The following is a 144179-nucleotide window of genomic DNA, read 5'->3' on the forward strand; positions in this document are numbered from 1 at the left end:
ATTCTTTACCATCTGAGCCAAGAGGGAAGCCCATTTTTCATTATGCTCTAATATCATTAGGTATTGTCTTGTGATAAAACATCTATCATGCAGTGCCTTGATACATTAGTATTGGTATATAAACCTTAGACTTTCTTCTAAATTTTAAATTCCTGTATGAAAGTGACCATGAATGCAACACATCTTAGCTCACAAAACCAATAATAGTGCCTTGATTGCTGTAAATAAAGAATAGATATCTACTGAATCCAGTGTTTTGTCAAAAGAATGCTACCTATAAACATAATTTGGGCTTCCCTGGTGGCTCAGTGGTAAAGAATCTGTCTGCCAATGCAGGGAACACAGGTTCAGTCCCTGATCCAGGAAGATTCCATATGCCAGAGGACAACTAAGCCCTGTACCAAAACTACTGAAGCTCATGCACCTAGAGCTCAAGCTCCACAACAAGAGAAACCACTGCAATGAGAAGCCTGCGCATAGCCACATGGACTAGACCCACTTATTGCAACTGGAGAAAGCCCAAGCCCAGCAATGAAGACCTAGCATAGCCATAGATAAATAAAGATCTCCTGATTTTTAAGCCCCAATATTTCAGGGCTTGACAAAATGAACTTCGGGAGAAAAGCATAATTTAATATATATTACGTTCTCAAAATTCATTGTCTTTTTCCATCACACATACAATAAGAAGTAAATTATTTGCTAGAATCTCAGGGTAGGCAATGAACTTGAAAAAAAAATTCAATTTACCCTCTGACTTCTGGTTTAAGGGTAACTAAACTACTTAAAGGGGAAGGCAATGGCACCCCACTCCAGTACTCATGCCTGGAAAATCCCATGGACGGAGGAGCCTGGCAGCCTGCAGTCCATGGGGTCGCCAAGAGTCGGACATGACTGAGTGGCTTCACTTTCACTTTTCACTTTCATGCACTGGAGAAGGAAATGGCAACCCACTCCAGTGTTCTTGCCTGGAGAATCCCAGGGATGGGAGCCTGGTGGGCTGCTGTCTATGGGGTCGCACAGAGTCGGACACGACTGGAGCGACTTAGCAGCAGCAGCAGCAGCAGCAAGCTACTTAAAATAACTACTTTTCTACACTTAATCCATCTCAAAGAACAGAAATACTCCAATCATCCCTTTTGACCTATTCTAGTATTTACTTAGTTCAGTGATTTTTCTCCAAGTCTAGGCAGATTCTCCTGACACAATGACTATCTTCCGAAGGTATTATCTTCTCTGTCTTTAATCCAAGTAAAGCAAAATTATTAGTTTCTTCTCAAAGGATCTATTTTTCTCATCTTTAAATCAACTTGAATCCTCTTGCAAGATTCATTCTCATTCCAGCTCTGAAAAGAAAATATAGAAACCAGTGCCAAGACTCAACAATGAATGACTTTCTGGATACATTAAAATATTACCTTTTTTTTTTTCATAAAAGCTACATTCTTGCCTTGTGCTCACTGTGATTGATAAGACCCTTGGAACTGGGCTGCATTTGCGTAGATTTTCTCCATCCCAGAGCTCTCTGACTTTGTTTCAGCCCTTAAGTGAACTGTTTCGCAACGAGGTCTAAAAACCATTCTCAAATATATCAAGGAAACTCTAGGAGGTGTTATTTGCCCCAGCTAATTTAGTGTCACGAGCAGACGTGATGAAATCTCAATTTCTTCATCCCTGTCAGAGCTATCCAATACAATCAGCCCTTGGGGGGCTCCTGAGGAGCCATTCCTAATGGTTGATCTTTCATCTTATTATTGTACTCACTAACAGTAGTTTGGTCTAGACTTAATCTTTTTAGCTTGTAGACAAGACTGTCAGGAGGTGAGTAAGTGATGGTGATGAGGGGGAATCTAAGGCCTTATTAAAATCAGTCCGGTATGCCTATTACTTCTCCTGGATCTAAATGCAGCTCACCTCTCACACAGCACGGATGCCGTATTTTATAACATGACTCATGCCTGAAGATCCATGACTCTCTCATCTAATACTTTGTGTTTATTTACATCATTGGAGTGGATCATTGGATCATTTTTTAATAATAAAAGTCATAAAACTTTTTCTATGACGTTTTAGTTTGCACCAGTCTAAAAAACTATGTTGTGAATGCTCCTATACATTAAGACTGAGAAGTTTACAAAACAGTGGGTAAATTTGTGGTTGAAAGCCTAAAGTGATAAATGATAACCACAAAATTCCCACATGTGAAGAAATTCTCTGTTCTTTTTGGAAAAGGAAAGACACTAGGGAAAATTAGATCTAAAGTTTTCCCAAAGGCTTATGCCCTGAAAATTGAAAAAAGACCAAACTCTGGAAACTGTTAAGACTTTTTTTTTAAGGGATTAAGCCTGAAAGCAGGCTAGGGATAACTACTCTAAACTGAGAGATGGATTGTGCCCAATTGATATCAGATGTCTGAAGTTAAACACCAAGTAATCTTTCTATTTTACTTTTCATGATAGTGACAGGCAAATCAGAATCTATTTTTGATGCTCTTTCATGGAAGATACTGGAGACTCTATCCTGCCTTTGTACATTTGGTGCTTATGACAGGTCATATTTTCTTTGAAAGCCATAGGAATTAAATATATACTAACCCAGGAACTAGCACAAATGATGCAATCGGGATGTTACCAGTCCCCCAATGGTATCCATAGATTTGAAAATCTGCCAAACTTTGTGAAATAACAACAACAACAATGATAATAATAGTCCTTCAATGTAGCTGCATTTTCACGAGAAATGAAAATAGTACGCGTTGTTTTGCTCATTATAAAAATTACAGATATTCACTGTTTAATAAAAAGATTAAGAAAATTACCCCCAAAAGGTAAAAATCACTGACAGCCTTTCATTCAGACAACTACTTTTTGTTTGTAAGCACCCTTCTATCCCTTAGCATATACATCATGTATAAAATTGTATGTTCAAGTTTATATATATGGGATCATATTGTGCAATATGTTTTCATTCTATAATATAGCATAAGTATTTTAATATCATTAAGTACATTTTTAAATGGTTGCATAGAATTCTATTGAATGTATGCACATTTAGGTTAATGGATATTTATCTTCAATTTTTGGCTATCATAATTAAGACTTCAATAAGCAACCTTAAGCACATGTGTTGGCAGATTTATGCAACTGACTTTTTTCTTTTTTAAAAATTATTTAATTGTAGGAAAAAAATTGCTTAATAATATTGTGCTTGATTCTGCCATCAGTTCAGTTCAGTTCAGTCACTCAGTTGTGTCCAACTCTTTGCGATCCCATGAATTGCAGCATGCCAGGCCTCCCTGTCCATCACCAATTCCCGGAGTTCACTCAAACTCATGTCCATCGAGTCAGTGATGCCATCCAGCCATCTCATCCTCTGTCGTCCCCTTCTCCTCCTGCCCCCAATCCCTCCCAGCATCAGGGCCTTCTCCAATGAGTCAACTCTTCACATGAGGTGGCCAAAGTATTGGAGTTTCAGCTTCAGCATCAGTCCTTCCAATGAACACCCAGAACTGATCTCCTTTACAATGGACTGGGTGGATCTCCTTGCAGTCCAAGGGACTCTCAAGAGTCTTCTCCAACACCACAGTTCAAAAGCATCAATTTTTCAGCCCTCAGCTTTCTTCACAGTCCAGCTATCACATCCATACATGACCACTGAAAAAACCTAGCCTTGACTAGATGGACTTTTGTTGGCAAAGTAATGTCTCTGCTTTTTAATATGCTGTCTAGGTTGGTCATAACTTTCCTTCCAAGGAGTAAGTGTCTTTTAATTTCATGGCTTATAATCACCATCTGCAGTGATTTTGGAGACCAAAAAAATAAAGTCAACCACTATTTCCACTGTTTCCCCATCTATGTTTCTTCCATACAACAAGGCAATTCAGCCATAATTATACATCTTTCACCTCTCTCTTGAGCCTTCCTCCCCACTCCCCAACCTACCCCTCTAGGTCATTACAGAACACAGGGCTAGGTTCCCTGTGTTAAAAAGCAAATTCTCACCAGCAAAACTGAGTCTTTAAGAAAAGTTTACTAGAAGTGAATATTCTAGTATAAGAAGATAGTACATTAAAAATTTTGATATATATTCCCTGTCTTCCAGACGATCTTTATTAACTGCTCTCAAAACAATGCATGATCTAGTTAATAATACTATTATAGGACAAAGCTTACTGTTCAAAACAGCAAGTTCCATTAACTTTTTATCATTGCTAATTTTATGGAGGAAAATGATGCTTAATTGCTACTTATATTGTTAATTCTTGTTGCCCAGCCACTAAGTCGTGTCCAACTCTTTGCAGCCCTATAGAGCATAGCCCACCAGGCTCCTCTGTCCATGGTATTCTCCAGGCAAGAATACTGGAGTGGGTTGCCATTTCCTTCTCCAGGGCATCTTCCCAACCCAGGGGAAGGAGAACCCACGTCTCCTGCTTGGCAGATGGATTCTTTACTACTGAGCCACCTGGGAAGCCAATTTGATTAATAGTGAAGCTTAAAATATTAATTTGAATTTTAATTTTTGTCAATAGTTTATTATGTCTTTAGTCATTTATCTTTCATTATTGATTTTTAAAGAAATTCTTTAAAAAAAACTGTGTATTAAGGATGATCAATTTTGTCTGCCATGTTTAGTTCAAATATTTTCATGGATTGTTTGTCTTTTGACTTTGTATACAGTAATTTTTAATTGTACAAAATTTGTAATCAATATACTCAAAATTTTATAGTCAATTCTACATTTTTGGTTTTCATGTTATGACATAACTGGGACACATACTCGCCCTAATAATTTTATGTGATTTCACTTTTTAAATTTAAATTTTGTAATCTATAAAGGGATTGAATTCTACATGAGGTAAAGATTTGAATCAAGATTTTTTTAATTTAAATAGGTCAACAATGGTTACAATATCCTTTACTGGAAAAAAAATTCACTTGCTCAGTTATTTAAGACACCATCTATTATATACAAGATTCTCATATAAACCTGGTTATCATTCTGTAGTCTCCCTATATATAGTTCAACTGATCTGTCTCTTCCTACAGTAGGAACATCAGCTTAAATTATTGCAGTTTTATATGTTTTGCTATCTAGTGGAGAAAGATCACTTTATTATATTTAAAGAACATTTCTAGTTCTCATATATTCTTCTAAATGAACTATAGAAATAGTCAAGTTTCAAAAAATTTTTTGGACTTTTAATTGAACGAGTAGATAAATTTAAGTAGAATTAACTGTTTCCCTCTGTGGTCGTTTGTGATGTGTCAATTTGGGTAAGTCAAACTACATGTCCAAGAATTCCCTTTCCTGTGTGTTTCCTAAGACAGCAAGTCACAAGAGAGCTTCTTGGATGAGATTTGGAGGGCGGAAATGAAGCAGCCACCATTCTGAAGCTCACATAACTTTATAACTACTCTGCTTTGTTGGTTTCAGGCAGCTGGACCTGCAACTTTTGCATCTTCTCGTGGATCCTCCGTCAGCTCCTCTAACTTATGGTTCAAATGCGTGTCACTCTTGGGCCATGACCAAGGTCTCCAGCTTCTGCATGGAACCAGGTCATCAAGGTCTGAGATGAACAGGACTAGGGTGAGGAAGACAAGGCCCCTATGGGTCCAACTTTAAGGGTCACTCACTCTCAGATTTGTGCAAGTATCACCTTATCATTGCACAAACCTGAGGGTGCACGCCTGCTTCACTTGGCACTGTCATAGCCCCACTTCTATTACCCTCATTCTAGCACTGTAGTAGCAGCTAGAACTGACCCAGGTTTTGGTTAATCTCTGCCAGCTCGCGATTTTGTTTGTGAATTCTGGTTTTTTCTTGCTCTGTCCCACCTCATATTCATGTTGCAGCCTCAGACACAAAGACAACTGCTCTACAGAGACAGTTTAAATAGCTCCCATAAGGTCAAATCTGTACAATAAATTCCTATATACACTTGCACAGAGAAGTCAGGAAAATATTTGAGCTAATTATGGCAAAGTTGAACAACACTGATAGATATATATAAATGCTCTTAAAACTCAATAAGAGAACAATAGGGGGCCAAGGACATGAGATGCCAACAATTCACAAAAGAATGAAAAATTCAAAGTAACATTTTAAGTTTTGCTATTAACCAAAGGAATGAGTACAGGTGCAACCTCTAAATATCAGTGTTCACCCATGCTATTGGCAATGGTGATGTGCAGGTATTCTTCCCAACTCCATTCTATTCCCTCCTTCCTCAATAATTCCCAAGACTTTGACTTACACTATAAAAATCAATACACCTCACACCTCTACCTTCTTAGAGTCATCTATAGAAATCTAACCACTCCTTTTAACTCGCTGAATATTTTATCTCCTGGCTCACCATCTACCACTAATCTGTCATCATTCTTGATGTCTCACGAGTTATCTATTCAACACTCGGGACTCTCTGTTCATAGAAATCTTCACTCTCAAGGATCTTGCCCTCCACCTACCTAAGTCACGCTTTCCCAGGCTCATGCCTTATGCTGTAATATTATGGGCACTGTGCCACATCAGAAATCTTGATGTCATCTTCCACTGTCACTAAAGAAGTGGTTAATTAGATGCCTAGGGATTATAGAAGCAAGGGTTTAAGAACCTAGTAATGGCCTCATAACAAGAGTATTTTGCCTAATACTGTTTTTCATTTATAACAATCTGACATGCATCCTAGGCTTCCTAGGTGGTGCTAGTGGTAAAGAACCTGCCTGCCAATGCAGGAGACAGAAGAGAGGCGGGTTCGATCCCTGAGTTGGGGAGATCCCCTAGAGGAGGACATGGCAACCCACTCCAGTATTCTCACCAGGAGAATCCCATGGATAGAGAAGCCTGGTGGGCTACTGTCCATAGCGTCATGAAGAGTTGGACACAACTGAAGTGACTTAGCACTTAGCACAACATGTACCCTACCTCCCTAATTTTAGTCTCCAATGCCATTCTTCATCCAAAGAAACCAGACAAATGTGCAAGCAGTCAAATCCATGTCTTGGATCAGGAATAAGTCTAGATAGGTCTACAATATATTGTTGTTTCCAGAAATCAAGAATACTTTATTTTTAAGTGCTCAACCTTTTTAAACAAGGGAGCTACTTAAATTTGCTCCTGAACACTGTTATCACAACTTAATATCATAACATGAATAACTGTTTGGAGCAAGTTAAGTCTGTGAAAAGCTATTATCCTATAATGAAATTCAAAAAGGAAAAGTTAATATTTTAAAAATAGTTACAATAAAAAGAAAGGTGGCAAGTATATGACATAGTGAATTTTAAAATGCAATTTTAATAAATTTGGATAAAAACTCTAATTAGAAAATATACATGTACCCTAATATCCATAGCAGCATTTTTACAATAGCCAAGACTCAGAAGCAACCTAAGTGTCCATCAGCAGATGAGTGAATAGGGAAAATATGGTGTATATATACACAATGGAATATTACTCAGCCGTTTAAAGGAACAAAATAATGTCATTTTCAGCAACATGAATGAACCTAGATATTATCATACTAAAGTGAAGTAAGTCAGAAAGAGAAAGACAAATACCACATGATATATTTTATATATGGACTCTAAAATATAGTACAAATGAACATTTTTATGAATTAGAAACAGATTCACAGATAAACAAAGCAAGCTTATGGTTACCAAAGAGGAAATTGGTAGTTTGAGATTAACAGATACATACTACTATATATAAAATAGGTAAACAACAAAGACCTACTGTGTAGCACAGGGAACCATATTCAATATCTTATAATAACCTATAATGGAAAAGAATGTGAAAAAGAATATATATCTATTCTCTTTATATAACTGAATTACTTTGCTATATACCTGAAACTAACACAGCATTGTAAATCAACTCTACTTCAATAAAATTTTCTTTTAGTTTTAGGCCTTTGTATACACAGATATAGCCTTTTTCTTAAGTTACATCCTTATCTAAGAAATGCACTCTCAAAATCTGAAATTGCCAGCATCTGGCCATTTTGACTTACAAAAATGGCAATTTCATATGGTTCAGTCAATATGGCGCATTTGTATCTTTCTGTGTGGGAAAGAAAGGGTGGAAGCTGATACCTGTAAATGCCAAAAATACTAGGAACTGTACAAAGAATTGGAAAGAATAATTTGCTCTAGGGGTCCCTCAAAATAACCAGTTAGAAAAAAACGGAAACAGTGAGAAGCCAAATAATGGATTAGCCTAGTGTCCTGAAAGGAGAACCCACTGCATAAAATTACCTCCTTATCTTTAGATGGCCCTGCTGTTTATGATGAAATGACAAAACTGTTTCCAACAAAATAAACTATTTTTCCTCATACAAAGAACCCAGACATTATAGATGTCAACTGTGTCACTCTCTTCTCTTTACCCAGCCTCCTTACTCGAGTGCAGACTTGCAGTTCTATGAGGCAGACAGCATTCAGACTCCACTGGTCTCAAAGCTTTATACTGCCCGTCCCTCCTCGTCATGTTCTCATCTCTCTCCTTTTTGGCTTAGAGTCCATAGCCCCTCAACAGAATTGCTGTCTTGCAAACACGCTCCATTCCTTGTTCTCTTTCTATACTTTCTCAACTGGCAACACACAGGTTCAAGTTTCACCCAAATGTCCTCCTACTCCATGATTTACCACAACTGGCTGACTGGTAATAGTTTAACTATATGACTGAAACTTTAAAATAGGACATTAGCATTGTTCAGCAATCCTACAGAATTCACTCTCAATGAATACTTTAAAAATGACCCACATTAAAAAAATAAAACTTAAAAGAAGTTGGGTATGAGACTAGAGGAGGGGTCTGGCTTGGAAATAAAAACAATCACTTTATGGATGATAATTAAAGCCTTGAAACTAGATGGAATCACACAGGAAAATGCATATAAGGAAAAGGAGAGGTCCAGGGCCTGTGCCTTGAGCTACTTCAACATTCAGAGGTCAGGAAGAGAAGAAACAAGAAAAAGAAGCTGAGAAGAAAAGGCAAGAGAGAAATGAAAAAACCAGGTATTCAAGAAGAAAACTGAAGAAAGTGTTTTATGGAAAAGCAGCTATCAAATGGGTCAAATGCTGATTAAAGGTCAAAAAAGATTAAAATTAAGATGTGACAGTTAGACTTAACAATTTATCAGTCATGGGGACCTCAGCAAGCACCATCTTGATAGAGTAGAGACGACAACATCGTTCACGTGTTCAAGAGAGATTTGGAGAAAAGGAATTGGTGATAGTACAGAAAACTATTTCAAGAAACTTGTTTATAAAGGAAGGGAAAGTAATGAGCCAGTGGCTAGAAGGACCAAGAAAGATTGAATTTTTTAAAGTAACAAAAATAAGTGTAACATCCAACAGAGAGTGGGCAATTGGTGTTACAGAAGAGAAAAAGGAGAACTGTTGGGGTTGGTGAACAAGGCAGAAACCAGTGCTCAAATGGAAGAAGAGTCCTTGGCTAGGGATGAGGCATACGGCACAGCAGAGAGGGCCAAGTGGATGGACACAGATGCATCTCATCTGTATAAGCCCCATGTAATGCCCTGAATAATGTCTCCTGAACTCAGACAAACGTATCGTTTATGACATCCCCAAACAGTCATCTGACGTGTTGGCCAGGAATCTCAAGATAAAGACGAGGGATGGACTTGGGGGCACAGTACTCCCTGCTTTTGAGGCTTCTGGTGCACCTGGATCAGATGGCTTCAGGCCTTGACAAGACTTAGAATATGAGATTTTTTAGCCATTGTAGTCAGTGAAGCTCAAAGTGGTTTTTCCACTCCATGTTTTTAAATTAAAGTGTATTTTTTGTTTGTTTGTTTTACACAAGTGGTCAAACAAGGGGATTTATTTCTTGGTCAACTTATCATTATAACATTGAGTGGTTTTTATTCCTTATATTTTTAGAAGATTTATATATTTTAGTTTATAAGAAAAGATTACATTTTCATTTTATGCAGTTCACCTAAGGAAATTGATAAAGAGATGAAGACTCCATCTAAAATAATTCTATAGAGTCAGGCCACTTCCCTCCATAAAGTGTATTTGATGTACAATATTCTCTTAGTTTCATATGCACAGCAAAGTGATTCAGTTATATCTTCTCAGATTATATTCCATTATAGGTTATTATAGTGAATAGAATTCCCTGTCCTATACAGTAAATCTTTGTTACTTACCTATTTTATGTATGTTTGCATCTGTTAGTCCCATACTCTTAATTTATCCCTTTCCACATTTTGATCACAGGTAAGTGGCTATTTAAAATCTTTGGACTATAATCTTCTCATGAACTTATACTTAAATTTGGATAGTGCTTAAATTCTTGGCTGGCTAGTTAAGCTGTCTTTTGGGCTTCCCTGGTAGCTCAGATGGTAGAATCAGCCTGAAGTGCAGGAGACCTGGGTTTGGTCCCAGGGTTGGGAAGATCCCCTGGAGAAAGAAATGGCAACCCACTCCAGTATCCTTGCCTGGAAAATCTCACGGACAGAGAAGCCTGGCAGGCTACAGTCCATAGGGTCACAAAGAGTCAGACACGACTGAGTGACTAACACACACAGAGTTTATTAATTAAATTCATCCTTCCCTGAGCAGAGTCGATACTGTGCCTTGTTGGTCCTATTAGGTTCTACCCACTAACAGGGAGCTGGGCCCCCCTGACCAGCTGTTGATCTTTTCCCAGGAAATAGATCTAGGTTGACCATGGGCTTAATGGTTAAGACCTTTCAAAGTGTTAAGAGGAATGGATCTGGGGAACGCGGCTGGTGGAGAACACATTTATAATCCCTTTTCCGGACATTTCCTTCCTTCGACTTGATCAAACCTGCGTCTCTTTAAGTCTCCTGCATTGGCAGGTGGGTTCTTTACTGCTAGTACCACCTGGGAAGCCCCAGCCGTTTACTGAACCTCTTTAAATTGCCAACAATCTCACTCATAAAGGCTCAGTACAAAGGCTATGGCTACTCTGATTTAGGAAGATTTCGGTATACATTTGAAAGTGTGAGAATTCTATTTTCATTATTTTTACATTTATCCTGAATATTTGCATATGCAAAAAATATTTGACTATTACTGTCCAGTGCTTAAAGCTAGGCCATAAAAAGTGGACTACAGACAGAGGAAAATTGTCATAGGTTGCAGAAAAACACAAAATGCCTTAGGCTTACTAATTTATTGATAGTACTAAGTAAGAATGTATTTCCTTCTGTATATTTTAAATTATTTTTAACACCACCAATCTCTAGGATCTATTTACATGGATGATTATACATTAAAATTAAGCCTGCAGTATAAACCAGATTAAAATTTTTTAATCTGCTAGGCAAAGAATAGAGTCATTTAGCATCTCATGCAAGTCAACAAAAACTATAAAAGCAGCTATTTAATGAGGTTTTGCTAATTTTTAAAATAATGAGATTCCAAACTGGTACCCAAACACTAAAAGAGCTCTGCTCTCACAGAGGTGATATCAGATAGCAATTTAATGGGAGTTTCATAAACATGGCTTCTTCATATGGGAGCTCCCCGTCTGTCACAACTTAGTGGTTTCTGTAATGAAAAATCATGCTTGAGCAAAATGTTATTTACAAATGCAAATGAGCCCCCCAAAATAAACTTCTCTGGACATAAATTGTTCAACTCTTCAGAGAGAAATAATTTAGCCACTTGATTTCAGTGAACATTTGTGTTCACTGATTAGGTTCTAATACTTATCTAAAAATACAAAATGTAAGCTTCACTTGGTATAACTTGTGTTCAATTTTAATGCTTTTCTTTGCTTATCTTTCACACAAAAACTGCTTGCAGAATACTATGCAAAAATTTACACCACATTTTTCGTATTCATAATTACTCTTTATGTATTTCGGTATTTCTATTAGTTATCAATCAAGAAGACAGTGGAATAGAGTAGAAAAGTAAGAATAGTATCTTTCCTGATGACTCTAGGCATCACTCAAATGAATATTTTGTGCACTAAACTTAAAGAATCCATAATTTAATCATATCTGTCATGTAGGGATATGAATTCACCATTTAGAAAGCCTAAATTCATCATTTAGAAAGCCTAAATAATTAAACTAATTAGCCAACCAAACAAAAATTTCATTATTTTGAATGAAGAAGATCTCTGGTTGAATCTAAAAAACAATAACATTCTGATTTTTGAATTAAATATGAAGTTACACTTGGTGATAATAGCAGTCATCATTTATTGAAACTGTCATATGTTGAATACATATCAGGTGCTCTATTTTACCTTATATGATTCCTACAATAATACTGAGACACATAGCATTATTCCAGTTTTACAAATATGAAAATTGAAGTTCAGAGAGGTTAAGTAACTTAAGTAAGATCACACAGTATGTGGCTACCTAGGATTTAAACTTAGAGATGTCTGCTGCAATGCTATTCATAATCTTTACATATAATGTTATTTCAAGTGAGAATCCACTTGTTCCAATGTCATCATTTGTGAACTGGGTGATCTAGTACAAGGTTCAGTTCTTTGCACTGGGTTAGATCAAGATCAGCCATTTGGTCTCAGTGTGAGTTTTAAAATCTTTTCCTTCATTTATAACATGAGCTAAGTAGTTGGACTAACTTGTCAAAGACATCCCTAAGACAGAGTGAATTTGATATGAAATCATAATCTCCAGTCAACTCAGATTTCAACAGATATCCTAAATATCTAAAGCATTTATGACCATTTATCATTGAACTAAGCTGTCTATACAAACTGTACAGTTTGTTGATCTTGTGCAGATATTTATTAAAGTCAATGCTGTATGTGTTCAAAAGAAAATTGAGTGGCAACAATATAAACAATAAATGCCTCCCTAGCCAAAGGGATTTTCACATAGAATTTTGGAAGTTAGTAAAGGTTATTACATCTTCTTCCAATATATAACATAATTTTTATACAAGTGTATTTCCAAACTCAGCCTCAGCTACAGTTTAAAGCTCCAAATAATTATTGAATAAGAATCATAAATAAACAAAATGTGTTTATAATAGCCACATTGTATTAAAAGTAAGAATAATAATAACAGACCTGAATGTTATGAGACAAGTAAATATTTAAAAATAACTAAAAATTGAAATTAACAACTAATGGGAAATCTCAGAAATATGCACGAGTTTGAGGCAGTGAACAGTACTATTTATCATGTACTCTTCACACCGCCACTCTTTTCATCTGGTTGTCCACCTGTCCTAAGAGTTCAGTGGTAGTGGATTCGGGTTACAAATCCCTGAGTTCTAAAGATACTAAGCATGCTAAACTTTCATCACAGACACATATAATCCATCTCCATTAGGGAGAGTAAGGCACGCTGATAGCAGCAGTAAATGTCAACAATCTGCATGCAAGAACTCAATCAGGAGATTTCAACGAAGCCAGTTTCTCAGAATCCTTCCATCTTGAACATGTGCATATCCTTTGACCTAGCAGTTCCACTTCTAGGAAATTCTCCCACAGTAATAGTTACCCACATCTATTAAGATATATGTACATGGACATTCATTGCAGCATTATTTGTACTAGTGAAAGCTAGGAGGAAGGAAAGCTAAACTCCATCAGTAAACAAGTGATTAAGTAAATTACTATTACTCTGGAGCCACTAAAAAAATAAGGTCAGGGTTTTTTTTTTTTTTTGTAGTAATATGAAAAAACTCTCCAAGATACATTATTAAGTAAAAATAAGCAAGGCAAAGGATAATACATATAGTAGGATGTTATTTTTTTTTAATAAATATGCTAGTCGTAGCATATGTGTGTGCAAATACATAGAAAAAGAACCAAAAAAAGGAGTAGCAAATATTAGCATTAGTTCCCTCTTGGGAGGGGCTTCCCTGATGGCTCATGGGTAAAGAATCTACCTTCCAATGCAAGAGACATGGTTTTGATCCCTGGGTCAAGAAGATCCCCCAGAGAGGGGAATGGCAACCCAGTCCAGTATTCTTGCCTGGAAAATCCCATGGACAGAGGAGTCTGGCAGGCTGCCATCCATAGGGTCACAAAGAATCAGATACGACTTAACGACTTAGCACACACCTCTTGGAAAGGAAAAGAGACTTGAAGTAAATGAAGGGGAGCATTCTCATTTTTCTAAGTATTCATTATATTTAAACATTTTATAATGAGAATCAATTCCTATAATACTTGTATAATAAAAGAACAAAGAATTCAGTTATGATGCTAGGGCATTACTTTTTAATATACCAGAGTCATTAAAGGATATACAAGTTTGTGTGATATATGTATGTATATATGTATATGTAATTTTGAACTAATTTGATTCTCTGATCTGAGATATATTTATAGTCCTAATTTGTACTCCAAATCTGAGTTAATTTGAAAATTCTTTTTGTTAAAATCATGTGGGGATAAAAAAATGTATTTAATCCATGTAACAAACCCAGACACTGATATCAAAAGTGCAAATACACTTCTAAATAGAGAATTCCAGAACTAAAATATCCTTGAGAATAGTTATTTCGTTATTATATCTTGATTTTCAATAATAGCATTTGTAGGTTCCCCATTTCTTCTAGGAAGCTTGGGGAACCAGCCACGATTCCTGAATGCTCAGGAATCAGTTGCCAAATGCAAGTCAGTTGCCAAACTTCCCCAAAACATTTCACAAAATGTAATAGAAATAAAACATGTTTGCGTTTCAATAGATTCAGCGTTTGACAGGACCTTTAACATGACCCTGTCCAGCCGAAAGTGAAGTGAAAGTGTTAGTCACTCAGTAGGGTCTGACTCTTTGCGACCCCATGGGCTATAGCCCACCAGGCTCTTCTGTCCATGGAGTTTTCCCGGCAGGAATACAGGAGTGGAGTGCCTTCTCCAGGGAATCTTCCTGACCCAGGGATCATACTGCTCTGAATGCCTTTCTACACAGAGTCAAGGATTTGCTGTTTTCCCCTGAATATCATCTTCTGTGCTATGGAAAGCATTGATAAGGAGCATTTCTTTAAAAATGCTCAGCTATTTTTGTCAGGACTATTTTCTAAACCACATACCACTAAGAAATGTTTTAAGTTGACTAAGTAAAAGATAAAAATTGACATATTATTTTTACAATTTTGCCCATTTTCAAGTTGTAAGTAAATACACTGCGTGATCAAACCAATATTTTTTGTATAAATTCTAAAAATATCTAGAAAATTTCCACAAGAAAAGCATATTTTCAAAGCTTAAAAATTCTACTTAGATATTTTTCCTTCTTATATATTCTTCAACTTTCAAAATTTTTGAAAACAGAAATTAAAAAAATGTACTCACTGTATAATTTTCCCATCATCGCTTGTGTACTATTAGGCTTTAGAATAGCAACTGTTAAGAGAAAAAAACAGTTGTTATTTTAGGGGGAATAAATTGTTATTCAGTGATATAAGAATTTAAATTTAAGACTAGTTTTTTGTTGGTTGATGATAAAACTGTCCAGATTCACAAAGTCTCCTTATTTTTTTTCTTCTACCTTCCCTAGGTAGGGAGTACAGGGCAAACTGTCCTTCCAAAACACAAGTAAGCTTGCTTAAAATGTCTTTTTTGCTTTTAGCACCAAGTAAGTGGTAGAGGTATAATTATCCATTATGAGAGCTAGATTCAGATAGTGTCTTTGAGTGCTGTACAATACATAAAGTCACAGGTATTTTCTAGAAGGCAAAGAAAGATAACAAAAACTACAAAGGATGTTGATAGGTGAATCCAGGAGATGGTATATTTTAAAAGAAAATATCAGGAAATTGGGAGTTATGCAGGTATCTATAATAATACTTTCTAATATGCACAAAATTATATTATTTCAATAGAAAATTCTACATGTATAAGGGATTAATGCCTTCTTATAAAAAATAGAGAGACTAGCCACTCATTTATTTATAGAGGATCCAGATTTAGGGGGAAAAAAGACAGGATGCCAAGTTACAATTTTTTGAAAAAATTTATGGTTGTGCTGGGTCTTTGTTGCCGCACATGAGTTTTCTCTAGCTGCAGCAAGTGAGGGCTACTCTTCGTTACAGGGCACAGGCTTCTCATTGCAGCGGCTTCCTTTGTTGCAGAACACAGACTCCAGGCACACAGGCTTCACTAGTTGCAGCATCCGGGCAGCAGTTGTGGCTTGTGGGCTTGAGAGCACAGGCTCAGTGGTTGTGGCACATGGCCCTAGTTGCTTTGCGGCATGTGGAATCGTCCCAGACCAGGAATCAAACCCAGGGATCAAAATCAGGGATCAAATCCCCTGATTGGCAGGTGGTTTCCTAACCACTGTACCACCAAGGAAGTCAGTTACATTTAAATTACGAGAAAATTGTTTAGTATAAGTATATTCCAAACATCTCATGGGACATACTTATACTAGAAATTATCCATTATCTGAAAATCAAATTTAACTAGACATCCCGTATTTTATTTAGCAATTTTATTTACTCATCCTAAAAGCCCTATGAAATTGGTTTTATTGTCCCCAATTACAAAGAAGCCAAGTCTCAGAATGCAAGCTGATCAAGATCACACAGCTGAGAGGTAGCAGCAGCAACATTTGAATCAAAAGCCGAAGTTGCAACCCTACATTTTGTGTACCTACTGAGATTATATTTCATATATTTAATAAAGATACAGACAGAGCTCTATATGCTTTCTAAAAATTAGCTCAATTAGTTCTCATTACAAACCTTGGCATGCATATGTGTATGCATGCACGCTTTGTCATGTCCTATTCTTTTCAACCCCATGGACTACAGCCAAACAAGATCCTCTGTCCAAGGAATTTTCCCGGCAAAATACTAGAGTGAGTTGCCATGGCTTCCTCCAGGGGATCTTCCCGACCCAGGGATCGAACCTGTGTCTCCTACATTAGCAGACAGTCTTTACCACTGCACCATCTGGACCCTTTACAAACCTATGGGGTAGGTACTGTTATTATTCCCTTTATATAGATGAGAAACTGGAGACCCAGTGGAGGTAACTATCCCACGTCACATAACTAGTAAATGGTGAAACCAGACTTCAAACCCAGGCAGTCACGCTCTAAAGAACCTGACCTCTTTTCTCCACCCATCATTCTGCAGCATCACTTGTAATAACATTGTCTCATTTCTAAATTTTGAGTCAACTAACTTTTTTAGTTAACTTAAGATGTAAAATGTAAAAAAAAAAATGTAAAAAATGTATATTGAAACAAGCCATAGAATACGGTTTTCAATTACAATTAGTGAAACTGAGATGTAAGAAAAGTATGAGTATCCTGGTGATGCAAGATATCAGTGACATGAGTAGAATAAAAATATTATACTTGAATTTTAAATATGGAGAAATATCAAGTTTAAATATAGTTATTTAAATAAATATTAAGACTGAGTTTTATTTTTATTGGAGTATAGTTACTTTACACTGCTGTGTCAGTTTCTGCTCTACAACAGAATGAATCAGCCATACATATACATATATCCCCTCTTCTTTGAATTTCCTTCCCACAGAGCACCAAATACAGTAGGTTCTCATTAGTTATCTCTTTTATACATAGTAGTATATATACGTCAATCTCAATCTCCCAATTCACCGCATCCTACCCCCATTTTCCCCCTTGGTATCCATACATTCGGTTCTTATATCTGTGTCTCTATTCCTGCTTTGCAAATAAGATCATCTCTACCATTTCCAGATTTCACATATACACGTCAATACATATTTGTCTTTCTTTCTGAGTTTCTTCACTCTGTAAGACACTGAGTTATTTTTAAAGTTTCCTAAAAAAATAACTTTGAAGATGATTGAGTTTTGTGTAATTAATAAAGAAAAGCTTACTTTAAGGAAAATATTTTCCATGAGATCTTGTTTGTTCATTGACAATAGTGTGAAGTCAGTGAACACATCAGCAATGCCCACTCCTTTCCTATTTTCGCTCCAGACACAGTCTCATGTTCCTATAGGACCATCAGTATTCCTGCTCATCATCTCCTCACTCTGAGTTTTACTCCTAGCTTTTCATAAAGAAAACTTCTTTCTTTTATCCCTTATGGAACATATGTTTCTTAATAAAAACTTATAGGAATAATGCCTTAACCTACAGAAGAATATAACTTTAATGTTGACAATTTTAGGCATACAGGCAAGTTGTTTAAGCAGATAATTTGGGGTTAGTCTACCTTTTCAACCAATCAATCATAGCGCTGATATGATACATCAGTTAAAAATAAGTTTAGGTGTATGAGACAGAAAGAAAAAGTAGCAGTAGCTTAAACAATGGGAAGTTTATCTTATTTTCATCTTAATGATGTTGAGAGACAGAAATTCTAGGGCTGGTTTAGCAGCTCCACTGAGTCATCACAAACCTAGGCTCTGATCCTTATGTTGTGCCAGGCTTTGTGTATGGCTTCTATATTCAAGGATACCTCCAGGACAAAGATAGTTGCTAGAGCTCCAGCCTTTATGTCTATATTCCCATACCTACAGTTTCAAAGGTCTTTGAAGTCCTACATGCTTCTGTGTATATTTCAGTGACTGGAATTTAATCACATTGACACATGAGGCTTAAAGAGAGTTTGGGAAATGTCCTTAGCTGGCCATATTCTTCAACTTTATGTTACAAAGGAAAAGGGGAGAAATGAATAATAGGCAACAACTACCAGTCCCTGTAAAATGGGACTAGTTATTTCACCTCCGAGTAAAGGTGGCCTTCTTGTGACAATAAGAAACCTAACTTTATGTGACCCCCTCAAACTAAGATAACACCTGAACTTTCAAATCCTAAAATCTCCAATGTTGTAAGATGGTCATTAAATAAAAACACATCCCTTTAGATTTTGTTTGGGGAATATATGCACACATTTATGTATATGATGAAAGGTAATCTCAACTTATACTAGGTACTGACAATTATGATAATTAAATGTTGAAATGGAATTTCTCAGAGAATCTATAAGAGGCCATTCTTGAGAAAGAGTTAAACATAGTACAGATATTTATCATGCTGGAAAGGACTGGGAAGGGAGTGAGACTAATTGGGGTAGGGACGTGACTTGGCAAAGTTGTTAGTTTTATGATTTTATATGTAGATTCCAAGTGACTGATTGACACTTGAAAAAAAATAAGCTGTTTACAATATTGGATAATCTATATTCAAAATTTGACACAAAGGCATTTACTATAACTAATCATGGTATTTAAAAAGCCAGGCTCTTTGATTTAGATCTGTTAAAACTTGGAAGACTTCTGCTCTGACTTATATAGAGAATCTCAATATAAATGTGTGTGCTTAATACATTTAATGTAAAATGAGGATGAGGTTGCCCTTTTTTTAAAGGTTTTAACTAATTGTAGTTCAACCTTGATTTTTAGTTCCCTATCAACCACTCCTTCTTCTAACCATGTTCTGATGGTGATTGACATCGCAAAGATTTAGCCACCTGTGAACAGTTTTAAATAACCTTCTTGAATTAATTATGCATAACACTCGAAATAGGTTTGGAAGGCACCTACTGAAGCAGAATTAAATCTGAAAGGAATGAGGCGGCCACAGAAACTGTTTATCTTTTGTATAACAGGCAGCTACCAGTATTTTTATAACCAAAAATAAATTAAGATAAGCATAACTAAAATCACGTATTTTGTGCTAAATATATCAGTTCATTAAATGTTAATGTATAAATGTCAAGTCAGTCAGATGAATGTATAAAAATGATGCTTTTTTAATGTTCATGAAGAGCATTGTTAGGCAATCTCTTCTTTTTTTTCCTTGCCAATGTTATCATTCTAGTTGATCCTAATTCTAGACTCCCTGAGAAAATGCAAATTAAACAAAAGATGTATTGTTTGCCTTCAGGAGATCTGCAATTTGCTGATGAGAAAACACAAACATTAAAGAATTGCAAACATAAAAAGTATAAGTATTTAATTTAGATCTAAGTCATTCTCTTTTTTTGCAAAAATCAGATAAAATATAATAAAATTTTGAAAGAATATGTTCATTTGGATTCATATTTTTATATGTTATTTTTCATAATGTTATCACAAATGTATTTGACTTCATTTAATATTATCTTAGTTTTAACATATACATTTATTACTTGAAGCCATTCTGCTCTTAAATAGTTTATAATGATATTTTTCATACAGGTATCCATATTCACTCAATATATATTTTATGAGCTTATTGCATGCAAGGCACTGTGCTAAGGATAAAAATTGATTAGGTTTTATTTTATGTCCTGCCACATATATAGTGGGATATCTCATCATTGAGTCACCAATCATCAAGAAATTTTTAAGTCATTTACTTTCTCATTTCTTTCCATTCCTCACTCTTTCCTATGCCTTCAAGTTTTTCCCTAAGAAAATAACCTCTGATTCTATTCTTCATCCCTGATATTGTACCTGAATTTTATTCTCATGTTACCAAATACATAAAACATTTGCATTTGGACACCGTCCTCTAAGCTGATGCTCTTCCAGAACATCCTGGACATTCTATGGCTCCATCCTTGACTCACCCTCGACTCTCAGGCACAGCCCTTGCACCAGATTTTCTGTGCTACCCAATAGGGACCTTTTGGTCTACTATGAGACCTTCACTCTGTACAACTCACAAGCCGTGTTCACTCTCTCTCCTTTGTTCCAGATGTTTCATGAGATGAAGCTTCACGTTACTAAAGGAAAAACTGCTTTTATAGCCAAATTTCAAGTCCTGCCCACCCCTTAGAGCCTGTATCAAGTTCCAAGAGCTGCTCTGGCTCTTTTATTGTTTATAGAAAAATGAATAAATACAACAAGCAACACTCCCCTGCTTGGGGCCACATTCAAGTGGGGTTCTGATACTCTCCTGGTTGGATTAATGATAATACTCAATATTTATGGAATGTGTATGTTTATGTGCTAGGCACTGGGCTAATCTTTTGCCTCCAATTCAACAAACAACTTATCAAGTGCCTAGAATATTCCAGAATATCCTAGGTGCTTCAGATATAACAGCAAAGAAAACATATTCTACCAGAGGGAGAGAGACACTAAATAATGACCATTCATCCTAAATTGCTGTTGTTACTTAGTCGCTAAGTGATACTCACTCAGCGTGTCCGACTTTTTGTGACCCCAGGGACTATAGCCCACGAGGCTCCTCTGTCCCTGGAATTTCTCAGGCAAGAATACTGAAGAGGGTTGCCATTTCCTTCTCCAGGGGATCTTCCCGATCCAGGGATCTAACGCGCGTCTCCTTCATTGCACTTGGGCTTCCCAGGTGGCGCTAGGGGTAAAGAACCTGCCTGCCAGTGAAGGATATGCAAGAGATGCAGGTTCCATCCCTGGCTCCAGAAGATCCCCTGGAGAAGGAAATGGCAACCCACTCCAGCATTCTTGCCTTAAGATTTCCACGGACAGAGGAGCCTGGTGGGCTACAGTCCATAGCGTTGCAAGGAACTGGACACGATGGAAACGATTTAGCACACACTCCTGCCTTGTGGGTGGATTCTTTACCACTAAGCCACCAGGGGATTCTCACACTGAACTAGCAAATCATAAAATATGTTAGAACTTAACTGCTACGGGGACATAAAAAAGTAGAACAGAAGGCTTTGCAATTTCAAATATGATGATCAAGGTAATTGTCATTGAAAAGATGACAGTTAAGCAAACATATCAAGGAGATGAGAAAGTTAACCCTATTGATAACTGAAAGAAGAGTATGTACGGAAGCAAAAATAGCCTAGAAAAAATTCTTAATGAGACAGCCTGCCTAGCATGCCCTAGAACAGCAAGGAAGCTGAAGTCTGCAGTGAAGAGTGCAAATGCGGAAAGAATAGATGCATTCATAAGGGTAAGAGGCGTTTTTCAGGCCAGTGTAAGGATTCTGACTTTGACTCTAAGTGAAATGGGCAAACTTAAAGGTTTTGGACAAAACTAAGATCTGTATTAGGATTTTAAAAGATCTCTCCAACTGCAGCATAGGCAATAGATCATACGGGAACAAGGATAAAAGGAGGGAGATTAGTGAGGAACCTAGTGAAAAATCCAGGAAGAGGTGATGGTGTAGCTCCATTGAAGAGCAGAGGTTTTACTGGATAAAGAATGGAACCTCAAACAGCAGAATCAACTTGTCTCCAGGCTGCCCCTAGAAGCTGAGCTCTTTAACTACTTTTGTCTCCTGCCTCTCACTGAGACAACCCATTTAAGCTCACAAAGTGTCTTAATGAAACCAGTACAGATGAAGCCTTGAAAATGGCAGATGTTTGATGAGATGAGGCTTCTCACTGCTAAAGGGAAAATTGCTTTTACAGCCAAATTTTAAGTCCTTCACATCCTTCAAAGCCCATATCAAGTTCCAAGAGCTGTTCTGGCTCTTATATGAAATCTTATATTCTATTTGATGTCACATGGTTTCTCTCATATCTCTGTGTAGGTTTTTATGATTCAACTGCTTTGTGACTTGGGAAACAGGATCATATCTGTATCCCCAACACTGACGAGAATAAAAGTATTTATATTTTAAAATATTGATTGATTGATTTTCATTGGCATCTCATTTTGAAAATAGTCTACAAATGATGCAAATGTAAAGTGAAAGTGTTAATCGCTCAGTCATGTCCAACTCTTCATAACCCCATGGACTATAGCCTGCCAGATTCCTCTGTCCTTAGAGTTCTCTGGACAAGAATACTGGAGTGGGTAGCCACTCCCTTCTCCAGGGGATCTTCCTGACCCAGGGGTTGAACCCGGTCTCCTGCATTGCAGGCAGATTCTTTACTATCTGAGCCACCAATACAAATATAAAGTTATTTCAAAATTCTGATATGGAAGAAAAACAAGATGATAACATGCTTGTGCTATATATGTAGATCTTGATAGCAAAAATAGGTGATACTGAGTTAAGGCATTTATTATGAAAGCAAGATTTCTCATGTTTATATAGTACACTAGCATTAACCTAATCCTTTCACTCAAATTATTTAATTTGATCATTGTAATGCCCACAATTTTTTCTCACATTGATGCTTTCTTGAAAAGACCAAAATTATCAAATAATGTCTGATGACAGATGCCTAACATATCAAGGGAAAAATCTATCCAAAGCTAAGTTTACATTCTGTACACTGTAACTTTAGGATTTCTAATTTATAAGAACTAGCAGAAAATGGAAAAAATAATTAAAAACACATTCTGCTGACCTGAAAGTAGTGTTAGTTCTATGGTAAATAGTCCTACTTTCATCAAATATGTTCCACACAGGGATCTACACATACTCCTTCTCACAGGTGAATTAAGCTGAACTTTCTATCTTCTTTCAGCACCTTGCCATTTGATGTGGATTTTAAATGTCATCTACTAGTACATCTTTTTTTTCCCCCTCAGTCACACAAAGACCATTAATCATGCTCATCTGTACCAACACTGCACAGTCTTAACTCCTATGCATGCCTGCAGCTCCCATCCCACTGAGATAGAATTACCACCTCTAGCTTCTCAACCCTTCTTCAGATTTTCACTATGCATTCCTTCCATCGAACCTTAATATCTTAATGCAGCGCCCTCTCTATTATCTGGGCTAATGGCACATCGGGGTAAGTGAGAGCCACAGAAAACCTGTAACCTCAATTTAGACCTTGATCCTCCCCTCTGCCACCCTTTACATGAGTTGCTAATGAGCAGTGAAGTTGACAGATTGAAATGTCACCTCTTTCTGCCCTTTGATATAAGTGTTAATGAAAATGAATATGACAAGGGGTTGATGGGACATTAAGAAAAGAAAAATAAGGGCCTGCCTGACCTATAGGACAGTCAACTCTTCTTTCTAATTGAGTTTATTTCAGCTACTTCTCTTGCAAATGACCCTGTGAGTTGAGGTTGAATATTATACTCTTCTTATTTCTGACTTTGTGACCAAGTAAGTTACTGAGTACTTCCAAGCCACAGATTTTCCTTCTATTGAGGTCAGTCAACTGAAATCTCAATTTCCCACTAATAAACCCATTAAAAAGGCAGAAAAGCATTACAAGTCATAATATAAAATCAAGATTCAAAGTCATCATATTTCCAAGAAGTGAGAGGCTTTCCTACTCATTGCATGATCAATGGATTTGACTTCAGGATCCCATGTGACGTCATGTGTGTATTTTGCTAACATTCCCACCCAGCTAAAAGCAAGTAGAGATAAAGGTTGTAGCCTAGTAACTCTCTAAATTCCTCACAGAGACCCAGAGGCCATTGCCACAAGAAACTCAGCAGCTATTCTTAAAAACACTATACTTTTGGAAGCAACCCCCTTCTGCCACCCATGCCTATTTTTCTACTTCTGTTCCAAGACTGTAATTTCTGGAAACCAACATAATAGAAAATTAGAGGTGAAGAGAGCTAGCAATAGTACACTACCATGTGAGACTTCCAGCATTTCACTTGTTAGAGCTATAACAACAACAGGCACAAAAGCAGGAAGACCTGGCAATGGCATATACTAAGATGGAAGTATATGCCCTTGTCCTGAACGGGGTGCGGTGATACTGAGATGGAAAGTTATGGTGCCCCTTTCAGGACTAAATGCCATTAAATCCAAAGAACCACTCAAAGAGAAGCCTGGTAGAGGGTGAGGATTTGAAGAGAAGCTTTAAAACATCAACCTGTCTTTCACTTGAAGATCTGAGAAGGGGGTTTTACCAAAGCCCAAGTGATCAGAGAAACAGGACAAGAAGGAACCACTTACTTTGCCTATAGGCAATTAGAGTGATGTCACATCATTTCAGGGTGGGTGAATGGAAAGCAAATAACATGGAATCATGAAGATGTGGAGCAGCAGAAAAAATGGAAAATCAGCCTGAAAGACTGGAGTGAAAGCAAACTTTTTAAAATAATTAACTATGTAACTAGGAGATATTTTTAAAGTATTAATTATTAATAAAGTGTAAGATTTTATGACTTCTCTGAAACAGGAGAAAAAAGTCATGAAGAGATAATAGGCAGATAAAAATACAACAAAATAACTTATAAAGACAATATGTTGCAGTGAGAAGGGATCTGAATGATGTAAAGAAAGACGAAAGGACTTTAAAATGTGAAATGAGAAAGAGGACAGCACTAAAAAGTGCAGACAACAGAGATGCTGTCCCCGATTGATGATATTCCTAAGGAAGAGTTTAGAGTGTTTGAAAAAAATATAGCAGTGAAAAATTTAATTGAAGAAAGAACCCCTGAACAGAAAAATAATTCACTAAATGTCAATTGAAGTGATTCATTTTAGTTTCCGAAAAATTACTGCAAATGCTCCCATACTTAGATACATGTTGCTGCGGCTGCTGCTGCTAAGTCGCTTCAGTCGTGTCTACTTTCCTTCTAATAAAATATTTCAAATATACATAAAAGACTGAGCCAGTTGCATAATTTTTACTTTCTATTTTTTAAAGATGTTATGAAATGTTTATTTCTATCTTTCAAATTTAACTGAAAGTCAATTGTATCTTCAAATGACTGCTTTCTTTGAAAATGACATATTCCCATAATAAGTCCATTGCCCATGGATGGGAATCCATTGTCTTGTCTGTGCAAAGGTGTGTTCATGCTCAGTAGTGGAAACACCTATAAAATTACATAAATGGCAGTTGAGTTTATGGGGCATCTTGAGTGGGAGAAGTGAAGAAACTATGGAACTGCGAGAAGAGTGATGTAAGGAAGAGAGAACTGAGGGTCCAGGGAAACACGATGTCAAAAACAGTCAGCTAGTGACAGATTCATAAGGATTGTTAAGAATAGGGGTGTTTCTATACTCCCCCAAAATGAGTACATATGTTTGTCAAAAACATAATCAAAAATGTTTATAGTACTATATCCATAATAGCTCTGAATTAGAAACTACCCATCTGCCCATCAGCAGTAGACTAGATAAATAAAAATGTGTTACAGTCACATGAAGGAACACTACAAACATTCAAGTACAAATACAAAAATGATAAGGGGTAAACTATAATTTCAAGCAATAATGAGAATGAATCTCACAAGTATAGTTGTTAGCAAAAGAAGACAGATGCAAAAGAAGGCTTACTGTAGGATTCCTCTTATGTAAAGGTTAAAATAAGTTAAACTAATGATGGTGTTAAAAGTCAGGGTAGTGATTATCCTTGGGGGGAGGGAGGTTTGACTTGTAGGAAACACAGTAAGGGAATTTCAGAATGCTGGCCATGTGCTGTGTCCTGGTCTGGCTGCCATTCAGAACTGTGATCAGTCTGTGAAAGTTCATTAAGCCTTACAATGATAATTTATGCATTTTCTGAATGATTGCTATGTAATTTAAAAAAAGAAAAATAGTAGGGATTTTTGTCTTTTTTAACTTTCGGTTTTTGGTTTTTTTTTGGAATATAGTTGCTTCCACAGGGTCACAAAGAGTTGAACAGGACTGAAGCAAATTAGCACCCACATAGCTGCTTTAAATATTGTGTTCATTTCTACCAAACAGCAAAGTGAATCCACCACACATACACATATATCCCCTCTTCCTTGAAATTCCTTCGCATTTTTAGGTCGCCAAGAGCTGCTGAGTAGAGTTCCCTGTGCTATACAGCCAGTTCTCACTAGTTATCTGTTTTACACACACTCGTGTGTGGGCGGCTTTTGTTGCCTCAAGAACAACCTTGTGTGAACTACACTGGAAGTCAGGGCTCTGTGTTCACCACGCGGAGAGACAGAAGAGACAAAAGAGTATGGAGCTCTCTGCTTCTGAGAAGAAGAAATGAGCTGCAGGAGGCAAGGCATAGGGTTCCAAAATCAACCAAGGGAGGAAATTCTAGAGCCAAAGGAGACAGGACACAGCCAAGTTCAGAAAATCCCCAGAGGTGTTCTACGTGGGAAAGAAGGAAGCTCACATGTATTTCAGAAAAAAAAAAAAAAAAAAACAGCAGAAAGAACTTGGTGGAAAACCCTCTAATTTCTTATTTAATCATAAAATCTATGTTATAATTTTAGTTGTTTTTTTTTCAAATCAAAGACCTTTCTGGATATAATATCTAACTTGTGGTGACAATTTTTTATCCAGTGAGATAACTGATTTTTTTTTTTAATATTGAAATTTCCCTGCATTTTGAGGTGCTTTAGACTTGTTGCTGGGCTTCCCAGCTGGCACTAGTGGTAAAGAACCTGCCTCTCAAGGCAGGTGACATAAGAGACACAGGTTCCATCTCTAAGAAGGGAAGATCCCTTGGAGAAGGGCATGGCAACCCACTCCAGTATTCTTGCGGGGAAAATCCCATGGATGGAGGAACCTGGTGAGCTACAGTCCATAGGGTTGCAAAGAGTCGGACATGACTGAAGAACCTTAGCACACACGCACACAGACTTTTTGCTATATTTATTGGGCTTTCTTTTCCTGGTATTGACCAACTCTGAATTATTGCCTATAAAAATGCATAGCCCTCCCCAGTAAATTCTAGTTAGCTTTTTGTAGTAAATATACATAATATAATACCTACCATTTTAACCATTTTTGAGTGTACAGTTTAGTACATTCATGTTGTTCTGTAAATTTCACCACCATCCATCTCCAGAACTCTTTCATTTTCCTCTACTAGACACTCGCTCCCCATTCCTCCTCCTTGCACCACAATTCTGCTTCTTGTCCCTGTGAAGTTGGCTATACTAGGTACCTTATGCAAATGGAATCACACAGTATTTGTCCTTTTGTAACTGACTGATTCACTTAGCATTGTATCTTCAAGGTTCATCCATGTTGAACCATGTATCAGAATTTCCTTCCTTTTCAAGGCTAAATAATATTCTATTGTATGAACATATTATGTTTGTTTATTCATTCACCTTTTGATGGAAACTTGGTGGGAAAACTTCCACCTTTTGGCTGTTGTGAATAACGCTGCTATGAACATGGGGATACAAATATCTATTCAAGTTCCTGCTTTCACTTCTTTCAGGTATAAACTCAGAAGTAGAATTGCTGGATCATATGGTTATTCTATGTTTATTCTTTGAGGATAAGATACCATTTTCCCACAGTGGCTGAACCATTTTACATACCCACCACAATTCAAAACATTCCTTGACATCCTTGACAACTCTTGTCATTTTATGATTTGTCTTTCATAGCCATCCTAATGGTGTGAAGTGGTTGGTCTCATATTTTAAACAACATTAATTTTCAACGTTTAGCTGGTGATGGACAGGGAGGCCTGGCATGCTGCGATTCATGGGGTCGCAAAGAGTCAGACATAACTGAGCAACTGAACTGAACTGAACTGAATTTTCAATGAGGGCTTCCCTGGTGGTTCAGTGGTAAAGAATCCGCCCACAATGCAGAAGACACAAGTTCAATCCCTGATTCAAGAAGATCTCCTGGAGAAGGAAATGGCAACCTACTCAAGTATCCTTGCCTGGCAAATCCCACAGAAAGAGGAGTCTGGTAGTGCCGCAGTCCATGGGGTCACAAAACAGTCTGACATGACTGAGCGACTAAACAGCAACAATATAGCTTTTAATAATGTCTATTCAGTTCAGTTCAGTTCAGTCAATCAGTCGTGTCCAACTCTTTGCAACTCCATGGACTGCAGCACACCAGGCCTCCCTGTCCATCACCAACTCCCAGAGTTTACCCAAACTCATGTCCATTGAGTCGGTGATGCCATCCAACCATCTCATCCTCTGTCATTCCCTTCTCCTCCCACCTTCAGTCTTTCCCAGCATCAGGGTCTTTTCCAATGAGTCAGTTCTTCACATCAAGTGGTCAAAGTATTGGAGTTTGAGCTTCAAAATCAGTCCTTCCAATGAACACCCAGGACTGATCTCCTTTAGGATGGACTGGTTGGACCTCCTTGCAGTCCGAGGGATTCTCAAGAGTCTTCTCCAACACCACAGTTCAAAAGCATCAATTCTTTGGTGCTCAGCTTTCTTTATAGTCCAACACTCACATCCACACCTGACTACTGGAAAAACCATAGCCTTGATTAGACAGATCTTTGTTGGCAAAGTAATGTCTCTATTTTTTAATACTCTGTCTAGGTTGGTCATAGCTTTTCTTCCAAGGAGCAAACATCTTTTAATTTCATGGCTGCAGTCACCAGCTGCAGTGATTTTGGAGCCCCCCCACAAAATAAAGTCTGTCACTGTTTCTATTGTTTCTCCATCTATTTGCCATGGACCAGATGCATGATCTTAGTTTTCTGAATGTTGAGCTTTAAACCAACTTTTTCACTCTCTCCTTTCACTTTCAAGAGGCTCTTTAGTTCTTCTTCACTTTCTGCCATAAGGGTGGTGTCATTTGCATATCTGAGGTTATTGATATTTCTCCCAGCAATCTTGATTCCAGCTTGTGCTTCATCCAGCCCAGTGCATTCAGTAGGTCTGCGTACTAACCAGATCTCTCACAAGATGGCTGAAAATTTTTTAACTTATGAAATTTTATATTTAATTTTAAATGAAGCTACCTCAACAACATGCCACATTTACCTCACCACAATTACTAGATCAAATCTATCAATAAATTCACCATGCCTGAGCTAGTAGAAAAACATGCTTATGTTTGTCGGACATCAAGGTCACTGCAGAATCGGTGCCAGAATTCTCAACTTGTTAATCTCGTTCAGTAGTCAAATATATTCAAGGTAAAATGAAGCCAACAAAATTCTAATGTCTCCCCCCTGTGACATGAGAAAACTCCCAATGCAAACTTTATGACTATTTTATGATTAAGGCATTTATTAAAAAAAAAAAAAAAAGACATTTCTCCACTTGCTGCCATCATTCATTTTTTACTCTTTTCCTGAACTCTTTCCAAAGACAAAGTCTCATATTTTGCCTTCTTTCCAAGCCGAACTCAAATTGTTTTGAACTAGAGGAAGTACTGTGCCAGAACTGAGTTAAGGGATGAGCCTTTAAGGGAAAGTAAAACATCACTGGAATAAACTTAAAAGATGGTATCACCTCATTTTGGGGGGGGTGGTAAAAAAGTTCATTTGGGTTTTTCTGTAAGATATTATGGAAGAGCCCAAACCAACTTTTTGGCCAACCCAATAGTAGTTTCTTCATGCACAAACTTACAAGAAACAGACAAACTGTAAATTGGTTTCTTTCCTGCTCTAAGTACGGTGACAATGGCACTGTGAGTTTGGGAAGGAAGGCAGTGGCACTAAACTACTTCTGTTGAAATTGGGCAAGTCATTGGCTACGAGTTATGGTGTTAATGCTGAGACTCTCAGTACTCAGCCTGACACTGACTGAAGTCAGTAGCTGCAGTTATTCGAAATTCTGAAACCAAATCATAGATATAATATTAAGATATTTACTGGTAATTTATTATAATTTATCATGTAAACTAAATTTTAAGGTCTTTACCACCCTTCCTTAGAAGTTTAAAAAGAACTCAATAAATTAGAGCTAAAGAAACATAGAAAACATTATGTTTTACATGTTTTACGTTATGCTTTACATAATGAAAGCTAGAGAAAATGAGTTTTAGACATCGATGGAATTTGAAAACAAATCCCTAAATAAGGTCATGAAACACATGATGTTATTTAGAGTCCATCAGGAAAGAGACAGCATACCTAATCTTGTAGAATTTAATAGAGGGAACATCTAGAAATTTGTGAGCAGGGGCTAAGGAAGCCAGAAAGAGATGGTGCCATTCAGTGAGCCCTCACCACTCCGAGACCTGCAAGGGCAATGGAGAAAGAATGGTTTCCAGAACCCAGTGGAAACAAGAAGTCAATTTGCAGCGAGGGACCTAGAGGAACACATACACCAATCTTTCCTCCTGGCCTCCCATCACCCAATTGTCTGCATCTAATTGGAAGCAAGAGGACAAGGGAGTCCACAGATGCAGCCCTAGAGCCTCCTGCAGCAAAGAAAAAGGTGAAGAGTGGTGAGTGGATTGTTGTTCAGTCGCCCAGTTGTATCTGACTCTCTGAGATCTCATGGACTGCAGCACACCAGGCTCCCCTGTCCTTCATCATCTCCCCCAGAGTTTGCTCAAACTCATGTCCACTGAGTCAATGATGCAATCCAACCATCTCATCCTCTTTCACCCCCTTCTCCTCCTGCCCTTCATCTTTCCCAGCATCAGGGTCTTTTGCAATGAGCTGGCTCTTCATATCAGGGAGCCAAAGAATTGGAGCTTCAGCTTCAGCACCAGTCCTTCCAATGAATATTCACAGTTGATTTCCTTTAGGATTGACTGGTTTGATATCCTTGCTGTCCGGAGGACTCTCAAGAGTCTTCTCCAGCTCCACAGCTCGAAAACATCAATTCTTCAGCACTCAGCCTTCTTTATGGTCCAGCTCTCACATCCATACATGACTACTGGAAAAAACATAGCTTTGATATGCAGACCTTTGTCAGCAAAGTGATGTCTCTGCTTTTTAATACACTATCATAGCTTTCCTTCCAAGGAAAAAGTGAGTGGATGTGGAGGGGCAAACTCAGAATAGCCAGCAGACTGTGTGTGATTAACACTATCCAGCTAGGGGTAATAGAAATATGGAGAAGAAAGACTATTCTAAATATATATTTTAAAGCATGTATTTAAAAAGTACATTTTATATTTAGTGACTACTAAATCTTGAATTTTCAACATAAAGATTTATTAACTTTTATTAATTGAAAATCCATTTTTCCTCCCAACAGTAAACCAATATGAAGCCAATAGTAAGATAATTAGTGAGAAGCGGTGCCAGCTATCATTCTGAAACAGAACGGGGCCCTATAGTCCTTCCCCTCCATGTACCCCATCTGCCTTTTGTCTGTAGAAAAACTGTAGCCCAAAGGATAAATTTAATCAGAGAAGTGAGAAAATGCAGTAGCAAAGGAAAGCAGTCAAAAGGACCAACAATAATCATTTAGTCATTAAGCAAAGTCAAGGACCTATAGTTTCTCCTCAAAGGCACTAGATAATGTCCTGAGCCACATCCTTTGACCTGTTTTGAGGATACTGAAGCCTTCACCAGGTGGAAGAAGTTAACTACACGATGACCAGAATGTAGCCATGACATAAGGTGCCGCAATTCTGAGAAATGGCCTCAAAGAAATGGGAACAAACCACCCCTGGAATTTAAGATTAACTGTATTGAAAACAGTCAAGATGAGTGATCAGACCATTGCATGATCAATTTCAGAACAAACTCTGCTGTTTCTGCATGTAGCCCCCTACCTGAAACTAAAACTCCAGGCGATAGTGAAGGACAGGAAGACTGGCGTGCTGCAGTCTATGGGGTCACAGAGTCGGACATGACTCCGCGACTGAACAAGAACAGCAAGACATCGCAAATCAACTATACTCCAAAATATTAATATTTATTAATAAATTAATATTTTAATATTAATATTAAAAATATTACTATAAATAGATAAAACAAGAGCTCTTTTCCACTGATTGTCAGCTGTGGGGAGTTGGCCTTTGGGCACGTCTGCCCTCTCCCCTGGTTGCATGCACAGGTATGCAGGATTAGACAATATACAGAAATTTATCAGAAATAACAATATGTAAAAATGTGTAATATGTGTAATGTGCTTGCTTTTTTGGATACTAGAAAATACAGCCTTAAAATTTAAGAAAAGGGAGTGGGTAACCTTGAGAACACAATTTCTATTAGGGTGATGTTTAAATTCAAGATACTTTCTAAGAAATATATGAAAAGGTAGGTTTATCAGTATGGAGCTTTCTACCAGGTGCTTCTCTGAAACTGTGACTCAGTTTCAGTGCCACACTATTCTGTGTGTGAAAAAAGCTCTATTCTGTGAATACAAAATTTCATGCTCTTAGTACATACGAAGTGTTTTCAAAGGTACTCCACTCTACTCAAAGGCTTTATATGCCATTTTTCATACACATCTAGCTCTTACTAAATGACTTTATGTTAAATGCTTTAAATTAAATGTTTTAGATCTCAAAAAGTCATTAGCAAAAATAACTTGTTGACACTGTGATTGATACTAATAGTCTCTACCGTAAATAATTAATTTATGTTATTAGAGTTAAAACCACAGATTTGACTTTTAAGGGTTTTATTGGTAAAACTGCCCATACCACCTAGAGAGGACTAGGGTCCCTAGCAGACTGCAGGCAGGCAGTAAGACCAGCAGAGTGGCTGGGGGCCATGGGGACACCCCTGTGATATCCATAGTTGACAGCTGAGGCTTCTTTCTCCTCCTCTGGGTTCTACCCTTCTGCTGGAGTTGTCCTCTGACTTCTGTCCAGTCCCTTAGCTTCCCTATTCCCATGGCATCTCTTTCTTAGTCAGTCCAGTCCCTGACACCACCAGGATGCCTTTCCTAAGTGTGTGGCATTTTGGAGTAAACCTGCATGTTTCAGATATAAATAGGTTTCAGGAAACACTTAAGCTTCCCTGGTCGCTTAGCACTGAAGAATCCACCTGCAATGCAGGAGACAATCAAGTTCCAGGCTGGATCCCCTGGAGGAGGAGGGCATGGCAACCCACTCCAGTATTCTTGCCTGGAGACTCCCATGGACAGAAAAATCTGATGGGCTATAGTCCACAGGGTTGCAAAGCATCCGACACGACTGAAGCGACTGAGCATGCACAAGAAACACTGAGTAGAATTAATTCAGATTCTCTAGAACAGTGATGCTCTTTGGAGGACACTCTCTTTGTCTTATTTCATCTCAGTAAAAGAGAGCCCCACTCTGGATCCCAGCAGAACCTTCTTTTTCCTTATTCATTCATCTCCCTGACTCCCTCACCCTGGTCTCTCCTGTTCTTCCTCCTTCCTCGCTTATCATATGTTTTCCCAGAGAAATCATTATCCATTGTCCCCTAGACCTGAGTTAGGACATCATCAATGGGAAATTTCCAACCAAAGCATTTCTTTGCCATCATATAAAACAATGTGACCATTTCTTGATCTTTTTACACAGGGCTGAATGCCATCTAGGGTTTCTACTCTTTACTCAAGCAGGCCTCCTAAGAGAATAATATATAAAGAGAGGAAGACCTTTGTGAGTCCATTAGGATATTCCCAGTTCTTAGTAGGAGAGCCATAGGGCTATTTGCTTGACTGGAAAGCAACTAGATTTTTAAATTTCTTCTAAATTTCAGAATCCTCATTAAAAGGGTGAATATTTCACAAATTCTCCCAGTTGAATATTCTTCTGTTGTTAAGGTAAGTTCCAGGATATTCGTAATCATCTTTTCAATAATATATTATTAACTTTCCCACCCACATCAAAATAAGGTGAAAGTCTACTTTTCCTAGAAACTAATTAAAATGTTAAAATGATATTATCATCATAAGAAGAATCCCAGTGAGAAGCCTTTAGACATCACCATGTCATTTTATGGCACATAGGTCCAATTTAAATGTATCTGTGTAACATGAGTCTGAGGCAAGACTGAACAGCAACCAGATATTTATAAACAGATTAAAGTCTCAAAAGTCATTCCTAAGCCTTTTTGTTAAAGATATTTATATAAGCATCCACTCACCCCACTTGTTGGGCAGAACGGACACACTTCTGCTCTGCTAGCAAATTTCCATATCTGTAAAAACTCATAAATTAGAAGTTTATAGGTCTGGGAGATTCCTTACTAAAGGGAAGGCATTTTAATCAAACCATCATCAAACCCTACAATCAAAGAAATACAATCAGCAGCACTCTATGGAATCATCCGACTTTTAAAACATGAATAGTGACTTAGCCTGTACTCCAAAAAAGACCAAATTTCAGACAAAATGTCGATATGCATTTGGCCTTTTTGGTAGAATGTAAGTATTGATACTACCACCCTGTTTCTGAACTCACTCCCAAATAGAGCCCCAAATAAAGTTAGGACCATAGAGATGGTTGAAAGTGTTTCCAGCCATCTGTTTATTTCACAGATGTGTAAACTTAGGATCAGAGAAACACAGCCCTGGCGCCAGGTCACCCAGGAAGTGGGAGATGAGAGTCCCAACCCACTACAAGGGGTGATACTCTTTCCCACTCATGTGAGAGTCACAAGGAGAGTCAGGAGATTTCAGATCACAGTGCTTTTAGCTCGCTTGTTACCGTCTTGGTTGAATCTAACTTGTGGTGCTAAAGTCTTGTTTGTAGAGGACTTCGGTTATTTCAGAAATCAAAATAAATTGTAGGAATATTTAAAAGGAAGATCCAGGCATAAAGACATTTCTTAAGTTCCATGATCCAAGGAGAGACCTGAGTGTTTGAAATTATATATTCCCCTTCTTTTTCACAGTGTCCCTCCTTTCTCTAAACGACATTTCATCTGACAATTGCAAGCCCCCTTCTCACCAGTTTCTCCATTACAAGTTACATTCTAAATCCTCTGTAGTAGAACAGACAGGACATTCTGAGCCGAGGCCTTCTCGGCCACATCTGCTCCCATTAATCTCTGGTCTGCTTCACGTCCGTGTGAGAGTGACGACAAAAACAAAGGCAGGCCTGCGGCTGGACGGGGAGCACAGCTGAAGACTTGGGTTACTTGTCTTTCTTTGATGTGCGTGGTTAACGGAAATGTAACTGTCCTACCTCTCGGACTTGCCTCTGTTCACAACTGAAGTGTTCCTTCGCTCCATAACCAACGTTCCTCTCCTGCCTGGATCTTTACCCTGCTGCCCCCTTTGACAACACCACATCCCAGAGGAGAATGGCCAAGAACTCCCCAGAGTGGACATGGGATCAGCTCCGCCACAGCAGGATGGAAGGAGGGGCAGCTTAAGAAGCGTTCGTGTCCACTGGGTGTGTGGCTGAATGGGCGGCACATTCTGACTTTTTCTAGGCAGACGGCAGAGTCCAAGGGGAGCCCACCTCAGTGGGTTGAGCAAAGTGACATGGCGGCAGCCGTGCCGAGACCCCCGAGGCTGTACTGTGCTCAGGACAAGCTGGTGGCAGCCGCATGGCTCAGGATGGTCCAGTGACTGGCAGCTTGGGTCCACAGTCCAGCCAGTAGCTGGGCTGAAGAGGACATTTCCAGCCCAAGGATGAGAACCAACCAGAGAGCAGGCAGGATGGGACTTGGGTCTGGGCCTTGAAAACCTCCAGGGGCATCATTCCAATTCCATTCTATGCAACCAGCCAAGCCGGGGTAGAACCTAGTGAGAAAGAAAAGTCTGAGGGACTGACTGGACAAGCACAGTAGGCCATGATACAGTCTGATTCAAGATTGAAGGGATCATTCTGCCTCTGTGGAATGCAGCCATCAGGAATGTTTGTAAGAGACCCAAAAATGACTTGAAGAGAACTGATTAGTTAACTTTACTGAAAGTTCAGAGGAAAAAAGGGCTTTAGGCAGAGTTTGATAGTGTATGTTACTCCATTTCTCTGAGATTCTGACAGCTCTGCCTTCCAGTGTGGTGGCTTCATCCTAGGCTGCCTGGTTAGGATGACTGCCAGGCCACACACCCATCATGTTGCCTCCTTCCTACAGAAGGAGAGAGCAGGATGGCTTCCACTAACCTTAGGACCGATGCCCTGAACTTTAAGCTTACTGGACCATCTTGAACCAGTCCCTTGGCCAGCTAGGTGTGGGAGCTGACTGGATCAGTCCTGGGTTGTCCAAACCAATTATTGTCATAACACGTCTTGCATTCTCCTAGTAGGCTTTAAAGCATCAGGACTTGCCCTGGGGATGGGGGTAGGGCCAGTCCCACACAAACCACACAGCTGTCACAGTAGAGACAGGTGACTGGGATTGGTCAAGATAACCACCTTATCCACCACACGGAGGAAGAGAGAAAGAGCAGAACTAGGCAGAATACTTCTGACATCATTGTCGAGTTAAGAGAGGAGAGGGAGATGGCCTGAGATGTGGCAGGTGGCACTAATGGTAAGGAGTCCGCCTGCAGATACAGGAGACCCAGGAGTGCAACCCCTGGGTCAAGAACAGCCATGATACATGTTGTAGCACTTTCATACCCATTCATCCTGCAACTCTGGGAAACGAACACAGTGGATGTGTTTATTCCCTCTGCTTAGGTGAAGAGACTGATCCAACACTCTTTGGTGCCAGAAGGGATGTATTTTATCTAACTATGTAAATGTATGCAACTGGGTGAGACTTCCGTGTAAACAAAGCAATTGGGTAATTTTAATTTTCTCCACTCTCTAACAACAGCATAAGGGGTGAGAGGTAGTTACTTTGTGATGATGCTGTAGAGAAGGATGAGCATCTAAGTGGCATCCTAATTATCATAAAATCCCTCTAAAGATCCCCAGGTTTCCCATCTGCAGAGGGCACTGGAGGAGGCAGCACTTGGAGGTGGATGGCTCGGAATGCTAATGGAGCTATTGTTCTCTCCCGTGTGAGTCCAGGGATTCGCCCGCCAAGACGGGAGGTGCCAGGGAGGCTGTGTGAGCCACACACTCCTGCTGTCTTTCAAGGTCAGCTCTAAGGTCGTGTTATTCTCCTCCAGGCTGGCACGGCTTCTCTCCTCACCCTGCAGGGCCCCACGCTATCATCTGTCAAGAGCTCCCTCTAAATTTCAATGCAGATGAAATGCACCCAGACCATGTGTGACAGCAGTTTGAAAACAGTAATATGTGCCGAAAAAATTTCAGCTCATTTGTGCAAAAGGCATTTCTTCAGCATCTAACATCTTCTGCACAAGATGTTAAAAGACAGTTGATTTAAGGCCATGGATATGAAGCATTTAAAACAAAATTTTATATTCCCAAAAGGTAATGCCTCTGTGTATATATATATGTACACACACATATATATAGCAAAAAACAATGGAAAGTGGAAAACCATATTATCAGTGTGTTTCCCTTATTTATACCATTAGAAAATAATATCTCCCAGAGCATGAACCATACCAGCTATGTTCTCTTTATCTTTGCTTGGCACCTAGTGCAGCAAAACCAGATAAATGCTATTCACTGATTCAATACAAGTCAGTCTGTTTAAGTGAAAGTAGAATTGATTTGTATTGATGCCTATGCCTGCATTATTCTTTGCCCAAAAAAATAATAATAAAATAAAACCTGCAATTAATTCTCTGCCAAGAATGACCAAAACAAATGATATTGTGTAGGAAGATTGATTAAAATTAAAAAAATCTCTTTATCACCATATTGGGCTATTAATTAGCATAAATCCTAATTAGCATGTGCAACAACAGGTCATGTTATTCTAAATGTGCACAGGTGTAATGTTTGTTGAAAACATAAACTAAGAGTGATGTACTTTAAATGTATGAAATATTTCTTTTCAAATCTAGTTGCTGTGCTTCAGAAATTACTTAGTGGGAATTTTACCTAACATTTTTTTCAAAAGAAGTTATCAACAGATTCTGAATGATTACTTCTTCATTAAAATAACTGTTTTTTTTTTTTCCTTTGTTGTATGGAAAGGAGCCCCTCTGTCCTATATGTTGAATGAAACCTTTCCACATCATGACTGGCATTTATGCCTAAAAGTCCTGTTCTCTAAAACATCCTGGTGAAATAAAAGGGACCTAGGCCACATGTTCTTAATTCACTTTATAACATTTTAAAAACTGAAGAGTAGACAAATCTAGAATGTAGAACATTCTGTAAAGCTCTTCAAAAAAGTCAATAATGTAAAAAATGAACTAAAGAAGGCAATGGACTGTTCTAGATTAAATGATGTAAAAGCAACACCGACATACACAGTGCATGAAGCTTCATTAGATACAGGAATTTTTAAAAGGCTACACGATAAATCATTTAGGGGACAGTTGGGAAACTGTGACTATATTTTCCACTAGGGAATTATTATTCATTTTTTGGTGAAAGAAATATGAGTATTTATTATATTGTTCTTTCAACTTTATTGTAGGTTTAGAAACTTCAAAAACAAAAAAGAAAAACTTCAAAAACTTCAAAAAAGAACCTCTCAAAACTTCAAAAACTTCAAAAAAACTCCCCTGGTAGTCCAGTGGTTAAAACTCCCTGCTCCCAATGCAGGATGCATAGCTTCGATCCCTGGTCAGTGAACTAAGATCCTGCATGCCATGAGGTGCAGCCAAAAATTCAGTTCAGTTCAGTTACTCAGTCGTGTCCAGCTCTTCAAGACCCCAAGAACTGCAGCACGCCAGGCTTCCCTGTCCATCACCAACTCTTGGCGCTTACCTAAACTGATGTCCATCAAGTTGGTGATGCCATCCAACCTTCTCATCCTCTGTCAACCCCTTCTCCTCCTGCCTTCAATCTTTCCCAGCCACAGGGTCTTTTCCAAGGAGTCAGTTCTTCGCATCAGCTGGCCAAAGTATTGGCATTTCAGCTTGAACATCAACCCTTCCAATGAATATTCAGGACTGATTTCCTCTAGGATGGACTGGTTGGATGTCCTTGCAGTCCAAGGGATTCTCAAGAGTCTTCTCCAACACCACAGTTCAAAAGCATCAATTCTTTGACACTCAGCTTTCTTTATAGTCCAACTCTCACATCCATACATAACTACTGGAAAAACCATAGTCTTGACTAGATAGACCTTTGTTGGTGAAGTAATGTCTCTGCTTTTTAATATGCTGTCTAGATTGGTCATAACTTTTCTTCCAAGGGGCAAGCATCTTTTAATTTCATGGCTGCAGTCACCATCTGCAGTGATTCGGGAGCCCAGAAAAATAAAGTCTATCACTGTTTCCACTGTTTCCCATCTATTTGCCATGAAGTGATGAGATCAGATGCCATGATCTTAGTTTTCTGAATGTTGAGTTTTAAGCCAACTTTTTCACTCTCTTTCATTTTCATCAAAGAACTCTTCAGTTCTTCTTCGCTTTCTGCCATTAGGGTGGTGTCATCTGCATATCTGAGGTTATTGATATTTCTCCTGGCAATCTTGATTGCAGCTTGTGCTTCATCCAGCCCAGCATTTCACATGATGTACTCTGCATATAAGTTAAATAATCAGGGTGACAATATACAGCCTTGACATACTCCTTTCCAGATTTGGAACTAGTCTGTTGTTCCATGCCCAGTTCTAACTATTGTTTCTTGACCTGCATACAGATTTCTCAGGAGACAGGTCAGGTGGTCTGGTATTCCCATCTCTTGAAGCCAAAAATCAAAAAATAAAAACTTAGATATAAAAATTTGAGGAGATAGGAACCCAAGAAAGAGGGAGTGGGTGTTCCTCAAGAAATTAAACACAGGACTACCACGTGTGTGTGCTCAGTCGTTCAGTTGTCTCTGACTCTTTGCGATCCTGTGGACTGAAGCCCGCCAGGCTCCTCTGTCCATGGGATTCTCCAGGCAAGAATACTGGAGTGGGTTGCATGCCCTCCTGCAGGGTGTCTTCCCAACCCAGCAATCAAACCCACATCTCTTATGTCTCCTGCATTGGCAGATGAGTTCTTTAGCAGTAGTGCCACCTGGGAAGTCCCCACAAATACTGAGGTACCCAACAGACACAGAGTCAATTATAGAGAATATTCTCAATTCCAATGTTTTTTTACTTGAAATCTGTAAATATTGTCACAGGCACTGTTTCTTGCTCCCATTCAGAGTGCAGCTCTTTGACAAATGATTTTTTAAGAAAAAAGAAAGACTTGTGAAAAGTAGCCTCTATTTTCCAAGTATTTGCCAAATATCTAAATACTGTGAAACCTAAGTTTTCTCAATATCTTCAGTTTCAGTTGGCAATATAAATTTATCCAATATATCTAAAATCTATCCAAAAAATAGAAGCTCCATGAAAATACTCTTTCCACAAGTCAAGATATTCAAAACCTCAACTATAAATTTCAGAAATATATACCTGCATATATTATTTGAGTTCTTCATAGTGTCTTCAATTTCTCCTTGGTTTTGTAGGAATGATTTTCAGTGTCTTTCATGTTACAAGATTTTTAAAATAAAATTTCTCTTTTAGAGTAATTTCAGATTTATCAGAAATCACAAGGGTAGTCCATAAAGTTCCTGTATACTCTTCACCTTGTTTCCCCTACTGTTAACATCTCACAAAACTGTGGTATATTAGTTACAACTGTAGTATATTAGTAACTGCATTACTGTCTTCATTCAGGTTGCTATAACAAATGACCATAGACTGGGGACTTTAACATCAAACACTGTGTCTCATATTTCTGAAAACTGAAGTCAGAGATCAGGGACCAGCATCATTGAATTCTGGTTAGAACCCTCTTCTGGGTTGCAGAGGGCTGACTTCTTAATTCCTCATGTGGCTGGCTATCTGATCTCCTCTAATAAGGGCACTAATCCCATTCATGAGGGCTCCACCCTCCTGACCTAATCACCTCCCAAAGCCCCAACTCCAAATACGATCACATTGGGATTAGTATTTCAACATATGAATCCAAGGGGGGAGACGTAAGCATTTACTCATAACAATTACTGTAAACTAAACTCCATCCTTTATTGAGATTTCATTTATTTTCCCTAATGTCCTTTTTCTGCTCCAGGGTGTTACTAGAATTACATTAGATTACTACATTACATTTAGTTGTCATGTCTCCCAGCCACCTCTAGTCTATGAGTTTCTCAGTCTGTCTTTGTTTTTAATGACCTTGACAGTCTTGAAGTCCTGGTAAGATATTTTATAAAATATCTCTCAATTTTCATTTCCTTGATGTTTTTCTTATGAGAACCCTGGGATTATGGGTTCCAAGGAAGAATGTCACAGATGTGAAGTGCCTCTCCCATCACATAGTATCAGAGGGCACATGACATCACTAATTAGGTTAATTCTGCTCACTTTCTTAAGGTAGTGTTAGCCAGATTTCTCTACTATAAAGTTATTTTTTTTGTTTGTTTTTACACTTTATTCTTTGGAAGCAAGTCACTAAGTCCAGTCTATACTCAAGCAAGAAAGAATTAAGCTTCAATTCCTAAGGAGGTGTCCTGTTATTTACACACAATATTTGGTTCTCCAAAATCATTGCAGATGGTGATTGCAGCCATGAAATTAAAAGACACATACTCCTTGGAAGGAAAGTTTTGACCAACCTAGACAGCATATTAAAAAGCAGAGACATTACTTTGCCAACAAAGGTCTGTCTAGTCAAGGCTATGGTTTTTCCAGTGGTCATGTATGGATGTGAGAGTTGGACTATGAAGAAAGCTGAGCACCGAAAGTTGATGTTTTTGAACTGTGGTGTTGGAGAAGACTCTTGACAGTCCCTTGGGCTGCAAGGAGATCCAACCAGTCCATCCTAAAGGAGATCAGTCCTGGGTGTTCATTAGAAGGATTGATGCTGAAGCTGAAACTCTAGTACTTTGGCCACCTCATGCAAGGAGTTGACTCATTGGAAAAGACCGTGATGCTAGGAGGGATTGGGGGCAGGAGGAGGAGGGAATGACAGAGGATGAGATGGCTGGATGGCGTCACCGACTCGATGGGCATGAGTTGAATCAACTCCGGGAGTTGGTGATGGACAGGGAGGCCTGGCGTGCTGCAATTCATGGGGTCGCGAAGAGTCAGACACAAATGAGCGACTGAACTGAACTGAACTGAACTGAACTGAAGGAAGATTGTGTCCCTTTTCCCAATCTGCTTATTCTTTAAAAATATGTGGGTTCCCCCGATGGCTCAGCAGTAAAGAATCTGCCTGCCAATACAGGAGACAGAGGAGACACAAGTTCGATCCCTGATCCAGGAAGATCCCCTGGAAAAGGAAATGGCAACCCACTCCAGGATTCTTGCCTGGGAAATCCCATGGACATTGGAGCTTGGTGGGCCACAGTCCATGATGTCACAAAGAGTTAGATATGACTGAATATTTACACACAAAAAAATATGTGTGTGGGGAGGGGGGGATGGAAAATCAACTGTAAACCTATAATCAATCTATTTGTCCATGTAGTAACAAAAACATCAGCTGTGAAAGCATGTACTGAGTTGCAATTATTCAAAAGAAAGCCTGCAGCCAGCTTCCAGATTTTGGTTTCTAAGTAACATTCTCCAAACTATCAATATATTTATAAATATAGAAAAAAAGTATATATATATAGTGTAGACAAGACTTTTAAGGAGCATTATTATGAAAGAAAGAAGATAGGTATTAGCTAGATGTGATCAAAGCAAAGATTTGAATTGCTGTTTTAAAATAGGAAATGGAAAATAAGCACACATAAATTTCAATTAGAAAGACCAAACAGAGAGGGAACATTTGATAGTGCCGGGAAGACAAAGGAAAACTGATCGGTTCAAGCCTCCATTGAAGGAGAAGGGCATGAGGCCGAGGGTATGTGGAAGAATGAGGCTCAGAGAACAGAAGGGAAGCAACACCATTAGGACAGGAGCTTCCAACGTTAGGATGGCTGCAAGAAGTCGAAAGAGTCAATTCCTGATCTTTTCTATTTTCTCTGCGAACTAGGAGATGCTTGCAGGAAAGAATTGAAAGAATTGAAAAAGCTACCAGGGAGAATATGAGTCAACTAATAATTGAAAAAAGACCACTGCGCAGTGTGAGGGCCCATTTGCTGGGGGAAAGCCTGTGTTCGTAAGTAGTGGAGACAGTCATGGGTAGGGAGCTCATCCCAGGAAGCACTCAGACTCTAAACATGGGAAAGTAGAGAGTTGGGTTGATCTCAGCTTGGGGTTCCTTCAAGTGGGTCTTGTATTGTTCAAGGTAAAGATTAAGCAGCTATGACAAAAAACCCCAACACACAATGGCTTACATAAAATACAAGTTTATTTCTTTTGCAGCTGTCTACTGAAATAAATGCACAATGTGAGAGTTGTGAGTCAAGTTTTATTTGGGGCAAAATGAGAACTATAGCGTGGGAGACAGCATTTCAGAGAGCTCTGAGAAACTGCACCAAAGCAGTAGGGGGGAGGGTCCATATCTACGAGGTTGTGGTGAAGGGGGAGTATATGTAATCAAAAACACATTCTTTCAGAAGGTATCTGCTAGTCTCATGAAGGCTGCTGCTAGTAAGCAAGAGTAAACATCACATGAAAGATTTTAGTGCTTTTCTAGATAGGAGGAGATTCAAAAATTGGACTCATAAAGTCTTCTCCTGGAAATATCTAACAGCCTGAAGGCCTGTTCTGCCAGTTTTTCCTAGAACACAGAATGCCTCATTCCTGATCTCCACTGAATTCCTCTCAGGATGTGGTGAAGGTCAGCAATGGCAGCAGCTAGTGACTTACTTCTTCTAGAGGTAGATGGCAAATGTTGACCTTTGGTGTGACATATGTCATAGTCACAGGTCCAGGAGGCTCTGGCCCATGAGTTTAGGTTGGGCATAGGTTTCCCCCATCCTGTCCTCATCTGTGCAGTCTAAGTCAGTTACCTGGCTCATCAGTATTCTAGCTCATCAGCAAAGGAGGAGAGGAAGTCTAGAACAAGGAATTTCTTTTTTAAAAGGTGAGATCCACAGACATCCGTTTCAGTCACATTCACTGGTGAGAACTTGGTCCTCTGGCCGCCCTTGCCAAGGGATGTTAGTGAATATAGAAGAGGAGAGGGATTGGGGGTGGGAGTGGGGGGCGGGATCTCTATTCTCACAAGGGAATCAAAGAAGGACAAAGAGGTTACTATAGGAAGGGGTTGCAGGATAGACCCTGAATCAAAGAGTAAAGAGAAGAACTCAAGAGTCCGTGGTCTTGGAGAGAATACAGCCTTCGCACTAACAGTGAAAAGTGAAAGATAGCGAGTTTCAGATTTCAGAAGCGCAGGCATTCAGGGTGATAACTAGTTCTGGGATAAGGTCCAGAAAGCGTGTGACCAGTGTGGAGAGAAGGTAAAGCTTATTAAAAGGGACTGTGGAAATACTCATTACTGACCTTTCCAGGTGTCATCTAACTATAGGCCTCTATCAATGTCATAAGCTAGAGTTAGATGTTTAAAATTTTACTATAGCCTCTTTTTCAATTAGCAAAGTTTCTTCTAACCCATGGGGTTGACCTCTTGCAGGTCCTAAAGTGTGAAAGAATAAAGAAATTTAGGGATCCCACATTCCTGTGTACCCTGACTTCTTCAGTCGGCACTTAGTTGCCACTGCCACCACGTGGCCAGTGCTGAGAACTGCCTCTGGTTCTAGACCCAAGGGTCAGTGAGGCATTTGCCCTTCCAAGACACAGCCTTCTATCTGGGGAGGTCCATCAACTCTCTAAGGTAAAATTTGTGTGACAGCTTCCCAGTGAAATGTGCAATACACCAATCCATCAAGTGAGAAATTATATAAAAGGTGCAGCCTGATAGGTGATCTTTTCAAGCACATTCACATTTTTCTCTTGGACAATTTAGGAAAAAGTAGTTTTCAGAATAATGGTACACCCATGAAAAAAGAAACTCCAAAACATTGAAAAACAGAAAAAGAATATTTGATGAAACCATCTTCATAGACAGACCTGAGTGCTCAGATCCTTGCAAACTTCTCAGTATGGGTGGACATTGAAACATGGCAGATGGCATGGATATACATGGGTAAAACACCATGAGCATAGCCTGCTCACATAACTTTCTTCTTTTTCCTATATAGTGAAGCTATTTTTACTCCATACATAAGGATATTGTGTACCTTCGAAATACCCATTTGGAAGACAGGTGAAATTAGAATTGAAAAGCATACAGTAAACCACTGGGTCCTCTCCAACATTTCCTTGACTTTATTGTGTCTTTTCAAATAAAGCTAGCTAAAAAGTAAACACTGGAAGCTAAATAGCTTCCTTCATTTATTCAACAACTTCAACAATTATTTATTGAGCCCTCACTATGGGCCAGGTAAGTGCTTACCATTTTCTGAGTGATGGAGATTCAGTAGTGAACAAAAGAGGCTTAACCCCCTTCCCTCATAGAGATTACATCCCAGTGGTCTGAAGTAGATATTATTACCCATGGATCATAGGTAAAGAAACTGAAGCCCAGAAATATAGCAATTGACATCATGCGTTTTAGGCACAAATCTGTCCTACAACAAAACTTGCTCTTGTTATTTTTACACTACAAGCAAGGAGTTGTAATTTCTGTCCCAACTGTAAGTCCTGCAAAATCTGTCATAATGATTGTTACAGAGGCTTTCTGATGCCTGTGATAACTTCGCACCTAAAATCTCTCTTTAAACTTACCTGACGAGAGTCAGACTTAGCTCAGTGCCTCCATTTTCCTCTGTGACTGTCTCTTTATTGCAATATATTCAAACGAGTCGAGGTGTGTGTCTGTTCCCTTCACTGGGTTGTGAGCTCTTTACGGCAGGAGCAATGTCTTACTAATCTCTGTGCCCAACGACTCCAGCCACTGGTAAGAGCAAGAACCAGTGGTGGAGAATCGACAAAGACCAGCATTTTGAAGCGTCTGTTGACTAGCAGCACTGGCCACCTCGCCTTCATTGCTATATTCCGACAGAGTCTTCATAAATTCTTGTTGACCCGAACTTATTTGGCTTTAGTCTGCAAAGAGCGAATGAAGTTGTCAAAGGAAAGAGAGACGGACTAAGAAGCTCAGCCTTAAAAGTAGATGTATTTTATTTCTTCCAGGAGTATAATACCTCCAAATAGACTGAAGGAAGTGAAGTACTTCCACTTGATAAAATACTTTCCTATATTTAATCATATTTGTTTACCTTGTAAAGTGGGTAGGGCAAGTTTTATTGTCCCCATTTTATCCACAATGAGGTTTAGACTTGGAAACAATAAATGACTTTCCACAGAGCACACAACTTGTAAAAAACATCCTTAGACTTGATTCCAATTCACACCTAGATTCACATCTAGAACTGCCTTCCTTATCACGCTGCTCCTAAATTTTTTTTGAAGATTATATTTATTAAGACTGGTTCTAGATGTTCCTCTAAACTTTAATATCAATTCTTCTATAAACATGTTTTGTAATCTGGAAATTGTCAAGTACCTTATGACATTTTTACTGTATAGTAGAGTTATTTTTGCTCAGTACACAAGGGTACAGTGTACCTTTGAAATAAGAAGAGATGAAATTTGCCAGGATTGAGAAGATAGTAAACCAGTGAGTTTTCGTCAGTCTCTCCTTTGGCTTTCAAATGACTCTTTACTAAAAGTGGAATAAATTAAACCCCTTTTTGAGTATCTGTATCATGGGGTCACAACGAGTAGGACACAACTTAGCAACTGAACAACAGCAAAATTCCAAATGAAGGGCATTTATAAATTACTGAAATAATAAGTTGAAACCATAATGCTGGAAATATAAAAATGTGATCTTTAAATGCTTCATAAACTCTCTTTAAAATGAACTCACTATAGCTTACTGCGATGAAATTGAGAATTCTCTTCTCCCTAAGAACAGAGCCATGAAAAACCCGAGATTGGAGAGGCGCTACTCAGTGGAGCACAAGCAAAATGATTGCTCCAGCTGCCTCCCAAAGCCTGGGGGGAGTGAGTTGTTCCTGATGCTGGCGGACTTACTGGGCTGGACCTCTTTGCAAAGAATCCTTTTGGGTATGCAGACTGCTAACTTTACCATTGAGCGCATGTCTGCTAGTATATTTTTATTTGACTAGCTGTAAGTTTGCACATTTATGATTCACAGCAGTAACATTTATGTTGTGACTTGTGTTAAGAAGACACATCCAAATGATTGCCTTGCATACATGAGATAGTTTTTCCATACCCTCTTCTCCAACTCACCCTCCAAATCCACTAACCACCACTGCCAAGTCTAATCAGAGTCCTCCCTCACGGTTTGTCATGCTTTCTTCTGTGCTCTCAAAGAACGTGTGTGTGTGTGTGTGTGTGTGTGTGTGTGTGTGTGTGTGTGTGTTTGTGAAGCTCATTTGAGGGGGAAATGAAAGGATAAATGATAAAGCCTTAGAAACCTGGGCTGCTGCTCCCAAGGAGGGTGGTAACGGTGCCCCATCGGAAGGATCACGGTACCCACACGTCTGCTTTGTCTCCAGTTTACACTTAATTTTGAAGATGAAGGGAATCAACCATAACACTCCCACCCCTTGTCCAAAGAACAAATAGAACACACGGGTGGCTGCCCCAGGGGCTCACAAAGCTGGCCTTAGACACTATTAATAATCACACTGAGACAAAGTCATCAATGAAACTGTCCCAGGCAAACTAAGATATATAGTTACCTGAGTTGTAAGCACCATGTACTTCTCAGAGTATTCTAGAAGGCTTTTATCCCTATAAACACTGAACTCAGTAAAACTTTAGCAAGTGAATTAGCTGAAACTGAAAATAAGGTCCTAGCATTTCTGTCTCAGAGGCACTGGAGACATATCAGAGGGTTACTGAACCTGAGGCAACAGAAGAAATATCAACTGGATTAAACCAGTCAATTTACTTAAATTTGCTACATCAAAGTTTTTCACAAGTTTCTGAGGATAGAGTTGGATATTAACATCTATCTTCTCCTCACTTATACATGGATTATTATGCACAATTATGCTCAGGATAACTGGTTAGTAGACAGTATGTAGTTCTCATTCCGAAAATTAAAGGTGGTGGTCCACACCACCACCACCAGTGAGTCATTGTGGCTGTCATTCCTAAAATCCAAACAAAAGTTCCTTTTGGTTTTTCAAAGAATGAAACTTAAGCTGAGTATTCTCTGCCTTACTAACCTGTTAAAATCCTGGTCCTTCAAATGAACATACCCATTGAAGTAGACCTCCTTCAAGAATACTGAACTTACATGCTTTATTTCTATCTGGAAACGCATTTATCATACCTCCATTCCATGCTGTATTGCAATTATTTATTTATTTCCCCCACAATATTGCAAACATCTCACCTCACTGACAGGGATGACATCTCGTCCATTTTTGTTCCCCCAATGCCTGGAATAATTATTGGTGTGTAGTATGTGGGTTCACTTTTTGGTTGGTTAACTGGCTGCTTGGTTAATTTTCAAGTTAGTTGTTTAGCTAGTTTGACTGGTTTCCCAAGAAAAGAAAATTAATTAACTCATTACAACCCTCTTTAAACAGAAAACTATAACTTCTTCAAGGTGTAAAATTACAATTTTACCATATGCTATCTTCAAGAGTATTTGTCAAGGCTTGGCAACTGCACTCAAAACATGATTGAGAGATTATAGAGCAGAATATTGTCAATACTGTCAAGTTCGTCACTTGTCTTCCTACCCTCAATACTTTCTTCAAGTCTCTGAGCACTTTGTCAAATGTAAATGGATGTCTTTAAACATGCTCCTAAAAATACCATTTAAATGCCACTGAAAAAAGTTTTATTAACACTTTAACAGATAAAACCTTATCAGAGACTAACCAGCTATGTGCAAATATAATGTAAGGAAGTTCACTTAAGGAAAGGAAAAGTCAATTGATTTTTCATGTTAAGATATTCTAGATCATAATGATTCATAGTTACTAAAACAGCATACATGATAACCTATGATTATTCTTCAAAAACTTGGGGAAAAAGTATAAATTGTTGCACTGACCTCATTGCTAATGGTTAGTTTTTGACATAAGCACCTGTGAGTGTTTGAAATGAATGTATATGCCAAGGCCCCTTAAAGCACATAAAAGATATCAACAACTCATAGTCACCCAAAATAAACGAAAAGGGAGTTGCTTCCTGGAACCACTGTGTCTTCTCTGCTGCTTGGCATTGTGACAAAGCTTGGAAAACAGCTCCACTGTCTGTGTTCCATCCACCTTTCTCAAAACTGAGGAGAAAGTAATGAGTATTTCCGGTTGCTCATTTTTGGTTTTGGTACCAACATGGTTTCTGAATGAACTTAATAGTAATTTTAATACCAAATATTAGATATCTGATGTTTTGGGGGAGAAACCCCATGAAAGTAATTAAAATTGATCAATTTAATTTATTGGTCATTTATTTTAAAATGTTCTTATACTGATTATAAAATCATTCTGAAATAGGGCTGGCATCAGCACTGGGGAATAATTTTTAATCATTTAGAAATTGGGAGCCATATAAGACAAGTCACTGAGGTGAAATTCAGCAGCCGTGAGAAGGCAAATGGGGACTTATTAACAAGCAAAGGTTTGGGGCTTAGACCTGGAGAAGGAGCCGTGACGTGCAGGAAACCACTATAACACCGCTCAGGCCGTGCTCTCTGGCCCCTGTTGCCCCGCCCCGCCCCGCCCTTGCCTACGGTCCACATTAAAGATCCAAAAGCATGACCGATTCCAAGTACTTCACAACCAATAAAAAGGGAGAAATCTTGGAATTAAAGGCTGAACTCAACAGTGAGAAGAAAGAAAAGAGGAAGGAGGCTGTGAAGAAAGTGATTGCTGCTATGACTGTGGGGAAAGATGCTAGCTCTCTCTTTCCAGATGTAGTGAACTATATGCAGATGGACAACCTTGAACTGAAGAAGCTTGTGTATCTCTACTTGATGCCAAGAGTCAGACAGACATGGCCATCATGGCTGTCAACAGCTTTGTGAAGGACTGTGAAGGTCCCAATCCCCTGATTCGAGCCTTGGCAGTCAGAACCATGGGGTGCATCTGGGTGGACAAGATTACAGAATATCTCTGCGAGCCCCTCTGCAGGTGCTTAAAGGATGGCGATCCCTACGTCCGGAAGACAGCAGCAGTCTGTGTGGCAAAACTCCATGACATCAATGCCCAGATGGTGGGAGATCAGGAATTTTTGGATTCTCTTCGGGGTCTCATTAGCAGATTCAAATCCAATGGTGGTAGCTAATGCTGTAGCAGCATCATCTGAAATCAGTGAATCTCACCCCAACATCAACTTACCCGATCTATATCCACAGAACATTAATAAGTTACTGACAGCCCTGAATGAGTGTACGGAATGAGGCCAGATTTTCATCCTGGACTGCCTGTCTAGTCACAATCCTAAAGACGACTGGGAGGCTCAGAGCATCTGTGAGCAGGTAACTCCCAGGTTATCTCATGCCAACCCAGCAGTGGTGCTTTCAGCAGTAAAAGTCCTAATGAAATTTCTAGAGTTGCTACCCAAGGACGGACTACTACAATATGCTGCTGTAGAAGCTGGCCCCTCCACTTGTCACTCAGCTGTCTGGGGACCCAGAGGTGCAATACGCCTGAGGAACATCAACCTAATTGTCCAGAAAAGGCCTGAAATCTTGAAGCAGGAAATAAAAGTTTTCTTTGTGAAGTACAACGATCCCATCTATGCGAAACTAGAGAAATTGGACACCGTGATTCGTTTGGCATTCCAAGCCAATATTACTCAGGTTCTGGCTGAACTGGAAGAATATGCCACAGAGGTGGATGCTGACTGTGTGTGCAAAGCTGTGCAAGCCACTGGGTGGTGTGCCGTCAAGGTGGAGCAATCTGCAGAGCGCAGTGTGAGCACGTTGCTTGATCTCATCCAAACCAAAGTAAATCATGTGGTCCAAGAGGCGATTCTTGTCATCAGGGACATCTTCTGCAAATACCCCAATACATATGAAAGTATCATGGCCACACTGTGTGAGAACTTAGATTCACTGGATGAGCCAGACGCTCGAGCAGCTATGATTTGGATTGTGGGAGAATGTGCTGAAAGAACTGACAATGCAGGTGAGTTACTAGAGAGCTTCCTGGAGGGTTTTCATGATGAAAGCACCCAAGTGCAGCTCACTCTGCTCACTGCCATAGTGCAGCTGTTTCTCAAGAAACCATCAGGAACACAGGAGCTGGTACAGCAGGTCTTGAGTTTGGCAACACAGGATTCTGATAATCCTGACCTTCGAGACTAGGGCTATATTTATTGGTGCCTTCTCTCAACTGATCCTGTCACAGCTAAAGAAGTAGTCTTGTCTGAGAAGTCACTGAGTTCTGAGGAGACAGATCTTATTGAGCCAACTCTATTGGATGAGCTAACCTGCCACATTGGTTCTTTGGCCTCAGCGTACCGTAAGCCGCCCAATGCTTTTGTGCAAGGAAGTCATGGAATCCATCGCAAACACTTGCCAGTACACCATGGGAGCACTGATGCAGGTGACATCCCTGTTGGTACCATTGCCACTAACCTGGAACAGCCTCAGGTTACCCCCTCCCAGGGTGACCTTCTGGGGCATCTTTCAAACCTTGACCTTGGTCCCCCAGTCAATGTGCCACAAGTATCTTCCATGCAGATGGGAGCAGTGGATCTCTTGGGAGGAGGACTAGATAGTCTGGTGGGACAGTCCTTCATCCCATCATCGGTGCCTGCAACCTTTGCCCTTGCCCCTACTCCTGCTGTGGTCAGCAGTGGTCTGAAGGACCCGTTTGAACTGTCCACAGGGACAGGCATGGCTCCTGGTGGATATGTGGCTCCTAAGGCTGTCTGGCTGCCTGTGGTAAAGGCTAAAGGCCTGGCGATTTCAGGAACATTTACTCACTGCCAAGGGCATATCTGTATGGAAATGAACTTCAGCAGCAAAGCTCTGCAGCACACGATAGACTCTGCAGTTCAGTTTAACAAGAATAGCTTTGGTGTCATCCCCAGCACCTCTGGCCAGCCATACACCACTGACACCAGACCAGAGCACTGATGTCTCCCTGCCTCTCAACACCTGGGGCCCAGTCATGAAGACGGAGCCTCTGAACAACCTGCAGGTGGCTGTGAAAAACGATACTGATGTCTTCTACGGCAGCTGCCTCATCCCACTCAATGTGCTTTTCATACAAGAGGGCAAAATGGAGCGCCAGGTCTTCCTCGCAACGTGGAACGATATTCCCATTGAAAATGAACTTCAGTTTCAGATTAAGGAATGTCATTTAAATGTTGACACTGTTCCCAGCAAGTTGCGAAACAACAATGTTTATACTATTGCCAAGAGGAATGTAGAAGGGCAGGACATGTTGTACCAATCCCTGAAGCTCACTAACGGCATTTGGATTTTGGCCGAGCTGCATATCCAGCCAGGAAACCCCAATTACACACTGTCACTCAAGTGGAGACCTCCCGAGGTCTCCCAGTACATCCATCAGGTCTACGACAGCATTTTGAAAAACCAATAGACTGGTCTGGTGCCCTCTGGCCACACTGTGATCGGTGCAGGCCAAGAACTCTTAACTGGAAGAAGTTGTTATTGCCATGTCGAATCTGAACCCAGACACCCTGAGGCCACCCGCCAAGGCAGTGACTGGTTTAACCTGTGCTAACGTGAGGGCAATGCCTGTTGGAGAGTTTTAGCTTCCCGTGAACGTCTGTAACCACTGCTCCAATCACCTCCCGCCTCGGGCCACCTGCTGCTCTCTGTCCTTACCTGTGGGCTTCTCCATGCTGCCCTTACAGTGGCTGGCAGTTTTGAGTGTACTCTGATATTCTGCAATCAAGAGTTCATTTCAAAAGCAGAAAAAGACCAAAAAAAAATACTAAAGCAAGGAAAAGTGTCACTGAGATGTCAACTGTACTTTGTTGTTTTATATTTTTGTACCTATGAGAAACTGAGGGAATGGTGTGTAACTGAGAGAAGTGTTAAAGCAACCACACGGTCCTGGAGGGGGAGACGCGGTTTCTTGCCACCCTGTGGCAACCTTGTTCTTGATCACTTTTTTCCTCTCCAAACTCCTTTTCCCGTGATTCCTCCTGCCCCTTATTTTCATCTCATTTGATAATCTGCAGCTGGGAATAGTGGTCTTCCTTGAATGGTGCTGGAGGGCTAGGAAATGGGGCTTGATAGTACCGAGGCGCCATCCAGAACACTGTCAAGGCTTTGGAGGGAGGCAGATCCTTCTATAAGAGTGGATGATTACGACTCACTTCTCAGAAGCTGTGCTCAAGTAAGTGTAAAGTCAAAGACCAAGTTGACAGCAGATGGATCTAGGAGAGAAGTGACATCCCAGCCCAGGCCAGGCTCCTCAGAAGAAAGCCACACTAGGCCTATGAATAGTCCCTTAATGTGGAGGAAGAGACCCCAGGACCCCTTGTGTGCCCTTGCAATCCATGCATACACGTGTGGAGTAAACTGAACCTCATTTGCATCAGCATGTGTGGTCTACCATCTCATTCATTTCTTTCATTATTTTTATAAGACCTGAATCAATAGACCACACCAAAAAGTTCTGAACCAGATGATAAGCATACTCAGAAGTCTGTGTCCTTCTGGGACAAAAAACAGTGGGACAAAATCATGTCAGCAGCAGCTCCTACACTAACCACCAGCTCAGTTTCCAGCTTAGGAAAAAAAAGTACTAATATCCTGGGGCCAGGTTTTAACTCTGAATCCCAGCTCCCCTCCTGCTCTTTAAAGGAAGTAACACCATCAAAAAAGCTCACAGTTTAGGGTAACAACCACATGGGACTCTATTCTACTTCACTGCTTATTGTCTATTTAACTTTAAGCTCATTTTCTTTATTAGCAAAATGGGTAACACCCATTCTGTGCACCTTCCAGCACTGTTACAAAAATAAATAATATATATAATGACACTTTTCAAAGTATATATAAAAGTGCCACCATAATGTTAGATAAGGTCACATATCCACCATCAACATCTATGGAACTGTCAAACATAAACAAAGGTGCAATTAAATGTCATATGGTGATGTTTCCCTGAATAGTGGTCTCTCACACAGGCCTTTTAACTACCAATGCCAAGTAAAACACAATGCAACATATTGGGCTATTTTTTAAAAACGGTTTCTTCACTTTTACAATATGGCAACAACAAAAAGATTTATTCATCCCTCATTTAGAGTACACAATCAGATAGAATTTGATTGTCACCATCATTATCAATCACTGGAGTGATTGATATCTGGAGTGGCAAATATTATTGCAAAGGCCCCTGTTTTTTTTAAGACAGATGTTTCCAGGTAAGAACTATGAGACAAGCTACCCTTGAGTTTACATGGAAAAGACTCAAAATCTTGTCAGGAATAGAAAAGCTGAACAGAGCAATAAACTTCAAGAATTTAACTTGGAGAAAATGTAAGGTTTACAAACTCATAGTGGATTACATTTTTATATTATCAGAGTAATAGAACATGCTTGTCAACAAGGGTATTGCCGTATTTTGATAACAGGTAAGAACCAGCCTAAGAGATAGATCAGGTGGTTGGTTTCTTTTCTTTCTTCTCAAAGATGTTGTGATGAAATCTTATTTATCATACTTACTAACAATCCTCGCATCCTTTTAAAATCTTGGCCACTGTGTCTCTCACTTTAAATTCTCTTAAAGTTCTCTTTCAATTCTTTTTCTCATATTCATTCCTTTGGTTTTCTGTGAGAGATTTTAGGGCATGTACTCATTTAAAGGCAACACATTTGGGGTTTTTTTTTGCATGCAACACTAACTCTAAGGTCACTTCCAGTTCTAAAATGTATAATCAATGACACTACACGTGTTTTTTAAAGTCTGATCTGTTGAATTTCTGAGTTTCTAATTTAATGTGTAGACACATGACATTCATCACATCATTCTGACCACTCAGATTACAGAAGGAGGAAAGACTGTAAAAGGTGCTCTAACTCCCATCATATCATTTGTTGAGCACTTACTACAAGCCAGGTCTGGTTTAAATGCTTTTGCATATGTCATCCCCATGAAGCCTTCCAGCATACAGCGGAGGGAATTATTATTGACAGAACCCTCATTTTACAGAAGGCGCAGCTGAGGATTAGACACATTACGGAACCTGCCCAAGGATATATGCTTAATAGTAAATGACAACACTGGAATGGAATTGGGGCTGCCTGTCTTCAGAACCCCATGAGGCTCTCTTGGGTAAGAAGTTGCCCAGCCTCAGCTTTATAAAAGCCAGCTTCTTTGCTAAGTAGCAACTGAGGTCAGTAGATTTGATCAAAGAGAAAACATGAAGCCCAAGCAGTTTTTCTGAGTTAATAGAGGTTCTTTTTGTGGTTTGGTTTTGTTTGCTTTGTTGTTGATTTTTGTTTTTGTTGGTGGTAGTGGTTTGGTTTTTTTGTTTGGCTCTTTTTTTGAGATTTAAACTGGTTAAGCCAAAGTTCCTAAAAAGGGACTAACTCCTTGGAGACATTGTAAGTTTCTTCTTCCTCCTCTCCTCCCTCTTTCCTTCTCTTTAAACCCTTGGGACATCAGCAAACATTTGTCCAAACAAAAACAAGCTCGGATTTCTGTTCCTTCACACTTTAGCTGAACACATCCAGAAATGTTCACAGGAACTTATGTGACTATCAGAGTGACTTATAACAACACAAGCTCCGCGAGAGCAGAGGTTTTAATATTTTATTCTCTGCAGCCTCTCAAGCTCCTAGGCGGGTCCCAAGCACACAGCAGGCGCTCAATAAAGATGCTCTGATTGGATGAAGCCAACTTTAAGTGGCAAGGGTGAGCCGGCCCTCTGGGGCTCCGGCCTGCTTCTTGATCCTATCACTCCCTTAGAAATGGAGACGGGGTGGGCTCCCTACCTGTTTTAGACCAGGCTCTGGGGTCGGAACCTCCCTCTCCTCCCCACCTCTCCGCAGCTGGAAGCAGCTGCGCGCTGTCTGGCCACCGGCGCTTGTCTGCTAGGACTCCAGGCTTGCAGAGAAGGGCGTCCGAGGGCAGGACAGAGAGTACTCAGGTTTCCGCGGGGCTGGAGCTCCAAGGCCCGGGCGGCGACGCTGGGCCCGCCGGGGGCTCGGGGCCCGCGCGGGGCACCGTCAGGCCGGGCTCCACCCGCCGGTCCTCCCAGGGGCTGGTTGACCGACCGGTGTCGCATCGCCCTGAGCATCTTCTCTCCACCCCCAAGGTATAGAGTGGGCTTCTGCGGAGGCAGCGGCGGGACGGAGCCGAGAAGGGCGGGTGGCCAGTGGGTTGCATACACAGGAAAGAAAATGGAAACACGGATGGGAAAAGAAAGGCAGAATGGCTTTCAGAGGAGCAGCGGCCGCAGCTCAGAAAGCTGGAGCGCGCGGGGCTCATGCAGCCGGCGTCTTTCCGAGAGGAAAAATGCTGAATCAGAACGGCGAAGGCGAGGCATGGATCGCGGCGTCATGCTTCCCTAAGCAGGGGCGCAGGGTGCCTTTTCTAAACTAAAAAAGCCAGAGTTCCTCACCCAAGTTGATGCCCTCGCCCCCTCAGCTCACACCGCGCCTCTGGTCTCTCGGTTAACCTTGCATTACTCACCTGTCACCGGGCGCGTGCAAGGTTGTCAGAACTCTGCTGCCCTTAGGAAGTTAGCAGATGTCAGGAACCGCGGAGAGCGGGGAGAAGGGAATGTGGGCTTTTGTGCATCAGCCCAGAGCTTCTCAGAGTCCTTGGGAAACTCTTTCTAAAAGTTCTTTCTCTAGCAATGAGAGAGAAATGCACTCTCTTAAACTTCTTAGTAAGGTTTTGCCCCAGAGTTTTGTATCTTTATTTGTAGTGGAATCTTCTTAGTAAAAGGCCCCTGAAGCTACTACTAAAAGAAACAGGCGTAAAGATGCGATTGTCTTTATTTCCTGTAGGCACAGAAATGTCACTGAACTTAGCTCTGCAAATGTGGGGGCCAGGTGTTTTCAATGAATGTTTTCTTATTTTTCTAATGTTGCATTTTCTATTTAACCTGTTTCCTAATATAACTTAGTGGGTAGAGATGTGGAAAGGGGGTACCACCTGACTGGTATAGACAGGATGGGGAGCCCACTATTTGTTTTTCATTTGGATCATGACATCTGTTTTATGTCACAATTGAATTGGCCTTTTGCTGAGCAGACATGCCCTCATCTATTGCCTCGTGGCTATGACAAGATAGTTATAAGGTCAGGATTGCTTGACTCCTAGCCTAGCACAGCTTGTTAAACTGCACAGAGTAATATATTCCAAGAAAAGAGCTTGGGGAATAAAGAACTGTCAGTGTGCAGCCCACCCAGTGTTTCTGAAACATTAATGGTGATTGTTAAACAGAAATGAGATTGAGTAGGAAAACCATCACCCACTCCACTGTTCTTGCCTGGAGAATCCCAGGGACGGGGAAGCCTGGTGGGCTGCCGTCTATGGGGTCGCACAGAGTCAGACACGACTGAAGTGACTTAGCAGCAGCAGCAGCAGCAGGAAAACCACCAGGCACTTTAAAGAGGAACCTGGTATATCCTGTGGGTCCAAGATGCTACGAGGGAGTGAATTTCATGTGTAGTGTCAGCCTGCTTTCTTCAAACCCCAGAGATGGATTTGGGGAGAGGATTGCTGCAATCTAGTGACAAGTCTAGCATCTCGTTAGAGTTGAGCCTGTACCTCTTAACCAAGTGATGGGCTAAATGTGTAAGGTGCAGCAACTGTTCCACCAGACACCAAATATCTCAGTTAACTCGACTGGTCCCAGAGTACAATATGGGGGTTCCCTCTACAGAACCTTTGAAAGCCCACTAGATCCAGTGGTCAGGGCAGTGTCTGGTCAGAGGCCCTAGGTGCCCTGGAAAGGAGAGTCGCAGCTCCCAATCCACAAAGGACAAATGATGGGACATGCCCCGAAGACACTGGGACACTTCTATCTGTCACCGTGACACTCCCTCCTGCATGCCACCTGGAAGGAAGCAAGGCTTTCACTTACCTCGCGTCCCACACTCACCCACCTCCAATCCCCTCTGCATTTATTTTTAACACTCTGATCCTCAGAAGTGAAATGAAATAAATACAGTTGGGGGAAATTGGAGACAGCAGGAAATGGGGAAAGAGGGCGGAAGACTTGTTCATGCCTCAGGCCTGAGGAAAAGAAAGAACTTTTGTCAAGAGCCTACTCTGCTTTAAGCAATGTTTGCGTGCTTCATTGTATTAAACCCCCACAAGTGTGATGATAGAGAGTATCATTCTCCCACTTCACCAATGGGGAAAACGTGGATGGGGAAAATGAGGCTCAGAGAGGTTGGTGACTATTGAAGTCACACAGCTAGAAAGTGACAGGGTTCGGAGTAGGCCCTAAACTGTCGGATTCCTCCAGGAAGGTAGCTTGCTTGACCTGTGAGGGTGGAGGAGGAAAGTCCGCGTGCCTCTGTCACCCCTGTGTGTCTAGCTCCTGGCTACCCTGAAGAGGGAGAACTTGGACTAAAACGATCAAAGGCTGTATCCCAGGGATATAAAGAGATACCTGGGTCTCTTACAGAGGTGCTGGGCCTCGCAGATGGTCTGCTCCCCTTCTCTCCCCGTCCTCTATCTCCATGTCTACATTCTCTCATCCCAAACTCGGGGTCAAATGCTAGGGAACCCCAAATGCTAGGGTTCCAGAACCATTGACATGTATCCTTTCTCTCGCTGGGGTACCACCTTTTCACGCCACACCTGGGTTTCTTCTTTCTATCCCACGCTAACAGGATCGGGGATGTTATAAAGATCCCTTGAGCAGTCCTGGTGTTTGAGTGATTCCCTGGGTCCAGCAAAGGGACCAAGTTTCCAGAGCCTTGAAGACAAGGGCTAACACCCCAAAATACGGACTCATTCTCCACTCTACCCTCATTGGCCGAGCAGCTGCCAAGAACAAAGGCCGCATCTCCCGATACCTGGCAAACAAATGCAGTACTGTCTCACCAATCAATTGCTTCTCTGAGGTGCCCACCAGTGTTTTTGGGGAGAAGCTTTGAGAACAAGTTGAGGAGTGGCTGTCCTTCTATGAGACTGGAGAGATTCCCAGGAAGAATCTGGATGTCATGAAGGAGGCGATGGTTCAGGCAGAGGAAGCGGCTGCTGAGATTACTAGGAAGTTCGAGAAACAGAAGAAACGCGTGAAGAAGTTTGAAAAGGCTGGCTGCAATTGCCCTGGTTTCTTCAGAAAATAGTAGTGCCCTGGAAGAGTGTGAGGGGACAAGTGAAAGACCCAAAAAGAAGAAAAAGCAAAAGCCCCAGGAGGCTCCTCTGGAGAAAGGAATGGAAGACCCATCTGTCTCTTTTTCCAAACCCACGAAAAAGAAATCTTTTTCCAAGGAAGAGCCAGTTAGTAGTGATCTTGAAGAGACAGCTGGCACTGGAAGTCATCCCAAGAGGAAGAAATCTTTTCCCAAAGAAGAACCAGTTAGTGACCCTAATGAGTCAGAAAACAAAAGGGTCCCCAAGAAAAGTGGAAATTGTCTTCCAAGGAGGAGCCACTCAGCAGTGGACCTGAAGAGGCCAGCAAGAGCAGCAGCTCCAAGAAAGAGAAAAGGCTCCGAAAGTTATCCCAGGAAAGTTAGAATGGACATCTTCCTAGTGGGGCATAACTTACGGAGGTATTCCCCATCCCATCCCCTAAAGCCCAATAAAAATTAAAAAAAAAAAAGATCCCTTGAAATATAACAGCAGATGCACATCTAAGGCCCAAACTAAGTGTGGCTTCAAGGTCTGCAGAGTGTAGGGAAACCCTGCCTCGGGTGGGAAGCGGGAGAGGGTGGATGACTGGAGATGCTTAGGCAGACTCGGGGGTCTCTGTCTTTGGAAAGGGCAGGGGGAAATGGAAAGGGAGGAGATGGAGAGGGAGAGAGAGAATGGTTCTGATGCAGGGAAGACTTAATGATTATAGAGAAGTTTTTAAAAATTAGATTCAACTGTGTAAAAATTAATGTTGACAAAATGACAGTCTTTTAAAAATTTCCTGTGACTTAGATCTGATTACCATGCATCACGGTAACAGTTGTTATTTCATTAAATTTCAGAATAACTTGGGTACATTTTATTTAATTAATAAAACTCTTAACTCTTTCTGTATACTCAAGTAAAGTAGAGTGGCTCATGGATCCAAGTATTTGGCATGATTACTGATTGCAATAAACACATACACAAACATACATACAAATATACCCATGCACTTCCATACAAAAGCAACCTGTTTCACTGTGCCCTGCCCGGCCCTGACAACCAGATGTTCCCAGGTAAGGTGACCTCTCCTTATCATGAGAATGGTTCAGATGTAGTAGAGGATGATGGAGTATACTGAGCTTCCTTTGGCCCATCTCACTCATCCGCGTGGGAGAGTTTGTGGTACTGAGGAAAACTCATTCACCTAGAAACTAGTATTTAACAAAGCCCCACAGTTGATTGAATAAAGCTTGCCAGTGTGCTTTTAGAATGCTTACTTTCTCATTAATTTATAGGCAAACAATAAAACATAATAATCAGTATATAAATTGAATTATCAAATTAATCAAAATATGTGCCAAACATAAGCCACTATATTCATATGACACTATTTAACACTAGCAGATTTTCAGCAATGGACTCTCTTCTTAAAATAAAAAGCTTATAGATTAGGTGGGCGGAGTCAAGTGATTAAAAAAATTTTTTTTTTATTTTAACTGTTTTTGCCAAGAAGGAACATAAATTTTTCAGAAATTTTCTTCTTTAATCTTATTTAGGGTTATACCCCATATAATCCTTTAAAAGGATTTGATAAAAGAGATAAACTAAGGCAAGCTAAAAAGGATATGAGATGGGTTAGAATTATATTAATTAAATTGAATTAATAGCAATATAAATAATTATTGTATGTTATCAAGGACATTTTCTCTAATCAGCATTTTAAGGCAGCTCTGTCCAATAGAAAAATGAGCTACCAAGGCAAACTACATAGGTAATTACAAATTTTCTAGTAGCCACATTTAGAAAGTCAAAAGGAACAGGTAAGATTAATTTTAATAATATACTTTATTTAATCATTATATAAAAATGATCATTTCCATATGTAATCAACACAAACTTGTAATTAAGGCACTGATTTATTTTTTTATATTTAGTCAAATTTAAAATGTTGTGTATATTCTATATTTACAGTGCATCTCAATTCAGACAAGCCATTTTTCATGTGTTCAATAAGCCACATGTAGTTAGTGGCTGCTGAGGTGCTAGGGAAAGATCAATTTCACATGCATACTATGCTACTATATTAGATGATAGGGAAAAAATGATGAATAAAACATGACTCCTGTCCTCAATGAAGGCAAAGTGTAGCAAGTCTTTTGAGTTAGGAATCTTCCTAGGGGGTACAGGACCATTAGCCTATATGTATCTTTCTCCAAATTAGAGCCTCTCTCCTTCCCCAAGTCACTTCACTCCCATCTGTGAGAAAATGAATGTAATACGCTGGTTCTATTAAAATAAGATACTCTACTACCACCAGTCAAAAAATGCTTTTATAAATATATAAACCTATGATGCCTACAAAGTAAATGAAACACCCTCCCCTAGATGTAGGGCTTCCCTGGTAGCTCAGACAGTACAGAATCCACCTGCTGTGCCGGAGACCTGGGTTTAGTCACTGGATTGGGAAGATCCCCTGGAGAAGGGGATGGCAATCCACTCCAGTATTCTTGCCTGGAGAATTCCACAAACAGAGGAGCCTGGTGGGTTACAGTCCATGGGGTCGCAGAGAGTCAGACATGGCTGAGAAACTAACACTACAACACTACAACAAAACATTATCTGAGCCTCAGTTTGCCCCATACTTTGAGATAGGTACTGTTCTTATTACTCTTTTACCAAGGGGGAAACTGAGACTTAGAGTCCTCAACCGAAGTTACACATTGCAAGTGGCAGAATGCAGTACAATTTATATAACCATAAACCCATAAATATCAGGATGTAACTCCAGAAAGCAGAAATCTTATGGGTTTTGTTCTTTGCTATAGACACTGTAATGTTTTGTTGAGTGAATGAATGACTTAAAGTTGAACATACCTGATCATTAAAATAAAGATTGCCCAAAGACAGGTTCAGTAGGATGGAAGGAGATGAGGGGATCAGGTGAAAAATAATGAGATCTCCCAGTTAGTTGGGCCACAACTTGGAGAGAAAATCTACTGGAACTCATACGTATGTGGCCATGTGTATATGGACGGGGTGAAGGCAGGTATATACAACTGCTTTATTTTGTGCTTTGTGACTATTGAAGCATTCTTAATGATTTTATGATTTGTTAGCAGGAGATTTTTTTCCCCAGATGGTTTTTTCTGATATTTAACTTGAAAATAGTAACTGGCAGCCATAAAGCTGGTTCATTAGATTCATTTAATCCCATCATCATGACTATGGTTACTGAAAAATAGTTGAGGATTATTATTTCAGGATTTATTTCTAAAAATAATCAAAATTGTGTGAAATTGTCATTCAGATGTAAATAAACTCATCATCTGTTCTTTTGATTTATTCTCCACATCATGCTCCTCTTTGCCATGTACATATTCTTATCACTTTTCAAACTTCTTAACACTTTCTTTTTTCCTTAAAAAAGTCTAATTTCCTTGAAACTTATTCCTTCTTTTGCTTGTCCTAGTCATCATGAATAAATTGTGTATGTATGAAGGTTTCAGTGTATATAGATGAACAATGTGTATCAGAATACATTAAACTGACACTGTCAGTCTTCTTTCAACACCAACTTCACAAGCATAAATTTCCTTTTTGTTTTTTTTTTAAAGAAAAAAAAATATTCTTACAAAATGACATTCTCAACTACTTAAGACCAGTTTTCTAGGGTTATATTCCAAATCAGTGTCAAAACTTGCGATTTAATAAATGAGAAAGTTTTCTACCCACATGATGAAAGACAGGGATAGTGCAAGGTGTTTCCTGCAGAACAGTTTTTATTAAGTTAGTCTTATTTAAGCTTTGGCTTTTTTTTTTTTTTTTTTTTTTGGTTGTGCCATGTAGCATGCAGGATCTTAGTTCCCTGACCAGGGATAGGACCCAAGTTCCTTGCAGCGGAAACATGGAGTCTTAGCCACTGGACTGCTGGGGAATTCCTTAAGCATTGGCTTCTGTTGTAATATTAGAGGGAGCTGACCTGGATAAAAATGACCCTTAGATACCATAAAATCATATTTAACAATTGAGACACTGTTTATATAAAAAGTTCTTTAAAATGACCTCCTGAGTAAATATTAATAATATGTAAAATATGAACAATTTAAAAATAATGCTTAAAAGTTGTCAACAGCTAATATTTACCAGCCATCAGTGAATTCATATTTTCTTCCTATATATTTAACAAATGAGTAGTGTCTATTAAGGACAGGAATATAAGTATATGGTACTTTGTGAAACTTGTGAAGCACTAAACATTACTGGACACTAGCTTTTCATGTTTGGCAGTCTTATATCTGGAGGGCAAGCAGGCCATCACCTGCCATAGCTAACAAGACAAGATGAAGATCAAGGAGATTATTTTCCTTGACATGAATTTATTATTCAACTGATGAATTTCTGAAGTTTGAAATTAAGTGAATTGATCAAGTAAGAAAGTTCTTAAAAATATGATGGAGTCACAAAATTTTACTTAGGATTCTCACAGATGCATCAATTTGCCTTAGAACACTAACATTTACAGCAGATGCTAAGTATTTGGTTTTGATTGACAACAGGAAAACAGTCACAGCCAAGATACCAGGGCTCTTACTCTGTCAGATTTTTACTGATGTGAGCGAAAATTTTAGATTAAAGGTTGCAGTTTACTTTCAGAGCTCTTTCTGCACATAGTATTATTTCACAGATAACTTCCTTTCCCACTCTCTGAAGTCTCTGTCTTCCTCAGAGAAGTTGAGAGCTGGGAAATAAAATAAAGCAAGAGGTACAGTGAGATAGAAGGGTGAAGATAAAGGGATTTGAGTGGAGATTTAAATAGCCCAGGAGTTGTCACTAACATTTTTAACATTTGTTAAATGTTTTAAAAAATTAATGTATAGCCATATAGATTACACTCCCAAATTTTAGATGTAAGACTCTTAGTCTTGGAAACACACAGTGTGAATGTTGGCTAAAACTTGGGGAGTTTTATTCCTGTAGATTCTATTTGGAGGAGAGATATTGAAATACATAAATGATTTGGGAGATGATGGATATGCTATACATAATTCATTGGGAAAAGTTTGCATATGTCTTAAACTTAAATCACTGTTTCCAAAAGTACATATGTTTTCCAAGCCTATTAATTTGAATATATAATCCATATTTTCTTTTTTAACTTTGTGAAAATGCTAAAAAGAAGTTGTCATAAAAGTTAAATTTTCACCTCTTATCTCGAACGCTAGATTTTTGTGTATCTCCTCAAATCACTCTTAAACATCATATTTTTTCATGACCTAATAACAGAATGAAAACTGGAATAAACTAATCATCTTGACTTTTTCAAATAGCCACGTTTGTTGTTTTAAAGACAACATGAGGTCACTGAGTGTGACTGTTTTTCTGCATGATATTTTTCAGAGTTCAGTCAGTCATATATAACTGTTTTGCCTGAAAATACTTCTTTTGCTAAGTTTTTGCATATATTTTGGCATCAAATTTCAGCATAACAAAAGCACAGAGTTAACATTTATGTTAGCTGATATTTAAAGTTTGAAGTAGTAACTGAATAGAAAAGTGGGAAAAATAAGATGAAAATAGGTACTAACATTAAAAAAGAAGAATGAACATAAATTTAGGTTATTGCCTTGAAACTACATGGTCAATGTCAGACTGCTTTGTAAAAACTATTTTTACTGTCAATATTACCTGCAGAGCCATATATAAAATTCTCTGTTTAGCGGTGACCATTAATCTGATTTTTCCAGTTATCACTTCTTTGCTTTTCTTTATATTTTTACTGTTATTATATGTATCTGTGGAAAATTCTTAAAGAGATGGGAATACCAGACCACCTGACCTGCCTCCTAAGAAACCTGTATGCAGGCCAAGAAGCAACAGTTAGAACCAGACATGGAACAACAGACTGGTTCCAAATCAGGAAAGGAGTACATCAAGGCTGTATGTTGTCATCCTGCTTATTTAACTTATATGCAGAGTACATCATGAGAAATGCTGGGCTGGATGAAGCACAAGCTGGAATCAAGACTGTTGGGAGAAATATCAATAACCTCAGATATGCAGATGACACCACCCTTATGGCAGAAAGCAAAGAGGAATTGCAGAGCCTCTTGACAAAGGTGAAAGAGGAGAGTGAAAAAGTTGGCTTAAAGCTCAACATTCAGAAAACTAAGATCATGGCATTCAGTCCCATCACTTCATGGCAAATAGAAGGGGAAACAGTGGAAACAGTGACAGACTTTATTTTCTTGGGCTCCAAAATCACTGCAGATGGTGACTGCAGCCACAAAATTAAAAGTTGCCTGCTCCTTGGAAGAAAAGCTATGACCAACCTAGACAGCATATTAAAAAGCAGAGACATTACTTTGCCAACAAAAGTCCATCTAGTCAAAGCTATGGTTTTTCCAGTAGTCATGTAAGGATGTGAGAGTTGGGCCATAAAGAAGGCTGAGCACCAAAGAATTGATGCTTTTGAACTGTGGCATTGGAGAAGACTTTTGAGAGTCCCTTGGACTGCAAGGAGAGCCAAGTAGTCCATCCTAAAGGAGATCAGTCCTGAATTTTCACTGGAAGGAGTGATGCTGAAGCTGAAGCTCCAATAGTTTAGCCACCTGATACGAAGAGCCAACTCACTGAAAAAGACCCTGATGTTGCGAAAGATTGAAGGCAGGAGGAGAAGGGGATGACAGAGGACAAGATGGTTGGATGGCATCACCAACTCTCTGGATATGGGTTTGAACAAGCTCCAGAAGATGGCAAAGGACAGGGAGGCCTGGCGTGCTGCAGTCCATGGGGTCGCAAAGAGTAGGACACGACTGAGCAACTGAACAACAAATATGTATCCCTAATAACACTAAAAAGAAAGCTGAGCACTGAAGAATTGATTCTTGAGAGTCCCTTGGACTGCAAGGGGATCCAACCTGGTGATCAGGAGATCAGTCCTGGTGTTCATTGGTAGGACTGATGTTGAAGCTGAAACTCCAATGCTTTGGCCACCTGATGTGAAGAGCTGACTCACTGGAAAAGACCCTGATGTTGGGAAAGATTGAGGGCAGGAGGAGAAGGGGACAACAGAGGATGAGATGGTGGGATGGCATCACTGACTCGATGGACATGGGTTTGAGTGGACTCTTGGAGTTGGTGATAGACAGGGAGGCCTGACATGATGCAGTTCATGAAGCCACAAAGAGTCAGACACGACTGAGCGACTGAACTGAACTGAATAATATAGATTAGTTTTGCCCGTGTTTTAAAATTCTACCTAAATGGAATCATATTATAAGAAATTTTGCTTTTTACCCAGTCTTAAGTTGTTAGATTCATTCATGTTATTGTGTCTGTATATATTGTATCTGTTATATATTGTATCAGTTCCCTTCTAATGCTGTACAATATTTCATTATGTCAATTTATCACTTCTGGTAACCGTCATTTTACTCTGTGTTTCTATAAGATCAACATTTTCAGATTCCACTTGTAGATGAGAACATACAGTATTTGTCCTTCCCATCTTATTTCACTTAGCACAATGCCCTTGAGGCTCATCTATGTTATGACAAAAGGCAAGATTTCATTCTTTTTTATGGTTCAATATTATTCCTGTGTGTGTGTGTATCACATTTTCTTCTTCCCATCAGTGCACACTGAGACTGTCTCCATGTCTGGGCAAATGTAAATAATGCTACAGTGGACATAGACGTACACATATCTTATGATACTGATGTATTCATTTCTTTCACATGTATACCCAGGAGTGGTGCATTAAAACCAGTAGTTCTAGTTTTTAATTTTTTGAGGAAAGTCCATTCTGATTTCCATAGTGGCTGCACTAATTTACATTCCTACCAATAGTGCAAAATGATTCACTTTCCTCCACATCTTTGACACTTGTTCTTTTCTTTTTTTATAATGGCCACCCAAAAAGGTATGAGAAGATAACTCATTGTAGTCTCATTTGCATTTCCCTGATAGTTTTGTTGACATCTTATCATATACCTGTTGGCCATGTGTATGTCTCCTTTGGAAAAAAATGTCTATACAACTCCTTTGTGCTTAGTCGCTCATTCATGTCCATCTCTTTGTGACCCCATGGACTGTAGCGCACCAGGCTCCTCTGTCCATGGGGATTCTCCGTGCAAGAATACTGGAGTGGTTTGCCATGCCCTCCTCCAGGGGATCTTCCCAACCCAGGGATCAAACCCAGGTCTCCCACATTGGAGGCAGATTCTTTACCATCCGAGCCAATTGGATTACTTGTATTTTGCTAGTGAGTTGTGTAAGTTCCTTATGTATTCTGGATATAAATCACTTATCAGATGGCTGATTTGAAAATATTTTCTCCCAGTAGGTTGTCTTCTGCTTTTGCTGATTATTTCTTTTGTTGTACAGACTCTTTTTAGTTTGATGTAGCCCCATTTGATTATTTTTGCATTTGTTCCTTCATTTTGATGTCATGTCCAAAAAATCATTGCCAAGACAAGTGTCAATGGACATTTTCCCTGTGTTTTCTTCTTTTAGTTTTATAGTGTATGGTCTTACATTTAAGTCTTGAATCCATTTAAATCAGCATGTAAGCAATACTTGTGTCTTTGCATGCTTGCTGGTCATTGCCCTCAAAAATATTTTGAGGATTTTCTGATACCTGAGGATAGCTGTTTTTCCCTTTAAAAAGGATTTGCATTTCTATCTACTTGGTATCTAGGGGGCTTCTCAGGCCTGGACCACCTAAGATTAAGTTCAGGCCTTGAGAGTCCGTGGCCTGTTACTCATGGTATAAATCTGCGAGGATTCTTCCGGAGCTTCCCGGCGAAAATCTGCTTTTCTTTTCCTTCTCTGTCTACTCTCCATTCCAAAGTCACCAAGGCAGCTCTGAGTTCCCAATGGTTGTGGAGGTAAGAAAGGAAAATGTAAATCAGGTTCATTCACAGCTCAGGACTTTGCCCCTGGGGCTCCAGCTCAGAAGAAGGGTTCTTCTGCAAACTTCCCTCCTTCAATAGGCTGAGAGCCTTGATTTCCCTCTGGACAAAATACAGACATTCAACCAAAGTTCAAATTGCTGTGGCATTAATAAGCACCTTCTGGAGAAAGATAGCCTTGATGATTCAATATTCCTCTTACCTTGTAGTTACTGGATCTCACCTAAAAACTAGTCAAGGAGGGCCCACTAATTTTTCAGATCTTGAATATTTTTAAATTGCTGTGTACACACACACACACAGACATACCCATATATACATTTTGCTCATAATATTTTATTGCTTTCAGTGAGAGGGTTAATCTGAGTTACTCAGTTTACTATTACCAGAAACAAGACTTAGATGGCACTTTTTTAATGTCTTTTATCAAGATGGTTGACCAAGCAAATAATTTCCCGGCTCCATTGGTTTGGTTTGTTTACTTTTTATTTTCAGGTTGGTTGCTGGACAATTTTTCCTGGGCCATAATTCTTCTTTGAACACGGTCCCCTGACTTGCTACAACACTTCCCTTCCCACACTGTCCTTTACTGGTCTAACTCTTCCTCATCCCTCAAGACAGGCCAGGAATCATCCTGGGAAGTCTTATCGCACTGGTTTTCTAAGCAATCAGGGTTGGAGTCTCCCATTCATTTTTATCAGAGATAGAGAAGATATACTTAACAACCTAGGCACTGTGGGGGTTCTAGCCAATACAACTGACATGCAAGTCAACAAGAACAGATGCCATCTATAAACAACTAGTACCAGTGTGTCCTGAGTAAATATTAGCTGTGCTTGAAGCGTGTACTACAATCAGGTGGAGAACATGTGCACACTATCCTAGTATACTGTTCAATAATTTACTGTTTCCATGTCTCCTCTGGTCATTCAACACATCATATGGACAGGAGGCAATCATACTCACCCTGGAATCTTATGTTGCATGAATTCTTGGTGCAAAGAAAGCCCCAATAAATGTTTTTGGAATTAACAAAAACTTATATGGAAGGAATTACCTCAAAACGTCATTAAATAAATCACATTCTATTCCTTCACAGCTTTTACTACTGGGAGTTCATGGACAATGAATTTACTTCACTCATCCTGTTGTAACACCTCTGCTGAACTTTTGAACAAATCTTGGAATGGAGAGTTTGCTTATCAAACCCTCAGCATGGTGGATACTGTCATCCTTCCTTCCATGGTTGGGATCCTTTGTTCAACAGGGCTGGTTGGCAACATCCTCATTGTATCACTATAATAAGGTAAGGGCTTCTTTTTCTTTTCCATAATTAACTATGTTCTAAAATTCCTAAATGAATCCTTTCTCCCTTGTAGAATTTTTCCTAATGAAATCAGATTTTGGAAACATTTGTTTAAGATACTTAAAGAAGATCTATAGATATTTTCATCATGTAAATAGTTTCATCAAGTAAATGCTGAGTCACAGATTTCAAAATGAAAAAACCTAGGCCAAGGCTGACGGCTGAGTCAGTAAATTTTTAGAGCAGCAATTCTTATTCTTAGCCACACATTAGAACCATGATGGAGTTTTTAAAAATCCTAATACACAGTTTCTCCCCCAAACAAATTAACTCTGAATCTCAGGCAGCAGAGCCCAGGCAAGGATTGAAACTATTTCAAGGCAACTATTTTATTTTCTGGCAATAAGAGTTATCCTAAGAGGCTGATCTGGTTTGGCTGGTAAAAGAGACACTTCTGCACTCATTTGGGCAAGAGAGAGACTCTACCCCAATCACCCAAACATTCAGGCAGTCATGCATGGTGGGCTGTTCCCTACAATACAGACCACCCCACTGTGGGTCAAGCTGAGAGGCATCTGCTCCCTATCACCTCCTGCCTTTCTGTCACAACCTCCACTTAATTCAGCTAATTTCCTGCTTCCTCTCAAACCTACAGCATAAGGTTTAACTTGGAGCATGAGGAACAAGTTACAGTTGGCCCCCAGTATCCATGGGCTCAGGATCTGCAGGTTCCACACCTGCAGATTCAAGCAATTTCAAAAATATCTTGAAAAAAATTCCAGAAAGTTCCAAAAAAGCAAAACTTGAATTGACCGTGCTCTGGCAGCTATTTCCATAGCATTTACATTGTATTTAATACTGTTTACATAGTATTTTCACAGCATGAGGCACTATAAGTAATCTAGAGATGATTTAATGTGTTAGGGAGAATGTGTGTTGGTTATATTTTATGCAAGGCACCATTTTATGCAAGGGACTTGAGCATCTTCAGATGTTGGTATGGTGGGTGGGGGTGGTGGCTGTCCTAGAAATGATCCCTTGTGGATATAGAGGGACCACTGTACTTGTTCTCTACCAGCTTCAAAAAATGGATTTAGAGTTTGTATACACATACCGCATTATTACATGATTATCTTTGCTCTACTGATTATTTTCATGTTTAAGTTTTACTTGTTTTAATACATACAAGATGTTAAAACTTTTTTGACCTGGTCTTTGATCATGCTTATTGCCACCATTTTAAAAGATTTTCATCCTCAGTTCAGTTCAGTTCAGTTCAGCCGCTCAGTCATGTCCAACTCTTCGTGACCCCATGGACTGCAGCACACCAGGCCTCCCTGTCCATCACCAACTCCCGGAGTTTACTCAAACTCATGTCCATTGAGTCGGTGATGGCATCCAACCACCTCATCCTCTGTCTCATCCCCTTCTCCTCCCGCCTTCAATATTTCTGTCCTTATTTATATATTATAAAACAATTTTAGGGCTTCCCTTGTGCCTCAGTGGTAAAGAATCCGCCTGCCAATGCAGGAGACATCAGTTCCATCCCTGGTTCGGGAAGATCACACATGCTGTGGAGCAATTAAGCCCACATGTCACAACTACTGAGCCAGTGTTCCAGAGCCCGGGGACCACAAAGACTGAACTCATGTCCTGCAACTGCTGAAGTCCACACATCCTGGAGCCTGTGCTCCACAAGGGAGGCACCACGATGAGAAGCCAGCGCACCACAGCAAAAGGTAGCCCCACTTGAAGACCCAGCAGAGCCAAAATTAAAGAAATAAAATTATTATTTTTTTTAAAACCACATTCTGGATTTCTACCGAAAGGTGTTTTCAACATTATAATAACACATGACTACAGCAAGCTTTTGTGTAGTATGTTACACTACAAAGCACATTATAAACTCATTTACTCCCCCCCAAACAGCAGTATTATTATTATTATACTTATAAAAGTATATAAGTATAAAAAGTATAAAAGTATACTTATAAAAGGCTCACAGCTTTGGAATCAGATCCCATGATTCCAAATTCCAGGCTATTGACCCCACGTTAATGACATCAAACTGGAGAAGGAAATGGCAACCCCACTCCAGTATTCTTGCCTGAAGAGTCCCATGAACAGAGGGGCCTGGAGAGTTACAGTCTACAGGGTCGCAAAGAGTCAGACAGAAATGAAGGGACTTAGTACGCAGGCAGTGCACATGAAACAGATCATCAAAACTATCATTAAAGCTAGAAAGATGGTTGGATTTCCCATGTGCATGGAAGAATCCTCACAGGACCAAACGAAAACAAGAGCACGCCTCGGGATGGAACACGAATGACACTGTCCCTAAGAAAGCCCATCACTAGTCACTTTGCCCATGCGGCTTCCCATCAGCCAGGCCACTTCCAAATTTTTATTGTCATTATCTCTGTCGTTAAATATTGTATACCAATGGTATTTTTATACCATCCACAATTGAAGGTTTATTTGGTATACTGGAATTCTACTTCTAACAAATTCAGGCATTCCTTATTGTGTCCTGTAAAACCATTTGTGAATGTCAAGCATTTAAAATTATTTCTTAAGTTCTGGAAGCAGTTCAACTTAATATGTATTACTAAATACCTGTTACATGCCCAGCACTTTTATAAGTATTATGTACATACCAAAGAAATATGACAGCATCTGTCTCTAAAAGTTCACGATTTAGTGGAGGAGATAAGATTCAAATACATGAACCTGTTTGAAAAATAATACAAGGTATTAAAAACAATCAAATGGGAGGAGGAAAGGTGGTTCAAATAATAAGTTCCAGGAAGGGAGAAGAAAGTAATTTTAAATTAAATTTTAAAATGAAAGAAAGTTAACAGAGACCTGGGGTGGGGGGTGCAGTTTCCAGCTCACTCTGTTTGCCTGTTGCACCTGATCACTTCTCCTTCCATCTTTCCTCATGCCCCTCAGAATTTCTGCCATCCTGTCCTAAAGATTTCCTTGTAGCTCAGCTGGTAAAGAATCTGCCTGCAATGAGAGAGACCCCAGTTCGATTCCTGGGTTGGGAAGATCCGCTGGAAAAGGGATACGCTACCCACTCCAGTATTCTTAGGCTTCCCTAGTTGATCTGCTGGTAAAGAATCTGCCTGCAATGCGGGAGACCTAGGTTCAATCCTTGGGTTTGGGAAGATCCCTTGGAGAAGGGAAAGGTCACCCACTCCAGTATTCTGGCCTGGAGAATTCCATGGATTGAATAGTCCATGAGGATTAGAGTCAGACATGACTGGGCAACTTTCACTCACTCCTAAAGAATACAAATTGTGTGCCTCATGCCTCTGGAGCCTTGGTCCCACAGTTAAGAAACCAAATTCTTACAAGGTGTTAGTCCTCCAGAAATGGTTGCATTTTTACAGACAACTTTTATTTGCAAAGACTCGAGTGAAATTCAGGCCCCGTGACAAGCAATTGAAGAAATATTTGGAGCCAGAGAAATTTCTTGGTCCCTCTCAAATTACACCAGTAGACAATGGACCTGATTCCATCTACTCACATGGAGACCAACCTAGCACAAAGAAACTTGAAATGTGAACTCTTCTGAAGTCAACATTGAGCTGTAATTCCTAGAAACAGATTCTCAGTAGTAAGTAAACTGCCATTAAACTGGGAAAAAAAAAGAGGGAAAGAAGGAAAACCTGAGCATCCTTACAAACTATTTGTGATGACTGTGGAAAATCTATTACTTCTTCATATCATCACCATTTTATAGAACATGTGAGAGGATATATATTAATAGAGCTTTTAAGATAAACCTTTTATTTGTTCAAAAATCATTTGAAGGCAACTTAGTCTTTATTTTTATTGCTAAACTGTTAATATTTTTCTTTGCAAACTCTTCTCCAAAAATTTATTAATAAGTCCAAAGTCATTTGAAAGTAAATTAGTTGTAATATTTTGGGCTTAAAATTTAACACTTTTTGTTAATTAATCTCCAAAATTTTTAATGCAATTTGCATTAATATTTCTAATCATGCTTTGCCATGATGTTTTACTTGTTACCTTCTTAACAGAAGGTAGCTCAGTTAAAGAATACACTGAATATTTGTAGTACTACACTAAACATAAGGAGAAATAGATACACTTAAAGAAGATTTAGGACTTTCTCATTTATGATAAATACTATATCAGAAGAGAATGAATAGAATAGTCAGATCATTAGTGACACTAGGAAGCAAGAAATAACCTAACTTCTGACTTTGCCAATAGAAGACTACAAATATTTGAAAATAATAAATGTGAAGAAGATGGAGCTTCTGGAATAAGGTATCTAATGTGGCTTTCTTAAAAACTGATTTGTGCTTTAGGAGTGTAACTATAAAGTAATAAGGCCAGATCACTATTGGTCTGTCATATTTTAAATTCATAGCAGGTCAAAAGGGAGTCAGATTAAAAAATGTAGGAGGAAAATTGGGCCAATTATAACATAAGACTTTCCCCTTTTCTTCTTGGGAGAGGGACTTATGAACTCGGCCCCATTACTCAACTATTCTCCCTAGCCACAGTGAGTCCTGGGGAACTACTTCGATAAAGGAGATGCCATTTTTCTCCACGGTCCTCCCCCACCATCCTCAACGTCCTGAATACATCCTTCTCCTGTCTCCTGACAGACTGTTACCCAGTGGGCAGAGACTCTCTCAAGGATGCTTTGTCTCCCTATAAATAAAATGTTCCCATTGTGCCTTCCCCTGCCCTCAACTGGTTGTCAAGTCAGCTAACTTACACTCAATCATGAATTACTGAGACATCTCACTTTTTAACCACCTCCCCCAGCGATGTCTACATCTTGCACGGAGGTTACAAGAAGGATAGTGAGTTTTCCTGAAGGAATCCTAATGGCCCAGTGATGGAGATCCAGCTGCTAAGACAAAGGTGGGAAAAGCTTGAAGCAAGCCTCCTCCTTTTCCCCACCCAGCTGAAATAATAACTAGAGCCCCCTCTGACCCAGCCCTCTACTGCTCTCCGAGTATCAGCATATGCAAGCTGTTGCTGGGGATGACCCACACCCATGCTGCACACACAACGATATGTTTAGATGCTACGAACCTCACAGCCACGTCTGTTTAAATGAACTGGAAAGATGGTTGGAGACCCTCGTTGCTATGGTCCAGTGCATCAAGACAACTCTGGAACCAAAAGGGGTTGAATGTCTTCTCCAAGGACACAATAAATGAAGACACAGCAATGAAACTAGAATTTCCAATTCGGTTCTCTTTATGCAGAGTTAGCAATATGTCACTCTGCTCTAAACTCCCATCCTTGGCAGTCATCTCTAATCGCACAGGTCTGTCCTTTCCCAGTGCCTGTGTGATGACTCAAAACTCTTTTTCAGCACAGCTCTTTATGAAATCACTGCTAATCCACTGGAGTTGGCTCGTGCTGATCTCAAGACAAATGGACTGCCAGTTATTTCTCCAGCAAAAGTGGAGTTAACTCGGGCTCACCAAAGTACAGCAATTGGGATCTGCAGCTATGGCAAGCCACGGGCAAGACCCATCCAACAGGGGAAGAACAGTCTCTCATTGGCTAAGCTTCTGCCAGGGGAGAAGAGGAAGTCTTTCTTCTCTTCAAGCTCTGGTACTGCAGAGTGTGAGAGCATCCCCTTCTGGCACCCTGACTGCATTTTCATTGAGGTTTCAGCTCATTAATTTTTACACTCACAGTAGGAATTTAATTCAATGAGAGTTAAATGCCAAACAGGGACTGGTGAGGCAACTCAGATATAAACAAAATTAGGAAGCTACCCCAAGGCCACCACCCCTTTCCTGGCCCTAGGTTGGATAGAGGGGGGAAAAAGTGGCTTAACAAATCCTGGAAATGTGGGCTGCCTGGTGGGGGCTGCAACCACAGTGGGATCTGGGCCCAGGGAACACAGTCTGCAGGGGAGGAGGTGGAGCCACGGGAGGGAGGCAGCCAGGGCCGCAGATGCCAACAGCACAAAGGGGAAGGAAATGCCCCGCCTGTCCTTTCTTCTCACCCTCCAACTTCCCTCCAACAGTGCTTTCTATTGGCCAAATAAGCCAAATGCCAGTTAGCAAGGAGACCTAGAAATAAAGGGCAGAATAAGCTGATCAGCAAAGCATCATCCTACATGTGTGGTGTTACATGTTTTTTTGGTTTTATTTAACCTGTTGCATATATGCACTCAGATCATGAACTCCTTATTGCCAAATTCAGACTTATATTGAAGAAAGTAGGGAAAACCACTAGACCATTCAGGTATGACCTAAATCAAATCCCTTACATTTATACAGTGGCAGTGACAAATAGTTTCAAGGGATTAGATCTGATAGAATGCTTGAAGAACTATGGATGGAGGTTCGTGACACTGTACAGGAGGCAGGGATCAAGACCATCCCCAAGAAAAAGAAATGCAAAAAGGCAGAACGGTTGACTGACGAGGCCTTACAAATAGCTATGAAAAGAATAGAAACAAAAGGCAAAGGAGAAAAGGAAAGATATACCCATTTGAGTGCAGAGTTCCAAAGAATAGCAAGGAGAGATAAGAAAGCCTTCCTCAGTGATCAATGCAAAGAAATAGAGGAAAACAATAGAATGGGAAAGACTAGAGATCTCTTCAAGAAAATTAGAGATAGCAAGGGAACATTTCATGCAAAGATGGGCTCAATAACGGAAACGGTGTGGACCTAACAGAGGCAGAAGATATTAAGAAGAGGTGGCAAGAATACACAGAAGAACTACACAAAAAAGATCTTCATGACCCAGATAATCATGATGGTGTGATCACTCACCTAGAGCCAGACATCCTAGAATGCGAAGTAAAGTGGGCCTTAGGAAACACTACTACTAACAAAGCTAGTGGAGGGGATGGAATTCCAGTTGAGTTATTTCAAATCCTGAAAGATGATGCTGTGAAAGTGCTGCACTCAATATGCCAGCAAATCTGGAAAACTCAGCAGTGGCCACAGGAATGGAAAAGGTCAGTGTTCATTACAATCCCAAAGAAAGGCAATGCCAAAGAATGCTCAAACTACCGCACAATTGCACTCATCTCACACGCTAGTAAAGTAATTCTCAAAAGTCTCCAAGTCAGTCTTCAACAGTACGTGAACCATGAATTTCCAAATGTTCAAGTTTAGAAAATGCAGAGGAACCACAGATCAAATTGCCAATATCCACTGGATCATGGAAAAAGGAAGAGAGTTCCAGAAAAACATTGACTTCTGCTTTATTGACTATGCCAAAGCCTTTGACTGTGTGGATCACAACAAACTGTGGAAAATTCTTCAAGAGATGGGAATATAAGACCACCTTGCCTCCTGAGAAATCTGTATGCAGGTCAAGAAGCAACAGTTAGAACTGGACATTGAACAACACTGGTTCAAAATCGGGAAAGGAGTACGTCAAGGCTGTATGTTGTCACCCTGCTTATTTAAGTTACTTGCTGACAACATAGTGTGAAATGTCAGGCTGGATGAAGCAGAAGCTGGAATCAAGATTTCTGGGAGAAATATCAATAACCTCAGACACGCAGATGACACCACACTTATGGCAGAAAGCAAAGAGGAAGTAAAGAGCCTCTTGATGAAAGTGAAAGAGGAGAGTGAAGAAGTTGGCTTAAGACTCAGCATTCAGAAAACTAAGATCATGGCATCTGGTCCCATCATGTCATGGCAAATAGATGAGGAAACAGTAGAAACAGTGACAGATTTAGTTTTGGGGGGGCTTCAAAATCACTGCAGATGGTGACTGCAGCCATGAAATTAAAAGACACTTGCTCCTTGTAAGTAAAGTTATGACCAACCTAGACAGCATATTAAAAAGAAGCAAATTACTTTGCCAACAAAGGTCCATCTAGTCAAGGCTATGGTTTTTCCAGTGGTCATGTATGGATGTGAGAGTTGGACTATAAAGAAAGCTGAGTGCCGGAGCATTGATGCTTTTGAACTGTGGTGTTGGAGAAGACTCTTGAGAGTCCCTTGGACAGCAAGGAGATCCAACCGGTATCAGTCCTGAATATTCATTGGAAGGACTGATGCTGAAGTTGAAACTCCAATACTTTGGCCACCTGATGCAAAGAACTGACTCATTTGAAAAGACCCTGATGCTGGGAAAGATTGAAGGTGGGAGGAGAAGGGAACGACAGAGGATGAGATGGTTGGATAGCATCACCAACTCAATGGACATGAGTTTGAGTAAACTCCAGGAGTTGGTGATGGACAGGGAGGCCTGGCGTGCTGCAGTCCATGGTGTCGCAAAGAGCTAGACATGACTGAGCAACTGAACTGAACTGAGATATGGTTATTTCTGGCTGCAAAAAGAAAACATTTTTAATAGAATTTCTCTTATACATTAAACATATAAAGAATAAGTAAAAAAAAAAAGAATAAGTCAAAATCAATCATACAGCTACTATCAAACAGATAATTACTGTGATTGCTTAGACATACTATTTCAGTGTACTTTAAATAAGTTTGGGGTCATAACTAGTTACATAGTTGATTTTTTTTTAATTCAATAAGTATTTTCCCATTTGGGCTTCCCTGTGGCTCAGACAGTAAAGAATCTGCCTGCAGTGCAGGAGACCCAGGTTAGATCCCTGCGATGGGAAGATCCCTGGAGGAGGGAATGGCTACCCACTCCAATATTCCTGCCTGGGAAGTCCCAAGGACAGAGGAGCCTAGTGGGCTACAGTCCATTGGGTCTCAAACAGTCAGACATCTCTGAGCAACTAACATTTTCACTTTCCCATTTGATTAAATATTCTTCCAAAGTATGATTTGTAAAAACCATATCATGACTGCAGTCATGAAATTAAAAGATACATGCTCCTTGGAAGAAAAACTATGATAAACCTAGACAGTGTATTAAAAAGCAGAGATATTACTTTGCCAACAAAGGTCCATATAGTCAAAGCTATGGTTTTTCCAGTAATCATGTATGGATGTGAGAGCTGGACAATAAAGAAGGCTGAGCACCAAAGAATTGATTCTTTCAAATTGTGGTACTGGAGGAGACTTGAGAGTCCCTTAGACTGCAGGGAGATCAAACCAGTCAATCTTAAAGGAAATCAACCCTGAATATTCATTGGAAGGACTGATGCTGAAGCTGAAGCTTCAATCCTTGGCCAATTGATGTGAAGAACTGACTCACTGAAAATGATCCTGATGCTGGAAAAGATGGAAGGCAGAAGAGGGTGACAGAGGATGAGATGGTTGGATGGCATCCTTGACTCAATGGACATGAGTTTGAGCAAACTCTGGGAGACAGTGAAGGACAGGGAAGCCTGGTGTGCTGCAGTCCATGGGGTGGCAAAGAGTTAGGCACGACTGAGCAACTGAACAATATCATTTATTGCATGGTATTGTGGTATACCTTAGTTTATCATATTTAGACACAGTCATATTAACCATATAGAAAACATGTTAGCTGAAGTGATCATTGGTTTACATCTTTTTATTTTAAATGTTTGGTTCGTAAGAAACAGAAATCTGATGAAGTCTGACAACAGGAAATCTGAAGATTAATTAGACCTAAAAGGAGAATACAGGTTATATACTTAGAAAATGTACCATTCCTATTTAATTACTTTTAATTTGTATGTTGTTACTTTCAGTTAAAAAAAAGCAATAATAGGATGTGTTAAACTTGTTGCCCTAGTATCTATGACCAGATAAATATATCACTTGCTTCAGAATTCTCTTTTGCTATAGACAGTGTCATCTAGAAACACTTTATTTAATTCTTTTGAATTTCCAGGCAATGACCTGCACGATCCTCAACAAAGGAATTACCATAATTCCTAATCAGTCAATGTTGGGCACCTGTCTGAAGGAGAGCAAGGGTAACAGGTCTAATTGCTGCATTAGGACCTATGCAACCACTCATGGGTTATATCCCAATTCAAATGGAAACAACATCTATTTAACAGACTGAGATTTATAGGATTTTATATTACTGTGTTTCTGCTTTTTCTTCCCAGCTGACCTCTAGTGTCAGTTCCTCCGCACTGACCCTTCTCCTGGAGGAAAACCTGGACGGCACAAAGGGTTAGAGACCAAGAACAGCCACTTAGCAGCTCTTTTGGTTGACATGATTTTTTCCTCAACACTCTTCTTCTTGGTTTTTCTGATATGAGTCACTCAACAATGCCCAGAGTGTGTTGCTGAGTAAGGATTTAATGGCAGAAGCTTCCTCACGTGGTGTGTGGGGCCAGGGCCTGGGTAAAATATCCTGGCCCTGACTGATGCCCCACATGAGCCTTTGATGGCTTAGATGTAAAGTTCACAGGCTGTAGAATTTGTGGGCTCTCGATAACGAAGACACCCACTAGCTTTCAAATAAGAAAGCAATAGCACCAGATCCAGAGTGAACTAGTAATTGTGGTGTAATCTTCAGGCTGATTCTTCTGTGCTATTTAAATCTTTATATGTTCTCGGTACATATGCCACTTCCTCCAAGAAATATGCCTTGACCACCCCCAGAGGAGAGAGGAGAGACTATTTTTATGTGCTCCTTGTGCTTTTTCTAGCTTTCTTTCATAACATTGTAAAGTCATCACTTATTTACCTATGCTTAGACTATAAGCTTCTTGATATTAGGGTTTATAGGTTATTTACCTTTGCAGCCCAAAGCACAATATTATGCCTGACATATAACTGGTGTTCAATAAAATATTTGTTGAATTAATAAATAATATCTCCTAGATAAAAGTAATACATGTTTATTACTGAATGTCCCAACTCTGACAATAGGGATCAAGTGAATTTTACCTTAAAATTTCTGCTCTCAGAAAATTCTTTTGCCTTCATTTTCCCAAACAGGAGAATGGAAAGCTCTCTCACCACCTGCTCAGTCATTTCATATGTCTACTCTACACAGTCTGGATTTCAAGGGGTCTTAATTAATAGGCTTTTCTTTGAGTTAGATTTTATTGGAATCTTTCTAAATAATGGTTGAAATTTTTTTTAACAATGGCTTCAGTTGAGATTTGAACTTAACAGCTTCAGTGGAGGGAAAAAAATCATTGCACAGTGGAAACATTTATTTTTCCGGTTTAACTGTATTTGATGATGCTGCTGCTGCTAAATCGCTTCAGTCGTGTCCAACTCTGTGCAACCTCATAGACGGCAGCCCACCAGGCTCCGCCATCCCTGGGATTCTCCAGGCAAGAACACTGGAGTGGGTTGCCATTGTCTTCTCCAATGCATGAAAGTGAAAAGTGAAAGTGAAGTCGCTCAGTCGTGTTCGACTCTTAGCGACCCCATGGACTGCAGGCTACCAGGCTCCTCTGTCCATGGGATTTTCCAGGCAAGAGTACTAGAGTGGGTTGCCATTGCCTTCTCAATATTTGATACTAGGGATAGGTAAATCCAGTCTTCGGCATGAATGAGTTTAGAGTTGGTATAATTTGTTGCTGTGTAGAAATTACTTCAAAACTTGGTGGCTTACTATGGAAAACAGTATGGAGACTCCTTAAAAAACTAGGAATAAAACTACCTATGACAACAATCCCACTATGGGGCATATACCCTGAAGAAACCATAATTGAAAAAGACACATGTTCTCCAATGTTCATTGCAGCACTATTTACAATAACTAAGACATGGAAGCAATCTAGATATCCATTGACAGATTAATGAATGAAGAACTTGTGGTATATATATACATATATACCCACACAATGGAATATCACAGCCACAAAAAGGAACATATTTGAGTCAGTTTTAATGAGCTGGATGAACTTAGAGCATATTATACAGAGTGAAGTAAATCAGAAAGAGAAAGACAAATATCATATATGGAATCTAGAAATATGGTACTGATGAATCTATCTTCGAAGCAGCCGTGGAGACACAGACATAGAGAATGGACTAATGGATATAGCGGGGGAAGGAGAGGGTGGGATTAAGAGAGTAGCACTGAAACATGTGTATTACCATGTGTAAAATTATTATGTTGGGGCAAAAATAATTTCAATTTTGCATTGTTGAACTTTGCCATTTGATATTGGAATGCATTCTTAAATAAACGTGGTTATGTTATATTTAAAAAAAAACAACAGTGGCTTAAAACAATCAACACTTGTTCTCTCACACAGTTTTGCAGGTCAGGAGCAGCGTTGCTGGGTGACTGGCTCAGGGTCTCTCTCGCTGTTGCAGTCGAGCCGTGCATTTTTAGATGACCATCCAAAGGCTTGGCTGGGACTGGAGCATCCATCCCCAGGTCGCCCCCTTACAGATCTGGCAAGCTGGTGCTGGTTGTTGGCAGGAGGACTCGCTTCCTTTCCACGTGGACCTCTTTATAGTGATACTTGAATTATCTCACAAGAGGGCAGCTGGCTTCCCCCAGAGAAAGCAATCCAAGAGATAGCAAGGAGAAAACCCCTCCGTGCCTTTATGTCCAAATTTCAAATGTCATACTCTCAATTTCACCACATCCTATTCACTAAAAGTGAGTTACCAAGTTCAATCCACTCTCAAAGGGAGGGAATTGGGCCACACCTTCCTGAAAGCAATATCAAAGAATTTGTGGACATATTTTTAAACCAAGGCAGGCAGTTATCAAACAAATAGTTTAAAATACTTGAATATACACAAGACAAGGCATTCATATGTGCATATGTGGTGCTTTCCTTTTAACTTTTAAACTTAATTTTAGCAATTGAAAAATCTGTTAACAGATGGCATAAACTGAAGGTGTACCCTCTCAATGTCAATCCTCCATGTCTTTTAGGTCCAGGAAAAAAAAATTATTCCTGACATTTTTATCTGTAGCCTGGCTGTGGCTGATCTGGTCCACATCATTGGAATGTCATTTCTTATTTACCACTGGGCCCGAGGAGGACAGTGGGTGTTTGGGGGTCCTCTCTGCAGGATCATCACATCCCTGGATACCTGCAACCAGCTTGCCTGTCGTGCCATCATGACTGTAATGAGTGTGGACAGGTAAGTTAAGAGATTCTGAAATATCTCAACCTAATTTAGAGGTTCCTGTACTTCCCCGAGGTCATCCCAATTTCAGCAACATCAGTGCTGGTTTGTAATAGCAAAGCTCCTCTCCATTCATTTGTTTCATTGTAGGACAAACAAGTTAATATTTTGCCAACTTTCACAGAGGTCCATTTTTTAATGGAAAACTTAAAACACTGAACATTTCCTCTTCCCCAATCATTCTTTCCAACTCATTTACAATTGACTTCAAGAAAAAAGCCCACAAAATCATGAAATACTAGCAACCAGAATGAATTCACTCCCTCCACGCCTGCCCATCATTATTGCAAGAAGGCAGCCAAAGTCCTGAGAAGTAACGGAAATGGCTAAAGACACACAGAGTCAGTGGCAGAGCTGATAACTGAAGTGGCTCTCCTCACTCCCTGTTCAGGGTTCTTTCTGGTAAGTTCTACATCTCACAGACCCTTGTTATCACCTAGCGGCTTTAGAGAATACATGGAATAGAGGGCTCCTTTATGGCCATGAAGAGAAGTCAGAGTTACAAGAAGACCATCCTTGGCACTCACTATTAAGATCAATTAATGCTAATGCTGCCATTTTACATCACCAGACATATCCCGGAACATTGATTGAAGGCAAAAGGAGAAGGGAACAACAGAGGATTGGATGATTAGACTGTATCACCAGCTCAGTGGATATGAATTTGAGCAAACCTGGGGAGATAGTGAAGGACAGGGAAGCCTGGACTGCTGCAGGCCGTGGGGTTGCCAAGAGTTGGACCCGACTTAGCAACTGAACAACAATCCCAGAACATGTCATAGCCATGTTTACCAAACTCGTAAGCTAATGTTACTCAAGGAGATGATGGTGATGGTGAGATGTTTGTGGAGCCAGTGAGTGGTGAAGCCCAGTTCAGTGCCAGGCTGTCCAACTCTAGAGATGGCAGGTAGCTGGCAACTACCTCACCATCTGACTTCTTGTAGGAAGCATGTGAGCTAGGGTGTTAGGATGTTCCCTGTGACATCTAGATGGTATGGACTTTCACATCAGGTCTTAGCAGCATGCCCCAAACAGAAACAAATCCTGAAGACAACAGTAAAAAGCACAACAGTAATTCGCCCACTCAAAGAAAAACCCGTGTAAAAATCTCCATCCACCTTCTTTCCACCCCAGTCCCAACCCAGCACACTTAGTCCCTCTTGCTCTGATCTACTTTTTCTTTCTCTCTTGCTCTGAACATATCACAGACTTTAATTTCCTTGGTATACAGAGATAAGTGTGCGTTGTTTCTTGTCTGGCTTCCCCCACCCATCGAATGTGAATTACACAAAAGCAGGGTCTTTGATCACTAGTACATTCCGAGTGTCTGTGTAACAGTGCCTGGCATATGGGCACTCAAACGCTATTATGAATGAATGAATGTTAGTCTTAAATTTCTCTGAGTCCATGGAGGACTCTTTCTTGAGCTCTGCCTCTTTTACCCTTCCAACAGGGCCTTTTAGGGTTGGGAAGGTATAAGCAGTTCATCAGATGGCTGAACAAAGGAATAGCAGCATTCCTATAAATCAAATTTGCTGGATCATTATTATTCAGGCATGAATAATGATGGTAATGTTTAATGCATTTTTCAATCCTGCTGCTTTTCTACAAAAGAATTCTCAAAATATGCAGAATATATTTCTCAACTTACAATTAACATCACATTTTTTAATCTACATGCTAGGTAGGTAGATCTGGTTAATTCAGCTGATGCCACCAAAGCTCACAGTGTGTGGAATAAAGCCTGGTAAGTTTAGGGTTCCAACACCAGGGCCAGGGCCCTGTGCAGGGCAGGAAGCACTGCAGAGAAGCAGCTGAAAGTACGAGCCTCACTGTTGTGATCCCATTCTCAGAAGAAGAAAAGCTTCTTCATACCGCATACGTACCATGAAGGCAGAGAGTATTGGCTTTTTCTTTTAAGAGGGGAAACTGAACCTCTTCTGTAAACCTCTTACTGCAAATAAAGTGATTGTCTGCCTTAGAACAGACCACAGAACATTTCCTAATCTTCACAGGGTTTTTCTGAGTGTGTATATGTGTGTGTGTGTATCTTACACAATTGAATAGCATGTATTTTTTTTTTAAACTTATGGGCACAAAATGCTAAAGTTTTACTTTCAAATAAAGATACTCAGGCCTTTATCTTTCTCCCAGAGGATCACATAGCCAGAGACAAATGAAGATTTTGTAACACTGAACTTTTTTCCCAGCCTCTGGAATTTCTTGTAGTTCTAACTCTACTAAATTCATAAAAATTCAAGGAAATGTGTAATTTTGTAAAACAGAAATGAAGTTTTCTCTGTAATACCAAAACTAAATGTCAGTGCCATCAGTATGTGGTATTATTTATACATTTATTTTAATTTTCAACTTGTTCAGTCCCTAAGTCCATGGCTAACTCTTTGTGACCCTATGGACTGCAGCATGCCAGGCTTGCCTGTCCTTAACCATCTCCTGGAGTTTGCTTAAGTTCACGTCCATTGAGTCAGTGATGCTATCCAACCATCTTGTCCTCTCTCCTCTTCTCCTCCTGCCCTCAATTTTTCCCAGCATCAGGGTCTTTTCCAGTGAGTCAGCTCTTTGCATCAGGTGGCCAAAGTGTTGCAGCTTCAGCTTCAGCATCAGTCCTTCCAACGGATATTCACAGTTGACTTCTTTTAGGGTTGACTGGTTTGATCTCCAATTCAGTAGACCATAAATATCAAGTGTTTCCCCAAACTCTTTGATTTTCCTTTCTCTGATTAGTTAATAATTGCAAGTATGTGAAATATTTTAATAGTGGGTTCCTACCTTTAAAGTCATATGAAAAAAATTTTAAACACCCAAAATATTAAAAATATTTGCCTCCAGGTGAAAGCTACCTAGACTTTTGTTAGTGGTTACTTTTATTTTATTTTTTTTTTTTAGTGGTTACTTTTTAAATTAAATTTTCTTGAACAACAACCAAGCCAGTAAAAAGAAGCCAAAATTCCCTATTCATTCATTTAACAAATATGTATTGAGCAGGGACCATATGCCAGGAACCATGCAAGACACATGAGCTGCAGCAGCATTAAACTAATAGCCAAGGCTCCTGCCGTCATGGTGCTTCCATTCCAGAGGTGTAGACAGACATTCTGTGAAAAGTCACATGGGTAAATATATATTACTATTTCCACACAATGATACATCCTAGGAAGGAAAAGTAGAGTCCCCTAAAATCCAAATTTATAGCCATGAGCCCTTGTATAGAGTGAGTGAGTGGTCAGGGGAAGCTTCTCCAAGAGGGAGACCTAATGGGGATGATAGGAAAGGCAGCAGGAACTAGAGGCAGGTCCTGCCAGATGGGCTGAATAGCAGGTGCCTGGTACTGCAAGACACAGAACTTGAGCGAAGGCCAGAGACGGGCACAAACCTCAGCCTAAGTGACAGGAAGGCCAGGTGGAAAAAGACCTCAAGAGTGATGGTAAGAACTCTGAATTTTATCTGAAAGGCAAAGAAAAGTCACTGAAGGATTTTCAGCTGGGAAGGTCATCAGAGACCATTCCCTAACCCACTGATGCCATGACTCCATTGTCTAATCCCAGACAGAAAGATGGAGGGGCTGCTTACAATCACTACCTATTCCCTTCCTCAGCAGGGAGGGAAGGGGAGTTTGTCTCCTTAGCGACAGGTGACTGGTAACGCAGGTGCAGTGTGGGGAAGGAGGGGTGGCTGAGGTACCCGGGGCCACAAGTCTGTCCCTGCAAGGGCTCCCTTAACTGAGTGCAGAATTGAAAAGCGAGGAGAGAGAGACTTCCATTTTCATAAATCTTCATTAAGTAGCTCTACAAAATCTTGGAGAAAATTAATGGACCATAGACCATATTTCACATTTATTGAATGCCCACTAATCCTGCTTTCCTATAGCCCCCAGGCCCCTCAAAACTGTGCTTTCTCAAATCCCCTCCTCTGGATCTGAGCTCTCTTTTTCATACTTTAGCTTGTCTCTGAAAAATCATTCTTGGATATGCTGGAGGACCAAACATGTTTGCTCTATCAGGATTTTCAAGTCTAATTAATGATTATCTTTTTTTCTGGATCAAAATGGGGGAAAAAAAGAAAAAGAGAACCCTTTCCCCATGAAATTAATCCATTTCCACACCCCCATCAGCCTCAAGCTTCAGTTCTCTGAGGGATTTGCATTGTCTGTGCTAGGCATGTTTGATTATTCTCACTGTTCGTTCTGTGACCTGAATGTCTAAGAGCCTTTGGCCCTGACTCTAACGCCATCTAAGCAGGATGTCTGTCCCAGGGGCCTGAACCTCATGCTGCTGGGGATCCTCTCACCAGCCATCGCTCCTTCCTCCTTCCTGCCCTACATCCGTACACCTTCCTGGGAAGCAGGCCACTCCCATCTGGAGGGAATCTCCCTGCCCTCATTCAGAGGCAGTTTTCCAGAGCCTCCTGCACAAGGGAAGCACCTTTGTAAAGAAAAGGGTTATGGGACTTCCCTGTGGTCCCAGTGGCTGAGACTCCGTGCTCCCAACACAGGGGGCCAGGGTTCGATCCCTAGTCAGGGAACTAGATCCCACATGCTGCAACTGAGGGTTTTGGATGCCACAACTAAAGATCTCGCATGCCACATCCCATGTGCCACAACTGAGACCACAGCTAAAACCCAGCACAGCCAAATAAATAAATAAATATAAAAGGGTCAGCAAACCTAAAAAAGTTTGCATGGCAGAGTTTTTCAGGGTCTTTATGGAAGTGACTGCTGTGTATCAGTGAGTGGTTTATTCAGACTTACAGGGTCAAGAATTGTTTTCTCTACAAGTACCGGCCAGCTCTTAAAAAATATAACTTTCTTTCACCCTGATAGAGGTGTGCTTCAGGGAGGATCATAATACTAATAATTTACTCTTGTCATGAACCTTTCATCCTTGGAGCTCAGTGCTTTTATTGATTGTTCCCAAACCCTTCTCCACTGGCTTTGCAGGTACTTGGCTCTCGTCCAGCCATTTCGACTGACAAGCTGGATAACCAGGAACAAGACAATCTGCATCAATCTGGGCCTCAGGGCAGCTTCCTTCATTCTGGTGTTGCCTGTCTGGGTCTACTCGAAGGTCATCAAATTTAAAGACGGCGCTGAGAGTTGTGCTTTTGATTTAACATCCCCTGACGATGTACTCTGGTAGGTTGTTAAAACTTAAGAAAAATAGAGTTGAATTAAGCTGTGAAGTGCTTCATCCTCCTTGTGAACATGTGAGCAGCCACACGGAGTGTCCTTGGGGAGCCTCTTCGGGCCAGTCCCTCCACTGAAGTTCTCTGCTTCCCACCATCAAGTCGATAGTTTGATTTTTTTAAGGACGGGGTAACCTTTAGAAAAAAATTTTGCACTTAATCATGTAACCTCAATGGGTGCAACTATATTTAAATATGTATTTTAAAGACCCATGCAGGCCAGTTTCAACGGGGACACAGCAATCAAGGGACAGGTGGACATCACAGAAGGGTCTGGAGTTCTGAGACTCAAACCTTAACAACATGCAGCTGGATTTTGGTTAGGTCCCTGGGAAAGATCTATCCGAGTCCTAATTCTCAGCAATTGTGGATATGATCTTACATGGAAATGGGGTCTTTGCAGATATGATCAATTTGAGATGACGTCTTACTGGATTAGGGTGGGCCCTAAATACAGTGACTGAGGCCTGATAAGGAGAGGAAGATTTACAGAGACACACAGAGAGCATGCAGAAGCAGAGACTGGAGTGATGTGTCTGTAAGCTGGGAACACCAAGCATGACCATACAACTCCAGGGAGGCTGGGAGATCACATGCTCAAAACCTCAAAAAGGAACAACTCTGCCAACACCTTGATTTAAGACTTCCAGCTTCTAGAACTGAAAGACAAATTTCTGTCATGTGAAGCCATCCGGCGTGTGGTAATTTGTCACGGGCAGTTCTAGGAAACCAGGACAGCAACCTACACGGGCACTTCTTATGTTTTAATTGCTTATAGATTCGTGTATTTATTTTCGGCTGTGCTGGGTCTTTGCTGCTGCATATGGGCTTTCTTTAGCTGCAGAGTAGGGGCTACTCTCCAGGTTCGGGGCACAGGCTTCTCATTGCGGCGGCTTCTCCTTGAGGAGCATGGGCTCTAGACACACAAGGGCTCAGTAGTTGAGGCTAGCAGGCTTAGTTGCTCCAAGGTATGTGGGGTTTCCCTGGACCAGGGATCGAACCCAGGTCAAAATTTTTCTAGTTGAAACTTTCAGCAGAGCATTTGGAACCCCTAACTAAAATGTTTTGATCTCCTGCTAAGGGCCAGGTATTATGCTGGTGCTTTTTACATGCATTATGGCGAGTCAGTCTGGCAGATTCCTTTTTCCTATACCACCACTTGTCAAACAGACGAGGCATTTCTGCATCACACAGACACAGCCCCAGAGGGATGGAGCCATAGGCCTGACAAGGCCAAGAATCCAGCAGCAAGAAATCTCCAGAGGAGTGCAACAGTGAAATTAATACCATGCTTATTTGCTATTTCTCACACCAGCGCTGGCTCCACTCACAGACAGAATCCATCAGCCCATCTCAAGGAGAAGTGATGTTTAATCATGGTGGGCTGATAGATTAACCTGGGCCCCACCTGTCTAAAAGGAGGGCAGGACCCGAAGCTCACCCTGCGACTACAAGACTTCGGCCTGTGTCGAATAAACAAAGACTGACTATTTTGCACCTACAGCTGGTTCTGCTCCTTAATGCTGGTTATGGTAAGGGACATTCTGAGGTTTCAGCCTCTATAGTTTCTCTCAGAATTAAGTCCTCAAGACGAACGAAAGGCTGGGACTAGCGTGCTATGTTCAGAAGCCCTGTGGTCCCAGAGCTCTTCTCTGCCACCCTGTCCACACCCACCCAATCCGGGTTGCCTTCTTCCAGGGCCTGCCTGGTAGCTCAGCTGGTAAAGAATTCGCCTACAATACAGGAGACCGCGTTCAATTCTTGGGTCGGGAAGATCCCCTGGAGAAGGGATAGGCTATCCACTCCAGAGCGCTTGGACTTCCCCGGTGGTTCAGATGGTAAAGAATCTGCCTGTAATGTGGGAGACCCAGGTTTGATCCCTGGGTCGGCAAGATCCCCTGGAGGAGAACATGGCAACCCACTCCAGTATTCTCGCCTGGAGTATGGACAGAGGAGCCTGGAGGGCTACAGCCCATGGGGTCACAAAGAGTCGGACACGACCGAGGACTAAGCAGAGCATATAGCACAGGACCCCAGAGCTGTGCCAGGAAGGACACCGGGTGTCTCCGCAGAAACGGAGCTGGCGCACGCAGAGCTCCCCCTGGTGGAGGATCGGGAAATAATAGCTGATTTGACAACAGGTCCTCCTGGGGCTTCCCTGCTGGCTCAGAAGATAAAGAATCTGCAGGAGACCTGGGTTCCATCCTTGGGCAGAGAAGATTCCCCTGGAGAAGGGAATGGCGGCCCACTCCAGTAATCTTGCCTGGAGAATCCCGTGGACAGAGGAGCCTGGCGGGCTACAGTGCCTGCTGTCACAAGAGTCAGAAAGACTGAGCAAGTAAGCATGCACACCCACCTCCTGGGTGCCCATTGAGAGGACGTCTGTAGCCTCGGTTACCACTGGCTTTAAATCTCACCTCTGCCACTTACTACGTGAGTAACCACAGGCAAGCCACATAACTTACTCAGCTTGTAACCTGTGCCTTAGTTTCCTCTTCTGCAAAATGAAGATGCTACTGACATTGTATTCATCGGGATGCACAGATTCAGTGGGTTAAAATAAGTAAAGCACCCAGAACAGCGCCTGCTACAGAACAAATGCGACCTGTGGCTTCTTGTTGCTAATAACACTAAATATAATAACAATAATAAGCAAACTCACTAGTTCTGTACTCAGTAGCGTTGGCTGCTGAGAAGGGCTGGCGAGGGAAGAGTCGTTGTCTGTGAATAATGAAAAGCATAACTTCACACCTCTGGATGTGAAAGGACCCAGAGATCCTTAACTTTTGCTCCAAGCACTGTTATTCTGGGCCCTGAAAAATCAGAGAATCATAAACTGTGAAAGTCAGTTCTAGCATTGTGAATTTAACAGTCATGTCCTCTCTCTCATTTTATAGGTATACTCTGTATTTGATGATAATAAGTTTCTTTTTCTCTTTGCCCTTGATTTTGATGCACTATATTTTAATTTTATGCTATACTTGGGACATGTATCAACAGAATAAGGATGCAAGACGGTAAGTGTATGCCTTATTTGTTAAAAGAACAATTCAGAATTCTATGATATCTACAAAACAAACTTAAGCAACAGTCACTTGAAACATGCCAAGCTCAGACATATGGGCATTAATGTCTATATAAGGCATTTTCAGAAAACAAGTCATGTTCTGAAGCAGCTATTTGAGGATCTCTCAGTGATAAATATTGAAATTAATGATGTAATGGTTTCATAAAAATGAATGTCATCAGCACTGTTATTTAAATGTTTTATTTGTACATTTTGCAGAGTTGTGTACATATATAAAGATCCTAGATATTGTGTATAATTTATAGCCTTTTCATTTTTGTGACTTTTTAGTGTAGAAAAGCAGGATTTCATTAATATTTGAATACTTAGAATAAAGTCAATTAAGACTAAATAAAGCCAAAAACTTACCTAAAGACAATAAACTTAGGAAGGATCTTTAAATATTTGCTGTTGTTTGTCATTTAGTAACTAACTTGTGTCTGGCTCTTTTGTGACCCCATGGACTATAGCCCACCAGGCTCCTCCTGTCCATGGAATTTTCCAGGCAAGAATACTGGAGTAGGTTGCCATTTCCTTCTCCAGGAGCTCTTCCCAACCCAGGGATCAAACCCACGTCTCCTGCATTTGCAGGTGGATTCTTTACCACTGAACCCCTGGGGAAGTCTGCCTTTAGATGAACTTATCTCTAAAGCTACATGAATAAATCTAAATTATTTTCCACTGAAATTGTATATATCAAGTTGTTCAAATGAGTCAGTGATTATATGTTAGGTTATAGATCATTATTAAAATTTGTCTTTAGAATATATCACTGTATTTCTTTTGAAAAGACAAGTTGCTGGGTTTCTGCATACATGATACATAACATGGTGAAGGTTTTTTTAAAAAAAGAATATGTGAACTATCTTACCACCATTAGTAAAAATTTGTGGCAGAACCTGGTACCAGAGGTTTAGGTGGTCTATTGACCCATGACATTTTTATTGACTTCTTTAAATTATTTGGATATATTATATTATTTTTAAAGTAGTCTATTTAGAATGAGAACAGGAAGCAGTCACAGTTACAGGAAAAAGATAGTTTCTAAATGTATCATGGGGAGCTGAGTTGGCGAAAAGGTTGAAATGGAAGCATATGGAATATTATGACATTGACAGCTGGAGAGGATACTCAAGCTCTTTTAAAACAGTTCTCCAAATCAGATCACTCTGCTCCTAACACTTTTCTCAGAAATGTTAAGAGCATCTTATGAAAAAAGTTCATACTGTCCAGTTATCCTTCAAAGGCAATAAGTTAGAGGAATAATGGAGCCTACTCTGATGAGCTGCAGAAGAATCACTATCTCAGAATGACTTTCAGCTACCATGCTTTTATTTTATAATATTCTCCAGGCTTATTCATCTGTTTCAGTCATGTCCCAGAGAAATCTCTATGAACTGTCTCAATATGACAGAACAGGACAAAATTTGGAAATTTTAAGTATTTTTTAATTTTAGAATAAATTTAAATTTACAGAAAAGTTGCAAAAATAGGACAGAGAGTTTCCATATATTCCTCACCCAGTTTCCCCCTTAACATCTTACCATGATGCACTTGTCAAAACAAAGAAAATGGCATTGGTATATTTCTACTAACTAAACTCTACCCTGTATTGAACTGCAGCAGTTTTACCATTAAAGTCCTCTTTCTGCTCCAAGACTCAGTCCAGGAGATCACACTGCATTTAGCTGTCTCCTCTGGTCTTTCCTTGTTTTTCATAACCTTGATAATCTTAAGTAAGCACTTGAGTAGGTATCCTGTAGAATGTCCCCCAATCTGGGTTTGACTGATACTGTATCAAGATTAGACTTTAGTCATGTATTTTAGGAGAAGTCTTCTCCTCACAACATGTAAGGGGGTGTGTGATAACTACATGACAGCTCTGTTGATGTTAATCTTGATCACCTGGTTAAGGAAGTATTTGCCAGGCTTCTCTGATACAAAATTAGTATTCATCTCTTCCTCTATTCTATTATTTGAAAATGAGTCATTAAGTATAGTCTAAAAGGGAAAAGAAGGAGGATGAGAATTAACCTTGGACCCCTGGAAAGGGGAATATCTGTATATATTATTTGGAATTTTTCTGTAAAGAAGATTTGTCTCTTCTCCCACATATTATTCAATTATTTATATCAGTGTAGATTCATACATCTTTATTTGATACTTTGGATTATAATTAAGTCCTTTGTTATTTATTTTGTTTCTCAAAATTCTCCAGCTTTGGAAAATCAGGGAAATGTTTAATGGGATGAGAAAGGGTATTTTTACAGCACTCTGAGTAAGTAGGAAGAAAAATGAGCTTAGGATTTCACTGCAGAGCTATTATGGACTGTCCAAAGAGTTCTGGGAAATCATTGCCCATAATTTCTATGGTTATGTTCTGTCTTTCCAAACTTTTCCCCTACAGCTACAATCCCAGTGATCCAAGGCAGAGAGTGATGAAGCTGACCACGATGGTGCTGGTGCTGGAGGCAATCTTTATCCTGAGTGCCGCCCCCTATCACGTGATGCAACTGGTGAACTTACTGGTGGAGCAGCCCTCAGTGGCTTTCTATCTGAGATATCACTTCTCCATTTGTCCCAGCTATGCCAACAGTAGCATCAACCCTTTTCTCTACATCCTGCTGAGTGGAAATTTCCAGAAACACCTGTCTCAAGTGCAAAGGAGAGTGACTGAGAAGGAAACCAACAATGGAAAACATCTTGAAACAGAGCTTTGAGGAGAGTACATGGATCATAAAAGTCCAGACAGTACCATTTTTTTAGATTCTGTATATATGTGTTAATATACAAAACTTGTTTTTCTCTTTGACTTACTTCACTCTGTATAACAGACTCCAGCTTCATCCTCCTCACTAGAACTGACTCAAATGCCTCCTTTTTATGACTGAGTAAAAATTTGTGATCCAACCAGTCCATCCTAAAGGAGATCAGTCCTGGGTGTTCATTGGAAGGACTGATTCTGAAGCTGAAACTCCAATACTTTGGCCACCTCATGTGAAGAGCTGACTCATTGGAAAAGACCCTGATGCTGGGAGGGATTGGGGGCAGGAGGAGAAGGGGATGACAGAGGATGAGATGGCAGGATGACATCACTGACTCGATGGGCATCAGTTTTAGTGGACTCCGAGAGCTGGTGATAGACAGGGAGGCCTGGCATGCTGCGATTCACAGGGTCGCAAAGAGTCGGACATGACTGAGCGACTGAACTGAACTGAACTGAATATTCCATTGTATCTGTGTACCACAAGTTCTTTATCCATTCCTCTGCTGATGAACGTCTAGTTTGCTTCTATGTCCTAGCTATTGTTAATAGTGCTGCCATGAACATTGGCGTACATGTGTCTTTTTCAGTTATGGTTTTCTTAGGGTATATGCCCAGCAGTGAGATTGCTGGGTCATATGGTAGTTTTATTCCTAGTTTTTTAAGGTACTGTTGAACCTATTTGCGCAGCAGGAACAGAGACACAGATGTAAAGAGCAGACTTTGGCTATAGCGGGGAAGGAGAGAGTAGGACGAATTGAGAGGGTAGCACTGACATATGTGTACTATTGTGTGTAAAATAGAGAGCTGGTGGAAACCCCCCGTGTGGGCACAGGGGGCTTAACCCCATGCTCTGGGACAACCTAGAGGGTGGGATGGGCGTGCGGGTTGGGGGGACAGGTTCAGGAGGGAAGGGACGTGTGTGCACTTGTGGCTGACTCATGTTGTGTGGCAGAAGCCAACACAATACTGTAAAGCAATTATTCTCCAATTAAAATTCTTTTTAAAAAATAGAAAAAATATATAGACAGGCTTGCCTATGTTATTGGTATTATTAGAAAGAGCAGGCTGCTTTAGCCTGCTTGTGGTCCATGATTCTTGTGTCCCCGCGACTCAGAAACAGTGCTGTAACCACTCAAATGCAGTAAGTTTAACATGCTAACCTTAGTGACACATAAAATATTTGTCTGTGTAGACATTAGGAAGTGTGATAGTCAAAGAGATCGGAGTTCCATGGCTGTGAATGTTATTTCCAGTATCTTATAAACTAGTCACTGCTGAATATGGCCATCCCTGATCATCAGGTGAAAACTCACCAAGGAAATTGACCTTGCCATGTACACTATGGCCTCACTGTAACAGTGCCCCTGAGGTTCCTAAGGTGGGACCACCTTACAATGAGATCTGAAATTAGGCCATTTTTTAAATCTATAAAAATGTCAATTTCATATGGTCTAAGCTAATGCCTCCAAGAATCAGCCCTACCTGTTAGCATGACCATATAGCATGACTATATGTAATGAACACATATAACAAGTAAGATTGCATCGGTGCTAAGTCACTTCAATTGTATCCAATTCTTTGCGACCCTATGAACTATAGCCTGCCAAGCTCCTCTGTCCATGGGATTCTCCAGGCAAGAATACTGGGGTAGGTTGCCGTCCCTTCCTCCAGGGGATCTTCCCGACCCAGGGATCAAACCCACATCTCTTGTATCTTCTGCATTGACAGGAAGGGTCTTTACCACTGGCGCCCACCTGGGAAACCCTACCGTGTGAGATTACATGTGACACACCTGGGAGATTAAGAATTACCTCAGTTTACCAAGGCTCAGAACAGTTAAGCGGCAGTTTTAAAACTGCACATCACACAAGAGCGAGATGACATCCAGGTCTACCTGCTTCTTCTCACTGCACCGCTTGGCAACCTGTACCATCATCTTGGAGAGAGCCAATAACTGGGCTTTATTGTTGTTAGGTTTTTTGCTTTCTCCTATACCCCTACAGGAAAAGAACTAAGTCTGAAAGAAATGAGTTCATATTCTTAAAGAAATGTTTATGCATATTATTTTGCATTTAGCTTTGTTCTCTTATCTACAAGCAATAGAAACCAGCATCTGCATTATATTTAGGCTTCCTTAGTGGTTCAGACAGCAAAGAACTTCCTGCAACGCAGGAGACCCCAGTTCAATTCCTAGGTCAGGAAAATCCCCTGGAGAAGACAACCCGCTCCAGTATTTTTGCCTGAAAAATTCCATGGAGAGAGGAGCCAGGCAGGCTACAGTCTATGGGATTGCAAAGAGTCAGACATGACTGAGTGACTTTCACTTTCACTTTTCAGGATATTAAGTCCACTCAGGCATATTCTCTTTAGGTTAGAGTGTATATTTGGTCAAGACTACAGAAAGTAGTTAGCTTTTAATCTCATAGATGTTCATTATGTTTATATTTTCCTTTTTTGATTTGTATAAAATATGCCCTTTGATACAGTAAGAAAAAATGCTTTTAAAGCCAACACTCTCAACAAAGGTAAATATTTTATTTTGTTTGGGGCTGAATCTGTAAGCCCACATCCTTTGTCTAAATACTTAAAACTGCTTGCTCCATGGCCATTTAAAACTGATGCTGATTTTTAATAATCATCAGCCCTTTATATAAAAGAGTCATGGAAACCAGATTTTTAATAACCTGATCTTCACTTTTATATCTCAGTTATCAAGACAAATGACTTTTAACCCAATGTACTTGGTTCTAGATCTTTTAGAGACCATTTTGGAACAAGGTAATATCCAAATGCATATCTGGATGAAAGGTTATATAAACAGCGGGAGAACTACAAACTGAGACAGGTCATATCTGCGATATTTCAGTTTTGTAACTGAGATCTAGAGCCACGCACAGAGGCTGGGTGTTCTTTTATAGTTTCCATCAAAAGCTGTGCTGGGGCTACAATTCCTGGAACCTTCATTCTCACATCTATAAGGTATAGCAATCAGAGTTCAGTGAATAACCCTGACATCTGAAGACCCAACACAATAGGTCTTATAAATAAACAGCATCTATCACAATAAACAGAAGTTATTATTTGATCATTGAAAAGCAATGGAAAAGTTTACCTCCATTGTCTTTTTAATATGGAAAATATATGACTCTAAAAATGTAAATGGCTTTAAACCAACAGACATTTTTCTAATAACATTTCCAACATGCCTCATATAAGTCCAGTATATAAAGTGGTCAGTGAATTATTTTAATTTAAATTTACTAAGAGTTTTACAAAAAAAAAAGTCAGCAGTTAATCAAAATATAAAAGAAAAAGCATGACTATTAAATTTACTTTTATGCCTTTATATAGCTTTTCTATGCATAAACATATATACATGCTGATTGGCAGAGGTGGTTTGACAGAGATTTTTCTGTGTATTTTGTATTTGTGTTCATGATATGTATACATGTTTACTTTCAAGAGAAATCTGATCAGTTTCATTTATCTAATTAATATTGATGTATTTGTCACTATGTAAACTCATAACTGTGTTCCTCCTCCATACTTATTCAATTTTAGGTGACTCATTTAAATTTTAATTGATTAATACAAATCAGTGAATAAAAATTGCTTGTATATTAATTTATTTCTAGATTGTCACTTCTATTCTTAATATTTTCTTATGTAAAAATACTTCTTATTTCCTTAACATAGTTTCTCCTGAACAATGAAGAATTAGCAAAGATTTAATAATTAGTAAAATATGTTATAAATATGGCTAATTGTCTGAAGGCACTCATCACACCAGATTCTCAGAAATCTAGGCACTTGCATTACATTTGACATCCCAGGAATTACTGCTTTTAAAAGGTATGATGTCACAGTGATCATGGAACCTTGGACCTGAAAGATATTTTAGAGACTATCAAATGAACCTCAGTTAGATCAAATTATTTTTAACACAGTCCAGTGTGTGCCCAGAGACCTGTACCTAATGTGAGCAGAGAAAAACCAGCCCTGAGATTTTCTTACAACTAGTAAGAAAAAATCCACACCACCACGCCTTAACAAATTGCTGAGGCTTCAGTGAGTAAATTAAGACTGGACTGAATTATGTTTTAAAAGTTGTACACTTTTTAAAAAAATATCTAATTCTTCCTGATTGCTTTGGACTTCTTGTCAGGAAGGCAAAGATTAATATTCCATTTACTTCCAAGAACTCAGTGGAATGAGCCCAGAGCAAAATATAAACAATAATATCTTCTTTTGATATCTCATTTTTTGTTGACACCTCTCTATGCCAAGAGTTTGGTTCCTTCTATAGGTAGCCTCCTCCCTCACAGGTTAAGCCTATACTATAACTCCTTTCTGACTTCACCCAAAAGGGATAGCCGCAAATTGTTTCATTTGCCCTTTCAGCTATTCGCTCAGACACAGCTATAGTCCATGCAAAACGCTAGGCTAAATTGGTATTTTGATTTCTGGTGTTTGCAAATTTATCATTTAATATGCATTTACAGAGGGGCTTCTCTAGCAGGTCAGTGGTAAAGAATCCTCCTGCCAGTTCAGGAGAGGCAGGTTCCATCCCTGGGTCAGGAAGATCCCTGAAGAAGGAAATGGCAACCCACTCCAGTATTCTTGCCTGGGAAATCTCACGTATAAAGGAAGTCCATGGGGTTGCAATAGACCAAACAACTAAACAACAACAACATTTACAGAACAATTTACCCCCATGCTGGGCTCCAATGAAATGGAAAAATTTGTAATTGCCTAAGACGTCATCCAGTCTCAATGACTGAATATCCAGTGTCTCCTGTTTCCTGCAGATCAACTCTACCTTCTTGGGTGAACCAGAAAACAACCTCCAGCAGTTTCTCAACTCTAAATTACAGTGGAAGGGCATGCCCGGTGGCTCAGAGGTGAACAGTCCGCCTGCCAATACAGGAGACACTGGCTCTATTCCTAGCTCGGGACGATCCCACATGCAGTGGAGCAACGAAGCCTGTGTGCTACAGCTATTGAGCCTGCGCTCCAGAGACTGGGAACTTCGGCAGCTTCAGCAACTGCTGAACCCACACACCACAACTACCGAAACCCATGTGCACGCAACTAGAGAGCAACCTCCGCTCACTGCAGCTAGAGAAGAGCCCACACAGCGATGAAGTCCTGGCACAGCCAAGGGTAAATAAACAAGTCAACACAATTAAAATAAAAGTCAGTGGATCTGTAAAATGTGCCACTGATGTGCCGTTGGGAAACTAAAATACAACAATAAATGTTCACATTACTAGGACACTGCACTCCATCAGAAACACTAACATGGAAAAATGAACATCACAAAGGTAAGGGAAAAAACCAAGATTGACAATCAACATTTGATGCATTTTCTTCTAAGATTACATGTGCTCATCTCTACTACTCAATGAAAGAATTCTCCACCAAATGATTTCCTCACTGCTAATAAATACTCAATCCAAACACATAAATAAATCATATAAAAGGATCAAAATAGATTCAAACACCTCATAAAATGTTTTACTTTTTTCAGGCACAAGTTTGAGGGAAAAAATGTAAATAATTTTGAAATCAATTGTATTTCTATAGCAACAAAGCCACAAGCACTTGCTACCTTAACAACTGAAAATCTTAACACTACATCCTGAAAATAAAGCTTTGAGTTTCTTGAGGATGAAAAGTTATCCTGGGTTTCATCACACTATTATTAGGAATGCAATTCTGGGATACAGCTTTAAAGGTATTCTCTTCTATCAAAATCCTATTTAAAAGTATAAAGTCACCCCCTAATCAAAAGCAAAAAAATTTTCTAAAACACTGCCTGATTTCTACTGAGAATACAGTTGTTTCTGTAGCATCTTAAATAAAGTGGGGTGCTTTCCTTAACTTACAAAACTGAATACATTTGCTACCTCCCTGAAAAACTTCAAAGCAAATATCTATCTTTTGCTAATAAATTTAATTATTACTGAGCACTTTGTTTTTTCAGATATGTACTCAGAAGTGGGACTGATGGGTCATGTGGCAGTTCTGTTTCTTCTTTATAACAATTTTATTTTTATATTTCTTTTTTAAATTTTGTTTATTTTTTAACTGGAAAATTGGAAAATTGTGTTGGTTTCTGCCATGCAACGTGAATCAGCCATAATTATATATAAATACCCCTTCCCTCCCGCGCCTCCCTCCTCTCCTCATCCCACCCCTCTAGGTCATCACAGAGTTGGTTCCTTGTGTAATTTAGCAACTTTCCACTATCTATTTTACAGATGATCATGTATATACGCCAATGCTACTTTTTCAATTCATTCCATCCTCACCTTCCCCCACAGTGTCCACAAGTCCATTCTCTACTACATTAATCAGTACCATTTTTCTAGATTCCATACATACGTATTAACATATAATACTTGTTTTTCTCTTTCTGACGTATTTCACTCTGTATTAAGAGGCTCTAGGTTCATCCATCTCACTTTGAGGAATCACCATACCACTGTCCATAATGGCTGGACCAATTTACATTCCCACCAACAGTGTATAAGGGTTCCCTTTTCTCCACATTCTTGAAAACATTTATCTTTTGTCTTTTTGGTGATAGCCATTTTAACAGGTGTGAAGTGATATCTCATTATCATTTTGATTTGGATTTCCCTGGTGACTAATGATGTTGAGCAATTTATCCTCTCTTAATTATTTGTATGTCTTCTTTGGAGAAATGTCTATTCAGGCCCATTGTTCATTTTTTAATCAGGTTGTTCTGAGTTATTTGAATTCCTTATGTATTTTGGACATTAACCCTCCCATTAGACATATGGTTTGAAAATATTCTCTCTCATTTAACAGGTTGTTTCTGCACTCTATTGATTGGTTTTTGGGTGTGGTTTTTTTTTTTGGTGGTGGTTTTTTGTTTATTTTCATTTTGTTTTTCTTTGCTTTGCAGAAGCATTTTTATTTGATCAAACATCAATTGTCTGTGCTTTTGATGTCATATCCATGAAACCAATGCCAAGACCAATGTCAAAATAATTTTCCCATGTTTTCTTCTAGTTTTACAGCTTCAGGTCTTAGATTTATATAATCCGTTTTGAGTTGATACTTGTATATGGTGTGAGATAAAAGCCCAGTTTCATTTTTCTGCATGAAGGTATCCAGCTTTCCCAATACTGTTTATTGAAGAGGTTCTCCTTTCCCCACTGTGTATTCTGGGCACCTTGTCAAAAATCAGTTGACAATAAATGCATAGATTTATTTCTGGATTCTCTACTCTGTTTCCCTGGTACAAGTACCATATTGTTTTGAATATTATAGTCTTTAATATATTTTGAAATCAGTAGTTATGATGCCACCAGCTTTGTTCTTATTTAAGAGTGCCTTAGCTCTCTGGGGCTTCCCTGGTGGCTTAGAGGTTAAAGAGTCTGTCTGCAATGCGGGAGACCTGGGTTCAGTCCCTGGGTCCAGAAGATCCCCTGGAGAAGGGAATGGCAACCCACTCCAGTATTCTTGCCTGGAGAATCCCATGGACAGAGGAGCCTGATGCGCTACAGTCCATGGGGTCACAAAGAGTCGGACACGACTGAGCGACTTCACTTAACTATTTGGGTTCTTTGGTATTTGCATATGAATTTCAGTGTTATTTTTTCCATTTCTGTAAAGAATGTCATTGGGATTTGGAATTGTACTGAATGTATAGATCACTTTGGGTGATATGGATATTTTAACATTACTGTTTCCAGTTCATGAACCCAGGATATGTTTCTATTGGTGTTTCATTTAATATCTTTCATCAATGTTTTTGATTTACAGTATACAAGCCTTTCATCTCTTTGGTTGTTTACTCCTATTTTTTTCTTTCAGTTGGTATTGTAAATGGGATTGTTTTCTTAATTTCTTCAGATAGTTTGTTGCTAGTGCACTGCAATTTCACTCATTTTTGTGTGTTGATTTTGTATTTTCCTGAGACTTTACTCAGTTCATTTATTAGTTCTAACAGTTTTTTGTTGAGTCTAGAATTTTCTACATATATGATCATGTCATCTGCAAACAGAAAAAGTTTTACTTTTTCCTTTCCAATTTGGTGTCTTTTATTCCTTTTTCTTGCCTCATTAGACTTTTAGTACTAAGTTGAACAGAAGTGGCCAGAGTGGGCATCCTTGCCTTGTACTGAATCTTAGAGGAAAAGTTTTCCAAAGTCGAGGCCTCAAGAGGCCTTGAAGCTTCCACATTTGCCCTCTTGGAATCCTGCACTAAGACACTGTGTAAGAAAGCCAGTCTAGCCTAGTGGAGGATGAGAGGCTACCCAAAGCAGAACTGAGGTACCCCAGCTGGTCGCTAACATCAACTGCCAGACACAATTGAACCATCTTGGATCTGACAGCCCAGCTGACTGTCCAGCATTTATAGTGAGTGACCCAGAAGAGGGCAACAGAGGAACCATCCAGCCAAGCCACAGAAAAGTGAAAAATAACAAACTGTTTACATTTTAAACCACTAGCTTTGGGGCAATTTGTTCTGAAGCAATAGGTAACCAACACAGCATCCATGAAAGTAAAAATTAATAAAATGGTACTTGGTGATAAAAACAAGTGTGAGTCTCCGAAGTGTTAGATTTATTATAAATCTTGAGTCCTTCCTTTCTTCTTTCATTCTATAAATATTTCTGGAGCACCTAGCATATTCCAGGTAATATATTGTTTCAGACACAGATTGACAAAATATTTTCCTGCCTTTGCGATGTTTGTGAGCCAGCTAGCATTAAAAATGCTAACACGCAAATACGTACTTAACTACAAAGTGAGATAGGTGCCTAGAGAAGAGAATCACAGAAACAGACCTTAGCTGTTTTGGGAAGTTTTTATCAGTGCTTAGACACAGAGCAGCTGTGAAATAATTTCTCTCCCCTTGGTTTTATTCTAAAAGAAATGGTTATTGCATTGAACTCAAAAGGTTTAAAGCAGGAGGAAACTGTTGTTCCATCTCTTTTCTATTTAAAAGAGTAGATATAAATAAACTGTCTACAGATATGAAGAAAACAGATGGATTTGAAAATTCAAGCTCACACTGAATATAATTAACTTGTAAAGAGAAGAAAAGGATGGCTGAGATCATAGGTGCCCAGGAGACAGGCAAAGGGCTAACTTATTTTTAACACCTAGTAGTTTCAGCAGTAAGGAAAATTCAAACTCCATTAAAGTCTCTGAAAAGGTGAAAGACTAAATGAAAAGAGGGAAAAAAAATGTGACTACTGGGGAGTAATTAACATTTTGACCCAGCTGCCAGCCTGAGGAGGTGTTCCTTGCTGATTAGCAAAGTTGGGTTTCCTAGGTCATTGCAAATGAGGTCTTGTGAAGCACTCTGGGTGTTGTTCACTATTAGATTCTGAAAGAAGTATACCTGAAGAGACAAAGAGGCTTAATTAAGCAAAGCACCGTTTCAGCAAGAATGGAGGAGTGCTTAATGCATAGAGGGGCCTGATTTGCATACCCAAACAGAATGCCCTGGGATAACTGACCAGGCAGATAACAAAATGATCCTTGGCCTTGAAGGGCTTGATAATGGTCCTGTGCCAGGCCACAGGTGATTGAGACGTAAATGGAGCCTGGCGTATGAGGCCCCTCACCTTTGAACCCCAACAGCCATTACCCACTTAGAATTCATTTGGTCAGTCCTATATAGGTTGTTGTTCAGTTGCTCAGGCATTTTCTGCTCTTTGCAACCCCATGGACTCAGCACGCTAGGCTTCCCTGTCCTTCACCATCTCCCAGAGCTTACGCAAACTTATGTCCGTTGAGTCAGTGGTGACATCCAACCATCTCATCCTCTGTTGTCCACTTCTCCTCCCGCCTTCAATCTTTCCCAGCATCAGGGTCTTTTCCAACAAGTCAGCTCTTCACATCAGGTGGCCAAAGTACTGGAGCTTCAGCTTCAGCATCACTCCTTGCAATGAATATTCAGGATTCATTTCCTTTACGATTGACTGGTTTGATCTCCTTGCTGTCCAAAGGACTCTCAAGAGTCTTCTCCAACATCACAGTTCGAAGGCACCAGTTCTTTGGCGCTCACACCTTTTTATTGTTTAGCTCTCACATCCATACATGAGAAAAACCATAGCTTTGACTACATGGACCGTTGTCGGCAAAGTTAATGTCTCTGCTTTTTAATATGCTGTCTAGGTTTGTCATAGCTTTTCTTCCAAGGAGCAAGTGTCTTTCAATTTCATGGCTGCAGTCACCATCCACAGTGATTTTGGAACCCAAGAAAATGAAGTCTGTCACTGTTTCCATTGTTTCCCCATCTATTTGCCATGAAGTGATGGGAGTGGATGCCATGATCTTCATTTTTTCAATGTTGAGTTTTAAGCCAGCTTTTTCACTCTCCTCTTTCACCTGCATCAAGAGGCTCTTTAATTCCTCTTCTCTTTCTGCCATAGGGGAAATGCCTACATATAGGGTAGACATTCACAAATCCAAGGTTTTTTTAACGTGAATAGATTCCTGCTACCTAGAATATCCTATTCTCTTCTGCCTCACAATCTCCCACTCTTTAGACCCAATTTAAGTGTTATTTCTTTATACGCTCACCCCAAAGGAAGCCAAATTAATCATCCCCTTGTTAGTACTTACTATTATGTGGCTCCCTTTACTATAACATAACCAGCAATAACACGATTTTGTCTTACTCACTATTTTGTAAAGTCCTCAGACACTGTGGGGATTCCCTGGTGGCTCAGCTGGTAAAAACACATCCTCCTGCAATTCGGCAGACCTGGGTTTGATCCCTTGGGAAGATCCCCTGCAGAAGGGAACAGTACCCACTCCAGTATTCTGGCCTGGAGAATTCCATGAACTGTATAGTCCATGGGGTCAAAAAAAGTCGGACACAACTGAGCGACTTTCACTATCTGTCAGACACTGTAAGCCCCTCAGATGTGTCTGACTCATCTTTGGTATTGATGGTGCTTAAGAATCTGATGCTGAAGCTGAAACTCCAATACTTTGGCTACCTGATGCGAAGAACCAACTCATTAGAAAAGACCCTGATGCTGGGAAAGATTGAAGGCAGGAGGAGAAGGGGATGACAGAGGACCGACATGATAGACATGAGTTTGAGTAGGCTCCAGGAGTTAGTGATGGATAGGGAAGCCTGGTGTGCTGCAGTCCATGGGGTCGCAAAGAGTCGGACACAACTGAGCAACTGAACTGAACTGAAGTGTCTATCACATTACAGATATTCAAGAAACATTCAACTGATGGAATAAATAAATAAAGTAATTGATGAGAAAGAAAAATACTTGAAAGAATGCTGGGTATGTGTCTCTGTGCATGCGTGCATGTGTTATGTGTGTATATTTGTACCTATATCCATAGACATAGTATGGAAAGAAATATATCTAGTTGTTAACAAGTAGGAAGATTTCTCAAACTATATGATGACTTTGGTGATTGAGATGGCTCTTTAAACCTCTTCATTTTTTTTTTATTATTATAGTTTTATTACAATGAAAGGATCCAAATTAGAACCAAAAGAAGAGATACATACAGCAGAATCTAGAACTGAGGGGGTTCCAAATGCAAAGTCTTGTGTACTCAAGAATGTGATATCCCCCCTCCGCTGGCATCCATGTGCCAACCCCAAGAAGTTCATCCACATGCTTTGTATAGTCAAGAAACAGCAAGAATACAATTCTTTGTCTGAAAGTAGTAATAAAACACTGTCATATCACTTGTGAGTTAAAATACTTGCAGATACTTTATCTTTAGTTGGGTCTTAGCAAGGGTTTTCTAAAAAGCAACTAATTTGTACCCCTCAAGATTAAATGTGAAAAATATTTTTAAAAAACAAGATTAAAAGATTTAATGTGGTTTTAAATGGCTTATTGCAAATCTATGAGAATAATATTTAATAAATATATAAGTGCTTAACTTAAAGCTTGCATCCTGTAAACCAATTTCTAAACTTCAAGAATGTCTACACATTTTAGGATCAAATGAACTTTTCAAAATCATACATCAGGTATCAAGTGGAAAATACTCATTTCTGTCTTTTTTTTTTTAAATCAAAATCCCATCAGTTCAGTTCAGTCACTCAGTCATGTCCGACTCTGCGACCCCATGAATCGCAGCACGCCAGGCCTCCCTGTCCATCATAAACTCCTGGAGTTTACTCAAACTCATGCCCGTCGAGTTGGTGATGTCATCCAGCCACCTCATCCTCTGTCATCCCCTTCTCCTCCTGCCCCCAATCCCTCCCAGCATCAGGGTCTTTTCCAATGAGTCAACTCTTTGCATCAGGTGGCCAAAGTATTGGAGTTTCAGCTTCAGCATCAGTCCTTCCAATGAACATCCAGGACTGATGTCCTTTAGGATGGACTGGTTGGATCTCCTTGCAGTCCAAGGGACTCTCAAGAGTCTGCTCTAACACCATTGTTCAAAAGCATCAATTTTTTTCAGATTTTACAAAATGGGATTTTACAAAATCACATAAATGTAATCAATTAAATAACCACAATTTCTAAAGACAGCTAGGTCTACCTGGTATCTTCTCTATGTAAGTAAGTTCTTTTCCATAGAATTCTTATAATTTGATGGGTATTTGAAGATGGATTTAAATACATTCTTGCAGTCAAGATGTGTTTTTAAATAAAGTTTAGTTTTTCTCTAAACTTATAAAAGATATAAAAACATTCATTGTAGAGATTATTGAAAAATAAATAAATAATTTTCTTTAAAAGAAAAAAAAATCACCCCAAATTCAGCAGTCTGAGATAATTATTGCTAATATTTTAATAATATTTTAATAATATTTAATTTCTAATAACATTTCACTAGAAAAATAATATACATAAAAAATTTAGAAATACAAAAGCAAAAATTAAAATATTGCATAATTTTTCTACATTAGTTTTTTCTAAGTATGTATGTTATTTTAGCACAATTTGTACCATAGTATATATTTTTAAACAGAATTTAGATCAGTCTTAGTTTTTTGAGATAATAATTAATACTGCAATGGACTTGTATGTATTTGAGTTTTCAGTTACTGTTTTGGAACCAGTATAGAAGAGAAATAAATAGATCAAAAAAGCACCTGCTTTTGAAGACTCTTAACATGTGTTTCAAAAATACTTTCCAAAAACTTGCCATCATGGACTGTCCTACTACAATAGATAAAAGCATCTGTTTCCCATCTCCTCAATAATATTCAGTAATATTATTTTTCACCTCTCTTGATATGAGAGGCCAAAGTTGTTTCTGAATAGTTTTGTGATTTCTTTTATTATGAAGTGAAGTTGGGCATTTTTTCACATGTTAATTGACCATTTGCTTTTCATTTATTGTCAATTAAACTTCTTGAAAATAAGAGTGTTTGTCCCAAGGCCCCCCTTGTCTGTCACATCATAATAACTCAATAACTGCTATAAAAATAATATTTTTACATACTATGAGCATTTGTTACAATGGTTTTTAATGTTTTTATTGCTGACTTCTAAAACCCTTCTTCATCCTAAATGTTTATTGCAATTATTTTCCCCCAATTTATCATTTTCCTTTTCATCTTATTTATGGTATTTTTTTGTGAACAGTCTTTCATTTCTATGTAATTGCCCATTGGCCTTTTTACTTTCTTTTATTCTATTTCTATTTACAGTTCTGAGAGTGATTTCATCCATTGCTTTTATGTTTTATGAACTCCTTTACAATTCTGAGATGATTTCCTCATGTAAATATAATTCACCGTTATTGTTAGGGGGGTAGTATTTATTACTTTCTCTTAATGTGTTTTTTTTTAAGTGATGGAGGTTTTTTTAATTTTTTTAAATTTTTATTGAAATATATTTGATTTACAGTATTGTGTCAGTTTCAAGTGTACAGCAAAGTAATCAGTTACACATATATAGATACCTAGTCTTTTTTAGATTCTTTTCCCATGCAGGCCATTTACAAACTATTAAATAGAGTTTCCTGTGCTGTACAGTAGGTCCTTGTTATGTGTTTTATATCTGTTAATGTGTTTAACTCACATGAAGAGATTCAGTGCTGAGTGAGAATAACCTGAAGATCAATTGGTGTGTTCTGCCAGCTCCTAAGAAGTAAGAATGTGAGTCTTTGGAGAGGATACATTTTTCCTTAGAAGGATTCCTAATTCGTGGTGAATCCTCTGAGCCTATACTATTTAATATTCCACTTTCCTGGGTAGGATCTGAAAGGATGCTGTGCTTCCAAAATTCTTAAGAATCATTAGAAGTTTGTCAAAGAACAGTCACATCTGAGACTATCCGGATTCCCCAGTCTTTAAACTTGAACGACTTGCCTTCAAATCCAGAGCTTGACAGTCCATGAAAAGAAAGAATAGGTTAAAGAACAGTGATTGAAGATTTCAAGCTGAAGAATAAATTCAGCACAAGCTTTTCAGAAGTTGCTGTCATGATGAACCCAAACTTTACTGGTGATAACTTAGAACACCAGATGCCAGCCTTACATGGATGCCAGCCTGTGTATATGTCATTAAAAAGTCAATAAATCCTATCAGCCTTTTTACATAATCTAGACTTTGAAAATTTCTCAATTGGTTAAGAACTTACAAGCCTATAAGCCTTTCAGTCTTACATCAGAATCCTCTCCAAAAAAATCTCTCCAACAGCCATCACCAAGTCTATGATTAAACATTTTTAGGGAGAGAGAACTCTTTACTTCTTGAGAGAATTCATTGCAGAATTTCTCCCTCTAGCCCGTCTTTCATGAAGATCTAAGTTTTCCATTTATCTTACTGAAACAGTGGAGTCCAGGTAATCGGATCCACCTGCAGGAAATCTGCTGAAACAACTTTTCAGCCCCCTTAAACAGATGAGCTAAGACATAATCAAAACAGCATGTTGCTGCTCTTAACAGATTCTTGCTGAAAGGTTTATGAAACAGTATGAGATTCTGAATACACAGGCTCCTTAAAAATCATGGCAGAATTTAAGTTTCAAAAAGCATGTAGAAAAGTATGAACTGTACTAGTGTTCATACCCCCTAACTTGGGGAAACAAGGATAGTAGCTAATTTCTGTGTAGGTGATCATTAAGACCTAAGATCTTGCTATTTTTACAAATCTGTCCTGTCATTTTAACAAAGCTAAACACATGGGCAGAGAGATTCTCTTTTTTGACTTGGGGAAATGTCCCATTGCCAACACAAGCAAATGTCTAAATACTCCCAAGATTGTGACTGAGAAAATGGACCGTCATCTAGATTCCTATCAAGCAATGAGGGTGAGGCCTGCAGGACTGAGTGTGCAGCTATCTTCAAGTAAAAATATGCATATGGATGCAAAACATATGAAATAACTTCTATCTCTTTAAATACTTATTTTAAAATAATGTCCTTGTAGTTTGTCCAAAAATAACATAGAGACTAGATATGGGAATTAGCCTGTTAATTTCTACATCACTCACCATGATGAAGAGAGGAAATTTCCATCAGAAATTCCATAGAGCAGTACTGAATTAGGGTGAACTTACTACCATCTCTGGGTCCCTGAAGTAAAAAATTTTGCTCTAGTTAAACACTTTTCTGAGTCTTGTGCTCTGCTTTAAAGTATTTTTATAAAAGGTTTTGAGGTACAGATTTTTTAATGCTTATCTGTGTATTTAGGATATGAACTAATAGTATTTTTTAAGGTACAGGTTGTACATAATCAGAGATTCATGAAACCAGGTTAATAGTTCTTAAGGAGTTGTTTTTCTATTTTTCCCTTGGTTTCTAGAAAATACCACAGTTGCTCATATATACGTGGGTGTGGTATGCACACACGCATACACCAGCATGTGATATAAAATGTGTTTCTTATTCTAAGACAAAAGCAAATATGTTTGAAAGACATTCTTTTATAGATTAAATAGAGACTAGATAGATAGATGATAGACAATGATAGATTCTCATTTAAGAATAGATTTTGTCCCTATATACAACAGTGATACAACTGATAAAACCACAACCCAGAAGTGATTATATTTTTGTTAAAAGGTTTTATACAATATGCTACCAAAGAAATGTTTTTAATGACTTCATTAATCTTCACAACTCTCCTATATGAAAGAATTAGATTTGTGTTAAATGGCACTGTCAACTTCACCTAAGTTCAGTTCAGTCGCTCAGTTGTGTCTTACTCTTTGCAAACCCATGACCCGCAGCACGCCAGGCCTCCCTGTCCATCACCAACTCCCGGAGTCCACCCAAACCCATGTCTATTGAGTCGGTGATGCCATCCAACCATCTCATCCTCTGTCATCCCCTTCTCCTCCTGCCCTCAATCTTTCCCAGCATCAGGGTCTTTTCCAATGAATCAGCTCTTTGCATCAGGTGGCCAAGGTACTGGAGTTTCAGCTTCAACATCAGTCCTCCCAATGAACACCAGGACTGATCTCCTTTAGGATGGACTGGTTGGATCTCCTTGCAGTCCAAGGGACTCTCAAGAGTCCTCTCCAACACCACATTTCACCTCAAGGGAATGGATTTCTACAATAGCTTGCTGTCAATTTTTATTTGCCAAATCAAAGATTTTTCAAGAACATAGAGTAAGACTTCAGAGTTGGGACTAAAAGTGAAATGTCAGCAGTAATTTATTTCCAATGATAACACTTTAGACCAGGTCAAGGCACAGACTCAGAAAGCATAAAATACCATCTCTGTAACAGCATGCCTTCTTAGCTTTTGTCTCTCAATAGCCAAGTCTCAGTTATCTGGAAATGGACTATCTTCAGTGTGAATTATTCATGTAAAATTCTCAAAAAAAAAAACAACAAAAAACTAGGGATTGCACATATATTCTCCATCACCATGCTTCTCTTGCCTCTTTGGTGTGGAAACAACTTGCCAAATGCTTGCTTAAACCACAGCTGAGAATCTAACTTCCTGGATCACCACCCTAGACTTGTCTGACTGAGCCTCTCTCTGATTAGACTACCCCACTTTCCATCTGACTCCATGCCTGTCCTTCCATAGTAAGTAGATTTCTGCCAAGCTCTGTAGTTCTCAGTCCTTTTGTCATAAGCATCTTTGACACAAGAGTTTTTGCCATGTAACTTGCTGGCCATAAGGCAATTTTGCTGTAAAATATAAAATAGAGGAAAATAAAAAAGGAACACTTAAAAGAACATAATAAAACATGGGAAATAAATAACAAAATCAAAAAGACTTTATTGTGAGATGCAAAATTTTTTGAATACATTTTAAATGGTAGGTGGTTTAAGTGGCAGGTAGGTAGTTTTCATGTCATATAAAGCAATGGTTTCCAAACCAGTTTCCAGTAATTCACTGGTTATAATAAAAAATACTTTTCAAGTAACAAACAGGGGAAGAAAAAAGTATGTGTTGAAGTGGCCATTTTTACTGAATTTATCACTTAGTCCTGTCAAATATCTGGCCAATTTATTGAAAGGAAAAATAAACAAGTAGTTATTTGCTCAACTAATTCAGTTCAGTTCAGTTCAGTTCAGTTCAGTCGCTCAGTCGTGTTCAACTCTTTGTGACCCCGTGAATCACAGCACGCCAGGCCTCCCTGTCCATCACCAACTCCCGGAGTTTACTCAAACTCATGTCCATTGAGTCAGTGATGCCATTCAGCCATCTCATTCTCTGTCGTCCCCTTCTCCTCCTGCCCCCAATCCCTCCCAGCATCACGGTCTTTTCCAGTGAGTCAACTCTTTGCATGAGGTGGCCAAAGTATTGGAATTTCAGCTTCAGCATCAGTCCATCCAATGAACACCCAGGACTGATCTCCTTTAGGATAGACTGGTTGGATCTCCTTGCAGTCCAAGGGACTCTCAAGAGTCTTCTCCAACACCACAGTTCAAAAGCATCAATTTTTCAGCCCTCAGCTTTCTTCACAGTCCAACTCTCATATCCATACCTGACCACTGGAAAAACCATAGCCTTGACCAGACGGACCTTTGTTGGCAAAGTAATGTCTCTGCTTTTTAATATGCTATCTAGATTGGTCATAACTTTCCTTCTAAGGAGTAAGCGTCTTTTAATTTCATGGCTGCAGTCACCATCCGCAGTGATTTTGGAGCCCCCCAAAAAATAAAGTCTGACACTGTTTTCACTGTCTCCCCATCTATTTCTCATGAGTTGATGGGACCAGATGCCATGATCTTAGTTTTCTGAATGTTAAGCTTTAAGCCAACTTTTTCACTCTCCTCTTTCACTTTCATCAAGAGGTTTTTAGTTCCTCTTCACTTTCTGCCATAGGGTGGTGTCATCTGCATATCTGAGATTATTGATATTTCTCCCAGCAATCTTGATTCCAGCTTGTGCTTCTTCCAGCCCAGCATTTCTCATGATGTACTCTGCATATCAGTTAAATAAGCAGGGTGACAATATACAGCCTTGACGTACTCCTTTTCCTATTTGGAACCAGTCTGTTGTTCCATGTCCAGTTCTAACTGTTGCTTCCTGACTAATTAGGCCAGTTTAAATGCTGATTCCTTTGTTCTACATACAGCTGCCTCTCAGCCTCCTCCAAAAATTAAGAAAGCAAGGGTTCAATTTCATAGCATTTACTTCTGATGTATTAGGTCTAGGTCTACAAAGTGTGAGCAGGGATGTGGGGTGTTCACACCAGTTTTTCAGGACCAATACATGGGATGAAAAAGGAATTGTTCAGGAAGGAGAGCTTTTCATAGAGAAGGGTTCTAGAGGAAGAAGGGACCAGCAGGCAGGTTGCCCAGTCAGTTATGAGGACTTCAAAGATGTGATTGTTTGTCTCCAAGGATGTATTGGAGTTTCTTCTCTCCTGAATAGCTGCAGCAGATGAATAAGGACTAATTCATAAACCAGTAAGTTATGCTTTGAATTATATAAAGCGAGAAACTCTAAGAAAAGATTAGACTTTGGATTCATGAGAAGGCTTGCATTCTGTAACTAAAGGAAATATATCAGTCCCACACTGGTGAAGGAAAACATCCTGATTACGGTAGGCAAATCGATTTCCCAAATTCTTCAGGTGGGCTACAACATCCTTGATTCAACAATTTTGAGTAAAAATGTATCATGTCTTAGTCATCATTGATTCTACCTCCTTTAGCACTTCTCATCTATAAGAAATTCGGAGCCATCATGCCCTAGTCCATCATCAGAGCACTCTTCCAACGCACTCTGCACATTTGCCTTGCCTGCGGATCTTTGGATGCTCAGCTAGGACATCACACCTCTTCTTACCTCCTGGTAGTGTCTCTGGAATTAACAACAGCAGTTCAGCATCAGAGTCCCACCAGCAGCCGTCTCACTAGGAGTTAACAGGGGTGGCACTTGAAGTCTGGGTAACATGCCCTTTTATTATTTGCTCGTCCATCCTTCCAACCTGTAATTGTGGCCAACTCCCTGCATTATTTCCCCTCTACTTGAAATACCTAAGGTGGTTTCTGTTTTCCTGACTGGACCTAATTAACACAGGCAATATTTATCCTCAAAGCTCATCTTCCCTCATTTATTTCTCATATTTTATTAATTTACAAATTAAATGTTTTGTTCCAATTTATAGGACTCCTAGGAAATTTTTAAAGAATTGGGGACAGGCACATTTCCTTAAGCCTGCCCTTATTACATCATTTCCCAATCCTTCCTCCAAGAAACATTTGCCGTCGGAATACAGACTAGAAGAACTTGTTGGAGACAAATTAATAAATTATTCTTCATTCTAACATTTTTCCACAGAAAGAAAAATATTCAGCTCATTTCAAAGGAGCCACTTAGAGCACAAATAAAATCTTGAACATTTTTTCCACATGACCTAGCATGGTAGTTCTGATTATAGAATGAGAAGAGAGAACACCCATGCTGAATGCTTAATGTTAAACATCTTCTACTCACAATGATTTAGAAGGATTCTTTTTCCAGCAGAGTAAACATTTATCTTACAAACATGTTTAAAAACATTATCCTGATTACATAGCCTAAGAAGAAACAATCATTTTCACAAGTAAAGAAACTCTAACCAAATAAATTATTCCTTAGTTTTCTCACTCTCAAATAGCTGTCATACTGCCATTTATACCCAAGGAGTTTCCATTGATTGGTCTGAAAATTGACTACAGTCTGTTTTGATCTTCTGATGATAGGATAACCACTTAACAAAGTAAGACCTTTATTCTTTACCAGCCCAATATCTTCCAAAGAACCTACAAAGGGACCAGCTGGCAGAAGGAGGCAGGAGTGTTTGAAGATTAATTCTTCTGAATCAATTTAGAACACTAACTTGGAAGTGTGGCAAAAGCTGACCGTGTAAGCGAACATTAAATGAAATATGGTATTAAATTATCTCTGAGACACATGTGGGCCCTGAAACTGTTGAAACCAAGTCTAAATGTGTTTGGAGTTGAACATAAAACATTCAGTTGGTAAATCTAATACCACCAAAAAAAATTTTTTTTTTGTTTAGTTTCATAAAAATGACAATACTAAATTTCCCAAAGGCATCTTTTTTGCCCACCCCAGTTTAAAATTGAGCAACTCACAGTATTGTGCCTGAGGAATCAGAGATCATGCTACGAATCTGGGAGTCAATTAATGACTTTCTTTGAACTATCAGATATATTTGAAAACAATCTGTTAGAGCTTAGTGACAGAATCATGGTCTCATTCTCTATAAGCCCTAGTTAGTTGCACACAGTTTCATAGCAGTGGGCTGCTCTCCAAACTCAAAAAACCACCCTGAAAATATATTCTATCCATCCCAAGAAAATGAAACAATCAATGAATTGTGGCATTTTAGAATATCACTGAACTTCAGAAATCTTTTCAACATATTACAATATTTATCCAAAGCTTTATCCAAAGATTTACCCACATTGATGAGTTAGCAGTCAGGTTCAGAACTGAAAAGTTCCAGCTCAGTTATTTTGTCTTGGTGGTGGTGGTTTAGTTGCTAAGTCATGTCTGACTCTTGTGACCCCATGGACTGTAGCCCGCCTGGCTCCTCTGTCCATGAGATTTTCCAGGCAAGGATACTGGAGTGGGTTGCCATTTCCTTCTCCAGGGGATCTTCCCCCTGGGTTGATCCTCCCAACCCAGGAATCAAACCTGGGTCTCCTGCATTGCAGGCAGATTCTTTACTGACCGAGCTATGAGGGAAGCCCTCATTTTGTCTTAAGCACGTGGATAACGATCTTGGAAACATGTTACCACATGCAGAACATTCTCAGAGTATGTTCTGCTCACAGTTAGTTGATCACACATCCTAGTCATTTACTCTTCCTAGGTCTTTGGAATCCACTCTGACTACAAATTCTGAGTTCTGATTGAAAGTTAGTCTGAAAGACACTGGATTTGACCTGTGAACTCATTTTCAAAGGGGATACATGCCTTCAGCTCTCTGCCTATTTTTAAGAAAATTATCACAGAGCTATGGTTTTTATAGTAGTCATATATGGATGTGAGAGTTGGACCATAAAAAAGGCTGAACACCAAAGAATTGATGTTTTCAAACTGTGGTGCTGAAGAAGACTCTTGAGAGTCCCTTGGACAGCAAGGAGACCAAACCAGTCAATCCTAAAGGAAATCAACCCTGAATAATCATTGGAAGAGCTGATGCTGAAGGTGATGCTCCAATACTTTGGCCACCTGATTCGAAGATCCGCCTCATTAGAAAAGACCCTGATGCCAGGAAAAGATTGAAGGCAGGAGGAGAAGGGGGTGACAGAGGAGGAGATGGTTGGATAGCATCACTGACTCAATGGCCATGAGTTTGAGCAAACTCCAGGAGATAGTGAAGACAGAGAAGTCTGGTATGCTACAGTAAATGTGTTCACAATGAGTCAGATATGACTTAGCCACTGAACAACATACAACAGTAAGAGAGTTTAACAAAACTAGTAACACCATAATAAATTAATAAATAGCAAAAGTGATGAGTAAAGCTCAGGTGAAGACAATTTTATCTGACAACGTTCTAGTAAATGTATTTTCTTGTAATAAACACTCTAGTCTAAAGATTATATGTCAACCGTTTGGAGAACTATTTAAAAATCTTTCTTTGTTACAAGAAGGATCTTTCCTCTGATTATAACAGAGGCTTAGAGAGAAATACAATTTTATAGTGATGGGATACAAATAAATATTGATCAAATTTAAACTTTTTAGTGACAGGTATGGTAAAGAATCTGCCTACAATGCAGGAGACCCTGGTTTGATTTCTGGGTTGGGAAGATTCCCTGGAGAAGGGATAGGATATTCTTGGGCTTCCCTGGTGGCTTAGATGGTAAAGAATCCACCTGCAATGCAGGAGACCTGGGTTCGATCCCTGGGTCAGGAAGATCTCCTGAAGGAGGGCATAGCCACCCACTCCAGTGTTCTTGCCTGGAGAACCCGCATGGGCAGAGGAGCCTGGTGGGCTACAGCCCATGGGGTCGCAAAGAGTCAGACACGACTAAGCAAACAAGAACAGCACAGCACACGCCAAAGTCACTGCCATTGTTCTTATCTCACAATATATAATGGCTCGTTCTCCCAACAAGCCCACAGGCTCATTCGTCTGAGCTTCTTCATTTGTGGCCATTTCTGCTATAAAATATTTTCTAGACAAGACTGGGCTAAACTGTATGAGGATTAAAATTTTATGTTCCAACAATCTCTCTTTCCCTGTTTTCACATTTCTAGATCATCATCACCCCATGATGTGGACATGGAAAAGAGACTATAGGAATAAATTCCCTCAGGCATCTCCCCATTACCTGTGCCAGAAGGAAAAATCTATTCTCCCAGTGTAGTCAGGTTAATTCTCAAAATCACATCACAGATCTCTGGTCTTTTCATTCGTCCAAATTCTGCCTTTCTCTCCAGAATGAGTTAATGAAACCTGTCTTTACTCTTCAGTGATAACGCCCTCCACTGACTTTTCCATCATTTATTGTCTATATGGCTTGCTACTTTAAGTAGCATCAATTATATTCTCACATGCTAGTTCAAATTCTTGCATACTAGTTCAAATATTGCAGTCTTTGATGATGACTTTTCTACTCTTACACTAAAGTGGAAGTAAAACTTATCTTCTGTGGCCCAAATCACCTTGAATTTATCTCCAAGAGATAGCATTATCTGATTAATCGATTGATTTTTATGACCCCTTTTGATTTTAAAAGCAATGACTTATTGACCTTTGGATTCTGGTGCTTAGAACTGTCCTTGACATGAATTCAAGACTCAGGGCATGCTTGTTGGAAGTACTCAGGACATATTTTCTCCATTTTTTCTGCCACTTGAGGGTAGAGAAAAGTCTTGATTTTGCCAAGCAAAATCTAAGGCACTTTGCTTTTGTCTTGGAGAATTCTGGGAAAGCAGAACTTGTGACTGTCATTAGAAGCCTTTTACTCTTTTTTAAAAAGAGATTTTAAAATTTATTTATTTGATTTGGCTGTGTCAGTTCTTAGTTGTAGCTTGTGAGATCCTTTGCTGTGGGGTGCGGACTTCTCCAGTTATAGCACACGGCTGCTCTCTGTTTGCCGTGCGCCGGCCTAGTTGCCCTGTGGCACAGGGGATCTTAGTTCCCTGACTAGGGATCAAGCCCACGTTCCCGTGCATTGCAATGCAGATTCTTCACCATTGGACCACCAGGGAAGTCCCAGAGGCGATTTACTCTTAGTTGGCAACTTTTCTCTGATTAATTAAAATCTCTCACGCTGTAATGGAACATACAGGCCAACCCCAGTACATTCCTCCTGGAGCTTCTTCATCTTTTCTTGGTTATTCTTTCCTGAACCCTATAAAACAGCATTGTAAAGAGGAGAAAATAAAGCAAGCATGATCCTGTAACTCTCCTGCTGGAGGAATAGCTGTGTATAACAGGGGGCAATCCTCTGAGCCCTGTGCAGGGTGTGAGGATTACCCGGAAGTTCCACGAGAGTGCAAAACTGGAGAGCACTTTTTCCTAGAGTAAATACTCTGAACGAGCGCAGAGTGAAATGTCTCAGCAGAATGCCAGTGTCTCGGCATGCCTGCTATGCCATCTTCTTGCTTGCAGAAGACAATGCCTACATAGTTGAAGCCGGAACCAGAGTTGAATTTTGGTAGAGCTGAAACTCAGCTTGCTTTAGCCCTGAGTCAAGGAGAAATCAAAGTCCTCTAAGGCCCACACAGTCTGTTTAGGGAATGACTGTGTGGATCACAACAAACTGTGGACAATTCTTAAAAGAGATGGGAATACCAGACCGCCTTACTGGCCTCCTGAGAAACCTGTATGCAGGTCAAGAAGCAACAATTAGAACTGGATATGGAACACAGACTGGTTCCAAATTAGGAAAGGAGTACGTCAAGGCTATATATTGTCACCCTGCTTATTTAACTTATATGCAGAGTACATCATGTGAAATGCCAAGCTAGATGAAACACAAGCTGGAATCAAGATTGCAGGGAGAAATATCAATAACCTCAGATGACACCCTTGTGGCAGAAAGCAAAGAGGAAAGAGCCTCTTGATGAAAGTGAAAAGGAAAGTGAAAAAGCTGGCTTAAAACTCAACATTCAAAAAACAAAGATCATGGCATCTGGCCCCATCACTCCATGGCAAATAGATGGGGAAGCAATGGACAGTGACAGACTTTATTTTCTTGGGCTCCAAAATCATTGCCAGTGGTGAAGGCCAGGGAAGCCTAGCATAGTGCAGTCCATGAGGTCACAAAGAGTTGGACGTGAGTTAGTGACTGAGCAACAACACTATAACCAAATTTTCAAAGATCAAAGAACAAGAAAGAATTTTGAAATCACCAAGAGAAGAGCTCATGCACAAAGGAATCCTCATAAGACTACCAATGGAGTTTTCAAAAGAAACCTTTCAGGCTATAAACTTTAAAGATTTCACAGAGGAAGGGAGCTGCTAAGTCAGTTGTGGTCACAGATTCCCATATATTCCTCCTTCCCATAGAGTTTCTTTTATTAACATCTTGCATGAGTGTGATATACTTGTCACAGTTAATGAGCCCACGGGAATACATCACTGCAATATAAATGCATTGAGCCAAATTGATATACTGTTACATTATATTGACACTGTATACAATTATACACTCTTACATTATAATATACACACACTGAGCAAATATTGGTACATGGAACAATATTGATATAGTGATATACTCTCCACGTTTATTCAGATTTCATTAGTTTTAACCTAATGTCCTTTTTCCTGTTCCAGGACCCCATCTAGGACCCTGGACGCAGGACCACATTACATATACTTGTGATGTCTCTCTAGGTTTCTTTTGGTTGTGATGGTTACATTTTTCTTGTTTTGATGACCTTGACAATTTTGAGTATTAGCCAATATACATTGTAGGATGCCTCTCTATTGGAATCTGATGTTTTTCTCAAGATTAAACTGGGCTTATGAGATTTGGGGAGGAAGTTCACAGAGGTAAAGTGACCTTTCATCATCTTATGTCAAGGAGACATGCTATCAACATGATTTTTGACTGTTGATGTTGACCTAGTCTCTTCCCCCCACCCCCATTTTTTTGACTTTTTAAAAAACTTTATTTTATATTGGAAAATAGTTTAACAATGTTATAACAATAACAACTGAAAAATGTTGCTAGCAAAACCTGGTTCTATCCACTGGAAAACCATTGCCTTCGTAAACAAAAAGTAAAAAATTGCGAACTGTGACTTTAGATTTTATATACACTGTTTATTTTGATGCCCAGCATTAAAATTGGTTTTTAACTTTTATTTTGATTTGTGCTCTTGTACACATGTCATTTCTCTTTTAAAAAAATCACATTTTTTTTTTCTGAAAGCCACTTGTAGAAAAGAAATTGTTTTGTAAGTATTTTGACATGAATCTAGGTTTTGTAAATAAGCTGTCTGACTAAAAATGTACATTACTAATCTAGCTTCCCCCTATGTTTAAACAATGATTCGTATCCTGTATCATCTGAGTGCCTGCAGCCTAATGTTGAGCAGTGGTTTCACTAAAACCAGACTATAAGTTTTCATTGACTTTCAGTAAAATTTAGCTGCTTGCTCCAGGATCCTAGCCCATGCAGATGGACATGGGTCGCGGATCCCTCTGGCTTCCCCTTGGGTTCTATCAACAGGAGACTGGAAAGAAGGAAGTGAGGTCAGGGTGTTTATTCCCCAGGTTCGCTCTCCATGAGGTTATCTCAGTCCAGCCACATCATGCCTCTCACAGCTCATTGCTCCTCCCTCTACTCCCCTTTTTCATCCTGAGTTTCAGAGTTTCTCCCATCCCTGTCCCTTCAGGCCTGAGGAGTTACAGCTACACATGTTCCAGCCCCATCATCCTATATCATCCCTTGAGGTTTTCCTAGGCTCCACTCACACCTATATAGTGAGTCCTTTCATAAACAAACTCTCCTAGAATTATAGTAATTCGACTATGCCTTTGGTTTTCTCTTGGGACTTGAGCAGAATCAAGAGTTCCTAATAAATGATATTTTCCTCCAGAAGGGGAGAATGCAGAAATAAAAGAAGTACCAGCAAAAATATTGCATGGGAATCCTTTGTTCTTAAGAGGGTGGGGAGTGGGGGGAGTCACCACAAAGGAAACCATCTGTGAGAGAAGACTAGAGAGTAAAGGATAGGGCAAGTGGTGTGTAGACTCGGGCCAGCTCCCATCCCGGCCCAGTCGTTGAAAAAGATGTGGTGCTAACAGTCATAAGAAGGAGAGTAAAGATAAAGATGGCTATTTTGAGGCTGAATGCCTCGATCTACAACTTTCCAAATTGTCCTTACTCTAATTTCTCTTAACAACAAGCGAAGACTTAGGGGTTGAGTACACCCCACCCATCGTCAGCCACCAGCCACTCTGCCAGTCACCACCACCCATCAGGAACACCCGTCAACTACCCTCCATCCTGCCACCCTACCCTCCACTAGTGATCAAGACTCTGCTGTTGGATGGAAGGACTTATTGCCCAGCTGCTGTGAGTCCTGACAGCTGAAAGTGCTCAGCCGACAGTCCTCTGCGGAATTTTCTATGCAATCATCATTACCGAAAGATCGCTGGACCAGTGAGAGAATGCTTCAATGTTCTGTGTGATGGTTCTATGAATTGATTTTTCAGTCTAAGTGCCTGGGATTTGGTAAATAGAAGCTGACGCCTCAAAGTTGCATTACAGCACATATTTCCCAGTTGTTTGCTAAGCCATACGACTGGAATCTGGGCTTTCATTGCTGCAAGTTGTTCAACTAGAAATGTAAAATGATTCATTTATGGAATATTTGACGTCAATCTATGTCTTCATAAAACAAGCATTTCTGCTTCTAATCCAGATAATTTCTGCACCTGCCAAAGACCAAATACCCCTAAAACTCTCCCTGGTTTCTCAAAGTAAATATGATCTAATGATAACACATGAAAATTTTGGCTTCTATGACATGATATGGATATGTCACTAAATGACACAAGACAAAAAGTAATCGAAAAAAATTTTAAGTATTTATTTATCCTTAAATCATTCATGCAGGAGTTAACCTGAAATTCATACCACTTATTAAGTCCAAACTCTGAGCCAGGGAGCATCTAGGCATCTTATATTACGCATTCATTCAAAAATAGTTATAACGTGTTAATCCTCAGAAAAATACTTCGAGGTGAATAATTTTCCATTGTGCACTTATTTGTGCTTTCAGTAAATATTTATTGATTACCTACTATATATAAGACTGTTCTAGGAAGTGGGATACCCAAGGTGAACAAAAACACATGCAATTCCTGCATACATGGAGTTTATGGCTTAGTGAAAGCCGCCAACACTATTAAATATCACACAATCAACTGCAGAGCTGTGATAAGTGACATGAAGGAAAAGTATATCTTGCTGAGAGATGAAGAAAATCGGGGTCTGAGAGATTAAGCAGTGTCTGGCATCCTGCCTCCTTTAGTGTATGACCGGTTTCACAGCATTATGGCGGTCTCTTTGGTCTTCCCAAGCTGCCCCACTCCCACCACCAGCAGCCCACTGTCCCTTCCATGGGAGGACAGTCACCCAGAGTTGCTCTGCGCACATTGGGGCCCCAGCCACCAGCTCATCAGCCTGCTTCTGAGACATGATTAAGTTGGAGGGAGTGTCATCTATCTCTCAGGGCACAAAATCTGGCCCTAGGACAATAATCTAAATAACACTGGCTTGGAGCTTATTCTGAATCAACTCTGCCAAATCACAGAAACACATTATGTTAACCCTTTCAGAGCAGTCATCACTTTATGGCTTAACAGTACAGCAGTCTGTATCCATGGCAACCTATTCATCTTTATAGCCTCACCAAGAAATAGAGGCAAAATAAGTCTCTGTCAGTAGAAAGGAGAAGTGAGAGAAAAGAAAGTGGGAAGAAGGACAGAGAAAAAAGAGGCCGAGAGAGGAAGGGAGGGAAGGAAAGAAGGAAGGAGGAAAGGGAGATGGGAGGAAAGGAAACAAGAATGGAAAGAAGGAGATCAACCTCTGCCAGTATTCCCACAGCTATACACCAACAAGGGAAAAAATGCAGTATAACAACAGGGAGGATAATTTTCAGGAAAAAAACAAATCAGCAAAATTAAATACTATTTCTACTCTGACACAAAGTTGTAAACCTAATTAAAATATAATTAATGAACAATAAGTGGTATGAGTCCTAGCTATTTATACACAGATATAGTCTTCCATTAGACATTAACATCTTGCAACTGGTATGTGTGAAAGATGTAATAATCAGATTTATTTTGTAAATATTGCAACATTCCTCAAAAATAAAACTTATCTTTTCAACTTTACCAGGTAAATTACATATCTTATTTAATACAAATGATTAGGCTAGATACTCTGTTTCTGTGCCAAGGTGCCTAGCTTGATTGTGACACTGAACAGACATGTTATCAGGGCTGAATTTTTCATTGTGCAAAGCATGTGTGCTATTTTTGGCACCTGTTACAAAGTATCCTGCCACATCTCAGACCTGGCAAATTGGGGGTCAGGCAAACCATGACTCTAGGAACATGGGCATGTACTGTGTATATCACCAGAATATTAGAATATAGGAATGTTACACTTGTCCTTAGTATACAAAATATTAAATTATGATGTATTCCACAAAAAGATAGAAAAATAATGATCAGCAATTCCTGTGAGTAGCCCAAGTTCCTGATTTGTTCATGGGAACATGTCTCAATGTATAAACTTGGGAATAGGGCTTCCCTGGAGGCTCATTGGTAAAGAATCTGCCTGCCAATGCAGGAGATGAGGGTTCGATCCCTAGGTTGGGAAGATCCCCTGAGGAAGGAAATGACACCGTACTCTAGTATTCTTGCCTGGAGAATCCCATGTACAGAGGAGCCTGATGGGGTCAGAGTCCATAGGGTCACAGAGTAGGACATGATTTAGCAACTAAATAACAACAACTTGGGAATAACTACAAGCGTTCTTTGCATGACCTTTGTTGTTCATTTGCTCAGTCGTGTCTGACTCTTTGCGACCCCATGGACTGGGTCACACCAGGCCTCCCTGTCCTTCACCATCTCCAGGAGTTTGCTCAAACTCATGTCCATTGAGTTAGTGATAACATCCAACCATCTCGTCCTCTGTCACCCCTTCTCTTCCTGCCTTCAATCTCTCTGAGCATCAGGGTCTTTTCCAATGAGTCGGCTCTTTGCATCAGGTGGCCAAACTATTGGAGCTTCAGCTTCAGCATCAGTCCTTCCAATGAATATTCAGGGTTGATTTCCTTTTAGGATTGACTGGTTTGATCTCCTTGCAGTCCAAGAGCCTGTAAAGAGTTTTCTCCAACACCACAGTTTGAAAGCATCAGCTCTTGGATGCTCAGACTGTTTTGTGACCTTAGAGATTCAAAAAATGAAGACTCTAAACAACTAGCAAAAGGTTCTGTCACTTTCTGGCTTTATAAAATTTCCTAGTGGTTGCCCCCTGAGAAATAGAAGAATCATCACTGAATTATTTTGACTCACATTCACCTGAAACAACAGGTTATAAATTGGTGTCAGGCTATGATGACTTTGCCATCTGTTCTAATCACTCATCAAAGAATAAGAAAGGCAATTATAAGGTTGTTACCTTAGTGAATAGATCAATAGGAAAGAAAACATAATTTGCCTTAGAAAATTTTCTTCTAGCAAATTACGATTTGCAACATAATACCAACTTTGTAACTTCTGTAAATTTCTTACATTTGTTCGAGCCTTTATTTGTAAGTCAGATTTTTATTTAGCAGGCAGTAGGGGGGAAAAAAGGCTTCAGTATATAAAAATCCAAAACAACAACTATGACAAAAAAATTCCCATAATATAATATAAGCTCTTCTTTTTTTTTCTTTTTATCAATTTTTTTAATTTTTTTCTGGTTTTTTTTTTCTTTTCATTTATTTTTATTAGTTGGAGGCTAATTACTTCACAACATTGCAGTGGGTTTTGTCATACATTGACATGAATCAGCCATGGAGTTACATGTATTCCCCATCCCGGTCCCCCCTCCCACCTCCCTCTCCACCCGATCCCTCTGGGTCTTCCCAGTGCACCAGGCCCGAGCACTTGTCTCATAAGCTCTTCTTAAGCTGCTTCGACTACTTATCTGATCAAGGTTGCAACGCGGGAGCCAACCTGAGAAAAGGCCCCCCCGCCCCCACCCATCACCCCCCCCCGGCCCCGCCCCCGTCCCCCCATCACCCCCCCCCCACCCATCACCACCCCCCGCCCCATCCCCCCCGGCCGCCGGTGCACCAGGAAGCTGCCTACAGTTCCATGAGGGGGAAGGGAGTCTCTGATGAGGACACCGCTGGGTGGAAATCTCTTTCTTTCCCCAAGGGAGTCTCCTTCTTTGAATTCTCCCTAATGAACACAGCGTTAAGAAGCACTCGGAGGCCTCATTTCAGCTTGGAGACAGAGTGTCATAATTAAGTGTCATTGTCTTCCTTGCTCACAAAATGCCAACCATGTGCCAAGTATGAGTTCTGCCCATTATGTCATTTCTGATCTTTTTCCAGAGTAATTCTTCTGTCCTTTGATGGACTTGATCCTCTGAGGTAACACATTCTTGTCTTAGCTGCTAAGAATCACTTGGGAAACAACTTTATCACTCCCTTGGTCTTAAAGTTTACTTTGGCAATCATAGAGGGAAAAAAAAAACTTTTCCCATTAGTTGCTCTAAAACTTAAAAAGTGGGATAAAACCTAGTAACATCTCTTAGTTAGGCAACATGTCATAAAAGTTGAGAAATTCCAGCAATTGTTTGAAGTAAAGAAAAAGGAGGAAATGCATAATACCCACATACTTATCTCAATTACTCTTCATAATAATTCTTCAAAGACGTTTTTATCCTCATTTTACAGTTGAAGAAACAGTCTCAGAGATACCGAATAAATTCTTTTTTTTTTTTTTTATGAATAAAATTTATTTTACTTTATTTATATTTTTAAGCTATGTCTCAAAGCTAAACTATGACCCTAGGTCCATCCATTTCGAAATACATATGGTTGAGTGATTCACACACAAAATTTGGGGAATATCCTTGGCAATATCAGCGACCCCTAACATTTTTAGTACCAAGTACCAGTTTTGTGAAAGACAATTTTTCCATGGACCAAGAGTTGGGATGGGATGGTTTAGGGATGATTCAAGCCCATTACACTTATTGTGCACTTCATTTCTATTATTATTATATCAGCTCCACCTCAGAGCATCAGGCATTAGATCCCAGAGGCTGAGGACCCCTACTAGTGCCTATGGAAGCTGGCTTATGCTAGAGCTAGTATCACTGTACACGTTTCAGAAGTACTCCTTCTACCTGTCCAGATGAACTAAATGCTTTCTCTTTAGGTCATTCCACATTTTTCTTTTCACTCTTTGCCTAGCTAAGACCAACTAGCCTTTATGATGCAGATTAAATTAGCCCTTCCTCCAGAGAGTCATTCCCAAGTTTCCAAACATGCACCCCACAGAATCCAGTAGCCATCTCTCTCACCATTTTCTGTATACTTCATTGTTCTCCTTGAGGGCAGGTCCGTGTCTTTCTCATCTTTGCATTTCAATGTCTAACACAGTGCCTAGCCTGTAATAGGCCCTCAAAACTGGCTGAAGGTAATTAAGAAAAGAGGGAAAGTGTTTTAATCTCAGTATCTGACTGTGTAAAATTGTTTCAGCATTTGCCAGCCTAAATAAGAAAGTGGCTAATAACTCCTAAAGACTAAACTGAGGCTGTTGTTCAGTTAATAATGTAACAAGTGTCCGTAAGCCTCTTTTCAGTGTATGGGGCCTTCAGGGGTCCTGTAATTACTTAAAAAAGAAGCCCAAGTTTTTGTCAAGCTCACAGAAACTTATGCGATTTAGCTCATACCATGATACCCACAACACAACAGGAGTTAGGGAGAAAATCGTCTGCCTAAATCTAAAATGATCCTTTATGAAAAGGAACGAGGAAAGACTTCTTTTTTCTAGTTCTACATTTCCGTTTCCTCTAGTTCAGCTCTCTCCCAGCACAATTCCCAAACCACCTTCATGTTCCAAGGGCTCGGGAGAAACAGATGCAGTCATTGTAATGGGAATGCAGATTCACTCATTACCACGTCCACTATTTGGCAAAAACACAGCGCATGTTTGTTTCTGATACAGCCTCCCTCCTAAGCCACAATAAACTGAAGAATAGTCTAACATTATTTGCTATATTATCCAATCTAATAAACAAAGCAACCCTTTATTAGGTATCATCTTTTAGGTAATACATTCAGTCTATTTTAATCCTACCCTTTTCTTATTTGAACACACCACTCTGCCCTCCCAGCTGACCTCTGGGTTCGCAGTAGCCACTGAATGAATGGGTGAATGAATGACCTCAAACAGGCAGCGGGAGGGGCCACCACAGCCTCACAGTGGCCTCCACACCCCTGCTGGCCCCACTGCGAATGGCTGGTCTGGCACACACCTGGGCTGTGGTTGACCAGGTCTCTCTGGGGGTATTCTCCCGGTCTCCATGCTGATATCTGCAGTGCTAAATTTGTGGACTTTCTTCCTTGATGTGGCCAGGGGCTGGTGGGATATTACGGCTGACTCAGCATATTAACCACATTTCTAGCCTCTGTAAACTTGACGCTTTAACAATTGCCCTATACACGTATGCCAAAACACCTTGTCTTAGACAATTTGATTATATGCTTGAGTCACCCTACCTTGGCCTTCTGCCTCACCTGTCACCTCTCCCCGCCTAGGGAGGGAGGAATCCTCTTGGGGTTGTGGAGTCAGGATGTTCAGATACAAACCAACCACCCCAGAGTCCACACCTGCAAGCTCTATTAGGCTCTCACACTCCAGGCCACTGTGTTGCTGTTGTTATTTACTTGCTAAGTCATGTCTGACTCTTAGTGAAGGCATGGACCATAGCCCATCAGGCTCCTCTGTCCATGGGATTTCCCAGGAAGAATACCAGCGTGGGTTGCCATTTCCTTCCCTAGGGGGTCTTCCTGACCCAGGGATCAAACCCATGTCTCCTGCATTGACCAGTGGGTTCTATACCACTGAGATATCTGGGAAGCCCTAGGCCTCTATACATCTGTCCTAACCACCCCAAGGCCAGGTCCTAAATAACTAGAGACAGCCCCTGTGATGGAAAACTGCTGAAATCATTCAAACTAGCCAATTCTAAGCTTTTTATCCTGTTCCTTTCCACAGAAATCACTCACCAAAAATTCTTCCCCACAGCTCCTCTCTGTTCCTCTCCCCTCCCCAGCTCCTCAAGCATACCCCCAGCCCGCCTCCTGACCTGCAGCATTGCTTCCCAAGTGGCTGGCAATGCCATAGCGTGCCCCTTCCTCTGTGAGTAACAAACTATTTTCTCAATGGCCACGGTCTCCTGATCTGCTGACCTTGCCGCATCTCAAATCTTCTATTAACACACTACATTTTTAAACACTCAGCTTCCTTGCTCTGGACTCTCAACGGCCCCATTCTAATCTCTGGTGCATCTTCCACGCAGTCCCCCAGACCTGGATATCCCCACCTCAGCTTCTACTGTGAGGTCCCCTTGACCCTACACAGGTGTATGGTGGCTCAGGGAAGGCTTTCTGATGCTCAGCTCGACGTCTATGCCCCACCGGGATTGAGAGAAATTCAATAGTCAACCCAGACTTGCTGTCTGGCCACACTCTCCTATCGAGCTGCAACATACTGGTCGTGGGCACTCATCACAGGGTCCCAAGCAAGAGGTGAGCATGTCGTTCCTAAGTTTGAAACTGCCTCAAATTTTAAAAAACATCATCTGTGCTCTGGCTGAAAGCCTGGGGCAGAGAGCTGTCTTCCTTTTCTTGCCTTCTTTCTACATCTATTTCTGTTCCTTACCATTCCTGGGCCCAAGAGGGATGGCCTGTCCTCCTTTCTCTTCCTGTTTACTCTCATACTGTTCTAAAACCCTATGTTCAAGGCCACCAAGCCTGCCTCTTGATATGTTAAAGAGGGAGGTCAAAATAAAGAAAATTAAGCATATCTTCATCTTCTATCTCTTCCCTTTCTCTTTCTCCCCTCTCTTTTTCCCTCGTCCCCTCCCTCCCTCTTCCCCGCCCTCTTTCTCTCTCTCTCTCTCTTAATCAAAGCTCTAACTTTCTTGTGTATTATACTATCCTCTCCTACACAGAAAGGTAAGCTTCATGGCTTAGATTAAAAATGAAAGAGAGCAGAAAGTGATAATTTAAGCAGGAATTTTAATCATTTTATATTTGCAACAATGTTATATTAGCTTGTGATCACAATCTTCAATCTTAACTGCAGGTATAAGTCTTAAGACCTCTAAGAAGTGAGCATCACTCCCCAGAAATAAAATCCTTCTCCCATGTCTAGTATAAAAGGTCGAGAAGACAAATGCTCCAAATTACAAAGAATATATATTAGTATACATTACAGAATAGATGATTAGTATATATTAACTAAGTAAAGGTGAAAACTATTCTACAAAACAGGAGTGGAGGTCATTAGTAAGTGGTTCTATTCATTATATAAAGAAATGCTGGATGTGTGGCTATAACATTACATAATCCCAGAGCAAATTCAACTCAGGCCTCAATTTTTAGATAGAGTCTAGAAATCTCACCTAAGTCTGACTTACACTGTCCTCAGATATAACATTAATATTTCCCCCACTTTATAGCTGAGCCATTGTAATGGTTTTGGGAGAGACTCTCAAAAGCTGGTACGTGGAAGTCATTATTTAAAACACATCTCTTCATTTTCTGACAACCTAAGATACTCTTACCCCTCCCAAATATATTCAAATCTGTGCTGAGAGCTTTTCACACATTACAATCCAGCTATCATTTTCACATTTTTTTTTTCTGCTGAGAGTTGCCTAGAAAATAGATTAGCCAGACACTAGGTGTGAAAACATAAGATATGTGAGAAAAGTGAGGTTTAATATTAAAGTTAAGCAGTGGATTTTTTCTCTTTCATTCTGTGAGTATGTGTGTGTGCACACGTGTGTGTGCACGTGCACTTGTGTGTGAGAGCTGGTGCCACCAAGTTTCCCTGCATACGTAGGAGTCCCTGTGTATGTACCATGTGTGGGTTCTTATTCTTACTTGAGGTTTGAGGGAAAATAACAGGTTTTCCCGTTTTTAAAAAGGGGCCTACAATAAAAAGCTAATTTGGAAATGCACAGCAAGAAAGGCTGCAGTGAAATGCCATAAGATGTTAACAAAGGTCGCGATGGGAGTTAGGATAGATTGTGTTTCTATGGCCTCTACTTTCAAATTTACCACCATGTTACACTAAAACATCTTTAAAATACTATTCTAAGAAATTCCCGAATAAGAGCTTTCGCTGAAGTTATCAAACACTGATTTGGGTTATTTATTAGGACAGTACAGGTAGAGTGCACACATTTAGGACTGTGCCTGTAGGATTAGTTTCCAAATGAAAGGCATGGAATTGTATTCATGTCAGATTAAAGCATGGAAGTTGGCAAAGTATAGTGTGGTTTTTATGGGCTCAAGAGTGAAATTCCCAGTTTTACAGATTTTGGCTGCCTGCTAAATCGCCAAGGTGTGTTCTCTCTTTGTGACCCCATGGACTGTAACCCATCAGGCTCTTCTCTCCATGGGATTTTCCAGGTAAGAAACTGGAGTGGATTGCCATTTCCTTCTCCAGGGCATCTTCTCCATCCAGGGATCAAACATGCGCCTCCTGTGTCTGCTGCATTGGCAGGCAGATTCTTTACCACTAGACTATCAGGGAAGCCTTTAAAATATCTCAAAACCATGTTGTTCAAACTTCAGGTAATGACTCATTAGGGGTCATAAAATCAAGTTAGAGGCTCAGGACTAGCGCTTTTTTAAATATTAAATTAGAATGGGAAATATTAGAATATAGCCATTCCAATAAAGATATTGCTTGTGTAAAATATGTGTATATGTGCATTTGTGTATGCATATTAAATATTTGCACACCTATATTCATATATATTAATAGACATGTATATATAAAGACATTTTATAGATTGTAAAGTAAAATATGTTCCTTCTGTAGTTTACAAAATCTTTTCCGAAAGTTTAGAAAATGATATTTCAAAATATGCATCACAGGGCTTTAAACATAGTGAGTGTAGCCCAGTGAGTGCACGCATGCGCACACACACACGCACACTGACGCACACACAAACACACGCACACGCGCGTGCACACACACACTCTCTCACACACACACACACACACTGATGCACACACAAACACACGCACACATGCGCGCACACACACACTCTCTCTCACACACACACACACACACACACAGACACACACACACACACTTTCTCAGTCAACTGCAACTACTTCTGTCCCCTCACGTTTTCCTCTAGGAGAGATGGTGTTTTATTTAACAAAACACCTCACTGCCCCATTTGCTTCCAAAAAGATGAGCTTTTGGCAAGTTGGAAACAAGGAGAATGAGAATTGCTCTACCCAATGAAAAGCATTTTGGGGTTCCAGGTCACAATGCAGAGATGGAAGGAGGGGTTCCAAAGAAAAGAAGAGAGAGAAGGGAGAGAACACTACAGTGCCTGGTAAGGGGCGTCTGGAGAAAGGATACCAAGGAGAAAGGAGTGAGCAGAGGACATTGTGCTTAAAGAATTAACTCCTTTGTGGCCGTGTGCTCTGACGCTGTCCTGAGGTGTAACTGACTCCAAAACCACCAGTGCATGCAGCTGCAGACACAGCCCTCAGTAGGCGATACCTTCAGGCTTAAAGAACTGAGGCAGGCATGGACGTGAGATATCATTTCCCAGCGTGCCAGAAGGAGCTGATTCTTGGACTTCATTTTTACCAGCTGCCAACTCTTCTGCCAACCTCTGTGCCAACCCTACAGGCTCTACCGGTTACAGCAGCAGAACAGGCGCTAACGGGTGTCATCTCCTTTTATTTCTAGCTTCACCATGTGAAGAGGATGGATGAAAGCTTCAAAATGGATAAAAGTCAAACACTGAAAACCAGGAAGAAAAAGAGTCGAGGACATGGATAATCAAACGGAGGTCAGTCCTGAGTAACCAGGAGTTTAATCTGGCACTCCCAGGTAGAAAAGCAGGTAAAAAAATAAATTTGTGTGTGTGTGTGTGCTCAGACACCCAAGTCTTTGCAACCCCATGGATTTAGCCTGCCAGGCTCCTCTCCATGGGATTTCCCAGGCAAGACGACTGGAGTGGGTTGCCATTTCCTTCTCCGTGTACCTTTCCTGACACAGGGATCGAACCCGCATCTCTCACATCTCCTGCGTCTCCTGCACTGGCATCTAGATTCTTTAATGTTACCTGAGTGAAGTAAATCCAAACATTCATGTTTTTATGCCCAAAAGTAAAAGCGCGCCCATATGCAAAGACTGTGCTAAATGAGACATAAACAGGACAAAATGCCCATCCCTGAGGTATGCACAGAGTAGCTGATGGCATGAAACATGAATGTTAAAAAATAATTTAAAATATTTTAAAATAATTACCAAAGGTTTAGAAAAAATTAATCAACATTGTAGAAGTTGAGAATACAGGATCTATTCTGATCAGTGAAACATTTTTCCAACTTCCAATATACAAGTTTTCCAACTTTTCAAGATACCTCCTAGCTTGCTCCTAGAGCTACCAGCCTATTCAGGGATGTCCCACAAGAACCCCTCCACTTGGTTCTAAACCTCTTCTAAATCCCTCTTAACTGGCACACGCTAATTTGTTTTGGTATTCCATCTCAACAATGGTACAAAGGAGAGAAAAAGAAAGAGTAAGTTACAGGGAGAAGAAGATTTCAACAGAAGGAGCTGAGAATTAAATCTGAGCTATTCTGCCAATGACAGGGGAATAGACACTGGATGAGGGGTTGTTCAAAAGAGAGGTTCAAAGAACCTCTTGATGAAAGTGAAAGAGGAGAGTGAAAAAGTTGGATTAAAGCTCAACATTCAGAAAATGAAGATCATGGCATCTGGTCCCATCACTTCATGGCAAATAGATCGGGAAACAGTGAAAACAGTGAGAGACTCTATTTTGGGGGGCTCCAAAATCACTGCAGGTGGTGATTGCAGCCATGAAATTAAAAGACGCTTACTCCTTGGAAGGAAAGTTATGACCGACCTAGACAGCACATTAAAAAGCAGAGACATTAGTTTGCCAACAAACGTCCATCTAGTCAAGGCTATGGTTTTTCCAGTGGTCATGTAATTATGTGAGAGTTGGACTATAAAGAAAGCTGAGTGCCAAAGAATTGATGCTTTTGAAGCATCAAAAGGTGTTGGAGAAGACTCTTGAGGATCCCTTGGACTGCAAGGAGATTCAACCAGTCAGTTCTAAAGGAAATCAGTCTTGAATATTCATTGGAAGGACTGATGCTGAAGCTGAAACTCCAATACTTTGGCCACTTGATGCGAAGAGCTGACTCATCTGAAAAGACCCTGATGCTGGGAAAGATTGAGGGCAGGAGGAGAAGGGGACGACAGAGGATGAGATGATTGGATGGCATCACAGACTCAATGGACGTGACTTTGTGTAGGCTCTGGGAGTTGGTGTTGGACAGAGAGGCCTGGCATGCTGCAGCTCATGGGATCGCAAAGAGTCAAACACAACTGAGCAACTGAACTGAACTGAATTGTGGGGTTGTTACCACAGTTGAAACTTGGTGGCAGGTGGGGCAGAAGGCGGTCGAGTTGTTGGTGGTCAGAAGCAATCTGTCCCCAAGGCCTCAATTCACTTTATATAATAGGCATTCCCTGGAGGGGGGGGAGGGGGCCTTAGTGTTGGGGGAAAGGCCACCGGCCTTAGAGACAGAAATGGCCTTGAATCTCTCCTCTGCCATCCACCAGATAAAGCCACCCCCGGCTCTGCATTTGCTTAAACGGGCTTGCAGCCCTCTGCCTTCCGGTGTTCCCGCCCCTCCCTTGCTCCCAATCCTTCCCGCTTTCCGTTATCAGGTCATCCGGTTCGCTCCTCACTGGCTCTATTAGAGATACTTCTGTGGTGCCTTTCACGTCACTTCCCCAGGCAAGGCTGCAAACTGGACGCGGAACCATAGAATCTCAGAACGTGAGCAAAGGAATGAATCTCAGTGACCACCCGGCCCAAGAACCTGAGTCTAAGAGAGGGAACCGGGCTTTCCAGGAGCAGAAGCAGCTGACAAACGTCTCCCAGGCCCACCGCTGCCCACGCTCAGCCCAGAGTTCTTCCCACTGTGACCCACTCACGCCCCATGTCCAGCGAAGCCTGTTCCAGAGTTAGATCCCCAAACCTGAGGCACAGCTGAAGAAAATCAAGTCTCAATCCGAAAGACAGTTGGGTCATTTCTACAGGCGAATGCCAATTATGAAAACGTGAAGTGTTAATTGTGACGCTGTGGGGTGCTCAGGATTTGCATCAACTCCAGGGAAGCAGATGGCCTCGGAAACATCGCTTTACCACGTAAAATGGGCGCAGAGCGCCATCTGCTGGACGCCTGGGCTCCTGCCAGAGTAGGAACAGGGAAGGCTTTAATGAAGCAGTTTATTTCCTGTTGGTCACTCCCAAACACACACAATAAAACCTAGCTCCATATTGCTCCATATTTATTCCTTTTTCAAATTTATGGTGCTTTATTTTTACCCTTTAATATGCTATGGTTATCTCTCCTTATTAGTAACATAAATTGAGCTAATTTCTTTTTTAAACTTCTTTTAAAATCGTACTATGAAATGTCCACATATACACAAAAGAGAATGGCACAATAAACTCCCATATATTTTCCCCCAAATTTAAAAATTGTCAAAATTTTGCCATACTTGCTTCTCTATCTCCCTTTATTCTTTGCTAAAGTAATCCTAAGTATCATATATGACTTCAAACTTCAGTATGAATCTCTTTTAAAAATGAAATTTTTTTCATAAGCACAATATCATCATTAGAGTTAATATAATTATCAATAATTCTTTGTCACTATCTAATGCCCAGTCCACAATCAGATTTCTCTGGTAGTCTAAAAACAATTTTTACCACTGGTGGGTCAATTCAGAATCAGAAGGATTCGATCTAACAAAGCATATTTAAAATCCATGAGTTCATATACATCTAAAGGAAAATGAGAAAATTTGCCACCAGAAAGAAGGAAGGAGGGAGGGAGGTGTTAGGGTTCAGGGCAAGCCACCCCAAAATATGCCTTACCTGTATCTTGATAATTTTGAATTAATGTTACTTAAGATATGGTCAGTGCAAGAGGAACACTCTGACCCTCTCGTCTGCCTCCCTGAAAAGAGGAAATCAGTCTCCCATGTGGAAGGTGCACTTTCTGCCTCTGGAGGAAAAAGGATACCCTCAGATAGCCAGACGTATGGGACTCAGGGCTGAAAAGCTGGTGTTTACAAACATTGTTATGTCTTTTGACTATTCCAAGCCCAAACTGTTTGAGATTCTTCACTAATTGAACACCCAAAACCTGTGTTCCTTTGTCCTGTCATTTTCTCACAAATGTATTATTTTTTGTTTTTTATTTTTGTTTTGTCTAAAGAAAAAGCTCCCTGCTCTGGCCACTTCTTAGGTACCGCTTCTATAGGACCTGCATGCGCACAAATTAAAATTTGTCTTTTTCTCCTGTTAGAGTCCAGCCACAAGAACTGAAGAGGGGTAGAGGGGAAATCTCTCCCTCTAACAGAGGGAATGAAGCAACCCTTTCTCATCAGTTAATGCAGGTAGGTCACAAACTCCTTACACTGAAAATTGGCAACTCAAGAAAAGAATTGAGGAAAAAGATACATACCCTGCCTTTCATGAATGAACTGTACTTCCGTGTCAAAGTAGCTCTACTTAGTGGAGGACAACCTTCTTTACAGAGAATCCCATATAATAAAAGTGGAAGGAATGATAGAGTTATAAAATCTGCATTTTGCAATTCCCGCTGAACTGGCTGATGTTCATCAGTGGAGGAAACCATGGGATAAAAGTAAATGAAATGTTGATGGGGAAGTAAATGAAAGAGTTTTGCAATGGTGCTTCACATATCAATGCAGCATATGAAATGCTGTGTGCAGACAAGCAAAATTTGTTTTTCTGATCTATAAAATGTGATAACACCATCTCATCATCTTTAACTTGAAATCAAAACTGAGATTTTATTTATTTTTTATAATTTAAGGAAGGTGAACTTAGGGAATTAGAAGACTTCTAAATTGGCCTCTACACATCCAATAATTTAAATATAACCAGTTTTTGTTGGGACTTTATAAAATTATACTTGTGTTTATAACTGTTAGGGGCTCCCCCAGTGGCTCAGCAGGTAAAGAATCCACCTGCAACGCAGAAGACACAGGAGACACGCGTTTGACTCCTGGGTTGGGGAGATCCTCTGGAGAAGAAAATGACAACGCACTCTAGTATTCCTGCCTGAAAAATCCCGTGGACAGAGGAGCCTGGTGGGCTACAGTCCATGGGGTCACAAAGAGTCAGACGTGACTGAGTGACTAAGCATGATATAACTGTTACCTACTCTATAAACTGCAATAAATGTATTTGCAACTATTAAACATTACTTAATATTTTGATTCAAAAAACGTTGATGGGGAACCTGCAGGGGAGAGCTCAGGCCGTCATCACCACTCCCACTCAGTAAACTAACACCACTCAAAGTTAATCCCCCTGGTTTCCTTCATAAGTTGTTTACAGTCTGTTTATAGTCTGACTTCAGCTCTTTTGGAGGTTATTTTCTCAGTTTAATACTTACACCTCTATTTCTTATTTTACAACATTATGCAGTATATATACATTATAAATTATTCCTCTTCTCCCTTTTTCTCCCCAAATGAACTTACTTATAAAAGAGAAATATACCTACATACATAGAAAGCAAACTTACCATTACCAAAAGGGATGGGTGGAGGATAAATTAGGAGTTTAGGATTAACAGATATACACTACAATACATAAAAAACAACAAGGACCTATTATATAGCACATATATACTCAACATCTTGTAATAACCTATAACGGAAAAGAATCTGAAAGTATATATATATATTACTGAATCACTTTGCTATACACCTGAAACTAACACGTTATGAATTAGCTATAATTCAATTTAAAAAGCACACACAATACCATTTAACCTAATCTGTAAGCCCTCACATACTCAGGTCCCAGTGTCTCTCTAGCTTCAGTCCTTACCAAGGCCAGCCCTCCTTGATTTCTCCATTTCACCCACAAATGGGTCCCACACTGGCACTGTCAACCTCAAATGACAAGCAGGCACAGAGGCAGAAACCCTCTTAGCGCTTCTCTTCGCCTAGTTAACCCTTACGCTTCCTTGAGACTTCAACAGAAAGTTGCTTCCTTAAAGAAGACTTCCTTGACATTCTCGTCACAATTTTGAGTAAAATTTGAGTGGTTGATTATCTGTCTCCTACATTAAACCCTAAGTCCTAGGGTTTAAATTTGGCTTTGCTCACATCACATCCCCTGTATGTAACTCTGTCACCTGGCGCCAAGTAGACAATTGATAAACGTTGAGTCAGTAAGTTAATGAGTTTGCTGGAGGAAAGCGATGTCCAGGTTGAAATCCGGAGGACCGCAGGATTTAGAATAGCACCGAGGGGGACTGGGCACTCCACTGTTGCCCTGACTTCTTTTTTTTTTTTTTTTTTTTTTGCTGAATTTCTCATTTTGAGCAGCACTTAAAATGGTAGCTTTCTTCTACCCAAACTGAGAGAAGCCATCTGGAGCAAAATGTTAGAAGTTCTACTGTCAGGACCTGACCAAGACAGCTGCAAAGTTGGGGAGAAAAGGGAGAGCTATCTCTGCTGACGGTTGCTGCATTGCCCATTGTGCCCGTAGCAAGTCAGACCCATCAAATAATTCCAATGGTGCTCAGTTGGCATTTTGTAAAGTAAAACCCTATCAGCTGCTGCTTCAAGTTTTTATCTCCAGTCTCACTGGGATCATCATTTGGGTGCAGACTGCATCAGTGATGAAACTTGTGTGGCACATTTTGAAATGGTAGTTTATGAAAAAAGTATTATTAAGGCTCAAAAAAACTATATAATTTCTCTTTCCAAGCATAGGGAAAACATAGACACTGTCTCCCTGTGAAGAAGGATCCTCCAAGCACTGAGCCACCTCCCTGCAATTACATTGTCTCCCCAAAACAAATAAAAAGGATTGCCCATCCAATCACACAATTGTGAGAAGAAATGAATTGCTGTTTCAAGCCACTAAATTTAAGGGTGGTTGATTATGCAACAATAGGTGGCTGATGTTTTTCGGTTTTTTAAATCTTATTAGATGGGTTATAACCTCCAGCACAATGTAAAGGGTGACAGCAAACAACTGCCCATGGCTATCAAATTTTGAAAGTTCCATCCACTCTGGATATATATCTGGAAAAAATAAAAACTCTAATTTAAAAGAGATAAATGTACCCCAATGTTCATAGCAGGACTATTTACAATAGTCAAGATAACAAAAGCAACACAAGTGCCCATCAACAGATTACTAGCTTAGGAAGCTGTGCAACTCATATTTATATCTATATCATATAAATGTATATACACATGAATATTACTCAGCCAAAAGTGGAATATTACTCAGTCATAAAAAAATAATGAAATATTACTATTTGCAATAATATGGATAACATGGATAGAGAATATAATGCTTAGTTGAATAAGTCAGACAGGAAAAGATGAATACTATATAATATCGCTTATATGTGGAATATAAAAAATAATCTAGGTGAATCTATACATGAAACAGAAACAGACTCAAATAGAAAACAAACTACACTATACTTACCAAAGGGGAGAGGAAAAGTAAGAAAGGACTAAATAATATGGGATTAACAGATCCCAAGGACTATACACAAAAGAGATAAACAACAAGGATATACTGCATACCACAGGGAATTATACCCAATATCTTGCAATAATCTATAATGGACTACAATCTGCAAAAAAAAAAAAGAATCACTATTCCATACACCTGAAAGTAACACAGTTTAGTAAAATCAATTACAGGTGAGGTGAAGGCGCTCGGTCATGTCCGACTCTTCGCGACCCCACGGACTGTAGCTTACCAGGTTCCTCCGTCCATGGGATTTTTCCAGGCAAGAGTACTGGAGTGGATTGCCATTTCCTTCTCCAGAGGATCTTGCCAACAAAGGGATCAAACCCAGGTCTCCCGCTTTACCGTCTGAGCCACAAAAATCTTATTATTTATTTCAAAAATGTTGAAATACATATTGAATTCTATGCTCCAATATTCCATCCATCCTCTTTTCAGGTCATCTGCAAACTTAATCATCATGATTACACAGTCAATAAAGTATTTTTAAAAAGCTAAATTACCAAGAGGTAATACAAGAGCAGATTAAAAATTGAAAGTTTCACTCTCATTTTTTATTATCACTTTTAACATTGTATTTTCTATGTAAGACAATAGAAATATTTCTTCCCTTTTTGTCCCAGATTCTCAGTGCTCTTACAAGTCCTTACCAACATGTTTTCAATTAGTTTTGTGAGCATCCTTACATCCCATGCATGTACAGTTGGGCACTCTTCCCATCTTCCCCTCGCCTAAATACATATTCTCTTGTTCTCCTAATTTAAATATATTTACATTTTACTGTCTAGTTTTCATTTTTTTGAGCGTTGCATTTTCTTCCCAAGATACCTTCCTAATTCACTCATTTATTTATGCAATAAAACTCTATTCAGCAATCAGTATATATTTTGCAATGTTGTAAGCAATAAGACCTCAAAGATTAAAAGACACATTATTCAAAAGGCACTGTGTAGTGGGAAAACAGACACATAAACAACTAAAACACAATGAGCTGAGTTCAATAAAGAGGAATATGCAAAGGGTTATGGAAGCAGAAGTATGCAAAGGAACGATTACATTGATGGTTTCCAAATTAAACCCAGGTAAGGAAGGCAGCGAGGTCTAGAGGGCCTAGGGAGAAGACAGAGTCTGAAAAGGTAATAGGGTCCTGGCAGTAATGTGCCAGAACTAGCTAATATCAGCTCAAGAGAGTCACAACTCTTCCCAATCCTGTTTTCAGAGACTTCAGATTGGTAGTTGAAACTGCCCATGGAGGAAGTATTTACGTGACAGAAATTGGCAAATGCTATGGACCTAGGCACTTTGATGGGAGAGCCAGTTGTTAAATATCTTACAGCACACCACAAAATCAATGGATTGGAGGAGCTGTTATAATTTTTTTTATTATTGTTAGAGTCCAAATTCTAGAGGGAATGAGCTGGAAAGACAGAAAAAGGGAGTCAGGGAATGGATCACTCATGCTGGTTTTAGCAACTGGTCTAGGGTTCCTCTTTTCTCTCTCCATGGCCTTCCCACAACCACCCTCGCTTTGCACATTTCTCTGGATGGACCTGAGTTAGTCCTCTTCATGTTCATTTTCTCCTAGGACTATTTCTTCTCACCTGCCCAAGAAATCAAGTCCGAGCTAATAATCATCATCATTTTTGATACACTAAAATTACTGTCTATCTTTGGACAGAATGTCCCTGGCCACTTCTGCATAGAAATCTGAGAAAACTCATTTGTAAAAAGGACTTTCTTCAGCATCCTTTATTCAACCACTAATGGCTTAATTGGCCTGAACACTACAGAGGGAAATGAGAGGAAAAGTGGACAAGGTGGACAAGAGTGATTATACCGTGACCAGTAAAAATTGATCCAGAGAGTGAATCCACAATCAAAATTGACATTTCACCTCTGCTGTGACCTAAGGGAGCCCAGTACCTTTGGAGCACACCATTGATTAAAAATTACTGTGCAGTTACAAAATATACCGTGTCTATAAAAGTGAAAATGACAAACAGAATGCCTGGCATTCCCTTTTGTCCTGGTATCTGATATGGCACTAATTTTCTCTGATGCCCATTGGTGCCCCTGGGCATTCAGAAATATTTTCTTTCTGTTTATAAATATGTCAAGTACTCCCTTCTGTTGCTTTGATCATGCACAGCTGTTAAGTTAGGGCTGGTTTCAGAAAATGGCACTATACAGGGTGAAAAGGACTGCCTTCAGACTTTATCAACCATCTGGAATGGTGAGCTGATTTGATGTCCTAATATCTCTCTGGTTTCATTTCTACAAAGTAGGAAAATTTCTAGCAAAAAGTGCATCAACATAGACGTAATTGAGTAATGCTCATACCTCTAGAAACCTGGGCTTTCAGTTTTTGCTGCTGCCGTATTTACAGAATTATCAAGGGAGCCCCTTGACCCTGTTCGAGAAGGATATAAAGGAGCTGTTTCAGAGGCTTAACAGTAGGTCGTGCTGCCGGTGACAGAATCTTCTTTACATTATCCCTTCTTTTTATTTCATATCAGCTTGGAAACTTCTGTTGAGAAGGTCCAGAAAACTTGGATTCTATATATTGGAATGAAACCTATAGCGTAGTACTTTTAAGTCAAGTAAAGAAACCCGCACCACCCCTTGCCAATTCTTGAGAGTACCTCATCAGAAAAATAAAACATGAAGGATAATGAATGGCTTCAGTCCTTTTGAATGAGTTCATTCCTTTTCCTTCGTGATTGAAACTGGGGCCACAGTAATTACCTCCTCTATTAACAACCGCAATTACGGCTCCCGTGGTGGCCAGTGTAGGAGACACAGGGTTCGATCACTGATTCAGGAGGATTCGCACGCGCATGCAGTAACTAAGCCCATGCACCTCAACTACTGAGCCTGTGCTCTAGAGACCGTGCTCTGCAACGAGAGGCCACCGCCATGAGAAGCCCATGCCCAACACTAGCGAGTAGCCCCCAGTCACCCCCAATAAATAAGACCGTTTAAAAAAAGAACTGCAATTAACTTCATGCATGTCTATGTCATTAACTCAAAATGAAATTAAAAATAACTTCACAAATGCAATTTTAGAGAAGTAAAGATGTCAAGTAGTATGCCTTGGTTTCCCCCAGTCCTGATGCTTCCCAGTTTTATCTCACTTGTAAGATGTCTACATATATTCTGAGCACTGTACATTGATGGTGCAGATCTTTACAAACATAATAAATATGCAGTTTCCTAGAATAATGTACCATTTCAAATGTTTTCATAGTCACATAATAGAAATCCCAACTTAACTGGCTTCCATGAATATGAAAACCAGCTATCGCACTTGAGAAGTCCTGAGTCTGGACAGCTCTAGAACTGGCTGTTGCCAGGGATGCCACTGAACACCCTAGTCTTTTCATCTTTCTGATCTGCATTCTTTGAAGTCAGCTGTCTCTGCTGTCTCCCCTCAAGATCAAAGTGGCTGCGGTAACTATGGTTATTATATCCACAAAGAGGGAAATCTAGGAAAGATCTATCCTTTCCTTGTGTTCCTTTATGAGAATGAGGAAATACTTCCCAGAAGCTTGCATCCAATTACACTTCAAGTCTCACTGACTTTACCCTAAAGCAGTCCCTGTTAAGGGGAATGGGAATACCCAGATAAGCTTAGATTGTTCCAGATTTACCCTGGGTCATGTATGAGAGGCTGCCCTGGAATATAAAACCAGGATCTTCCCACAAGTAAAAAGCTTATACTAAATCAATAAGGCTCTCCAGTGATGGAGTTGCCCCAGCTTTCCATCCTTCTGTCTTCTATTTTCACTTTATTCAGATGCATGATTTTATATATTTTCCTGATACCTATTTACCAGTGGCAAATTTACATCTCCAGCCCACAAATGTAGCTCTAGCTTTAGAACCAAAATTCAAACTGCCAACTACTGCAGACGCTACAAACTCAACATATATGTGGAACTAGTTTCCCAATATGTGGTTTACATCCAATAACCTTTATCACAACTAATAAATGAACTACGTAACCAGTCTAACAAGCTAGATATATCAATATCACTATGACTTTATCCCCTTCTCCTGATACATTCATTCGATTTCCAAATTGTGCTGATTCAATTTTCTAAATGGTCCTCAAATAAGACCTCTATTACCCAGTCTCCAATTTGTTCTGTATGACTCAAATTTCCCTGCATCCATTTCTACCTCTGCTATTACTCCTAGTTTGATCCTCATCAAACTAAGGGAAAGTGTCAGTGACCTCCTTAAGTGTTTTGGGAAACCTCAGTGGCCACAGGGGAAAAAAAGAAAAACAGCATCATCTTAAGGCTCTTTACAATCCATTCCCAACCAGTGTAGCCTCCTCCGGCAACTCTCCCAACAGGCACCCTCTAAACTCCTGGACACTGAGCTCCTTACCGTTCCCTGCTTATATCAGGCCTTTCGCAAAGTTTGCTTTTGTATATAACATAGTTTCTACCACCTTGAATTCTCTCCCTCAACTTTCACTTAAGAAATTATTGGTCATTCTTTAACAGTTCAAAATACTATCTCCTCCAAACAACTGATATAAACATATGTGAAAAAGAATTCAACTCCAAAAAGAATTAAGGAAATGCATAATAAAACTATATTGGTTCAGAAACAGTACGTTGAGTGCAAGAAATGGGCACATGAGGCTACAGACAAGATGATCTCACTTACAAGAAATGTTAGAAATGGCAAAACTACAGGGATGAAAATAGGGACCAAAGGTCTCCTGGGACCAGGAGTAGGTGCCAGGCCATCTGAATGATACAAAGAATCTTTTTAAGGGGAATGGAAATGTTCTAAGTCTGTGTGGTAGTAGTTACATTTCTGTGTACATTCTCCAAAATTCATCAAACTGTACATTTTAAATTGGTGAGCTTTTCAATTCCAGAAAAATAAATAACCCAATCAAAAAATGGGCCAAAGATCTAAACAGACATTTCTCCAAAGAAGACATACAGATGGCTAACAAACACATAAAAAGATGCTCAACATCACTCATTACCAGAGAAATGCAAATCAAAACCTCAATGAGGTACCATTACCTGCCAGTCAATGGCTGCTATTCAAAAATCTACAAGCAATAAATGCTGGAGAGGGTGTGGAGAAAAGGGAACCCTCTTCCACTGTCAGTGGGAATGCAAACTAGTACAGCCACTATGGAGAACAGTGTGGAGATTCCTTAAAAAACTGGAAATAGAACTGCCATATGACCCAGCAATCCCACTCCTGAGCATACACACCGAGGAAACCAGATCTGAAAGAGACACATGTACCCCAGTGTTCATCGCAGCACTGTTTATAATAGCCAGGACATGGAGCAACCTTGATGCCCATCAGCAGAAGAATGGATAAGAAAGCTGTGGTACATATACACCATGGAATATTACTCAGCCATTAAAAAGAATACATTTGAATCCGTTCTAATGAGATGGATGAAACTGGAGCCTATTATACAGAGTGAAGTAAGCCAGAAAGAAAAACACCAATACAGTATACTAACACATATATATGGAATTTAGAAAGATGGTAATGATAACCCTATATGCAAGACAGAAAAAGAGAAACAGATGTACAGAACATATTTTTGGACTCTGTGGGAGAAGGCGAGGGTGGGATGATCTGAGAGAACAGCATCGAAACATATATATAATCAAGTGTGAAACAGATCACCAGCCCAGGTCGGATGCATGAGACAAGTGCCCAGGGCTGGTGCACTGGGATGACCCAGAGGAATCAGATGGGGAGGGAGGTGGGAGCGGGGTTCAGGATGGGGAACACATGTAAATCCATGGCTGATTCATGTCAATGTATGACAAAAACCACTACAATATTGTAAAGTAATTAGCCTCAAACTAATAAAAATAAATGAAAAAAAAGAGAAAAAAATTAAAAAAAATCGGTGAACTTTTACATGAAAATTAGACTTTAATAAAGATACTTCAGATATGCCTGCACCCAAACTTCAAAGAAACACTTTAAGAGCAACAGTAAACTAAAAATTTCTCCTATTAAGCTGGCAAAACTTAAAATGCATACTACTTCATGTTGGTAGTGTGTATGAGTGTGAAAGTCGCTCAGTCGTATCCAACTCTTTGTGACCCCATGGACTACACAGTACATGGAATTCTCCAACCCAGAATACTGGAGTGGGTAGCTTTTCCCTTCTCCAGGGGATCTTCCCAACCCAGGGGAAGACCCCAACCCTAGGATCA

The 144179-nt window shown here is 39.9% G+C and overlaps 1 protein-coding gene and 1 pseudogene across 1 annotated transcript; both read left to right on the forward strand.

Annotated features, from left to right (window-relative positions):
- The first annotated feature begins 49962 nt into the window (after positions 1–49962).
- Positions 49963–52762, forward strand: LOC110140171 (AP-2 complex subunit beta pseudogene; annotated as a pseudogene).
- A 3299-nt stretch (positions 52763–56061) lies between these two features.
- Positions 56062–97306, forward strand: MCHR2 (melanin concentrating hormone receptor 2). Its single transcript, XM_020898449.2, is given in 7 exon segments — positions 56062–56459; positions 69461–69702; positions 82406–82611; positions 87614–87808; positions 90756–90875; positions 93333–93617; positions 93619–97306. Coding segments are annotated over 6 exon segments (1095 nt in total). The 5' UTR covers positions 56062–56459; positions 69461–69486; the 3' UTR covers positions 93692–97306.
- Positions 97307–144179: the final 46873 nt, after the last annotated feature.

Source organism: Odocoileus virginianus, chromosome 19, assembly GCF_023699985.2.
Source record: "Odocoileus virginianus isolate 20LAN1187 ecotype Illinois chromosome 19, Ovbor_1.2, whole genome shotgun sequence".
Taxonomy (NCBI): Eukaryota; Metazoa; Chordata; class Mammalia; order Artiodactyla; family Cervidae; genus Odocoileus; species Odocoileus virginianus.